Here is a 144,179-nt window from a genome sequence, read left to right on the forward strand (position 1 = left end):
CCCCAGGAGCAGTCTTTTCTCCCCAAGACACCAGGAGAGAACTGAAAACTGGTGGACATGCACCTGTCTTCGTCACGCGAAATGACCTCCAAAATCGCCACCCAAACTCCCGAACATCCTAGCAGTATTTGATTTACGCCTTATAGACTTTCTCACATCCATGTTCTCTTTCTGATACACGGCCCCTGCCCAGCCACACTCCCTGCATATCCTGCCATTCAGTTAAACACGGGTTTCGATTTGGATACTACAGACAAGGGAAAAAAAACCGAGAGCATCAGAATCATTTGCAGTCACTGTAATCTGTGCAGTCAGTGTATTCACAGCTAACAAACTTTTCAGTAAACTCATACGAACCTTTGTATAAACAAAATTAGATCTCTTATGAAACATGTTTTATAATCTACTTTTTTCACCTAATATATTGTGGGACTTGGCTCATGTCATTAAAAAAAATTATGTTCTAGAAACATCTTCAATGGCTGCCGACTACTCCATAGTCTAGCTTTACCAGAAATCAATCAAGGTACTGCACACTTAAGTTTCTCAAATGTAACCACATCATGAACAATGTTGCCTGTGGCCTTACAGCTAATCTTGGGCATCCCTTGATCATGTCCTTAGAAAAAGTGTCCTAGCAATAGAATTGCCAGGTAGAGGAAAAACATTGAGTCTTTTGAAAAAAAAGCATACATGGACTGAACCTCCACAAGACCCACAACCCGTGTGTAATTGTTTAGGGTCGGGGGCTGCGGAAGAACCAAAACAAGAGACGTCAGCGGTCTGAGGAGGGGTCTGGGCACCCTCAGATGTGAACATGCGGAGGGGACTTAGCAAGCAGTGGGGCCCCTGAGTTTCAGAGGACAGCAGAGACAACATTAAGAGGTGGAGAAACAGGCCAGAGGAAGGCCACCCAGAAAGGTGGCAACCTCCAGTTCTGGAAACTTTCCAACGCAGCCCGTGCTTTCTGTAAAACGAGCCCTGCTGGGGAAGAGCAGGGCACGGTGGTAGGCTGCGCCTAGGTGTGGGAGTGTGGACTGGTCATATCCCACCTGCCAAGCAGAGCCGGGGAGAGACAGTGGGTACGAACTGGGAAGACGGGACGTACAGCGGCGGTAACAGCATGAGCTCCCGTGATGTGCTGGGTGCTGGTCCAGGCCTTTGGGTCTGTGATCACTTAATCCACGTGACAACGTGAGTGCAGTTAGGGGCTATGACTTTGTAAGAGACTCCAGCTCTCGCTCACACAAAAAGCAGTTTATGCAAGCCTTTATCTGAATGCAAACCCTCCCTGGATTTTGCGGGGGAAAAAAAAAGTCTTTTCCGCAGTGGCAGATTCTACGGTAGTGGTTCTCAAATACGCTCAAAGCGTGTACAAGACTCACTTGGTGGGAGGAGGGGGAGGTATTCAAAGTGCAGATTCCAGGGCCCCGCGCAGAGAGTGTGATTCTATAGTTTTGTGTGGGGGCTCTGAGCCTGCATTCTTAAGGCCCCCAGATGACTCAGATGCAGGTGGTCTGCTGACCACTCTTTAGGAAACACTGATGAGCGTGTGGTTGATTTCACAGTGAGACCCTGACAACTGCAGCTGTAGTAAAGTGAGTACAGTAGGCATTAGGCTCATGCTGACAGTCTTTTCCCACACTCCATCCCTCCAAAGAAGAGTGTTTCTAATGAAGGGAGCAATACATACCAATTTAGGGTCTTGACATCAGGATTTCATGATTTACCTACTTTTCCATAAAGCTAGGGATTGGTGCTCTATATCTCGGCAGATCCCTGAGAGAAGGGCTCACACCCGCCCTTACGGCACTCGCCCAGCAGATGGCACTAACTCATTTTAAATACCGTTTGTAAAAAGAGACGGAAAGATGGAGAGAGGCAGACAGTGAGAGGACAGTTACAAGCAGAAACGTCCTGAAGTGACACAGAGGGAGTGCAGACCCTCTTGGATGTAATTTGTAATCCGGTGTGTAGCTTTGACTAATTGCCACATTTGTTTTCCAAACTCACCTGCTGCTTTCCAAACCTGGTATCTGGCTGCTAGCGAGCTAAGATCTAGGACATTGCCATAACCTATTATGACCACAAGATGGCGGTGCTGTGTCAGGAGGACCAGATGCACAGGAAAATCTAAATCTTAAAAGGCAATATGAAGATTTGAGAATATGTCGTGAAAATAAGACCATGGAGGGAAAAGAGAGGGGGAGACATGTTGGTTAGATGTGCAATCTGTCTCTCGAGTTCACGATTATGCTATAATCATCGCTACAGCTGCTGCTACCAGTGGCTGTCATTTACTGAGGGATTACCGAGTACCAGGCTGTGATAAGCTCTTTACATACATTCACAGTTTCATTTCGAGTTCATAAAGCCTTATGAGGGAAGTTCCACGATGTCTCCACTTCTAAGAGGAAGCATTATGTAGGGAACCAGAGGCTGGGATCTCTTGTATTTTCTCAAAAGAAACGGGGACAGTGATCTAATTCTGGCCACATCAACAATACTGAATGGGGTGGCTTCTGTGCATAAAAGGATTGGAGTTCCTTCTCTCACTGAGCAAATGTTTGAGTACCCACTTGTGCCAGGCCCTGTTCAAGGTGCTAAGGAAAGAGAACTGAAGGAACTGGAGAAAAGTCCCTGCTTCTAATGCAAAGGGACCTCAATAAACCACCAGGTCTTGGGAGAGGTGCTTTGAACAAAGTAAAGAGCCCCAGGGCCACAAAGTGCCTGCAGGGGCATTTTAGAAGATGTCACTGGTGAGCTGGGGCTGGTCCCACCAGCTCACAGAACCAGCTGTTCAATTTTCAGGAATGTTCGTGAGCCACTAATCAGTTAAATTATATAAACTTGAAATGTTATGTTATTAAATAAGTCATATTTAAAACTCATTCCTTCCTAATTATTTTACGTTTTACAATTATCTAATGGGAAGCACACTCCTTCCTTAAAGGACCAGGTAGTAAATATTTTAGGCTGTGCAGGGCATATAGTTTCAGTCGTAACTACTCAACTCTGCTGCTGTATCGTGAAAGCAGCCAGAGATATGCAATGTGAATGGGCATGACTGTCTTTCTATACAAAGCTATCTAAGAAAACAGGCAAACAGGCAGTGGGCTGGGTTTGGTCCCCCAGCCATAGTCAGCATCCCCCGGTCTGTGCTCAGCTATTTCTGTCTGTCGTATCTGGTTGGTAGATATGCTATATATTGGTACTTGTATGCTAATCCTATCTGCATCTCTTCCTGGTGCCACCTTCAGGGATGTCACACTGGCAGCTTGCAGTCAGCCACTGTAAGAGTATTTATATCTCTAAATTGGCAAACGCTACAGATCAGGGCTTTTCTATCTCCCTGGAGGGCTGGCTATTAAACATTTACAGCACACCAGCCACTAATGTGAGAGAAGGCCTCTCTGGGGATGTGACCTCTGCCAGGAACCTGAAATTGCACTTGTCTTTTTTTTTTTTAAATTAATTAATTTATTTATTTATTATTGGGTCTTCATTGCTGCACACAGGCTTTTTCTAGTTGCGGTGAGCATGGGCTACTCTTCATTGGTGCGCAGGCTCCTCATTGTGGTGGCTTCTCTGGTTGCGGAACATAGGCTCTAGGCATGTGGGCTTCAGTAGCTGTGGCACATGGGCTCAATAGTTGTGGCTCGCAGGCTCTAGAGCTCAGGCTCAATAGTTGCAGCACACGGGCTTTGTTGCTCCGTGGCATGTGGGATCTTCCTGGGGCAGGGATCCAACCCATGTCCCCTGCATTGGCAGGCGGATTCTTAACCACTGTGCCACCTAGGAAGTCCACACTTAAGTCTTTCTATCCTGCAGCTACCCATCCCACCCACTAGGGGTAACATACAAGGCATAGCTTGGAAATAAATCTGAACAAAACAGTCTTAAGTTCGCAGAGATGGCCAGAAAGAGTGAAACACACACTTGTTTAAAATACAGAGATTCCAACATCATAACCCCACCATGGCAAGCTCCACCAAACAGCCTTGCCTGTCTGTCTTCTGCCGGGTGGGATGCACAGCTAAGCCACACTTCATGGCCCAAGCCCTGGCCTCATTTATTCCACAGGCTGGTGAGAGCCTGCTTGCCATCAAATGGGACCCACAAGGTTCAATCTCAAAGGTCACATTCAACATCTCACAAAGTGGGGCGGGGGGGCAGAGAGGGGCTCAGGAGGCCTGCCTGGGGAAGTTAATTTCAATCCAACTTTTCAAACCCTAGTTCAACCTCAGACTGCTTTGGAAAAGGCAGTATTTGAAGCAGACCTGGGTGTTATTTGTAAGGGATGGTTTGCCGCATAAAATTTAAGAGTTTTCTTAAACTCCTAGGAAAGGAATAAGGTCAAAGCAGTGGACACAGTTTGTAAATTTCAGTGGTGCTTTTGTGATGGAGGTCACTGCTGGGTGAATTACTCTACTTTCATGATGTCCAGTTCAGTCTTCACTCACCTAATTACTTCAGTTAGACCTCAAACTACTCCCCTTTCCAATCAAATTCAGCCCTGTACAACAGCCTTCCAAAAGTGGCAACTCACACACACGTGACAGTTCAGTGTGAAGGCTGCCTCCCAAAAAACTGAGTCCCTTCGCAAGAACTCTTCCACCTTCTTACCTAATCAACCTGGTGGGCTTTCTTGTTTGTTTATGTCATTGAAGTTTATACACACCTTGGAATCTTTCCTGAACAGGATAGCATCTTCATGACAACCCTTGAAGGATAGCTTCATTCAAGCCCTCTTCAGGAGTAGTGAAGTTCACCTGGTTTCCAAATCCTTTTCCAGACTCCAGAATAGATCCCATATAGATTTCCAAGGCTCTTTCTCAAGAGTCTGGGCGAGGAGCTTTGCAACAGATTTTCGAATTCCCTTTTGGAGCTTGTCCAAGTCCATAACCCTCTTTATCTGAGCATAAGTTCCACCAGGGAGTGACAAGTGGATTACGTTTCCCTCGGAAAACTCCATTCCTCCTGGCAAGTGGCTCCCGATCCCAGATGCATGCTGGACGAATGTCAGGAGCTGTGAAAAATACCACGTGCCCGGTCCCGTTGTCACCAAGCAGGACCCATGGAACCTTCCTGGGACGGACCGCCCCCCCATATCCCTGCTTTGATTCCTCTCTGAAGTAGGCAGATAGTGGTATCTGATGCATATTGCCTGAGTTTTTCAGATGCTAAAACCACCACCAAATGTAAGAAATTTACTCCTGGATGACCATGAGCCGTAGCCCCCAGAACCTCTGGCACCTAAGGACCGATAATGTCAACCCCTGTGACATCGTCCTGTTACCTCACCATCAGCCAATCAGAGAATTGTGCACGAGCTGATCCCATACCCTGTGGCCCACCCCCACCCCCCCCCAACATGATCTTTAAAAATGCGTTGCCGAAACCCTTCCAGGAGTTTGGGGTTTGGGAGGCACGAGACACCTGCTCTCCTTGCGGGGCCCTGCGATACACATTTCCCTGCTCCAAACTCCTGCGTTTCGGTTTATGTGGCCTCACTGTGTGGGCTGGGCACAGGAACTTGCGTGCGGTAGCACCACCTGCAGATTCCAGTGGGTTCGGGTGGACACAGGCATGAGTTATCCCAACAGCCCCCATCCGTGGATTCAGTGTGCAGCCAAGATGGAGAACTGCCGCTGTAGGCAGCACATCCCTTCCTCAGCGAGTCAGGGAAGCAGCAGGGAGCCAGGCCTCAGGGGAAGAGGCCTAGAGAAGCCACGGTCCCCTGCCAGCCGGGCAGCCCGCCTCCAACAAGGTCTGGTATTGATTGTCCACACCCACAGGTGGGCACAAGCGTATCAACTATCACTGTCGCCCTGACACGCCCACAGCCAGAAAGGATGGGATCTATGAAGAAGCGTGCACACCCTTGAGGATGAACAAAGGAAGATCAGAGTGATGTTAAAACGGCAGTTTCATTATCACCAATGTGCCTTTCAGCTACGTGTTTCTGAAATAGGAAAGTTCTTGAATGTGCTATATTCATAGGAACATTGCCAACACAGACCATTCTACCTCGGCATAACAAGCAATCTAAACTCCAAGTAGTGAGTCCTGAAGAAGGCTTGTTATATCAGTTACCTAAAAGAAGGTCGAAGTGTCAGTCCATAGCGTATCATGTCACCCTGCCTCTGGGTTATACAGAAAAGTTGTGTTTAATTACCTCCTTGGCAGCTGGGAGGGACCAGGACACACTAGTCTATCGTCAACAGCTTTGTGCCCATGTTTGGAGATGAACAACTAACTTCTGGTTGGATTAGAGACTGGTGGATCGGAGCTTGGAGGTGCCAAGTTATTTCAAGAAACCACACGGAATCACGATGTCAGGAGGTGACCCAGAGGCCACTGGCATATCTCCCAGAACAGGAAACGTCTGAGAGGTTTTCTACAACGATCGTGATGATGGCGGAGACTTAATGAAGATGCAGGTGTGCCGGGCACAGCATCTTCCTAAAGCAATCTTCTTTCCTGGCACCACTGCCAAAACTTATGAAGTTGTACTCAATTCCAGTCTTCCCATAACCCAAAACCCTTCCCCAAAGAAATCAAGGAAAAGGAACCATAAAAATTTAATTTTAATGATACAGAAATAGTATATAGTACATTTCTTTCCACAGCAGCACTTCAATCGTCTCTAAAAAATTTAACAAAATTAAGGCTAAATCAGAACAATCTGATAGTAAAGGGATAATTTATGTGGTTTTATTTTTAAAGAATGTCTTCATAAATACAGAATGTTCGTCAGGCCAAGGGAAAAAAAATGTTGAACAAGATACCAAATATGGGAAATGCCATACAAAATGTGCTCCTTTATACCAATTTCTTGATAACCACAACTCCCCTGGAAAGTTCCAAGTGGGACTTTTTTTTTTTTAACGAACGTTTGTGACAGGATACTAAGACTGTCTGAAGTACCATAGGCCATTTTAGAAAATAAAACCAAGTACAGTTGAGTCTCCAACACAATCTCTCCTGAAAAAGTAAAAAGCAAAAGTGGACGGGGTTTAAAAGTGCGAGAGAATTACATCTGAGGCTGTGGTGCTCCAGAGGACGATTCCTCCATACCTGGCCTTTCCCCCAACCCGTGTGATAGGAAGCCTTCAAAATACGGTGAAACAAAAGCAGTACCACTGACAAGACAGAGTCAGGAAAACAAATGCGGTTCTTGAGTGGCCTGCTCATTTATTATGAGCAGAAAGGAGGAATGTCTTTCATCCCCCCTTTTTCATTATGCTTGGCCATGTTTGCTGGTTAGCTTTTTACCACCACTTTCTGACTCGAGAGAGACAGGATTTAGAGGAAGATGAGGGTCTTTCTCTCTTTTTCCTCCAATAAAGCTTCTGAAAGGAAACTAGACAGTGCGATGCTGACTCCCTGCAGGAGGGCTCGCTCTCCGCAGTCCCAGTGTCTGAGCAGTGGCACAACCTGGGAGCACCCAGAACCCACTTTCACGGGCCGGGGCCGGGGCCGGGCAGGACAGCACACCGGCCCTCAGGCTGGCCTTCCCTCCTCCACCCTCTCTCTCTCATGCATGATTCCATTTTAATATGCTCTCCTCCTCCACCACTCCCACTTGCCTTGGAGGATCCAAGTACTCTTTTCATTGAAGGAGAATTGTGGGTGTGTTAATATCATCAACCCCTACAAAAGGCAGTCTTATTCCTCACTATAAGCCTTAGAGTCCCCCTGCTTTGACAAGGACATTCTGCTTTACAAGAACCTTCTCACATAGGGTTAAAATTTTCATCATAAAGTAGTAGCTAGTGAGTTTACATTTTTTTCTTTAGCTTTGCATAACAATTTTGTTTTTCCAGTTCTTTGGTTCCCAGAGCCTCAATTACCCCTAAAGAAATTAAATGAAAGGTAAATGTCCCGGTAAATAACATCCTCCTAAGTCTTAAGTGTGTTCCAAAGATGGCTAACACCTCTAGGACACAGCAGACTGAGGCACAGATACTAAGATGCATTTCTTATATAAATTCACATGTAAACACAGAGAAACTACATGACAGACGTACAATTACCCACGTGTATGTAGAGTAATAACACAATAACATTCTATGATCACACAGTCGCATAAAGACAAGGTATTTTCGAGATCTTTCAGTTCAGTGCTTTTCAAATCTGACTGATCATCAAGGCCACCTGGTGGGGGTTTTGACATTTCCTAGACCCCATTCGTGAAGAGTCAGATACAGCAGGCACAGCCGGGGACCCAGAAATTTGTCTTTTTTCCTATAAAATTCAATTTTCTCACCCCCTTCTATACAGGAGAGGACACGAAGGCCCAGAGAAGTCGAGATGTTGCCCAAGACGAACAGTAAGCAGCAGAGAAAGGGCTAGAAGCAGGTCTCTTGTCCCCCCGTCCACCACCTTTTCTACCACCTCACTGCCTCCCAGAGGTCCCCCCCCCCCGCCCGCCACCGACCCAGCACTCTTACACTTAGGCTACGCAGCCTTTAGTGGACATGCTGTTGTTAGAAGTAGGTGGTAAGCTGCTTGAGGGCAGGGGTCACGTCTCACGTGCCTTCTGACAAAACCCTAGGTAGTGAGTGTCTAAGAAATACTTGTTGCCAGGCAGTCCCTCAGCGAAGGCCTAATACTGTCCCATTCTCTGCTCACATCTCTGTCTACAGCCATCCACGCAGACGCACAGTCATCCAGCTGGGTATCGAGACCCACCTGAGGAGGCAGCAACGCCTCTGAACTCAGGGAGGAGCCCTGTTCACAGAGCAGGAACGGGAATGAGGAGGCAAGCACCCCAGGATAATTACCATGTCGTTCCCTTGCTCCTGAATCATGGTGGGGCGGGGGAGGGGGGGATGTGAATGAATCCATGGTCCAGAAAGAAGCGATTTACCCATAACATCTGGCAAACACGAATTAAAAAATCCTGAACTAGTCTAAAGAGATAACCCTTAGCAATTGCAACAACTACATTTTACTGAGTTTTGTTACTGTTTCTCTTGGTTTGCTGTGGGTATGCCCAGTCTTATAAGACGTTCTTTTGTGATGGAGTCAAACTCCTTTATAAAGCTGATAGTGAGGGGCTGAACTCATTATGATGTGGTTGCTCTCCCTGCCCCACCCCATATATATAATAAATTTTCACACACAAACACGCACACACACACTTACACACGTGTTTCATGGAGGTGGGGGAACATGACTTGTTTTATAAATAAGATGATTCTACTATATTGCCATCTTGATTGTAGACATGATATGGAACAAAGGATAACAAAAATATTTAAAAAGCCAATAGGAAAATATTAAAGAAAATTTAAGGCTAAAAATTAAATAAATCAATAGGCACATGGGCCACAGAGCCCAGCCCCGCCTGTGCCCACCTGACACATGGGGCTCTGCCGGACCAGGAACAAGAAAGCACTGCTGGGGGGACACCCAGGGCCGCAAAGGACCCCCGCCTCCACAGGAACCACCATGGCAGGCCCTGCATCCCTCTACTGGTGCTTCCTCCCCAGCGAATGCTAAAAGAACAGGACGCTCTACTTGAAGAAACCGTTCTTAGAAATCATCTATGGATGAAGCCCCTCCCACTTGAAAGCACCCCTCCCCACCCAAAGGAAGTCTTCACCACACATGCACCCCCACAAGTCTTCTTCAAGTCTTCTGCCATGAGGGGCTGGGCAGGACAGATCTTCCTCAACTTGTACTTTGTTTTAAGTTTTACAGGAAAGGAACTGTCTTCTCTTTTTTCTTTTTAACTGTTAAATCCAGTCTTACCTAGATATACAGTCTTAATCATTCTTCCAGATAGCCTTGTAAAATCACACTGACAAGCTCCTTCATCCATCTATTCATCTAACACGTATTAATTAAGGGGTGACTGGACTTGTGGAAGGTCAGGGCTAGATGGGACCTTAGCCATCCTGCATCCCATGCTCCTCATCTACCCCAGGGTGATGGGGCAGGGCCAGCCCCACTCCTGGATCTAGTGCCCATCTCACCACCCACCAAGGCACGGAGCATAGCCTCATGCAAAAGTTACACACTTTTTCATTCCAAAAAAGAAAAAAATCACAAGATGAAAGAATTTTTTGTACCTTATTATGACTTATAAAGCTAATAAATATTAGAAAAATGGAATGACAGAATCAAAAGGTAAACATGACTTTAAAAAGAAATAATTGGGGCTTCCTAGGTGGCGCAGTGGTTAAGAATCCGCCTGCCAATGCAGAGGTCACAGGTTCGATCCCAGCTCCAGGAAGATCCCACATGCCGCGGAACAACTAAGCCTGTGTGCCAAAAAAAAAAAAAAAAAAAAAAAGAAATAATTGCCGGGTTTGCAAAGATTCTTTCCCTTTTTTTGGACATTCAAGGTTTTATGAAGTCATATGCTAGACACACATGACGACCTCTGCCTTTCCACATGGTTAGGAAGTCACTCTAGGGAGACAACGACACCATACAACACGTCCCACGGCACTGACATTTACAACCTATGCTTCTAGTCTACAACTGACACACTACGGATATTAGCTACGAAAACATCCATTTTCTATTTATTTAGTCAGGAGGAAGGCGAAGCTGCGGCTAACATTGCAATAAAATATCTGATTCATAACTATCATTATCTCGCGGGAAATCAGACGGAATGCAGTGCAGGGACTGATCTAAGTTCTGGAGAGCCTTATCTAAAATAGTAGAGGTTGAGATATCCAACATACCTCTTTGGGGAAATTTTAACGGTGATTCTATATGCCAAATTTATTTTCCTATGAACCATATATTTGTTTAGGAATATGTTATGTTGATCACCCCCAACTCTTTAATAAAATGTACTGTGCCCCAGTGCATAAAATAGAGAGCCTTAAAAAAAAAAAAAAAAAAAAAGAGCTGTTAGCTGACAGTCACTGCTATGAACGAAGAGCTTCAATTGCTGTATACACGAATCCCCCGGGAAAATTACATCAAAAATGGACGTTTTATGACAAAAATCACTCACTTATCTCAAAACCAGAACAAATAGAAAACACCATTAAGGGAATTTAAATACTTTTCTGACCCCTACTGCAGAAACACAGAAACTCAGCAGATTGCAGACATGCAGGAATCAGCACTATACAGAGAAGAACTAACAAATCAAATTCAGTACAACTTTAGCAACTGGGTTGAAAGTAGAGGCTTAATAAAACCAAAATGTATCTTCCTCAAGGCAACCATTAGCTACAAAGGAAAAATGATTTCGTATCCTTGGTCCATAAAGAAGACACATTTATGTACATCCTCAATGGACTAAAAGAGGTTTTAAACTGTCACAATTAAAATTTTATGCTTCCAAAAATATCTTATGACCAATGCACTTAACTTAAAGCTTCAGGTATTGATAACTTCATTTAGACTTCTTAAAAAACCAACACAAACATACTTCTAGAGTTCAAAATGCTTCTTATTGAATATTTCAGTAACACAAAAGCGATTTGTTTTTAAACGCGGGAACCCTTTTCTGAAAGATCATCACCACAAAGACATCCATTGCCGGCAATGGACGTTGAACAAATCTGCCAGCGCGAGTGAAGTGCGACATTAAAACTGTGCACTCGGTGTCTGCACCTGTCCAGATGACCCTGTTTATTTGTACAAACTCATCGTTGGACTCTGGTACATGCACATGTATGCGTCACAAAGAAGTCTTCGAGCACAGCCTTGGATTCTTCTGGACTCCAAGGAATGCAGATCTTCTAGAGACATTTTCAAGTACTCTCCTACTTCTGGGCATGGAGTAACTTGAGGAATGTTGAAGCCATTCTGACCACCTACGGAAAAGAGGAAGGGCTCTGTTTAGGGTAGTAGAGTTCTAAACCCTTTTGCCGTCCTGCCCCACACCAAAGCAATTTTACAATTCCATAATTTAGTTATGGCTAATTTCTAGCACCTGAAAGACCTTATTTTACTTCTGATTTCTAGATGTTAAATCCTCTTTTTAACTCTTGACAGTCTCATTTCTTGGTTTCTGAAAGGACTCCGGGACCAACAGTGAATACACTTGATAAAAGGAGCCAAGTCCAATACCTGCTCCCCAGGCTGCTCTGTGTATCCAGTCAGGGAAGGATGGTACCTACACATATGCACATATTCAAGTCTTCACACTCCCACTCCCTTCCCACACACAGCACCCCTGTACGTGCCACCATGAGCCTGGCCAGTTTCGAGCAGATTTGCTAAAATGAATACCATCTTATTCCCCTAACTTTAAAAAAATGTATTTGTGTGACTCTCGCGAGGTTTTGTTTTACATTTCATTAGACTGAATGAAGATGCTATGAGCGTGTTCTTAGGGATTCCAGGAAAGGCTTTTCTGCTTTAGCCTCCCAATGGCTTTCTTAAAAACACCTGCAACCCCTGTGCTTTTGAGTTCCGCAGTTAAATGCAAATTTGAACTGGGGTAGGGACATATTTACAGATGTGCTATATCCCTCAAGTGTCTGAGGGCTGAAAAAATGTTGACAACCCTTGGGGTACTGATCAAGAGGTTGCCACAAGGGAGACGTCCTAGGTCACTAGAGGGCCACACTTGGGGCCTGGAGCTTGAGACAGCGGCTAAAGGAAAAACCAGGTATCAGAGAACTGGAGGAGTGTAAAAGTCATACTTCACAACCTTGCCTAGGACCAGTTCTAATCTGTAAAGTCCATACAGGCAGAGGTACAGCTGTTTTGACAACTGTTGCATTTTTGAAACCCACTAGAGCCCGAGGCACTTCACATGTACTCATTAGGTGTTTGCTAAACAATAACTAAATATCCTAGAAAGCAGCCTAGAAGGCGCAGTATAATCCCCACTTCAGGAAGACACATTACACACAGAATAAGCTTATTTTTGCAAAGAAGATACTTACTTCTATTCTTAGCTTTGTCACTTAGAAGACAACATGGTTTAGTATAAAAAAAAAAAACAAGCACTGAGGTCAGAAAGGCTGATCTCAAGCTCTGAGACCTTAGGCACCTTAAATCTCAGCTTTAGTAACAGAAAAATAGGAATCATTTCCACCTTGCAAGGGCTTAGGTAAATGACCTAAAGTACCTCCTAGATTGCTTGGCACACAGGTGCTTAAGAAATGGTGCCTATGGTACAGAAAAAGAGAGAAGCCTGAAAGTCAAAGATGACAAAAGTGAAAATAAAACCTCTCAGCCCTAAAGAAAGAAATTTCCAACTCCTTTTTTTTTTTTTTAAAGACTCGCATGTCAAAGTATCACAACAATATGATTCCTTAATTTCACAGCACGGCTGTTCATGCATTTCCAGATTTCAGACTATGTCACTAAGACATTCCTGAACGGCTTTCCCAGCACTAATTTATTACTAGACCAGCCACCCACTATGACTAACCCACTACAGACTCAAATGTCGCCACGTGGAGAAGAAAGGTTTGGAAAGTACCATCCCGGTCAGCCATGCTGTCAAAGAAGAGCCAGGCAGAGTCGTCTTTCCCGTACTTCACAAAAGCGACATAGTGGCTGGTTTCTATGCAGAGGACGGCAAATAACTCCATCTTCTGGCAGGGAATGCAGCCGTGTCTCCAGTCCCAGTCAGGTAAGTCTTTGGGAAGTGATACTGGGTTATATTTATGATTCAGCCTCTTGGGATGAAGGTGGACCTAAAAGAGAACATGAGGAGAAGGCCGTGAAGGAGCCAAACACAGCGCCTGAAGGGAATGGACTCTGCTCACGCTAATCGAATACATCGCCATAAACAGCAAACGACTGCTTCACAGAAGTCCATCAAAGAAATAGAAGAGGCACAAATAATGCCACTTAATTACGAATTTTTAAAAGTTAATTATGATTTTGAAAGCTTTTCAAAACCTGAAATCTGTTTCAATGGCAAATGATCTACTGTTTATTAAGAGAACACCTATTAAGTGACGTCACACTTACTTGAGTGTTGCACGTTTTACAAAACTGCTTGATTTTTCCAGCTGAGATGTCAGGGTCATCGTAGCACTCTCTACACTCATACATAGCGAGCCCTCCACATATCCGGCACTGCCTAGGGGCTGAAAACGGTGGGGGGTGGGAAGGGAGATAACCGTCTTTAAACATGCATTCTTTCATTAAAAAGATTAAAAAGAAAAGTTAAGCTTTAAAAAGGATAATGTTAATGGACTCAGTAAAGTCTATTCCTCCCCATCCCCATAAACTTTAAACTGGATGTCCTTGGATTCAGGATATCTTTAAAGACATTTTCTCTGACCAAATGACAATTTTTTTTTTAATAATACATTCTAGAGTGTTTCCCCAGATTATAAAATTTCTGTTGATGAATATGCAAAGATATAAGAGAGTATAAATAAGAAAACTGAAAGCATCTACAATTTCAGTTAACAAGAGATAATCACTGTCAATACTACTGTGAATTTTCTCAGATAATTTTATATCTGAATACTTATATAATCCAGTGTGTGTGTGTGTGTATTTGTGTATGGCTCCTCTTATAGAAAATATCAACGTACTCACCTTTTCACTTAACATTACATCATGACTACTTTCATTTAACATTGGTGTTCAAAAACATGAATTTTAATGCAGTAGTTTTGTTGTAGAGGTATACCATAATTCACTTAACTACTCTCGTTAACATATAGAGTGCTTCTAATTTCTTATAAACATATTTGCATATGAAATATTGATTTGTATGTCTGATTATTTTTTCAGAATAAATTTCTAGCGCAGTATTTCCAGACTCTTCAGATACCAAAACGGCCTTTAGAAAACGTGTATCCTTTTAGACTCTTCTTCACAGTCAACATGAAAGACCTGACAGATGATTTCTGAAAAACAAAACAAACTAAAAAATCTTATACTTACTGTCTTCAAGTAAATCTGTTATATTTAATTCCAGAGAAGGAAAAATTTTTTTAAATAGTTTAAAGTCTTTTCCAAATCGAGGCATCTGAATAATCAGACATGAAGGTGCCTAAAAAAAAAAAAAAAAAAAAGATATATAATTTTAGTATCAAAACACTGAAAAAACATTTCCCTGAAATTTCCCTGAAATAGTCACGGTTGTCAAACCAAGAAGTGGTTCCACCCCAACGCAGATGGCCACTCCTATTCACAGACGGGACCCACATGTGAAACAGCGTGTGGGGGCAGAGCACCAAGGAGCCCCAAGCCTCAAGTGGTCCCAGATCTACGGACACACGGACACGGAGGTCAGGCAGTTCAGCAACCTTGGGTCTCAAATAATATGCTGACCATGCAGACTGACATCTTACTTTGGGTTTATATTTTTAAAAGGTTTCAGAAAAACTGTTCTTGAAGTATAATAAAGAAACTCATCACTGAAGGACGCTATTCCTTGTATTTCAACAAGTAAATAATGGTAGCTGTCAAGGTTTTACCAGAACATTCCTTCAGAAATGGATACAATAAAAATGAACCACAAGCATGTACTAGTAAGATCATGAAGATACTCAGTAAACAGTAAAAGAAAAGTAATTTATATCACTTGTTCATTTACAATAAGTGAGTTTTGTCTTTTATTGAAGGAGGAAAAGTAAACATTCTTTTTTGATATATTTGGATAATATGCTTGGGTAAAATGTGAAATTGGGTAAAATGTGAAATTGGGTGAAATGACAACAATAAAAAACCCCCACAAATCTTTGCTTTAAGCTACTTAAAAGTTTTCAAGTTACTAATTAGATTGATATTTTCTTTGGCACCAAAAATCTAAAAAGTTCAACCTTAATTCTAGCGCATTTTCTACAAGGACAAAGATGAAGCATGGCATAATTTTTAAAAATTTGTGTTTTGTTAACAATTTGTGTTCATAACTGTTCTCAGTGGGTTAAAAGTAATAGTTACTGTAGTTACAGTCGTCTTAAGACCCCTAAGGACTTGCATATAAAATACAAGTGATTTCACTAACCTCAGCAAATTTCAGGTTACTGTTGATAAAAGACCATTCTAATAATTGCTGAATTGTAGGAACTCCCACTTTCTCATTTTTTTCCATAAAAATTTGATAGAAGTAACAATCTTGTACTTTTTGACCTGCTGATCTAAAAATATGTGGAAAAGAACACAATTTTTAAAGAAACGCATACATCAAAAAGTGAAGCGGTTCCAGAGGCATTTGAGAACAGGAAAACGAGAACAGAAACCAACGGTGTAACTGTCAGAACAACAGGGGCAAAGACAATCACTCAGATAAAACAACTAAATGTACTGATGCGCAAGACCTTACAAATGATTTCTTGTTTTAGTTTTCATATTGAAAAGTTCCCTTAACGATATAGAAGAAAAATAATGCAATAACATCCTCAATCAAGAAGCACTGTGTGAACAATAATCACCAGAAGCTACCATTACTTAGTTCAGCTTAACTGTCCAAGGCTAGAAGGGAGCAAACTGCATTTAATGCTTGAAACAGGAAAGTAAATTCATACATGCCCAAATGGGACAGACCCTTAAAGACCTTCCAGATGCAACTTTTCTAAAATGAAGGCCCTGAGATCTGGGGGAGGATCATCCCTCCCAGCAAGTGAAGAGCAAAGCCAGGTGTAGAACCGAGGTATCCTAACACCGCTTACTATTCTCTGCACTAAAGCATGCTGTCTGTTTAGCTGGTCACTCATTTCTTCAACAAACACCAAGTTAGGGCCTATCCTATGCCAATCACAGTGTTACATTTTCCCTTCTAAATATTTCACTATAGAATGCATGAAAATTCAAGACTAACTCTACCAAATGAAGTAATAACCTTTAAATTTATTACTTACCCTTTTTAGCAGAATTTCTGGGTAAATTTAGCAGAATTATAAACAGAATCAGACTGTTTATAATGAGATTTATAAGCAGATTTCAAGATTTTTTAGGGAAAAATATTAACATAGTTTTCATAATAAAAGCTCAACTATTCAGAAACCAACCTGAGAAACCCTCCGTTTCCCAAAGCAATTTATACCCTGAAATAAACACAACACATTGGGTAACAAAGCAAAGATGCTTGAGAACCCACAACAACAACAACAGAAGAAATGATAACCAAAAGACCTGAAGGTTATGCTGTACCAATATTTCAATTGGCTACTGGTGATAATAAAAGGTCAGCATTTTTCTGTGAAAGCCAAAAAGCATTTAAAAAATTAAAAGGTAATAGAAAAAAAGAGGACTGGAAACTAAGAACGCAGAAAGTAGTAGAGGTCAGGAGTTGCAAAAATTAGAAATAATAATAGTGATGGGGAAGGGGGAATGGTGGTTGGAGGAAGCACGGAGTGGCAAGCACGAGAGATGGGAACCAGAAATAAGGATGTAATACCAACAGCTTTGCGATTTGGGGACAGAAAAACTGAAGGAGGGCAGCAACCACTGAGACCTCATCACTAACGTTTTAGAAGGCTGATATCCTAGGGTAATTAGCTGGGCATGAAGACACACTTATATAAGAATTACAACAAAACTGGTGCTGTCGTACAGGACTGTACGATTTACACTGCTGTTTATCACCAAAAAAATCTAAGAGCAGAAGGGTACAAATGTCGTATTAACTTTAAAAGAAAACAGACATCTCAGAGAAGACTAAAGTATTCATGGGTTTGTATAATATCGGTCTATCTACCTTCGTAACACAGACCATAATCACAGCCAACTAAAATTGTTTACAGATTCTGGGTTATCTAGTACTATGAAATACAAAATATCCATGTAATGAGAATCCCCAATTCCACTGTTCCATAATGAGAGGCACTTTGTAATACAACCTGAGTATTCCCTTATATCTGCTTCCTGAGGCTGATTTTATTCCATTATTTTTCTTGGAATGCTTCACCTTCACCCAGTAGCCTCTCTCATTAGCGGCTGTGACTTTAGTTTCACCTTAGCACACCACACACTATTAGTCATTATTATTACTACCACCATCATTGTTTTTACGTATGAAGGCTTGACTTACCCACATTTACCAACTCCTTGCTTAGCTTTCTTGTTTCTTGCCTACCACTCCTTTATTCTAAATTCAGTTTTATATTATTAAAGTACACCCTGTAATAAGTCTCTGACTGGTAATTTTGTCCTGGTTCTTCCTGCTCAGGAATCTTGTGCATCTTTATTCTTAGAATGTGTCTGTCAAAAATTCTGAGAAGTCTTCAGGTACTATTTCTTGAAATATTGCTTCTTCCTTATTCTCTCTAGTGCCCCCTCCTACAACTACCATTAGAATTTGCCTTCCATGTCTCTTATTTTCTCTTTCTTGTTTTCTAACTCTAACCTTTGGGCTACATTCTGGGTAATTTCTTCAGATCTGTCTTCTAAATGAGCAATTCTCTTTTTAGCTGTGCATACTGCATTCAGTGAAATATCCTCTCCCAGCCATACATATATGGCCATATAGATATAGTTTTTTATTCTATTTCTGGGAATTTATTTTTTATTTTTCCTTGTTATCAAATCCGCATTTATCCTCCATAGGTATCTAAGTCCTACTTTTTTCTCTTCAACCATTTAAGAATATTCATATTAAGGATATCATTTTAGAATAGTCTCTTTTAGACTGCTTTACTATTTCAAAGTTTTAAGGTACTCATTCTCCTATTCTGTTGCATCAGCTGACTCTCCCTCAGTCAGAAAGACAGGCTCATGGAGGGGAAGAATGACACTTGGAAAAAAAGCTGCTAACTTTTAAGGTATCTTTTTTTTTTTCACCTTTTTATAATCTTCAAACTAGTGATTCTCAACATGAAGAGGCTGCTGAAAGGGGAGGAGAGACAGAGCTTCCCAGGGCCCTCTTCAAACTCCACAAGACCTTCAGACACTGAGATATACTCCTATATGTGTCTGATCACCCCCACAACCCACTCTGAGAATCACTGTAGTATTCGTCCTATGCATTTACTGGGAGTGTATTACATCCCAAGGTGTGTTGGGCTATGAAAAGAAAGAATGACAACTGCTTTAATCATCTGAAATTTATCCCTTCAAGATGAAAAACAGAGGTGATTTTTTTCCTCCCAAATTGCCTGCTAGGTTTCCTACATCATATATTAAACATATATTTCCTTCCTCATGTGTGTTTGAAGGCTGACTTATAAAATACTGAAATACCACATACGGTTAATTCTATATCTGGGCTTTCCATTCAATTCTTGTATGCCAGTATCACACTGCTTTAATGTCTGTTGTTTTGTCTTTATAGCTTATAAAAGAATTCTTAAAAAAAAAAACTGCAATATTTCCACCCATTTCATCTTGTAGAGAACTCTAAAATAATTTTACTAAGTTCCAAAGGAAAAAAAAAAGTTGAGATCTTGATTATGCACAAATTTTTTTGTAAAAATTAACATCTTTAAGTTATTTAATCTTCCTACCTGGAACATAAGCTTTCTCACTAATTAATTAAGTCACCTTTTAGCTCTGTGCAAGTCTTTTTTAAAAAGCTGTCTTGGCAACGTTTATTTCTTGGCATTTTATACTTTCATGAAGTATGAAATTACCCCTTTTTCACATTTTCTGGTCGGTATACAGGAATATGATTGATTTCTCCATGGTTTTTTCCCTACATGGCCAAATTACAAATTCTTGTGTTAATACTAGTAGTTTCTAAACAATTCTCTAGGATTTTCTAGGTATTCATATAGCTATCACCATATTTGAATAGATAATAATATATCCTGTCTTATTTCATTAGCGAGAACCTCCAAAACAATATCAAAGCATAACTGCAGTACTGCCCGCCCTTCCTTCCTTCCTTCTTACTCATCAATTCAACACCGACATCAAAGAACATCACTGAGATGAGTAAGAATACCTGTCTGTGATTAGCTTCTACGGAAGTAAATAGTACATAGGCAAGATTTTTCAACAAAGAAACCCAGACTAAAATGTAAAAAGGCCTAGCATTCAATCTGGAAAGTTCATCCATTTAGAACATTTCACTAAGAACTTCACTGCATTAGATTCAAGGCTTTCATTCAAGATGGGGGGAAAAAAGACCAAGTTATAACATTGGGAACAAGAGAGCTAAGTTAGGGCTAAATTAATTCTTTGAGTGATGGGTAGTCAAAAACAGTGTTCCCACAGTGTTTGAGTTTGAATAACATTCTCTTAAAAGGATCCATTAATTTAAATTACAAAAATATTTATATACAGTTTTAAAAGAAAGTGATTTTCAATGATATTCATTACTGGGGTTAAAATTAAAAGCACAGGGACTTCCTAGGTGGTGCAGTGGTTGAGAATCTGTCTGCCAATGCAGGGGACATGGGTTTGATCCCTGCTGCAGGAGGATCCCACATACCGTGGAGCAACTAAGCCCATGCGCCACAACTATTGAGCCGGTGCTCTAGAGCCTGTGAGCCACAACTATGGAGCCTGTGTGCCGCAACTACTGAAGCCCACGTGCCTAGAGCCCGTGCTCTGCAGCAAGAGAAGCCATGGCAGTGAGGAGTCCGCACACCACAATGAAGAGCAGCACCTGCTCTCCACAACTAGAGAAAGCCCGTGTGCAGCAACGAAGACCCAACGCAGCCAATAAATAAATAAATTTATAAAAAAAAATTAAAAGCACACATTTACACTGGATTTGTCCTTCGAGTTAAGCCTGATGCCATGGAGAAGACGATTTAAATTAACCTGCGTCACAGGAACCTAGCATGTTAAGATTCCTAAATAAAGGCAACATTAAGTGATCACTAAGGAAATCACTTCCACTGAATGACGGCAGCATAAATGAGGGCTGTCTACTTTACCAAAACTTCAGTAACAATTTAAAATTACCTTATTTTTAACAATGGTTCTACCCTTAAGATATGATGAAACAGGATATTCAAGAACTCTTCAGGATCTAGGAGAAAAAAAAATCAAGTAAGTCACAGACAAAATTTTTAAATCATCTATTTATTTATAACAGTCATATTCCTTTACAGAATTCAATTTTATAAGCAATATTATTTCAATTAAAAGCATGGTTCTCAAGCTTTTCTAACAAAAAAATACAAAGGATATTTAAATATTATGATAAAGTATTGTGTACCAATTTTGTTATAACTCTATTGCATTTCAAAGGGTATAATAATTCACATATAGGGAAATAATTTTAATTTCTTTGGGAGGGCTTAAGGTAAGTGGACTAAAACCTGAAGTATGACCTTATTTTTCCTTCTATTTAAATAATTATCCAGTCTGTAAATATTATAGCTCGTTACCACATGCTGTTAACACACTCAAAGTCAGGAGTTGAATCTCTGAGTAAATCCATTAGCTATGAATAGATTAAAACACTGTCCCTGACCATAAACTGAATCCTAATCAGCCATCTGTAACTCCCCTTACAACAAGGAAAGCCAGGTGGAAAATGTGGATGACTCAGTGCAGCTCTTCACCACTGAAAAGGAAACAACTCCGAAGAGCATTGCTGGGTGGAAAGACCTCCTTATTTACTCATAATGTACTAAGACCAGCCAGCTTCTTAAGGGGTTCATGATTCCATATGTCAATCACTTTTAGAAGAGCGAAAGCATTTACAAAAAGGGAAGAAAACTGTATATCATACAGAAAAAAATTATATTTTAAAATAAAACCCCTAAAACCACGTAGACATAACATTTCAGCCAATAATTTAGCATTTATGCTTTCAAGTTATTTTTAATGCATATCCTATAAATTAAAACAGTCACCTTTTTCTTCAGAGGTAAATCCTGATGCAGCCTCAACTTTTTCAAGTATTTTCCTCAGTTTCATAATCTTTGTTGCACATACATATCCATATCTATGTTAGTAAAAAACTGTTAATACTGGCAGATATATTAAATTAATATAACACATTTTTTATTGAAGTATAGTTGGCTTGCAATGAGCATAACTCATTTTGATAATCACCTACTTCTTATGTAACTCCAGTGTGTCAAAAGTCCATAAGCTTAACAAGAATTTCCAAAAATACAATTACAAGCTTCTTCTTGAGGTTTGAAAATTTTAAAATCTTGAAGCAGAATTATCCCAGACACTATGATATCCTAAAAATAACTATCATATGCTAATAAGAGAAAAAATATTTTTAATTTATGACATTTTTTAATACATTTTACTTGAGGAATTAAAACATTTACTTTACAAAGCAGAATATACAATTTTGAGAGAGAATCCTTTAATACTGTACTAAAGGATGAAATAGCTACCAAGGGGATGGCAAAGGGCAGTGATAAGAAACTGAAATTCTAAAATCTGCAATCAAACCAATCATAATTATGACATTTTCTCTTTCTCTGAATACAGGATACATTCAATAAGCTTCATGTCAAACCTTGACAAAATTCTAATTCTAAAAATGGCTTCAGAAGACACCTTAGAGGCCACCACGGGCTTAATAAGGGCAAGTCCGAACCACCTGCAACCAACACATATTGAGCATCTACCACTTACATAGTAATCTAACCTTTCAGTCACTGGGAATACAAAAACGAGTAAGGTGGAAAAACAGCGTCTCTGCCTGTGAGAAGCTTGAAATGCAGAAAGCACACGTTTCAGTAGCAAGTAAAACCAGTCAGCTATAATCTAGATACGACTGCTGCATACGCAGGGAATCCTGATCAAAACAGGGCATCTGACAAGTTTCTTGCTGTGGACAGGGTGACAAAATCTGATTAACCATGATTCTTAACTGGTTGGACAACAGTATTCAAAGAATGTTTATTAATGGACTTATGGTGTTTTGGAAGGAAAGAAGGAAGTGGTAACGTGCCTTAGAGTTTTGAATTTAATCTGTCGTGTTCTAGTATCAATCATTTGGGGGTAAACAGACAGTATGTTTAAAACTTGCATTTATACAAATATAATACAAAATAACTGATGTGAAAATCAAGACTGGTAATTATCTTAAGGGGGGTAAAAACTGCAGTTACTTTCATTGTTACAGAATTGAAGGGAAACAAAAGATACAAGTGGGAAATTTATTCACCTATAATATACTTTCCTAGTCATGTTATACGCTTATTGGTCACGGTCATTCTGAATGCTTATTATATTTTAGTATTCTGCATTTTGGGCTCAAAATCTCAAACTATTTTTTAATTTTAATTGTGAAATAAGAAAAGTATGTCACAAAATTTAAATTTATCTTAATACAGGCTTTAAGTTAATAGCTTTCTCTATATATTCCTGAAAGAACAGATTTGCTTTGTGAGCTATGGCCCTGACTCTTCCTAGTTTAAATTTTATAATGTGACATTATCTAACACTCCTCCTACCAATTATCAAAAGTCCTTCCTAGATGCCTTGTTCTTGTACTATTACAAATTGCTTCCTGTGGCCAAAGAAAAACATATGTATAATTCTTAACCTAGGAAATGACCAAAAACATCACCTTTTTAAGGGAGGTGAAGGGAGGTCTAACTATCTTCCTTTAACCAAGAAATGTGTTAATAAAATACATCTCATCTATTTCTAATACACTCGCTACTCTATAAGCAAAAATTTTCCCTTGCTCCTATTTTTTCAGATAAAATTAAGTTTAAGAAGCCAGATCATACTGATTAAACTAGTAAGCATGATTATGTCAAGGGGTAGTGACGGAGAAGATAAGAATCCCAAGTGCCTTACATCAGCTTTTCTAAACCTACTGCAATTGCTAGATTGTAGCGCACTCTACCAAAATGGTTTAATCACCTCATGGCATACACTATATGCTACGCCTTGGCCAGATTTAAGATGTTAAAGAAATAAAGACAGTACAAGGACCACAAGTTTAAAAAAATGGTAATACTTCATCAAAAGAATGAATTTTCTCCCATTTCTTATTAAATAAAAGCAGGGAATAAATTAATTACTGTACCAAAAAACAGCAAGTAGGACACCATCTGAAGGCAAAAATAACTATGTATCTTCTACTTACATTCTCAGAGGATTAACGATTTCTGTCCTCAGTAGCTCTTGAGTTTCACTATAATATTCTACGTCATTCTTCTCTTTGGGTCTAAGTAACACAGTGTCCAGAACGGAACTAAAAGCAAACAAGCTGCAAAACGAAAAGAATATTTTTGTTCATGCTGTAAGTGTACTAGTTTTTGAGAAACACATACTAGAAAGAATATGAAGAGAAAAATCACAAACTCCGGAACACAAATAACATACAAATTAGTGTTTTTCATTAATACAGGTAACCAAGACCCCTGTCAAGGTTCCCATGGTTCAATCCTCAGGGCCTAGAGATGCTTCCAGGTTAAGGAGAATACTAACATCAAGAAGGCAAACTGCAGATTGACAGTTTTAAAGGACAGAAAATATGCCTTCAGTATATCGGGAAAACTTCTTTGCAAAAGCTGAAAGAGTGCTTACAAATCTCAGTCAAACAACAAACAGACAATAGAGAAAGAGGTTTGGAAACTAATTTCCCAAGGCAAACACATACCCAATATTTAACCCACTCTAGATACCATACTCCTCTCTCTCCACACCCCTTTGCAGAGGTCTACATTTCTTTAAATGTCAAAACCACCCGTGAGTGACTAATAGAGGTAACTTGCTGATATCAAAGAAAAAGAAAAATTGGCTAATACAGATTTTATCAGAAAAGCTGAAGAATATGGTATCAATTCTTGCTTCTGTCAACATATCTGAGAGACTGAAAGTATCCTGCCCCAAAAACGGCCCGCCACCTTTACTCTTCTCCCTGCCTTTAAAATTTTAACATCCCATTAACTTTCTAAGTCTTACAACACGGCTGCACAGAGCTCGCAGGGCATACTCCATTTAACTAGCAGTGTACTTGAGCCAACCTTCAGAGTATAAACATTCTTGCCATGTTAAATTATTCCACTTTGGAATAAACTGCATATACAAAGGCAGCTGTGCTTCTACTGAAAACCCTTCTTTAAAATAAAGTCGTTTTATGATTACCGCTACCTAGTAAAACAAACACACAAACCAGTCCATGGCTTATGGTAAGTCCTGTCCTTTGATATGTGTGCAAAGATCCTGCACTTATTTTCTTCAGTCCTAGGATTTCCCACATACCCTCAGAATATCTGTTTCACCTGTAACACTATCAGTCACCTCATCCATCATTCACTGCATTACTTTTTACATTAATTTTTTAGATACAGGCACATGAGACAACATTCAGCAGCTTCCAAGGAGTATATAGTGAAATGCAAATCTCCCCTTCTTTCCTGAACCCCAGCTCCCACTTTCTCCACTCAGAGGCCATTAGCAATTTCCCTTTCCCCTCCCGCCCCCCCCCCCCAACTCTCTCTCACACACACACACACACACACACACACACACCTGCCCTCATGGCACTATATTCCTATTGCATTAATTTTAAACTCACCAGAATAAGGTTGAGTCTAAGTAACAAGAATTGTAATGACCCTGGATACCTTTCTTCTTTCCAATCATTATCTCTAAACCTTCTTTTTCCATTTTTGGTGGAGTATTTTCTTCGACTACTTCACTTAAGTAGCCTCCAAATGCTGCAAAGGTAAAAATGAAAATGAAAATGATTCTTTTAAACTATTACAGTATGTATTCCCATACATATCTCTTCACTTAAAAATATATTTTGTATTTTGACGCACAATGTATTATCTAATTTAAAACGGTCTTGAGGACACAGGGTGGGGGGGCAGTGAAGGCGAAGCTGGGACGAAGTGAGAGAGTAGCATTGACATATATACACTACCAAATGTAAAGTAGATAGCTAGTGGGAAGCTGCTGCATAACACAGGGAGATCAACTCGATGACGGGTGATGACTTAGAGGGCTGGGATAGGGACACTGGGAGGGAGTCATGGGAGGGAGGGGATATGGGGATATATGTATAAATACAGCTGATTCACTTTGGTGTACAGCAAAAACTGGAACAACAGTGTAAAGCAATTATATTCCAATAAAGAGCTTAAAAAAAAAACTAAGTTAAAGGTAGGCCTTGGTTCATTGTTATTCAGCTTGGCTTATAAAAAAATGCTACTGTTCATTTTCAACCTTACTTCCTCCACAATTTAAAAAACATGTTAGAGTATCAAGTAATGTAAAAAAGCATCTACTAAGTAAAATATTTTATTTCCCAAGTATTTTGTCTGCAGATGTTTCATTTTCAAGTTGGAAAAGAAAATAAAAAATTCCAAAGCGCTATTTCAACTGTAAGAAAAAATGTTTTTCACAAAGATGGCTTTCCTTTCTACAGCTGTTTAACCCTCAAGATGCTTCACCACGATTATCCAAAACTGGAAAGGGATAGTATCAGGAAACTGCAACCTACTGTAAGTGATGAGGAGATCTGTCCTTTATCAAGCAATTAAAACTACTTCTTATAATAATGCTAATTTCTTGATATGCTTATTGACGTGTTTAGACAACACACCGAGAAGGAAGTCATTCTTGATAAGATATGTTTACTAATGTACTTGAACAACATACAGAGAGAGGAAAGTCAGTGCCAAAGAAGGCCACATTTCAATCTCTATCTCCTGGGTCGTTGAAAATAAATGTCTGCAATCAACAGGAAGGCAAAAATAAATCCTCCTATTTCTCAATTTTTAAATCTTAAGCACGGTTTCCTGCCTAATACTTTTTGAAAATTTCCTCTCTTAAGATAACTATACACCAAGTAATAATTTTTTTTTCTGATTTAAAAGCTTGATGAACATTGGCAAGAAAGAAATAAACACTGTTACTGACACCTACTGCAAAATGACATGAGAGCACAACTAGAGTCATTCCAGATTGGTAAATAAATGAAAGGCACACAAATACCTAAAGAATTACAGCGTTCGATCTGATTGGAAACTGGCTGCAGGGACGCAAACCTAGAGTCGGGCCTGCAGCTCTTCAGTTTAACAAACAGCGCCTTCTTCAAGGCACAGGTGAAATATCGAGTGCCCCGAAAGGTTCCATCTGTACAGCCCGCACACTCGTCTTCCTGGAAAAAAAAAAAATGCTCAGACATGCATTATTCTGCATCTTGCAAAAATGGTATATAAAAAACTAAGACTTGTTTCAAGTTTGCCCTTTCTCAGAAATCCCTTGTCGCACCTGTACTGAGAATTCCATCAGGAAAAAGGAGTTGACTAATCAGTGTTTCAGCCTACAGCTAATGACTGGAGAAATTAATGCCTTATTCCAGCATAAAATTCTCAATATATTTCCCTTCAAAACAAACGTTAACCTTCTCTGGTTAACTGACTTTTCTGCACCATTTCCAAAAGCATTAAAACTAACAGGGGAGAGGGCTTCCCTGGTAGCACAGTGCTTAAGAATCCACCTACCAATGCAGGGGACACAGGTTCGAGCCCTGGTCTGGGAAGATCCCAGATGCCACGGAGCAACTAAGCCCATGCGCCACAACTACTGAGTCTGTGCTCTAGAGCCCACGAGCCATAACTAATGAGCCCACGTGCCTTAACTACTGAAGCCCCTGCACCTAGAGCCAGTGCTCCGCAACAAGAGAAGCCACCACAATGAGGAGTCCATGCACTACAATGAAGAGTAGTCCCTACTCTACAGAACTACAGAAAGCTCCCTCAAAGCAATGAAAACCCAATGCAGCCAATAAGTTAAAAAAATAAATTTATTAAAAAAAAAAAAACTAATAGGGGAGAGAAGGAGAAGAAGAGACTATATATTTTAACAACCCAAAGAGAAAGACAGCATTCACTAGCCTGCAAACCAACACATAAAAAAACAAGAAATATATTTAAATAAAAGCTAAATGTACTCAAATTCTTTCCTGATTATGAAATGTCAAACAATATGCTGTCTTAATTCTTTTTAGGTATTTATTTATTTATTTATTTAGACTGCACCGGGTCTTAACTGTAGCATGTGAAATCTTCATTGCAGCATGCAGGCTTCTTAGTTGTGGCATGCATACTTCTTAGTTGCGGCATGTGGACTCTTAGTCGTGGCATGCACACAGGATCTAGTTCCCTGACCAGGGATTGAACCCAGGCCCCCTGCATTGGGAGTGCAGAGTCTTACCCACTGGACCACCAAGGAAGTCCTCAAACAAAATGTGTTCTAATCTCCAAAATCTTTCTGTCTACCAAAGATCTCAAAAAGTCACTAAAAATGGTGATTAATCTTAAAGTCGACGATATAAATATTAGAACTGATTGTAGGAGGGAGGCTAGGGAAAAAGAAAAAGAAAAACTGATAACAGTTTGCTTTCCTTACTGTATTCTGTTTAATATAATGAGCCTAAACATATTAGCCTAAAAATCTATTTTCATTCCTTAAACATAGATCAACTAACATTAGGAACAAGTGGATCAGATGCTTAATGGGTGGCAAAGGAAGTCAGGCAACGTGGTAATAAAATTTTTCTCTAGTGACAGCTTTGTTGATAAATAAAATAATTCACCAGAAAGCACAGAATAGGCAAAAATCTGTATAAAACCCCAGATAGAAAAGAAATGCAATTTTTAGGTCAAATTAAATTACCAGTTCCAGTCCAGCTAGTACTTCATTGAGTCCTGGTGGCTGACCAATCCAACGGATTACCCCATAGAAAGGAGGATTCTCTTTGACCTCAGCCAGTGAGCCCACTTCCAGGCCATGTGAGTTACCAGCAGATACAGCCAAGGGTGGACTCTCCTGCACAGGTGCATTGTTGAGCTCTCCTATCACAGACTGAACTGACAGAGAGAGCGGACTGTGGCTAATACTTCCATTGGTGTTGGGCATCTTTGTCAGACTAAATGGCAAAGAGTGAAATCTGTTCTCGCTGGATAGTGAGTTCATGGAAGGAGGCTGCAGTGGTGGTGAAGCGTGTCCAAAATCTGGAGAGATCTCTGTAAGTGATTTTGCAGGATCTTCAGCAACTATAAAAAATTATTCTCAATTAGAGAAATGTATTCAAGACTATTAAATATGCCCTACATCTCTAAAGATTAATATAAGTCCAACTGCCCACCGGACCTCTTCTAGTATGATTCTCATAAGCATCACAAACTTACTATCTCCAAGTCAGTGTTCTTGATCCTCCTCCCCACCCCCACATTTTTCTACTTCAGTAAACAGCACCCATATTCAAACCAAACAAAATATGTTATTGATTGGAATTGCATAGGTTATATTCTTTGCCCAAAATACAATTAGGTTACAAAAACCAACACAAAAAAGATAGCAAAAAATTTAAGAAAGATGCTTCTAAATAACTAATGAATCAAAGAAGAAATGATAATGTAAATTTTTAAAATTAAAGAAAAAAGAGAGAAAAAATGAACTAAAGTAATACTTATAAAGGAAATGTATAGACTTAGCAGTTTATTTTAGAAAAAAAGGAAAGGTAAACTCAACATACAACTTAGGAAGTTAGAAAAACAATAGAATAACCTCCCAAAAGCAGTCAAGAGGAAAGAATAAACACAAAACAGAAATTAATGAAAGAGAAAACAAATGTCCAAAAAAAAAAACAACCAAAGCCAAAAGCTGTTTCATTAAAACAACAAATGCAGTTACCAGGCAGGCACTGCAAATCAGAGTGGAAAGAACAAACTTCTTAATAAATAGTGTTGAGATAATCAATTATCTACATTTTTAAAAAAATTAAATTGGACTTCTCTGTATACTCTACACAAAAATCATTTCCAGGTGGCTTAAAGACAAATGTCAAAGGCAAAACTACAGATTTTGAAAGAAAATATAGAATATGCTTTATGACTTTAGGGTAGAGAGAAACACCTTAGACATGAGTATACAAACCAAACAGGGAAAGACTGACAAGTATGACCACATTAAAATTAAGAGACACTTGTTCACTGAAAGGCATTGCAGGGGCTGCCCTGGTGGCACAGTGGTTTAGAATCCGCCTGCCAATGCAGGGGACACAGGTTCGAGCCCTAGTCTGGGAAGATCCCACATGCTGTGGAGCAACTAAGCCTGTGCACCACACTACTAAGCCTGAGCTCTAGGGCCCACGAACGACAACTATTGAGCCCATGTGCCACAACTACTGAAGCCCTTGCGCCTAGAGCCCATGCTCCACAACAAGAAAAGCCACCGCAATGAGAAGCCCGCGCACTGAAACAAAGAGTAGCCTCAATTCTCTGCAACTAGAGAAAGCCCACGCACAGCAACGAAGACCCAATGCAGCCAATAAATAAATAAATACATAAATAAATAAACAAATTTTTTTAAAAAATAAAAGGCATTGTAGCAAGACTTAAAAATATGAGCCACAAACAAGGATAAAATACTTGTAATCCTTATTTCGGACAAAGGATTAGAATTTGAAAAAGGTCTATAAATCAATTTTTTAAAAAGACCAGAAAAAAAACAGAAAAAAAAAATGGACAAAAGACTTGAAAAGGCAGCTCACAGAAAAAGAAAACTAAATCACCAACAAATCAATGAAAAGATTCTTGCCTTCACTAGTAACTACATAAAAGAAAATCAAAACGAACATGAGATATTATTTCAAAAGTTAAAGGTCTTAGAACATTAACTGCTGGTGAGGATGAGGAGTAATTGATACCCTTAGACAAAGCTGATGGGAGCATGAATTAGTATAACTATTCTGGGAAACAGTTTGGCATTACTGAGTAAAGGAAAGATGTGCATATCCCAAGCACATCTAGTAACTCCACTCCGAGGTACACACGCTAGGCATGGGTAAGAATGTTAATAGCAGAGCTTTTAATAATAGCAAGAAAATAAAACCAATTCAAATGTCCATCAATGGTCAAATGGATAGTTACACTGTGGTGTATTTACTTATTTTTTTAAGAACTTTTTTTGAGATATAATTGACATATAATAAACTGCATATAAAGTGCACAATTTGATATTTTTTTCTTATTAGTAAAGTATATATAGCGATCCCAATCTCGCAATTCATCCCACCCCAACCCCCCCACCCGCTCCGCTTTACCCATTTGGTGTCCATATGTTTGTTCTCTACAACTGTCTCTCTATTTCTGCCTTGCAAACCAGTTGATCTGTACCATTTTTCTAGATTCCACATATATGCATTAATATACCATACCTGTTTTCCTCTTTCTGACTTACTTCACTCTGTATGACAGTCTCTAGGTCCATCCATGTCTCTACAAATGTCCCAATTTCATTCCTTTTTATGGCTGAGTAATATCCCATTATATATATGTACCACATCTTCCTTATCCATTCATCTGCTGATGGACATTTAGGTTGCTTCCATGTCCTGGCTATTGTAAATAGTGCTGCAATGAACATTGGGGTGCATGTGTCTTTTTGAATTATGGTTTTCTCTAGGTATATGCCCAGTAGTGGGACTGCTGGGTCACATGGTAATTCTATTTTTTAGTTTTTCAAGGAACCGCCATACTGTTCCCTATAGTGACTGTATCAATTTACATTCCCACCAACAGTGCAAGAGGGTTCCCTTTTCTCCACACCCTCTCCAGCATTTATTATTTGTAGATTTTCTGATGATGCCCATTCTAACCAGTGTGAGGTGATACCTCATTGTAATTTTGGTTTGCATTTCTCTAATAATTAGTGGTGCTGAGCAACTTTTCATGTGCCTCTTAGCCATCTGTATGTCTTCTTTGGAGAAATGTCTATTTAAGTCTTCTGCCCATTTGTGGATTGTGTTGTTTGTTTTTTTGATATTGAGCTGGATGAACTGTTTATATATTTTAGAGATTAATCCTTTGTCTGTTGATTCATTTGCAAATATTTTCTCCCATTCTGAGGGTTGTCTTTTCGTCTTGCTTATAGTTTCCTTTGCTGTGCAGAAGCTTCTAAGTTTCATTAGGTCCCACTTATTTATTTTTGTTTTTATTTCCATTACTCTAGGAGGTGGGTCAAAAAAGATCTTGCTGTGATTTATGTCAAAGAGTGATCTTCCTATGTTTTCCTCTAAGACTTTTATAGTGTCTGGCCTTACATTTAGATCTTTAATCCATTTTGAGTTTATTTTTGTGCATGGTGTTAGGGAGTGTTCTAATTTCATTCTTTTACATGTAGCTGTCCAGTTTTCCCAGCACCACTTATTGAAGAGGCTGCCTCTTCTCCAATGTATACCCTTGCCTCCTTTGTCATAGATTAGCTGACCATAGTTTATCTCTGGGCTTTCTATCCTGTTCCATTGATCTATGTTTCTGTTTTTGTGCCAGTACCATATAGTCTTGATTATTGTAGCTTTGTAGTATAGTCTGAAGTCAGGGAGTCTGATTCCTCCAGCTCCATTTTTTTTTCCCTTAAGATTGCTCTGGCTATTCGGGGGTCTTTTGTGTCTCCATACAAATTTTAGGATTTTTTTGTTCTACTTCTACAAAAAATGCCATTCGTAATTTGATGGGGATTGCATTGAATCTGTAGATTGCTTTTGGTAGTACAGTCATTCTCACAATGTTGATTCTTCCAATCCAAGAACATGGTATATCTCTCCATCTGTTTGTGTCATCTTTGATTTCTTTCATGAGTGTCTTATACTTTTATGAGTACAGGTCTTTTACCTCCTTAGGTAGATTTATTCCTAGGTATTTTATTCTTTTTGTTGCAATGGTGAATGGGATTGTTTCCTTAATTTCTCTTTCTGATCTTTCGTTGTTAGTGTATAGAAATGCAAGAGATTTCTGTGTGTTGATTTTATATCCTGCAATGTTACCAAATTCAATGATTAGCTCAAGTAGTTTTCTGGTGGCATCTTTAGGATTTTCTATGTATAGTATCATGTCATCTGCAAACAGTGACAGTTTTACTTCTTTTCCAATCTGGATTCCTTTCATTTCTTTTTCTTCTCTGATTACTGTGGCAAGGACTTCCAAAACTATGCTGAATAGCAGTGGTGAGAGTGGACATCCTTGTCTTGTTCCTGATCTTAGAGGGAATGCTTTCAGTTTTTCACCATTGAGAATGATGTTTGCTGTGGGTTTGTCATACATGGCCTTTATTATGTTGAGGTAGGTCCCCTCTACGCCCACCTTCTGGAGAGATTTTATCATAAATGGGTGTTAAATTTTGTCAAAAGCTTTTTCTGCATCCATTGAAATGATCATGGAGTTTTTATCCTTCAATTTGTTAATATGGTGTATCACACTGATTGATTTGCGTGTATTAAAGAATCCTTGCATTCCAGGGATAAACCCCACTTGATCATTAATTACACTGTGGTATAATTAAATACTGTTATTTCATAGCGATGAAATGGGATGGAATGCTATACAACAATGAAAACAAATCATAATCACATACTACAACTTGGATGCATCTTAGGAACATAATGTTGAGGGAGGCAATTACACAATATACACACAGTCTGATTCCTTGTATATAAAGCTCAAAACCATGCAGAACAAACAGTATGCTGTCTAGATAAACAAATTCCTAAAGCAATAATGAAAACTAAGAGAATGATAAACCCTAAATTAAAGATGATGGTAGCTCAGAGGAGAGTGAAGAGAATGACACTAGGAAGAAGCATCGAGGGGATTTCAAAGGGAACGATAACGTTCTTTTTCTTAAAGTGAGTAGTGACTACATGGGTGTTCACTGTACTTTATAGCTTATCCATTCAGGATTCTTTTTTTCTTCTAAGCTCTTTATTGGAATATAATTGCTTTACACTCTTGTACCAGCTTTTGAGGTACACCAAAGTGAATCAGCTGTATTTATACATATATCCCCATATCCCCTCCCTCCCGTGACTCCCTCCCGCTCTCCAAGATTCTTTACTAATGATATTTAATCTAAATTTTTTTAAGTTATTATTTTCTTTCCCAAGCCCTCAACCCCCCAAGCCCAACACTCAAATCCATAAAGCAAAGTCTGTTGTTTCTATCTCCAAAATATACCTCAAATTTGTCCACCCCTCTTACCCTCTACCATCATCTCCCCAGTCGAAGCCACCATCATCTTTCACCCTACAACCAGTCTCTTACCCGGTCTCTCTGACCCTCTTCTCACCCCTCTACAATCTAATTACCATACAACAGCTAGTGAGACTTTTTTAAAATTTAAAGATCTTACATGATCTTGTCTTATTTCCTTGTTTAAAACCTTCAACTTCTTTCCAGTATTCTTACAATAAGTACCAAATTTCTTACCACAACTTACTGGCTCCTACCTACCTCTCCAACCTCATTCCATACACCTCTTTTCCTTGCCCACTCTGCTGCAGCCACTCTGGCCTACTCTCTTTTCCCCAAACATAATTTCTCACCTTAGGGCCTTTGCCTTTACTATCTCCTCTGCCTAGAAAGCTCTTCTCAGGCTCTTTCTCTGGCAGGTTCATTCACATCATCCAGATCGCAACATAAATAGCATTTCCTCAAAAAGTCTTTTCCGAGTCACCCTCCAGTAGCTGGCTTCCCACCAGCTGCTATCACCTTGTTCATTTCCCTCACTGCACGTGTCAGGTTACCGAGCCTGTCTATACACTTATTGTCTCTCACAGCAACTAAAATATAAGCTCCCTGTGACCAGGAACTTTGTTAGTCTTTTCCATGGTTGGATCCATCACACTTGGTATAGCCACGAACACAAGAAAATACTCAATATTTGTGCGGAAAAAAATTCAATAAATGAATCAAATGTTATAGAGAATAGCTTTTAAAATGTGTAAGCAAAACAACTACAGAAACAATGTTCTTTTACAATTGAATTGCTTCTTCTATTTTCTAATTGAAGGATGCTGGCCTATTCCACACAAACTTACTTTATAGGTTCCATTTAGGTCTTTTAGGACCAGTTAGAAGGTCACTACATTAATCCAGACAGCAAAAAACAAAGGAAAGGATCTGAACTAAGGCAGTGGTTTCAAAAATGAAGAGAGGGGAAGGAGTCTAGTGATATTAATTAGGAGGAAATCCTTAGAACTTGGTGACATCTGGATGTGACAAATGAGATAAAGTGCAAGAGGAAGCCAAAGCTTATATTTTAGGCAACAGAACTCGTCTCCATTTCCTCGCTCCATAAAAATATAACTCACAAGGCCATCGACAACTGCCATTAGCTAAATCCAATGGGTTTTTGTGTGATCTTTATCTTGTTTGCCCTCTCAGAAGAATTCGATACGGGTGTCCATTAGCTCCTTGGCTTCTTGACCCAGTAACCTCTTGTCTTCCCGCACATCCTCTGGTTACTTTTTCTCTGTCTCCTTTAAAGACTTCTCCTCCCAGCCATTATGCTCCTCAAGGCTCAGCCTGAAGCCACACCCTCCCTCCCTACTTTCTTCGTAGGTGATATTACTCACAGGATTTTAATCACCACACATGTGAAGGCAACCTACAAATTTATTTCTCCAGCTCTTAACATCTCTTCTAAGCTCTAGATCTGCAAATGCAACTGCCCACTTGACAAATCACCTCTGGGAAGTTCAAAAGGCCCCTCAACCTCAACATATTCAAAGCAAATCCATCACCTTCCTCCACAATCACCTAACTATGCAGGCCAGAAAACCAGAAGCCATCACTCATGTCTCTTTCTTCCTTACCTCTCACTTCAATCTATCTGTGAATCCTGCCAATTCACCTCCCATATCTCATAGCCATCCACCTCTCCCCATCTCTTCCCCAACAAGTCCAGCCCAGCTACTACAATCTACAGCTAGGCCCATCAGAAGTCTTCAATGGTGTCCCTGCATTCACACAGCCCCTGCTTCAGTCCACTGTGCACCCTGCAGCCAGAATCATCTTTTCAAAAGGCAAACTTGGCAAACCCCTTGCTGAAAAGCCTTCAGTGGCTTCCCATTTCCTTTCAATAGGGCACACCAGGCTCCACATGCCCTGGCCCTGTTTGCCATTCCATTCTCATCTCATAAAATGTTTTAGCTCTCTGTTCTGGCTACTCTGGCTCTTTTTAGTCCTTGGCAAACACCAGCTCCATTTTACCACAAGGCCTTTACATATGCTATTCTTTCTGCCTGAAAGGTTCTTCTGTCCCACCTCAGTTTGTTACTTATCATTTCTCTGGTAAATCTATGCTCATGTCACTTCCTCCTGTAAATATCCCCAAGCCCCCCAAGTAAAAGCATCCCTTAATATAGTCTCACAGCATCATATGGCTTCATTACACTCATCAAGACTGCAATTCTACATGTTTCTGGTACATAGTAAGCACTCAATAAATATTTGCTGAACAGATGAACAGCAAAAAAAGAATGAATCTGAAGAGAGCTGTGTCCCAGAACCAAGGGAAGGTACAGTTTTTAAAAAGCAGTGTTTAAGGATATCAAGATAGTAAAGTCTTTAAATGACTGAATTGATTCTAGAGATCTACCTAAACAGATCAGTGAAGTGCAGAGAACAAGCTGCTAATACAGCTTCTGAATATTACATTAACCTTAACAGCAGTGCAGTTCAAATTGTATATAATATTTTAATGCAGCAGTATTTACAAGGAATGGTCTACTTATTCCATTTTCAAAAACTACATATATTGGTTAAAAAGCCATTTTTCCCTCTGGTGAGCTAAAAGGAGAGAATCTTTATAAAGAAACTAACATTGTAGATTACCTTCATCAATGTACCATGAATTTTTTGATTTAGATTGTGGTTGTGAGTCAACAGAAGACCCATTTAAGGCATAAAATAATTCAGATCTGTTTCTATTTCCAGGGTCTGAGGTAGATCCTATGGAACAAGAAAAGTTCCTTTAAAAAATAAAGTCAATATTTTTCCATAAGAGAAATTAATATGCATGTGGTGTTAACAATTATTTACACAGCCAACAGATATATACAAATACAATATATTTTATTAGTGTCTTCAGCTTTTAAAATTTTGGTAACCATTTTTGCAATGTCAAAATGATTCTTCAGCCCAAGAGACAATATAAGAGGAGAACAAGAATTAAGTTAAAAGAAGAGCCTACTCTTCTTTTAAAAATAAACTATTTTTAAAAAATCATTTCATGTACTATGGCTTATTTCCAAACGTCAAAATCACCACTCCCCAGTTTTGTTTGACGAACTTCTTCATTCACAAATTTAACCTATTATTTTAAAACAGTTGCCTTCAAAAAAAAAGGTAATCTTCAAATGTATATAAATCGATGCACAAATTAAGTTTAAGAGATTTAAGGTTTAAACATTCTGGAAATGTCAGTCAACAAATTCCTTGCTGAATTTCTTCATGTCCCTGGAAAAGTGAAGCAGTCTCATTTCTTATTCATTACATTTATAAATGTAAGAAAACATTAGTGTAGCTATGCCACAGACAGGTCAAGACATTCCCCTCCCTCAGTAGTAAGAGGACATGCTATAGCTGAGAGCAGTGGGGTCTCTAGAACTCATACAAAATCTGATTTCTTTTTCAATTTAAAGCAGATAACTCTACATGTCATACTTATAAAACTAAGATCTGCTACAACATAAGTAGCACACATGTCTTAAGACAATCTTTAGGCTATTTATATTTAAGGGAGAGTAGCAAGTTGGAGCTAGCCTACCTAGATCCACAGGTTAACATTAAAAATACTATTAACTATATATTCTATTTAACTGTAAGTCTCCCAGAGTCCAATGTCACATAAAATATTTCTTAAAGTACAATTTCCTTTTAAATGAGCTGAAAAAGTTTTGTTCGCTAAATAATAAAGGAAAAAATATTTTTTTCCTAACCTACATCTGAGTTAAGAAAAAATTCTTACAGCTTTTTAAATGAGCTGTTGAGCTTACAAAACTACCACCCTATAAATCAATGAAACTTGTGGAAGCTAACCAAAAAACTAAGAACTCCACATGTATTATGAGGGAGTTTCTGGAAGAAAGACAAAAGTTTTTGCTTAGCAGTTTGGAATTTAATTTGTGCCACCTCTGTTAGCAAAATCCACATAATCTCTAGTATATTTTATCCTTATAACATTATCCATAAATGATTATTTTGTACACTGCAACTCTAAACTCTATATACACGCTACAAGCAGGGAATTCCAAAAACCAGCTTCTATGGACCAGAAAAAGACACGGGTCCTCACAGGAAGCTTTTCATCATTTAAAAAGGGTTGGGAACTCTTGGCTTAAGCAACACCATCTACAAACATTCTTTTAGTAAACTACTAAAAATATTTGCAAGAAGAAAGTCTACACATACATTAAGGAGTAATACCTTTTAACCTTTTTTCAATGCTACGGCAAACCAAAAACCATGTGAATCACTAAGAACTGTATCCTATTATCCATACCTGCAGCCTTTGGTTTATTATGACTGGATGAACCTTTGTCCCCAACACCTCTTGACATAAAGGCTAGTTTGGGAGGCCTCCTTTCTTGTGTCGCACTATCTGAAACAGTAAACATGTTTTTTAAAGATAAAAGCAAATTCGTAGAGAAGAGCAACAACTGAGTGAATAATGACAGTACCAACAACAACAATCCCTTTCCAACAAAAAAGCAGCATTTTCACAGTAGTTTTACACATTCGTCAAGGCCATAAAAAGTACTGAAAAAGACTGTACCCAAAAAAATCATTGCTGTATTTCAAAACGTAATTTCTACAAGATAATACACCTCAAGTAAAATTCAGCTAAGTGCTTTAACTTCTTGAAAATTTAACCACTTTGAATCAATTTTATTTGATATCTTAAAACACCACCAAGAAAACCTTACTCAGTTTCTTGCAGCAGGATTTCCCAGTGTCCCACACTCAAACATCTCTAGAAGATGCTGAGATAAACAGACATCTTTACTGCATAACCCCAGAACCTTCAATATGCTAAGATGCACTGTGAATCTCTCAAACAGGGATGTAGTAAACTTATTTGATAATGTTTTTTGTGCCACTCTACTTAGCATCTCAGGTTAACACGTTTCATGAAACACAGGTTGGAAAAAGTCTGGTTAGGTGTACGTATCAGTTTTTAAATATATACATACATGTGTTAAGAATAACACACACACACATAAGAGAAATATATACAAATGAATAATGCAGAAATCAATAACATTTCTGAAGAAAACAAAACTTGTTTGAAAAATAGGGGCGATAATTTTGTTTGTGATACAAAGACTGCTTTAAACCTTAAAGGCCAGTGATTTTCATAAGATATTCACAAACACTGATCAGGCAAATGTAGAAAAGTCAGTCTGGAAAGTTCTCCCCTGGAAAGTTCCAAACACATCCGTGGAGGCCAACATGACACTTAGGAATTCTATCTGATAAAACTGTGTATCAGCAAAAAGAGTATCACCCACAGTGGATTTTTGAGAACAGAAAGAGAAAAATAGGGAAAGTTTTACATTTTAAACACAAGGAAAAGGCTATTTTTTTTTTAAGAAAAACGAAATAATACTGAATTAAGTATATAAAAACGATGCTTGGTAACTTTTTTCCACAGCTGGAGGGGGAGAAGAATGCATTATTAAACTAGGTCTTAAATGTCTCATAATGTGCTCAATGTGTTTAACCAAGTGATACAGTAAATGAAAGGCTATTTACTAATATTTTTATGTTGTTACCATTCAAATTTCTCCAAATACCATATATGAGAGCTATTGTAAAGGTAAAACTTTTTAGTCACTGGCAAAAGTTTCCAAATTAATAGCATAAAAATTAACTAAAGAAAACTAATTCCCACTATTAATTGCATGTAAGCCCATTTTAAACAGATATTCACATGTATACTACAATCTACATACATTATATAGTTAGTGGTGATTATAATAAAGGCAGAAAATGGTCTTAACTAAGGCCACCTGGCAGTACCAAAGGGCCAAATGGAAGAGCCGGTGGTGACAACTCTGCCGGTGATGCTAGGGGAGAGCTCCAAAGACTGGGAATATGCAGGGCACAGGAGTTGGAAATGGTGGTTATCTCCTACCAAAGACTTTGCTGGGGGCAGGGAGGGGTTCAAACATCAATTTTGAGGAACAGGACAGTCCTACAGAATTCTATGCAGATAAAGGGTCACATGCCATTTCTAACTTGCCCTCCAGCAATTACATACCAACTAATTCTTATTTCTTTGTCACAACTATATTCATGACCTACAATCAAAGCCTTCTCTCTTAAATGAATTTTAAGAGATTACCACCTCAGGAAAAGGTAAGTATGAGAAAGTAAACAAAGTGAGGCATAGATTCGCCAGATTATTTTGTGAGATTAAAACAACCCTGATTAAAAGATATTAAAAGAGATAGCAGGATATGTCCACAAAACAGCATGTATAAAATGTTCACAGCAGCCTTATTCATAATAGCCAAAAGCTGGAACAACACACTCCACAGGAGAATGGCTAAACAAACTGTGGTCTGTTCACACAATGGAATATTACATAGCAATAAAAAAAAAGAGTAAACAAGTGATACACGTAACAACATGGACGTGGTGTGCAGAAAAGAAGTGAAGCCCAAAGTACCCATTATGCATATACAGCAGGAGTGCATTCAAAATGATAAAATTAGCAGTCCGCTCAGCACTCTTGTTGATTTAATCAGAAAAAGAAAAATCCCTTGGAGAAACTTGGGTTGGAAACCGTAACAATGAACTAGTGAACAAAAACAATCAAACCATAAGGAATGTCTGAATTTAAATGACCCGCTAAATTGAGAAAAATTGCTTAACTGATGTCCTGCTTAACAGCATCCGCCACAAGGGCATAATTCAAACCCAAAGGAGAACTTAACATCCACGGAGAAATCTACTGAAGAAAATGTAAGTTTACTTGGGGAGAATGAAGAATTATAAAACCCAACACCAAACAGACAATACACAACTCTGCAAGAATTTCCTTCAGGTGAGATTACTGATCGAAATAAATATTTTCCTTATATTTTGGACAATTTTACATGAAAAATTGTTCAAGAAATCCTGGAAGGTCCATACAGATCACATCAGAGTTGCACGTTGTGACCTAGTGCTTCAAAATAACCTTTCTGACTCTGACTGTCTCCTATGAGAGGAGTCCTGCCTATACAGGCAACATCCAGGGAGACAGACTGACAATCTCTACGGAAGGCCACTTAGCATTAATATCAAAATGTAACGTACACATACCCTTTGACCCAGCAAGTCTACTTCCAGGAATTTACCTTTTTTTAAAAGATCTTATGAATATTTTAATGTAAATATGAGTATAATATATCCCATTTAAATACTCAGTGAGTATATTGATGGCACACAAGAAAAATCTACAGATGACAGGATATTTAGAGAGACAAAACCTGAAAGGACAGAATTAGTATCCAAAATGATCTGCGAATGGAAGACTGGATGGCTCTCACAACATGAAGTTAAACAGGGACAAAGGTAAAGTCCTGCCATGTGTTCCCCAAATCAACCAGACAAATATAGAGTCAGAAGCAGAAGTGCATGTGAACAAAACTGGGGAGTTCAGGCAAGCATGAATCCAGGAATCATTAATTCATTAGTTTATAAGTGCATTCATTCAGTCAAGAAATACCACCAACTCCATGCAAGGAAGGCATTTCCATGTCTCTGGGACTATAATTCAGACTGTGACAGGGATGTCCCCAAATCTTTTCTGCCAAAGTCCTATTCTATTGCAATCATTGGTCTACATACAGACTACGGTATTCTGTTCCCCTCCAGGTGTCCAAGCATGAAGATGTCTTCAACAAACCACGTCTTATTCAGAATATCTGGAAGCTATGCCACATGAGAAATGGCTAAATGACTCACACTATTTAGGCTGGAGAACAGAAGATGCAGGTGTCAAAAACACTCACCTTTGAATATCTGGAGGTTGCTGTAAGGAAGGGGGGCTGGATTTGGCCTAACTTCATCCCCAGTTAGAACTAGAATCAATGAGGGAAGTTGTAGGAAGGTAGACATAAGCATGTACCATACAAAGAGTGACTTTGCACAATTAGATCTGTCTAAAATGAAATACTCGACCACTGACATATATACACGACCAAATGTAAAGCAGGTAGCCAGTGGGAAGTTGGTGCGTAACACAGGGACATCAACTTGATGATGGGTGATGACTTAGAGGGCTGGGATAGGGAGGGTGGGAGGGAGTCAAGGGAGGGAGGGGATATGGTGATATATGTATAAATACAGCCGATTCACTTTGTCGTACAGCAAAAACTGGCATAACAGTGTAAAGCAATTATATTTCAATAAAGAGCTTAAAAAAATAATAAAATAAAATAAAATGAAATACTCGAATTTCCTGCAGGACAAAGTGACTCTTCTATCAAATGAACACATAGTTCCCTAAGAAGATATGGATGATAAGATAGGAAGTAATCTTTTAGCTATACTGGATACATGCAACTGACACATATATATGACACAACTCACTGAAGCATTGTTTAAAACAGCAATAGACTGAAAACAGCCTTAATGCCCATCAGTAGGGGACTGGTTAAAAAAATTGATACATTTATAAAATGAAATACAATGCAATAATTTAAGCAAAGGATTAAGTATGCAATTTACGTACTAATATGAAATGATCCCTAAGATCTACTGTTAGCTTTTTTTAAAAAGCTGCAATTTCCTCTCCTGGGAGGATATAAGTAGGTGTATTTTTTTACTATTCCTCCTGATAAGCACAGCTAAAAACTCTGGATGTAACATATAAAACAAAACAGAGACAACTCTGAAAGGCGAAGAGAAGGCAGATCAGCTAGGGAGCACAGGACCTAAGGAATGATGTGAGATTTCCCTGAGTTTTCTTATTGCCTCCTATATCCCAGACTCAGAGCTGAAGAAGCCAGCAACCTGGAAATGCCAATGGGCACAGACAAAAGAAACCCCCAACAAAAGTATGCTCTCATTAGTCAAAGAATGGGAAAAGAAAAATCCTGGTAAGACAGAAACTTTTAAACAATAATCACTCTACTGCAGCCAAACACAGTGGCCACACACACTCCAACAAAGGCCAAGCAGGGAATCTGGACTTCTGCCTCCACCTGACAACAATGAGGTGATACATCCCCCCTGTGGCAGCAAAAGCAAAGTTTAAACGTGATCTAGAGTCTCAGAATATAATACCCAACTGTCCAAGTTTCAAATAAAAATCGCTCATTACACCAGGAACCAGGAAGATGCCAAAAAGAATTGTAAAAGACAGTCAACAAATGCCAACACTGAGATGGCAGAGATGTTAGAATCATCTGACAAAGATCTGTAAAGCAATCATGATAAAAATGCTTCAATAAGCAATTACAAACACACTTGGGAAAAAATAAAAAAGAGAAACCTCTTTATAGGTTTCTCTCTTATAAAAGATAGAGAGAAAGGAATACTAGCATGCCACTAAACAAAGTCATCAAATCACAAAGGAAGAGAGCAAGAGAAGAAGGAAACAGAAGAAACACAAAAGCAGCCAGAAACATTGGACTCCATGAAAATCAAAATCTTTTGCTTTGTGAAAGACTCTGTTAAGAGGATGACGAGATAAGCTACAGACTGGGGAAAAAAATATTTGCAAACCACATATCCAACAAAGGACTAGTATGTAGGATATATAAAGAATTCTCAAAATTCAACAGTGGAAAAGCAAAGCATCCAATGAAAACATGGGCAAAAGAGATGAAAACACAGTTCACTAAAGAAGATACATAAATGCGATCGGTACACGAAATAGATATACAACATCATGAGCCACCAAGGAAATTCAACTAAAACCACAGTGAAGTATGACTATACACATCTCAGAACTGCTAAAACAAAAAATAGTGACAACACCAAATGCTGGTGAGGATGTGGAAAAACTGGATCACTCATAGATTGTTGATGGTAATGTAAAATGGTACAGCCACTCTGGAAAAGTGTGGCAGCTTCTTAAAAAACATGTGACTACCACTTGACCAGAAGCTGCACACCTGGACATTCATACCAGAGAAATGAAGACTTACATTCACTTGTATTCACTCTACACAGATGTTCATAAGCATTATTTATAACAGCTAAAAACGGGAAACAAATCAGATGTCCTTCAATGGGTAAACTGTTAAGAATATAACTGAGCAATAAAAAGAAATAAACCAGTGATACACACACCATGGATGAATCTCTGGAGAATTATGCTAAGTGAAAAAAAGCCAATCGCAAAAGGTTAATACTGTACAATCCTGTTTATATCACATTCTTGAAATGACAGAATTGTAGAAATAAAGAACAAAACAGCGGATGCCAGAGTTAAGGAGAGGGTAGGGACAAGAGGGGCAATGTGACAATAAAAAGGCAACATGAAGGATTCTGTGGTAAAGGGAATGTTCTGTATCTTAACTGCATCAATGTCAACACCCTGGCTGTGATCTTATACTCTGGTTGTATGTTTCCTTTGGGGAAAACTGTGTAAGGTGTACACAGCTCTCTCTGTATTATTTCTTACAACTACATGCAAATATATAGTAATCTCAAATATTTTCAATCATATATCTGACAAAGGGCTTATATTCAGATTTATAAGAATCCTCAAAACACAATAATAAAAATAAACAAATAGGCCAAAGATTTGCACAGATATTCCACCAAGGAAGACACACAAATGATAAAGCAGCACATGAAAAGATGTTCAACATCACTGGTCATCGGGAAAATGCAAATTAAAGCTACAATTAGATGCCACTATATACCTATTAGAAGAGCTAAAATGTATAAGACTGACCATACTTACTGCTGGCAAGGACATGCAAAAACTGGGAGTCTCACACACTGCTTCTGGGAATGGAAAATAGTACAACCACTTTAAGAAGACAGTTTGGCAGGTTGCTGTTGTTTTGTTTTGTTTTTAAAGCTAAACGATCACCTACAATAGTACCGGCCATTCCACATGTGGGTACTGACCCAAGAGAAATGAACGCTTCTGTCCAGACAAAGACTTACATGTGAATTTTCATAGCAGCATTACTCATAATAGCCACACACTAAATAGAAATAAGCCAGATGCCCATCAACAAGTGAATAAAGAAACAAACTGGTGTACCCTTCCACTTATAGGAAAAACACACTGTCTTTTCCTTTACTCTCACACTCACAACAATTTTGACACTTCTGGCCACCAAATGTGTCAGGAGTTTTCCCACACTAAGCTGTGACACCAGCTGGGTGTCCTACAATTCAATTTAGTTCTGACACGATCTACCTGGGGTTAGCGGCAAATTCCACAAGTTAATAAGGGCTCAGTCACAAAAGACTGCCCCCAATTTAGACACAAATCACATGTTCCAGGTTGTCCCCAGTAATTCTGACCAACCAGCTATAAATCAGGGTTCCCATGACCCCCCTCCTTGAGTTCAATCATTTGCTAGAATGGCTCATAGAACTCAGGAAAACACATGTACCAGTTTATTATAAGGGATATAAAAAATGATATAGGTGGACAGTCAGATGAAGAGATACACAGGGCAAAAAACAGGGAAGAGGCACAAAGCTTCCATGCCATCTCTGGGCATGCCACCCTCCCAACACCTGTGTTCAGTAACCTGCAAGCTCTCAAAACCTCATGCTTTGGGGATGTTTACGGAAATCTCCTCAGATAGGCATGCTTGATTATTAACTCCATTTCCAGCTCCTCTCCCCTCTCCAGAGGATGGGGCTGTGGCTGAAAGTTCTAATCGCGGCTTGGTCTCTGTAGTGACCAGCCCCCCATTCAAGAGCCCACTAGGAGTTCCCTCATAAGAACAAAAGACTCTTCTATCACCCAGGAAGTTCCAAAAGATTTTAGGAGCTCTGTGTCAGACACTCCTACCACTCAGGAAATTACAAGGGTTTTAGGAGCTTTGTGTCAGGAACTCGGGTCACAGACCAAACATTAGCAAGAATCGGGGCAGAGACATGTATACGTATGTGTGTATACACAAATATACACACACACGTAGACATATATGTATACATACATGTATATATTATATATACACATGCATATATTACCTATACAACATAATATATACTATATATATTATTTCACACCACAGAATGGAATACGCCTCAGTAACAAAAAGGACACATGGATGAATCAACAAATAATTCTGCTGAATGAAATGTCAGACAGAAAAAAAAGGAGTACATCCTGAGTTAGTCCATTTTTTATATAAAATTCTAGGAACTGTGAACAAACGTATACGGACAGAAAAAAGATCAGTGGCTGCATGGTCTTCGGAGGAGGGGACAGGCCGCGGTGGCAGGAAGCAAACACAAGGAGCATGCCTTGGGGGATGCACACGGGCACCGCCTCGACTGCGGTAAAGGCGGCACGGGTCTAGACACTCGTTAAAACACATCAAACTGTACACTAAAGGATGTGCAATTTATTGTATGTCAATTAAAACTCATTCAACTTGTTAAGACTATAAAAAGAAGGTACAAAAAGGTGTATAAAATATGCAAATACCGAACAACAAAGGAACGAATTAATCACGACAGATACAGAAGAGAATTAGGTAGTTGGGGGGCAATGCTGGGAGGAAAAGGTCTCACACACCCTTTGAAAATTCTGTGCAAGCGCGAATGTGATACATGATTTAAAAATAAAATTAGCATTACATTCCCAACCCCCAAAACTAAAAGAGACAGCAAAGACTGGACTAGAAAAAGCAGAAATTTAGGGGAGGTACTAGTTGACATGCTTCATCACAACAGGTTTAAAAACCTGAACATGATGTCAAATTAGGTACGTTAGAGGTTTTTAACATTTAAAACGGTAACGAAGAGAGGGAAAACTCTGTAACAGGTTGAAGACTCCTGCATTTTTAGTCAAAGGTAATCTTCAGAAGCCTACTGTAACAAGCAACTGAATAGGACGAACTCTTTCCTAATCTCATCAACTGTTCAACTGCCTCCAAAAATTTTTGTTAATGCTGGAAATAAGTTTGTCCTACAAATGAAGGCAACTGGGCAAGAAAAAAACTAACTAAATGAGACATGACTATCGTTTTCTCTCTCAAGAAATGGGTGTTGATGATGTCATGAAATATGGATGAAGACCTATTTAAATAAATGAAATTAATTTTCATTTAGACAACTTTGCTTTTTAGAGTCTATTTGCAGGCTTTATTGTGTTGGCAAAAAAGTATAATTGGTGTATTATGTAATAAAAGCTGGTATCATTCTCAATTATCTTCTATTCAGGGTTTATGAAAATCAAGATTTCAAAGAAAAAAAAAGCATTCTCTGCCTTGCTTGTCACTGCTCTGAGAGCCACTAACAATGACAATGATGGCCATTGATCTATAAGATCAAAGTCTGCCTGACAAGTGATTCCCAAGAGAGTCATGTAACTAATTTTGATTATTTTAATCCTACATCATTTAAATAAAATATAATTGTAAATGTTTTTGAAGATAAATACTACTAAACTTGAATTCCTTGTCAGATTATATATAATTCTATCACATGAAAAATATAAATGGTAGCTTTTTCTTTTCTTTTCTTCTTAAGTGCTACTGTAGAACCCAAGATTATTTACATTTCAAGCCAAATCGAGACATGGAAAAAGTATACAGAAAGAAATACAGCTCTGGAGTTTTGAAAAAAAGGGGGGTGGGGGCATTTCAACTCTTTATTCTGCAGCAAACTGAGAAAAACACAATCAATTATACATAAGCCAACCTCATATTTCAGGTATCTTTTTCTTTCTTAAATTATAATACTAAACTAATGACTTCCCCAGCCTCCCAACCTACTTGATATAATGAATTATATTTAGTTGTAAAATGCAAAATTCAAAGAAATTCAATTAAGGTAGATAAAAAGGATGGCTATACTAATATGGTTTTGAGCTTTCAAAAGTACCCTTTGGAAATTTTTTTTTTAAAAAAGGAAGAAGGAAAGAAAAATAAAGCTCACAGGGATATTTGATTTGGTAACACAAGTTAAATTACATTTATCTATGTGGTTCTGGAGAAACAATATTAGCATAGAATTGCTTATCCCTGAAAGAATAAATAACGAAAGAAAATTGATTTTACAAGGGATTCCCCTTAGCTATCCAGCAAGTTAACATTATAAATTAGCATAACTCACGGAATTTGCTTAGGACAGGGTTTCTCAGCCTCAGCAATGCTGACATTTTGGACCAGATCTTTTTTTGTGGAGGGATGCTCTCTGCATTGTAGGATGTTTAGCGGCATCTCTGCCTCTATCCCCTAGACTCAAGCAGTACGCCTACCCCAGATGTGATGATCAAAAATGTCTTCAGACGTTGCAAAATGTCTTCTGGGGTCAAAATCACCCCAGGTTGAGAATTACTGGCTTAGAACTAAAATGACCTTCTTATGAAGGTTTTGTACTAATGCTAAAAGTAAAGTAAAACAAAACAAAAAACTTTAAAAATTGCTTAATATACCAAAAAATAAATAAATAAATAAAAGGAAACTGTGACAGTCTCAAAAGAAAAAACTGCAATGCATACCAATCTATAGATGATTCTGATGCTGGAACTGGCAGAGAAGAATTTAAAGAGGCTGTCATACCTATGCTTAATGAAGTAAAGAAAAATATGCTTACAGTGAAGCAGAAGATACGAATATCTCATTACAGAAATAAAAACGATCTAGAGAAACAAAAAAAGGACCTGGATGGAAAGTCTTCAAGTAGTTTTAAAAACCTGAAAATACAATATCTCAAAAAATAATGTATTGGATGCGCTAAAAACACACTAGGGATACAAGAGGGGGAAGTAAATAAAATTGGAAGTAGAACAACAGAATTATCTAAAGAACAGAGGGACTAAAATTTGGGGAAAAAAAATTAACAGAACCTCAAGGATAAGGGAAAATATCAAAAATTATGACATATATCTAGCTGAAGGCACAGAAAGAGAAGACTGAAAGGAATAGAAAAAACATTTGAAGGAAAAATGGCTAGACATTTCCTACTTTGTTAAGAAACATAAATTTACAAATCTAAGAAGTTTAGCAAATGCACCCAGGATATAAAGAGAAAGAAAATCATGCTAGGCACATCATAGTTAAATGCTGTAAACCAAATATAGTCTTCAAAGCACCCAGAGAAAAACAACATATTATATTACACACACAGGCACAATGATTCAAGCTACTGGTGCCTTTTCATCAGAAACTATGGAGGCCAGAAAATAGTAGAAAACCAATTTTAAAGCAGAATTCTATATATACCCAAAATATCCTTCAAATATGAAGGCAAGATAGACATTCTCAGACAAAAGAAAATTAAGAGAAATTCACTTCCAGAAGACTTCACTTCAACAAAGATCACAAGAAGTTCTTCAGGATGAAGGAAAATGATAAACAGATGCACGGATCTTTTAATTCTTTAAAATATAAATGATTATTTCAACAAAAAATATAAAATTTTCTTGTGTACTTTTAAAGTACATAGATGTAATGTACATGACAATTAATAGCATAAAGAATGAGGAAGAGGTAACTAGACTTACATGGTTACAAGGTTTCTACATCTTATATACATGTATATAATTGGCACAATATTAACCCTAACTAGACTTAAACATTAAGGATATATACTATAATCCTTGGAGAAACCACTAAAAGCAACATTACAATGAAATACAGCTTAAAAACCAATAGAGTAATTAACATACGATTCTTAAAATTTTTCAAATAATCTACTAAAAAGGTAGAAAATGACTACAAGAAGAATGAAAAACAGAAGGACAAATAGAAAACAGATAATAAATAGTATTGTGTTCAAAATCCAATAATAATAATAATAATAATTACTTTTAGTGTTAATAGATTAAACACAAAAATGAAAAGAAAGAGATCATCAGAATGGATTTTAAAAAAATGACATGCTGTCTAAAAAAAACCAAGTGGGACAGAGTGGGAAAATGGAGTAAAGAAAGTGGGGTGGAGGGTAACATCTCAATCCAAAAAAACACATTGGGGATAGGGCAGATAAAGTAGGACAAACAGAAAACACACAAGATGGTAGAAATAAATTAAACTGTCAGCAATGATAAATATTAACAGATTAAAATCTTCAGTTAAAATATAAAAATTGTCAAACTATATTAAGAAACCAACTATATGCGGTTATAAGAGACATACCTGAAACATAAATGATGGAAAAGAGACACACATGTAAAATACTAACCAAAAGAAAACCTATCTATATCATACAAAATAGAATTTATGGCAAAAAAAAAAATTACTGGAGATGGAGATGGTCACTACACAATGAGAAACAGCTCAAATCACCTGGAAGATATAACAATTCTAAATTCTAGGTACCTAAAAATTCTAAACCTGTATGCAGCAAGTAACAATTTCAAAATTAAAGCAAACACTTTCAGAATTAAGAAGAAATTAACAAATTCACCATCATAGTGGGATGTTGTAACATACCTTGTTCAGTAACTGTTAGCCCTCGCAATTAAAAACTCAGTAATGACACATAAAATTTGAATAGCATAATAAATTAGCTTGACCTAAGGGACATTTAAAATATGCATGAAGTACATGCAACTACAATTGAGGAAAACACATTCTTGTCAAGTACACACAAAACATTTCTGAAAACTGATCACATACTAGGCCGTAAAGCCAGCCTCAACAAATGTCAAAGGATTGGTATCATATTCTCAGATCATATGCAATCAAATTGAAAATTAATAACAATAAAAACGAAAAGCCAGACGCACGAATTAAAGTACATTTTAAAACAGTTAATGAATTACATTAAAAAATCATGGAGGAAATTACAAAATACTTCAAATTTAATGGTAACAAGATAACTACATATCACATTTTATGGAATGTAGGTAGTTGGGTACACAGGGAGAATCTGTAGCCTTAGATGCTTTACACTAGTGAAAAAAAAGACTAAAAATTAATAAGCTAAGCATTCAAACTTAACAGTTTAGAAAAAAACAGAATAAATCCACAAAAAGTCAAAGAAAAATAATTTTAAAAATTACTGAAACAAAAAATCAATATATCTAGAAAGGATGGTTTTTTGAATAAATGAAAGTGAGAATCCTCTGGTAAGATTGTTTTTCTATGTCTGCCTTATTTCACTTAGCATAATGCCCTCACGGTCCATCTACAGTGTCATAAATAGCAGGATTTCCTTCTTTCTCATGGCCAAATTATACCCCACAACATCTTCTTTATCCATTTGTCTATTGATGGACATTTAGGTTGTTTCCAGATCTTGGCTACTGTGAATAATGCTGTAATGAATATGGGAGTGCAGACATCTTTCTGAGATCCTGTTTTCATTTCTTTTGGATATACATCCAGAAGTGGGCTTGTTGGAGTGTATGGTAATTCTATTTTTAATTTTTTGAAGAGAAAGGCAAATACAGTATGATCTCATTATATATGGAATCTGAAAAGGACAAACTCAGAAAAACAGAGAGTAGAGTGGTGGTTACTACGGAGTTGGGGGTGGAATGGGGTCAATCATTAAAAAACAAATACTGTATGATTCCACCTAAATGTGGTACTTAGAGTAATCCAGATCACAGAGACAGGAAGCAGAATAGCAGCTGCCAGAGGCTGAGTGTGGGGAAGAGATGGGGGTTTATTGTTTAATGGGTATAGAGTTTTACAAGATCAAAAGCATTAAGGAGACAGATGGTGATGACTGTTATACAAAATTATGAATGTATTTAATACCGCTAAACTGTACATGTAAAAATGGTTAAGACGGTAATTTTATGTTATATGTACTTTACCAAACAAAAAGATTTTTTTATTTAAATACATGCATTTTTAATTTAAAAAAAAATTTTTTTTTAAATTTTACCCCAACACTTTTCAAGGAACAGGCCCTTCCTGGGGCAAGCCCATTCCAGGGCACGATGTAAAAAAATTTTTAAACATGCAATGCAAATTTTTTTTTAATTTTAAAATAGGCAAAAATTTGCAAACTGAACCAAGCAATGTATCACTCATGATAAAACTGGACTTAGGAAGGTAAAGCTAATTTAATATTAGAAAATTAGCAGATTAAAAGAAAAGAACCTTAGGACTATCTCAACAGATAAAAAAAAGTTTGATAAAATTCAATATCCACTCATGATAAAGCTCTCTGACAGTGGGGAATAGTGGGTAACTTTATAACCTGATAAATGACAGCAACAACAGTAAAATCCTATGATGAACATCATACTTCATGGTGAAATGCTGAAAGCATTCACTTTAAGATCAGGAGCACGGCCAAGATGCCTGCGCTCACCACTTGTATTTAATATTATACGTCCACTAGGATGACGAGGCATGTTTCAAAAAGGAAAGCTATAAGGAGTAGAAGGAGGAGGTAAAACGGTATTTGCAGATAATAATGACTTGCTACTAAAAATGTAATCTACAGATAAATTGTGAATAGAAGATTTTAATAAGATTGTTTATAACAAAACTCAGCACACAAAAGTCATCTGAGATACTACTTCACATCCACTAGGATGACTAGAATCAAAAAGTCAAATAACAACAAAGAAATGAAGAAATCAGAATTCTCCTTCACCGCTGTAAAACGTAAAATGGTGCACCCACTTTGGAAAACAGTCTGGCAGTTCCATAAATGATTAAACATGAGCTACCATATGACCCAGCAATTCCATTCCTAGATATATACCCAGGAGAAATGAAAGCATACATCCACACAAAAACCTGTACACGAATGTTTTTAGCAGCCTTAAATACTACAGCCAAAATATGGAAGGAATCCAAGTGGCCATCAACAGATGAATGGATAAACAAAATGTGGTATTTTAATACAATGGAATATTATTCAGACATAAAAAAGAATGAAGTACTGATATATGCTATAACACGGATGAACCATGAAAACATTACAGTAAGTGAAAGAAGTCAGTCACAAAAGACCACATATTATATTATTCTGTTTATATAAAATGTCTACAACAGGCAAACATACAGAGTCAGAAAGTAGACTGGTGGTCGATTAGGACTGAGGAAGATGAAGGGATAATGGAGTTACAGCTAAAGGTACTGGGTTTCTTTTTGAGTTGATGAAAATGTTCTCTAACTGACTGTTGTGATAACTGTACATACCTGTAAATACACTAAAATACACTGAACTGTATGGCTTAAACTAGTGAAGTATATGGTATGTGAATTAGATCTCGATACAACTGTTTTTATAAGTAGACTATATTTCTACTTATTACCAAAAAACTACTAGAAAATATGTTTTACTTTATAACGTATCAAAATACATGCAAGAAATGGAGAAAATTATAAAATTTTACTATAAGAGATTAAATCAACAAAAGGCTGTACAATGTTCATGTGTTAGAAATGCCAATTTTCCTCAGATTGTTTCACAGCTTGCCTGCAAGTCCGATCAAAATCCCAACGGACTTCCCTTGTAATATTTGAGAGGCTGACTGTTACATTTACAATGAAGAGTCAAGGGCCAAGACATTCATTAAGAAAAAGGACAAGAAGGGAAATGTTCTCTTATAGCTATAAGACTTCTTCTAAAGCTATGATAATAAAGGCCTAGAGGTCTTAATGTAGGAAAAGAATAGAGCACAGAAAGACATCCATATATACATATGTTAAAGCTTGAGTTATACCCAGCAAGCGTGGCAGAGAAAATTGCGTACATGTACCTCATATCCTACACAAAATCAACTCTAGGTGTATTACAGACTTAAATGTGAAGAGTAAAACTATTAAACTTTTAGGAGATAATACAGAATAACAGGAAAACTCAGAAGAGAAATGAGGCAGGACTAAGGCTCTTATTAAAACATATTATAAAGAATCATTAAAAACAATGTGGTGCTGAAGCATGAACAGACAGAACAGAAAGTCCAGAAATAACTGAAGTATATGTGGGAGTTCAGTATGATGAGAGTGGCATCTCAAAGGAGGAAGGAAAGATGGACTTTTTAATAAATGGTGTTGGGACAACTGGGTAACTACCTGGGCAGGGGGGTAGAAACTAAATTAGATCCATATTTCACATCGTACACCATATGAAGTGAAAATGGCTCCAAGATATAAATGCAAAAAATAAAACCACAAGAGTACTAGAAGAAAACATGCAGAAATTCCTTTATAACCTTGGAGTGACTCAAAATCCAGATGCCACTAACAAATCTGACAAATTCAGCTATGTAAAAATTTCAAATCCTGCGTGACAAAAAATCTCAAAGTCAAAAGACATTAAACTAAGTGGAATAAGCTATATACAAAGGACAAATATTGTATGGATTCCACTTACATGAGGTATCTAGAACAGGCGAATTTATCAAGACAGAAAGTAGAGAACACAAGTTACCAGAGGCTGAGGGAAGAGAGAGATGGGGAACTATTTCTAAATAGGTATAGAGTTTCTGTTTGAGATTATGAAAAAGGTCTGGAAACAGCAGTGATAGTTGCACATCATTGTAAATATAGTTAATGCCACTGATTATACATTTAAAAATGGTTAAAATGGTAAGTCTTATTATATATATTTTATCACAATGTTTAAAAATGAGGGCAATCAGATAAGCAAACAATTACAAAGACTAATGACAAATGAGGGGTGGGGACAAATGAGTTGGGGACATTTGCACCTCATATCACAAGAGTTTACATCTGTAACACATAAAGAAGAAATTGGTAAGAAAAAAAACAATACTCCAACTTTTTAAAATAGACAATACACATGAATAAACAGTCTACAGAAAGAGAAATACAAATTTCTCTTAACCATACGAAAAGATGCTCAACCTCATTCATCAGAGAAATGCAAGTTAAAACTATACTGAAATATATCATTCACCTACCAGATTGGAAAAAAAAGTTTACGCCAAGGCTATAAAAAATCCCCCTCATGGAACCCTCCAATACTGTTCGTGGGAATGTAAACTGGTGCAACCACTATGGAAAATAGTATGGAGGTTCCTTAAAAAACTAAAAACAGAGCTACCATATGACCCAGCAATCCCACTCCTGAGCATACATCTGAAGAAAACTCTAATTCAAAAAGTTACACGCACCACAATATTCATCGCACTATTCACAATAGCCAAGACACGGAAGCAACCTAAATGGTCACTGACAGATGAAAGGATAAAGAAAATGGGGTATACACACACAAACACACACAATGGAATATTACTCAGCCATAAAAAAGAATGAAATAATGCCATTTGCAGCAACATGGATGGACCCAGAGATTATCATACTAAGTGAAGTAAGTCAGAAAGAGAAGGATGAATACCATATGATATCATTTACTTGTGGAATCTAAAATATGATACAAATGAATTTACTTACAAAACAGAAACAGAAACTGACAGACATAGAAAACAAACTATGGTTATCAAAAGGGAAAGGGGGTGGGGAAAGGATAAATTAGGAGTTTGGGATTAGCAGATACAAATCACTATATAACATAAACAGCAAGGTCCTACTCTACAGCACTGGGAACTATATTCAATATCCTGTAATAAACCATAATGGAAAAGAATATGAGTGTGTGTGTATGCACACACACACACACACACGCACACACACATATACATAAAACTGAATCACTTTGCTGTACACCAGAAACACATTGTAAATCAACTACACTTCAATAAAAACATAAAAAAACAAAATAAAAAATAAAAATAAATCACCCTCACACTCTGCTGTCAGGAATACAAATTGTTATATACCCACTATTGAAAGCAATTTAGCAGTATCTAGAACAATACAAATGCCTGCAGCTTTTCACCAAACAATCCCACTTCTGGGAATTTATCCTATAGATAAGCTAAGCATATGTGGAAAATATATATGTACCAGGCTTGTTTGCAATAGTGAAAAAGTTAGAAACAATCCAAATATCCATCAATAAGAATCAACAAATTATGGAACCACAATACAATAGAAAAATATACACTGTAAATAATCAGAAGAACCTCTCTATTCAGATATATAAAGAGCTCAGAGATATAAAGTGAAGAGAATAAAGCATGTTCAGAATACTGTAAATATTATGCATCATGCCTAAAAAGGGAAGAAAGACTATATATTTACATTGCACAAAGAAACTCTGGAAAGATATACAATAAACTAATAAAAATAGTTACTGGTGGGAATGGAGTGAGGGGGCAACTGGAGCAGAGGGGATAAGAATGGAAACAAAATCACTATTTTAATTTGAGACGTGAATGAATTTCTTACTAAAAATTATTTTAGTAACTTGATAAGTTACTAAACTCAAGGGTATTTGTATTGGTCAAAACTCAACTGATACAATGTATATTTCATTATATGTATGTCTTCTATCTCAAAAGGAAAAAAACCCTAAATACTTGTCTCTAGTTAATTATACGCATGCTGAAGTATTTAGGAGGAAGTGTACTGATGTCTGTAACATATTTTGAAATGCATTAGAAAAAAAAGATGGATCAGTGCATGGATAGTGGGATGGATAAATATATGATAAAGCAAGTACAAAAATGTTAACTGTAGAAACTAGGTCGTAGGAATAGGGATGTTCAGTATAAAATTCTTTCAACTTTTCTATATGTTTGAAATTTCATAATAAACTGTTGAAAAATGTTTTATTAAAATTTTAAAATAGGGAACTCATAAATCAATAAATAGACAAACAAATCAACAGAAAACTAAGCAAAGACACAAACAGGTATTTACTAGAAGACACAAATGTTCCATAAACATATGAAAAGTTAATCAACCCTACCTGTAATCAGGGAACTACAAATTAAAACCACCTTGAGATACCATTTCTCAAAGGCATCAGATTGGCAAAAATTTTAATCAGTACCAAGTGCTGAAGAGGATATAGAAATACCCAAAACCCAAACATCCACTAACATTAGAATGGTTTATTAAATCATAAAGTATTCACACAATGAAATATACTATGAAGCAGTGAGGGTGAACAGGCTACTAATAACATCATCCACAGGAAAGAATTTCAAAACACACTTTAAGTAAATGATGCAAGAATTAAAGAAAGCAATCACTATGGTTCTACTTATACTAAGTCTAAAAAGAGGCTAAACTAAACAAAATATTATATACCACCCCAAGCCGAGCCACCATCAGAGCCACCTCTCACACGGATAATCGCAACAGTCCTCCTCCTGATTTCCCTGTTTCTACCTTCTAACACACAGCCAGAGCAATCATTTTAAAATATAAGTTACGGTAAGTTGTCCTGCACTCAAAACCCACCTGAGCTCCCCATCTCCCTCAAAGTAAAGCTAAGAATCCACACACCAGCCCACTTGGACCTGCCTGGTCCAGCTCCACTACCTCTCCTACCACTCTCCCTCCTTCAAGCCACAATGAGCCTCAGCTATTCCTCAAGCTGGCCAAGCCCTCACATCTCCATGTCAAGAGCTCAAATGTCACCACATCAGATAGGCTCACTCCGACTATCCTATATAAGGTAGAAAATCCCACCCCTTACAACCCAACACTCTCCTTCCCCCTTACCTTGTCATTCCCCATGCAATCACCACTTAATTGACCATATATCTTATTTACTGTCTGTCTTCAGTCATTAGAATAAAAGCTCCACATGTGAAGAACTTTTACCTGTTTTGCTTCCTACTATGTCCTCAACAACTAACAGAAGTCTAAGTAAGGGTTTAATAATATCTGATGAAGGAACAACCTTTTAAAAAACTGCTTTTTAAACAATAAGCATTTATTGTAACATTAAAAAGTATTTCAATTTATAAGATCACAAATTGTGTATTTCCATAAGCAGGCATGAAAAGATAAATAGTACTGGATAAAGAAAACTGCTAGCACTAATCGATGAATTTAGTAAAGCAGCAGGATACAGAATTAATGCATAGAAATCTCTTACATTCCTATACACTAACAATGAAAGAGCAGAAAGAGAAACTGAGGAAACTCTCCCATTTACCATTGCAACAAACAGAATAAAATACGTAGGAATAAACCTGCCTAAGGAGGCAAAAGATCTGTATGCAGAAAACTATAAGACACTGACGAAAGAAATCAAAGACGATACAAACAGATGGAGAGACATACCATGTTCTTGGATTGGAAGAATCAACATTGTGAAAATAACTTTACTACCCAAAGCAATTTACAGATTCAATGCAATCCCTATCAAATTACCAATGGCATTTTTCACAGAACTAGAACAAGAAATCTTACGATTTGTATGGAAACGCAAAAGACCCCGAATAGCCAAAGCAATCTTGAGAAGGAAAGATGGAGTTGGTGGAATTAGGCTTCCTGACTTCAAACTATACTACAAGGCCACAGTGATCAAGACAGTATGGTACTGGCACAGAAATAGAAAGGAAGATCAATGGAACAGAAAAGAGAACCCAGAGGTAAATCCAAGCACCTATGGGCACCTTATCTTTGACAAAGGAGGCACGAATATACAATGGAAAAAAGACAGCCTCTTCAATAAGTGGTGATGGGAAAATTGGACAGCAACATGTAAAAGAATGAAATTAGAACACTTCCTAACACCATACACAAAAATTAACTCCAAATGGATTAAAGACCTAAATGTGAGGCCAGACACTATAAACCTCCCAGAGGAAAACATAGGCAGAACACTCTATGACATACAGCAAAGCAAGATCCTTTTGGACCCACCTCTTAGAATCATGGAAATAAAATCAAGAATAAACAAATGGGACCTCATGAAACTTAAAAGCTTTTGCACAGGGAAAGAAACCATAAATAAGACAAGAAGACAACCCTCAGAATGGGAGAAAATACTTGCCAACAAAGCAATGGACAAAGCATTAATCTCCAAAATATACAAGCAGCTCATGCAGCTTAATAACAAAAAAGAAAATAACCCAATCCACAAATGGGCAGAAGACCTAAATAGATATTTCTCCAAAGAAGACAAACAGATGGCCAACAAACACATGAAAAGATGCTCAGCATCACTAATCATTAGAGAAATGCATGTCAAAGCCACAATGAGCTATCACCTCATACCAGTCAGAATGGTCATCATCAAAAAATCTAGAAACAATAAATGTTGGAGAGGGTGTAGAGAAAAAGGAACTCTCCTGCACTGTTGGTGGGAATGTAAGTTAGTACGGCCACTGTGGAAAGCAGTTTGGAGGTTCCTTAAAAAACTAAAAATAGAACTACCATTTGATCCAGTAATCCCACTACTGGGCATGTACCCAGAGAAAACCATAATCCAAAAAGAAACAGGTACCACAATGATCACTGCAGCACTATTTACAATAGCCAGGACATGGACGCAACCTAAATGCCCATCAACAGATGAATGGATAAAGAAGATGTGGCACATATATACAATGGAATATTACTCAGCCATAAAAAGGAATGAAATGGAGCTATATGTAATGAGATGGATAGACCTAGAGTCTGTCATACAGAGTGAAGCAAGCCAGAAAGAGAAAAACAAATACTGTATGCTAACTCATATATACGGAATCTAAAAAAAAAAATGGTACTGATGAACCCAGTGACAGGGCAGGAATAAGGATACAGATGCAGAGAATGGACTGGAGGACACGGAGTTGCGGGTGGGGTGGGGCAAAGGGGAAGCTGGGATGAAGTGAGAGAGTAGCATAGACATATATACACTACCAACTGTAAAACAGATAGCTAGTGGGAAGTTGCTGTATAACAAAGGGAGATCAACTTAATGATGGGAGATGCCTTAGAGAGCCAGGACAGGGAGGGTGGGAGGGAGTCATGGCAGGCAGGGGATATGGGGATACATGTATAAATACAGCTGATTCACTTTGGTGTACCTCAAAAGCTGGTACAAGAGTGTAAAGCAATTATATTCCAATACAGCACTTACAAAATATATATATTACTGGATAAAATATCAAGCACAGGTATGTTTTCCCCTGAATGTAAACCATTTGCTTCCAAAGGGAAGTAAAGAAATAGCTAAGAATCCAATGTGTAAGAAATTAAAAGCTGATTTTAAAGAAATCAAGGAAAACAAAGTATGTCAGACTTTTACAAAGCAAAATCAAAATAAAGCTATCATTTGAATCCCATACCTCCAACTAAACTAATGTATTCTTGATGTAAGGCTAAAAGCTAAAGTAGAAAGCATTTCCTAATTCAGCAAAACAAGCATTTATTACTTGCAAGTCAACAGGGAAACAGGAAGGGGAAAGAGTGCGGGCTAGAAGGAATCTCAAGAAGGGCTAGTACTAGCCCCTTCATTTTTACAAAAAAAGAAACTGAGGACCTGAAATGATCTGTGGGGAACTCAAAAGTGTTCTGTTTCAAAATCAACAATAATGAAATAACACTGGAAGCAAAAAAACACATTTTGTTCACTTGTGATCCTTGCTATAGTAAAATTCAGCTTTTAAAGAACTGGAGACAAAATACATCTCCATGGAAACAATATTCCCAAGTATACATGTAAGGCCGAGAATCATATTCTTCTATGCAGGTCTTCATACCCTAAGTATATACACAGGATTTGGGGTGAGGAGGTACCGAAAAGGGCAGAGCTTTATCATCAGACAAGTCTGGATTTGAATTCTGGCTCTACCAAAATCAACTAGGATCTTACTTGATCCCAGCCAATCTTATCCCTATCTAAGTTCCAGTTTCTTATCAGCAAAATGGGGATAATTAAGACCTACTTTATAAGTTTGTCAAGAATGGAGGACCTAATTAAGAGATTCATAATTTGTGGCTGCTGAAGGCAGACTTTCTGACAATTTATCCATACTTGCATACTGCTCAATAAGAATCTCTGACTGCCTCTGTTAGTTTCATGATTAACATACTACCAATAGACTAGCTTATAACTGGAATTCTACTAAGAGCAGAGAGAAGGTGATGTTGATGCTGCTATCAATGGCAATTTATCAATTAGTTGACAGCAGCCATGAGGTTCTACTTGTTTGGGGTAAAATAAAAGGTTGCTTGAGATTATTTTTAAGATGTAAAAGGAGTGATCTGTTTCTGACTACAGAGTCATGAAGCCTGATCAATTACACCATCTCAAAACTGGAAGGGATATCGTAGGGCCTCCAGCAAGAATCCTCTCCACAGTGTATTAGATTATATTAAATGGCCAACTTCTACTTAAAGGCTTCCAGTTTAAACGAGGCTCTCACTCAAACAGGTAGCAGTTTATTACATTTTCTGACCCTTGTAATTATCAGAAAGGGCTTTTTTTATTCACCCACTTAGAATGGACAAGTAATGAAAAAATGAATGATAGTAAATGCTACCCCCACACTCACATACATTTAGAAACGAAAATCTTTAAATATTGTTTTTATTTGGGGGTAAGGAAGGATATTCTATGTAATAACAATTCTATAATATAAAAGTCAAGTTCCAAAAATGCACCTTGAAGCTTATATTTACATCCTCATAACTAAATATGTCTTAGAAGCTATGCCTTAATAATATATAAAACACAGAGAAAACATACCTGGGATGATATCATTGATGTGCAAGAGAATTGTACTTTCAACGCTTGCAAAACTACAAAGCTGCACGCCATCAAATCTTCCATCCCAGTTGCCAATAGGATTATCCTAGAAATTAAATAACAGAATAAACTTCAAAACCCTCCTCAATAAAACGTAAATATGAAAGTCTGTATTTTCCATAAAAGGATCCTCCAAAAAATGAGATCCAAGAATAATCAAGCCATAGTAAACCCACAGATGGGCAAGGGAGCAAAAGCATTTGTCATACTTTACTGGACAGCAAATACTTGTCTATATAATAACATTCATCTGCATAGGTAGGTGTGTTAAATTGTACACTGTTGCACCCAGAAATCTGCCCCTAATTAACCCGAGCTTGCTCTAACCACACCTTCACATTCCCTGAGCACTTATTCAATTTGAATTCCTGTGTGCCTTTCTGGAGACAGAAAGTCTATTTAATTGTTCTTTTGTCATTTCGTGGGTATGCAAGAATTCCCTCCAAAATGGAGAGGTTTAGATTAATAATGAGAAGGTACTCCATGAACCGTACTGTACAAGTGCGGCTCATGGAGCTGGATTAAGAGATGGCCCCGTCACACAACTACCCTGAGCACCAATACGGACAGCGTGCTAAATGTGACTGGAAACAGGAGATGAACACTATTGCACCCCCCAGCACTTTCCTTTCAAGGAGCGCACTAGCAGGGTTTGGAAGGCAGGCGTGCACAAGCCAAGTGGAAGACAGAGGCAGGGGGAGAAGTTGGTGGTGTCACCGCCAGGCAGCCTGCCCCAAGTAAACAAGATGCTCCCTAGACGGCCATCTGAGGAGCAGCAGGCTTGAACTGCTTTTGCCAAGTTTGAGGCCCAAATAACATAAAGCAAGAGGGAGCTAACCCCAATGACCAGTGGTCCTCTTTCTCCAACCTTCCCTCCACTCAGCCCACAATCTCTTCTCTAAACAAGTTCTGAACATTTAAAGAATAATCATTCAAAGATGTGCTTTATTTCTAGCTATCTCAAGGGACCCACATGTTTTACTCTGGCTCTAACTTTTTTTTTTTTAATTTATTTATTTTATTTATTTTATTTTTGGCTGCACTGTGTCTTCGTTGCTGTGCGTGGGCTTTCTCTAGTTGTGGTAAGCAGGGGCTACTCTTTGTCGTGGTGTGTGGGCTTCTCGTGGTGGTGGCTTCTCTTTTAGACACAGGCTCTAGGCGTGCAGGTTTCAGTAGTTGTGGCACATGGGCTCTAGAGCACAGGCTCAGTAGTTGTGGCGCACAGGCTTACTTGCCCCATGGCATGTGGGATCTTCCCGGCCCAGGGCTCGAACCCGTGTCTCCTGCATTGGCAGGTGGATTCTTAACCACTGTGCCACCCGGGAAGGCCTGGCTCTAACTTTTCACGTGGTAAATGTTCACTGAGTGTTTGTCTAAACAACATGGTAATGTTTGTCTAACTAATGGGTATCAGATTTTCCTAGAATTTCCAAGCAGAGCATAAGAGAAACTTATGCTAGAACATTCATATCCTACCAAAAAGCATACCTGAATAGATAAAAACAATCACTAAAAACACCGTGAGTACAAGACTCTATTACTCACATCCTCTCCCAACTCTTTCTAGTACTTAATAATTCCATATGAATTTCCTTGATTATACCTAACAAAGTCTTGTCTGTATTTTCAACCTATGAGAACAATGTTCTCAAGCCTTTTTCTTCTCCTTCTCTTAATCCCACAGGTATCGTCCAATCTGCCATATTGGGATGTATCCATTATTAACCAATACGATTGTTAAGGTAACGTTAAAAATGTTTTTACATGACAAAAGGACGAATATTGTACGATTTCACTTATATGAGGCAGCTAGGATAAGCAAATTCACAGAGACAGAAGGAATTCTGGTTACCAGTAGAATACTGGCTGCGAGGAGTGAGTAATAGGGAGTTACTGCTTAATAGGTACAGAGCTTCAATTGGGATGGGTGCACAACAACGTGAACGTACTTAAGGTTACCTTAAAATGGGTAAACCGGTTAATTTTACGTTACATATATTTTATCACTATTAAAAAACAAACTTTTTTTGAGTGAATTACATCCTAAGACGATATCTGTCTTTTCCTCTAAAACAATGTATCTTTCCTCTATTCAGTTATTTTCTGTGAATGACTTTCATACACTACTCATTAAAATCAGAGCAGCCAATAAAATTCAGCAAAATATTACAAAAAGAGAAACACAGATTACAAAAAACAAACAAAAAAACCTTTTCAAAATAGAGAAAAATAAAACATCATGCAATATATTTTGGTGGAATTTTTTTCTGTTTATTGGTCAGCTATTAAAGAGCAAATTTAAAGACTGAAAACATTATTCCAGTTTCTTCAAACTGGAAAAATGACTAAATGCAATTCTAGACTCCTGTCCCATATCAATGTTCCTTTACCAAAGATAAATTAGAACATGTTCTTTAAATTACTACGAATTAGTCCATTTTAAATACTCAAAGTGTTTCATTTGTACCTAAAATGGTCATAAAACTAATAGATATTATTCACAAAGATAATATAAGCCAAAAGTTTCTTACCATATCCACACCAACAAAATATCCTAAGCTTTCTTTGCCTGGCAAAACATCACAGAATATAACCGTTCCAGATTCTATAGTTTCTCCAAGTTTCAAAGAAACTCTGGAGTTTATTTCCAGAGGGGGAAGTTCAACCTGCATTGTGTCCACTGGACCTGCATAATCACTTTCCAATCCAGTGTCATCATCTTCTATGAGTTCTAGCTTGTCCAATGCAACAAATACTCCACAATCTTCATCACACTGAAAAAGCTGTTTCCCTTGATATATCCCATCAGTGAAACCTTGGCCACGACCTTCTTCCTAGTTTTTAGAGGAGAGGGGAAAAAAAAAAAATGATTGACAGATAGAGAAAGATGATCCCTAAGAAAAAAGATCTACTCTAGGGACTTCAGAGAAATCACTGAACAAATTCTAAATGACACATGTAAGAAATATAATTATTAGCAGTTGCTGTTTAATTTAGGGTGTTTAAAAAATAAGGAAGAAAACGTATCTGATATGAAATAAAATTACTTGATAATTTCAAATCATAACGCACTGTGAGAGAGCTTGGGCTGGATTCTACATTGTGATTTTAACAAAAGTTTGGTCATAAAAAGAAAAATTCACTTTAATATAATAGTAATGGGAGTGCCATTTATTGAGCGCTTCCTATGTGCCAGCCACTGTGCTAAACTCTGAATCAATATATCACAAAACACTGCAAATTGCGTATTAATATCACTATTTTACAGATGAGGAAGCAGATTGAGAGAAGTAACCTGGTAACCCAGCTAGTAAGTAACCTGGTAACCCAGCTAGTAAGTGGCATGGCTAGGATTCAAATCTCCAATTGTTTTACAAATTTGCTGCTTTGAAAAATTAAATCAAACACCAGGGACTTCCCTGGCAGTCCAGTGGCTAGGACTCTGCCTTCCAACGCAGGGGGTGCCAGTTCCATCCCTGGTGGGGGAGCTGCGGTCCCACATGCCTCGTGGCCAAGAAGCCACAAAACATGAAACAGAGGCAATATTGTAGCAAATTCAATAAAGATTAAGAAACAAAAAAGCAAATGAGGCATGAAATTCTATCTGCAAGAATGTCAAAATGTGACTGACATTTAAGTTCTTGAGAATTAATATTAATTTTGGAAACATTTTCACAGAGTTCCTGTTTCTCTTCTCAGTAGAAACAAATTCCAAGATGACTTTCACGTATATTATCAGGGACCACTATTAGCACGCTGAAATTGCTGCAACTTATATAACCAAATTTCACTACTTAATAATACACTTTAAGAAACACTAAGAAACTTACCGATGATAAAGTCACAGGATAATTAACAATTTTAAGTAATTAATTTGTTTACAATTGATAGAGTTCATTTTTAACATGCAATGTTAAAATTTCTAAGATATGAAAATCTTCGATAATTACATGATCTATTTGTATTTCCTACTATAGTAGATAGTTTTTAAAAGTTTTCAGCGCATCATCTTTGCATCATCTCAATTTACCATTAGAAAGCAAATCCTAAGGATTATGAATATTAAAAATTACGGAAGATTTCAGGGAAAACATCTTGTATTTAAAAGGGGAAAAAACACGTGTGCACAAGCAGACACAGACACACACACACACAGAGCCCACTAAAACGGCTTATCAAACTTACCAGTAATTCTACTCCAAAGAATATTCCCGATACTGTCCTCTCTGCTAATAAGGGTCCTCTGAAGCGTACAACTCCAGGAAACTTTTCTTCCCCAGATCTCAGCTGGACTTTCACAGGGCAGCCCACATCTATTTGGAGGCCTTTACTTAGCCTGTTTCTGTTTTTAAACAGGCTGAACCTCTCTTCACAATTGGTAATTGCCAAAAGTAACTCTGTGAATTTTTCATTTATTTCTACAACATCCTTTTCATCAACAAACAGAACTGCATGTGGTTGCTCTAAAATTTTTACTCCAATCTGATTTTTCTTGCCTTTTGTAGAAGGAATCCTTGAGTGCCCCACAGAACGGTCTTGGATATACTGTCCTATACTCCCCTTTGGTACTTTAAGGAGCTTTTGTGTTTGTTTGTCTGTAACACTGCATTCTTGAAGAAGCAAATAAAAAATCCGCTCTTCCCAGTAGGGTGAAGTAACTTTTTCTTGGCTCCATAAGCCCGAACTCATTGTGATATTAACTCCAAAGTATTAACTCAAAAAAAATGGAACTACTAAGTGTGTAGTAAAACCGCAAAAGATAAATTCACTGGCAGTCCCAAAGCATGTTTTTAGCAATTTGGTGTCCATGCTGTAAAAAGACAGCAAATCAAAATGCCTGGAGGACAAGCAAAAAGAAACTTTACACTTCACTCTATGTCAGCTAAAATTAAGGTCAAAGACTTTTTAAATTCTTCATTCGACTAGTAAAAACATCTCAAAAGGTTAAAAGATATACTATATTACTTGTTTCTACTGTAATCTTGCATATTTAATTAAGGAGATTCAATTGTAAATTATGTCCAAAGACAATACAGTAATGTTTGTTTCTGAGGCACTGAAATTTATGAACTCAAATTCTAATAAAAGATAACCTTACAAATATATTCAGACATTTTCAAACTTTTAAAAGTAGAATTTTTAATAGCGTTTGCCTAACTTAAATGAATAAGCTGATATAGTTGGGCAACACACACAAATTAAAAAGGCTATTATTTCTGTACAGGCAGTTTAAGTAAAAAGTTACCCATCACAATTATTATGTTGAACCTTTTTATCAATAGAAATACCATAAACTCACATTTTGAAACTTCAACCACAATTCATTTATCTGTGTGCCATATTTTGATAATGAAATATTTTATCTAACTCAGTTTTATTTCCTTAATCTTGTACATTTTGTCCTTAGATAGGCAAATGTTAATCATATTAATCATAGCCATCATTTCTCTCAATCATAAATATCAGATATTATAAATCTGCTTATATTAACGATATCTTAAAAATCAATTTTGTAGCCATCAAAACTCGGACTACATAAGGAAGAAATATCACTGCAGTACAGCATCAAATATAAAATGTTCTTATACCACAAGTTTAACTATGTATACTAGAAATGAGTACACGAAAGATTATTTCTTTTTCAGTGTCAAATTTTCATTTAAAGTTTTTACAAGAACACTAATCTTTTGCAATGAAAACAGCCTTCTCAACCCTACTTGAATCACTGGTTTAAAAGTATACAATTCCATCAATTCAAGTAAAGACTTTAACTCAATATGTTAATTATCTTACTGAAAACAATAGTTCTTAGGTATTCTCTGTCACAGGCATGTGGCTGTTTGGTTTCTGAATACGGTATTTATTCCATCCTTCTTTGAGGTGACCATATCCATTTCCAGCAGCAGCAGCAGGTGACAGCACTATCACATTTATCTATTTTATTCTTGGAATTAAAAAATAAATACTCCTAAAACTAAGGAGCCAAATTTTAAGTTTAACCATTTAACTTAATGATTAAATACATAATCTGCCAAGTCTACGCACGGAATAACATTTCTTTGAGAACGCATTGGTAGATAATAAGGTACTCTATAATAGTAATGTTTTTAATAGTCTGTCCCTCTACAAGCCAGAATGAGATATGAAGATTACCCAAGACAGGGTAAAGGACTTGGCACCTCCTCAAACCAACAGTATTGAAATATATGCACAATAAACATATGCACAATATTTTGTGAGGACAGGCAGCATACAGTGGTTCTCTTTTTTTTTTTTTCTTTTTTTATAATGTGTTTGTCTTAATTCCACTTGAGGGCACTGTCTACTTCAACAGGACTAGGATCAATCTATATTTGCTACTTATATAAGACACCTGTGGAAACCCCTATCTTAGTACCATATAAACAAAAGCCCTCAGGAAGGCTACCCAAACAGCAGCCCAAACTTTAATTTGGCTCTATTCCTTACAAGTCCCCAAATGAAGTATTTGTTATTGCTGACTAAAATTCTTTTTAAATAAATGTCAGCATTTTTCAACAAGGAAATAGCCTTATTTTTACTTTGATCACTGAATTATCAACATGAATATAAATTATTATGTGTGACTCTCAGTATGCAAAGGTGTTCGTTACTTTGTTGTGAGGCTTTATTTTACATCATGCTTTCTGAGTTCTTGTGTCTGCCTTCTATAGATTTACAGTCTACGGTTTTCCCTTGCCATCAGCCATTTTCTGTGGTTTCCTGCAACATGCATTTGACTTCTTTTACAGCCTTGCTGCTTTCCAACTTACTGCTTCTAGTCAGTTCTGAGAAGCCAGGTGATGAAATATGGTTATGTGTTTAAAAAACAAACAAAACAATAACAAAAAGAGGAATACATAAATTCTGAAAGGGTCTCCTAGGAGTAAAGCGCATAGGCTTTATCGCACAGACATTATTTTGGTTGCTCCCGGAAGGATGAGATGGTCAAAAAGCAACTCCTTGAAGTGAGATTGTTTTGTTCTCTTTAAAATATATTTAAATATTTTTTGGCCCAAAGTTGGTTTTAAAGTATGGCAATTCTATTTTGAAAAGAAATCTTTTAAATTCCTAAAAATTATACCTTCAAATATTAAAATTAAAAAATTTTTAATAGTTAAGAATTTGTTATGAATCTTAATAGTTATGAATCTTCACAGTTAAGTACATACCAACAACTTCTGCTCTATTGATTCTCTAACTTAACAATCCATGTCACAATTTAAAATAAAAACCCCCAGTGCTAATGGAACATTACCAAGACAAAACTAAATCACTATACGGAAGGCATCAGGACACCCTATTTCAAATGAATTTGATTACAAGATTGGTTTCTTTGCAAATCATTTAAGAGACAGTCCAAGTAGTAAAATATAACTACTTTGGTTTATAAAAAGGTTGAGAATGATTTAATAAGTTAATAAGAACCGTATTTTAAAGTGAACTACACAAGGAGCAGTGACTTTTTTTCTGACTTGCATTAGCACAAATAGGAGTGAACTTAAACTCATTAACAGGATGGGTCATGTTAGACAACTAGAATCGCCAAAGCAAAAGTTATAAAGTATTTAAAAAGCATTATCCAAAAATAAAAAGGACCTGGTTTTTCCTCTTTTAGAAAAACAATATATGAAGAAAGAATAGGTTTGGAACTATCATATTAAAAATTGACTCTCCTCGATGCAACTGATACAGAAAGTTGAAGAGGGAACTCTATGGCTCTACTAGAGGTATATTTAATGATCACTAATATCGCAATATACTGGCATTACAGCAGGATATGCTAATAGAGACCCTCCTCCCACTGTAGAAGTGACCATGATGCCAACGCTCTTCTTTCGCTAGGATACGCACAGCACTGAAATTAAGTCTCGAGAACCCCAAGCAGTAAAAACTGACTTAAGGCCACATGGGAAAGATTTAAATCACACTGTCAGTGAGTTCTTTATCAGTCAAGAAGGTTTGCTAGTTTCGTGTTTTCATGCACTTGGCACAGTGTTAGACACTGAAAAATGCAGATTTAAGACATGATGGCTGCCCTCACTTGTGTTCTCTTATTACTTTTCAGGTCTAATTGTTTAAACATTGCCTCTAACAATATACTGTACTTCACTTTGAGTGTAAATGTATCACAAACAATTCATCTCAATACCACTGTACTTATTTCAGGCCAAAAACTGAGTAATTATGAATATCCTGATAAATACTGTAAGTACTGAATGAAGATTATCAAAGAGTTGGAATACAATAATATTTTTAACTCTAAAACCATACTGAACAGGACTTTCTTTTGACAACATTTTGGATGAGGTTCAGGGTCACGTAGATTTGAAAATACATCTGGTTATCTAAGCTTGTTGATGGTCTGGAGTCTGAGTAAATGAGAATTGAATTGTATTACAATAAAGTCATTAAACCAAGATGAGGGTGGGAAGGCACAAATATCACTTTCCTATCAAATGCAATGAAAAGAAGATGATCAAGAAATAAGTTTCATACAAAAATATTAATGGTCCAAATTAGTTCTAAAAGATAATATATAGTACAAACAGCATTAGCTACATAAAATTGGCAATGGTTAACTTATCTAGAAGAAACAATGACATTTTGATTCTCAAGTTATCAGGTTATTATTCAAAGAACGTCAATAAAGAAAACAAAAACAGATGCAATTCAGTAACATTTTGCATCTCCTGAGACATCCTGACTTGTTCTAAAAACCATAGGGGGCTATGTATATCAGAATAAAAATTACAATACTAAAAACCTGCCCATAATTATAAATGGCAAACAGGTAGGGAGGTCAGCGTGAATACCATCCCCCCCCCAAAAAAATAAAGAAAATACACAGGACTTTTTCCAAATGCTTCTAGATAGCTAGAATAATTACCATTTTAAGAAAGAATATTTCTCACGAAAAGAACAAGTTTTTATATTTCCAAACAGCAGAGATTCCAGAAACGAGACCAGACCAGAAAAGTCAGTTTTCTTCATAGATGAATCTGTGACCCAAGTACACACCTGTTCAGTCCCTAAACAAGTGGGATTTCCGAGGTTTAAAAGAATGTGTGGCTCCCCCATCCGCATATTCATGTCCGAACACTCCTATTTCACTAGGATTAAAGCTGGCCACTGCACTTCCAAACTGCGAATTCCCTAAGTCCTTCACCTTTGTATTTCCACCGCCCAAACAAGGGCCTGACAGTATGTTAGACATTCAGTACATGCGAAATGAATGAATGACTCAGTTAACTCCGGTGATAATAGTGAAAGCCAAACTTCCATTTCCTCACCCTAACATTAAGTGATTGAAAGCTTCTTTTAGGTTAAAAGAAGGAAAAGAGAAAAAACTCAGGAGTTGAGAGTATTTAATGGTTTTTACCATTAAATAAATACTAATTCTCTGGCTCAGTGAAGGAATGGTCCAGTTGTTATACCACTTCATTGTTACACAAGAGGAAACAAATGTGAAAGGAAAATTTCACAATTACTGGATTCCTAAATCCCAACTTGTTTTGAGGTTCGTTTGAAACTGGGTCCCTAGATCCCCACAGGATGTCTGATGCCTGTAAATTCTGTTCAACCGATGAAAACACCTTGACAAATTTAAGATCACAATGTGAAAATCGGGAACAAAATGCTAACAGTTCGATGAATAGGATAATTCCTCCTGTCATTCTTCCTGTGTTAAAGACTTCTTTAAACAAAAATCACAGTTTAGGCATGCCAGATCACAAGAAATCATTCCTGCTTCCTGTCTGTTGTTTTATACAAGTGCCCTGGTCTTATCCGCTCTTCACAAAAGTTACCCTCTAAAGGAAGGCTGCTTCGAAAGAGTACTGTAAAATTTTGTAGCAGAACATTAGAGAACGTTCTGGATGTTATCGACATTCCCAGCACAAGAACTTCGACACGAATTTCCAGTAAATCATTTTCACCTAATGTTGTGCTAGTTCAGATCCACCCACTACCCGGTAGGGAACTGGCGAGCTCAACCATTCAATCTACTTGGGGCGTGAGGGGGTGTGCAGAAATCCAACACTTGAATGAACACCCACTCTCAAGGCCTGGATTTTTCTCCCGGAGCCAATGAGTGCAAAAGGAACAATCTTATTAAGATCCCTATTAGCCCGAAATCAAAAGCAAGGCAGGGAATGCCCCTTAGGTAAAGCTAAGCATACAGCTTTCCAGGGAGCCAGGGGAGAGGAAGGGGGCAGGCATGATGGGGGCTGAAAGACTTTAAAGCTTGGTGGCTAGAAGGTGACAACCATCCTAAAACATGCAAATGCCACGGGGCGGAATATAAAAGACGCCAAGTCCATGAATAACTGGGCAGCTGACCCGGCTGAGAACCAAACTCAGGAACACCATCTTCCGTCAAGACTTCGCGATTTCCCCAGAGATCGTTAACATGGCAATAAAGAAAAAAAGAAGGAAAAGAATGAATACCTTGCTTCAACAGAGCGCACCTTTCAATTAAAGAACTCCGGGTTGTTGTGTAAAACCATCCTCACCCTGGAAAGGGAGAAACTGAAAGAAAAAGCACAACACGCCATTAACGAGGCCAGAACCCCGACCGCTCTTCCTGGACGGGAGCCACAAACGGTCCCAAAACGATCGACCGATACGCCCCAAGGCACCGATGGGAGATGCTACAGCCCCAGGCTCTCGATGCCAACCCGGGCCGTCGGGAGCCAGCCAGCGGCCCGTGCCTCAGTTTCCCCATCTGTAAGTGGGGGGGCCCAAGGGACAGACGGGTTTCCTGCGCTTCTCCCACCCCAAGTTCTCTCTGCTCCCGAGGTCCCGGCGGTGGTGACCACGCTCCCACGACTTGGGAGCCCTCTCGGGAAGGCCCAGGGAGAGGGGGGTTACAGAAGCCCCGGGGATGGGGAAGCCCAGGTTGACGTCAGCGGGCTCAGCACCCGGCGGGCCTGGCCGGCTAAGGGCCGGGGCAAGTAACCGGCCGGCTCCGAGGCCCGACGGCCGCGGCGGCAGTTCTAGGCGCCCAGAGGCCGGGGAGGGACGCCCGAGGGGCCGGGCCGCCCATCGTTCGCCCGATCGGCCGGCCGCTGCTCTGTCACTCACCTCGGGCGGAGGGGCGTCGCCCGTCCCCCAGTCTCCCTAGGCCGCGTCCCGGGCCAGTCCCGGCGCCCCACACCCACCGCCCTAGTATTTACCTCCGACGCGCGAGCCCCTACGCAGCCGAACCTGCTACCTGGGCCCGCCCCCACGTGCCCCTCCTCCGAGCCGCCCAGCGAGGGAGGGAGGGAGCGGGGGCGGGGGGACAACCGCCGCGCTAACCAATCGCAGCCCGAGCTGCGTTCCTACGCACGCTCTGATTGGGCCGCCCTGTTGCAGACCTTTCTCCAATGGCTGCCGGCCCGGAGCGGACTGAAGGGACTTTCCGCTCTGTCAAGCTCGGTCGAGCCAAAGGGAAAGCGGAGGGAAGGGGAGGAGAAAAGGAGAGATGGGGGCGGGGAGCTCTGGCTGATTGGGCCAAAGACTGCGGGTGCCGCGGCACCATTGGCTAACAAGGGGGCCGGGGCGGGGCACTATGCTTCTCCCGGCTCCACCTCCCAGGCCCGGGTCTTGGCTTCTGGCTTAGCTGTCAAACCTGCTGAGAGCTTGGAGCTGGGGAGGGCAGCAGCCCAGACGCAAGCTAGGAATAGGATTTTAGGATTCTATGAAAAAGAAGAACTTTAGCATGAGACCTAAGTTTGAATCCTTTGCGCTTTCAATTAGTAGCCGTGTGACATGGGGAACGCAATCTGAGCCTCAATTTCCCCGTCTGTAAAATGGAGATAATGGGATCGCCTGTGTTATAGGATTGTTGCAAAAAATCGTATGTAACGTCCTGACACACAGTAGGAGCTCAGTAATGCTAAGTCTTTTCCTCTACCTCAGATTCTGTCTGGGACCCCTGCTGTTTCTCCGTTGCCACCTATCCCAGTTTGGAGGGAGGTCTCCCTAGGGTGGTGGAGAAGGGATTTCCACACGTGGCCTCGCGCAGCTCTGCACCCCTGGCCACCAGCCAGAACTTGGGGTGTAGTTAAGGATCTTTCAATTAGAAGGGAGGTTTCTGATTCCCAAAAGTGCTCACAATATTTAAGGAAGTGCTTTTTATAATCAGTCCCAGAGCCTTGCAGCATGCCTTGCTGCACTGGATACTCCTGTTAATTAATTCCTTCTCCTTTGACATTTTAAATACCAATTATAGGAGAAGGTGATTAATACTGAGGAAGGAAGGTGGGTGGGTGTGTGTGTGTGTGTGTGTGTGTGTGTGTGTGTGTTTAATCATGAGAGGGAAATTTTCCCTCTCATGGAGAAAGTGACATTTCTGAAAATCTGGGGAACTTAAACCAGTGTATCCACAAAATAAGTCACATGAGTGATTACTAACATTACCGGTAAAGAGGCCACCCATCTCCTTTACCACAAGAGCCCAGAATGAAATGCACATCTTTTGAAAACCTCAATCCTTTCTTATCCCTCCTTAGTCCATCCTTATCCATCTTCATGATCACAATGCAGGAGAAAGCAATAAAAGGGGACTCAACAGGCCTAACTCCAAGTGTGGAATGTAGGCAACACATTCCCTTCTAGATCTAGATTCTCCAAATTTTAGAAGTCTTTCTGTCAGGAAGAAAAATCCAGCCTGGGGACTGTTTTTGCTTAACCCATGCAATGAGGATGAGGAAGTGGAGTGGGAGAGAAGGCTTTTGAATCCTTTGAGTCGGGGCAAGTGCTCTCCCTTTCTCCAGTTTGCCACACTCCTCATCATTCCCTATTTTATCCTGCTGACACACTTCTCATGTACATCATCTGTGGCTCCTGAAGGCATTTGAATGTGCCACCCCTGGCATAGAACCTTTTCGTGTCCTTTCCGATGATGGCATTTGGTGCTGCTGAGCCCTAGGCTTCAGGGGGGCTTTGTTCCCTACCAGCAGTGGTTGGCCCTCCTGTCACAGGTTCCCTGAATCAGACAGTAGTGTTAGGGCCCGAATTCATCCAAGAGATATTCTTCCAAGCCAGACCAGATGACCAGAGCTTATCTCAGTTACCATCTCATATCAGTTGGTAATGACTGCCCAGAACATTGTGTTGACAACAATTCTAAAGCTGTATTCAGGCTCACAGGGAAGAGAGATGACTGCCAGGGGGTGAAATGGGGCATGGTGTCATGGTGCTATTATTTGTAGTCCTTGGTAAGCTAACCTCTCATTTTACAGATGGGAGATTAAGGTCCAGAGTGGGAAAACAACTTGTCAACAGTTGCCCAGGAGATGAGCTGGGACCCTGATTCTCCTAATTGCAAGCCAGGGCTCTTCCTACCTCTGTTTAAATGGATTCTCCAGCTGAAACACCCATCCTCTCTGCCTTCCAAATCCTCCTTCATTTAAGGCTCAGCCAGAGTCCACCCGCTTCCCGGGGTCTTTGCTGATGGTTCCAGGCCCCACTGATCCCCTCTGTCTGCCCACCACCCGCAGCCTCTTCCACTCAGCCTGGCCTTGGCTTCACACACAACCAGTGGTTCAGTTACTGAGCGGGTAGCAGGAAACGCAGCAGCATGTGAGAGAGATGCCACCCTCGCCCTTTGGCAAGGAAGGCAGACCTTAAACGAATAATCAGACGATCACTTAATTAGGGAGGTGAGAGGAAGTCTCAGAAGGAGAAGAGCTCTGAGCAGACGTCAAAGGTGGTTGGGCACTCAGGGAAGGCCTGTTTGAGGAAGTCATCTTTCAGATGAGGTAGGAAAGTTGACTGGCAGCCGGGGTGAGGGGAGCACTCTGGGCAAAGAGAACATGTCACGTGATATGGAGGAACTGGGAGGGGCAGAGTACAGAACATGTGCAGAAGGGCCCGTCAGGCAGGAAGGGCCTGGTGTGCCAGGACCCAAGGGTGGTCTTTATCCTAAGAGCAGCAGGAGCCCTCTGAAGGGTGCTTAGCAGGGTAGTAACAGTGTTTCTACACTATCTTGCACACTTCACTTATTGCACACAGCAGGACCCCAACAGAAAGCCAATGAACTGAATAGAGCTCTCTCTCCCAGGAGCTGGGACCCCCCGGGTTGCCTGGTAGAGGCTTATGACTTAAGAGTAACACCCAACCAGGTCTCAACAAAACCTTCTCAGCAGCACTGGTCATGCTTATTCATGAGCCCCTACCCCATGCTTCCCAAATCGCTGCCACAGGCTACCCTACTTCCAGCCTCACCAAATTCAGTGTTAATTCTATATCCTGTTGCACAACCCAAGGTGAACTCCTGATATTCCTCACTCCCACTGCCATCCTTCTGCCTCCCCCATCTCAGTAAATAGCACCTGCCAGTTTTTCATCCAACCTCCCGTGGGTCTAGTCATTCCCCCAACACTCCTAGGAATGTGTGCGTTCATGACATCTAAAGCACGAGGCTAAGGGGACCAGGCGTCCTCACAGGCAAGAACACCATACCAGTGCTTTCTCCATGACAGACCAGTGCGGCGTTTCTATCAATGGCTGAGTTGAGAGCACCCCATCTCGGGGATGCGCTTTTCTCTTAGTGAGGGCAGACCCTAGATACAACTGAACATTCTGTCTGGGGGCTTTCACTCCGGTCACCTAAAAGCTCTTTTTGATAAGATAAAAGAGATTACCTTAATCATCTTTAAAGTAATCCTGCTGAACTATAAATCCATGCTCTCCTGTTTGAGCTATTTGCTGTTATCTATGACAAATGATTTGTGTGATTTAGAAAACACACAGAGGGAAAAAGGGTTTCATGTTCTCCACTGGGATCTTTGTGCTATATCTAGAATCTCATTTTGAGCAGTAGAGACATTAGGAATGATCCAATGTCCCTGGAAGGCTTCCTCCCTTAGGAAGGAAACACTAGCAGTGTCGGAAAAAAAGTGACTCATTATTATAATCTACCCCAACTTCTATTTCTGCCCCTTTTAAGTAGGTGGATTCGCCCTTCATTCAACAAATATTTGGGCACCTACTATGTGCCAGGCACCGTTCTAGATTCTGAGGATGCTGCAGTGAGCATGGCCCATGTTCCCATGGAGTCGACAAGCAAGGGTGCATCAGGTGGTCATGCTGAGAAGACAGGACTAAGCAGGGCAGGGGCGAAGAGGGGGTTGGGGACTGCTATTCTTCGTAGACTGTTCAGGTAACGGTTCCCTTGTGAGGTGGCATGTGAACAAACACCCAAAGGAAACTAGGAAGCCAGCCATGTCACTGTCTAGGGAAGAGTGTTCCAATAGGCGGAAACAGGCAGGTGCAAAGGTCTGGAAGCAACTGTGCACTTGGCGTTGTCAAGGAACAGCCAAGAAGCCAGTGTGGTTGCAGTGCAGAGCATGGGGGTGTGAGTGACAAGGGTGAAGACAGAGAAAACATAGGGGTGGTCCAGGCCAGCAGGAGACCTTGACATTCACCGGGCATCAGATGGGAAGTCCTGAGGAGTTTAGATCAGAGCTGTGGCTCCTCTGACTTAGGTTTTAATGGACTCACTCAGAGGGACAAGGGCAAAAGCATAGAGACCAGTCAGTAATCAGGCAAGGGTGGGCCGGAAGGAGCCCCTTATTTCCTGGGGTTTGGGGGGAGCAGGTGGGGAGCAAGGGAATGTGGAATGGAAGGTGTCAAGAAAGGAGGTCCAGGTGAAGAAGAGATGCAGCCCTCCTGAGAGGAAAGATTTTTAGGTGATTGACAGGGGGCAGGGAGGGGTAACACTTAGGGGATTGGATTTGTGGAATGTTCTGGAAGTGATGAAAGGTAGGATTCAATTTAGAGGATAAAAAGCCAGGGGGGGCGGGGGGGGAATTTTGGGGAATCCAAAGAGCTTAGATCGCCAGTCTGCACAGCTGCAGTCTCCCCCCATGTAACACTCCGAGAGCAACTGCCCAGGCCGGCCCTTGACGTTGTTCATGACCTTGCTGCTCGCCAGTCTCCCAGGGCGCCCATGGCCCCGTATCTTCCCCCGCGCAGGCTTTGCCAGAGTGTGTGCCCCGACCGCTGTGTGCTTCACCCACTGGGCTGCACCAGTCTCCTGCGTGGGAAAGGAGGCGTGAAGATGTTGGTGCAATAACGAAACGATGCTGTATGTAGTCTCAACTCAGCCTGCTTGGAATGGGATTCCGCCTCCCACATTTCTGTGCAGTGTATTCATTTCAGCATCTGGTTTTGGCACTATAGGTTTTGGGGGAAAAACACTCAGATTGACATTTTTTTTTCTCCTGAGATGATGGTGAATCTAATTAAAGTCTCAAGCTCTTTAAAAAATTCTTCTGCTCGGATACCTTTTTTTTTTTTTTCTGCATGAAAGAATTATATATTCTGAGATACAGATCTGGAATCTGTCTGCTCCTAGATAAGCAAGCCACTAGCCACCAGCACACGTCTTTCAGGTAACCTCCCTGTTGGAGAAGTTTAAGAGTCCTAACTGATTAGTTACCTGCAGAGGCCTAGAACACCTTTGGTGGATCTACTGGCCTTTCACAATTTAGGAAATGTCCACTCTGAGCTCTAACGGTAATCACATGTCAAGATCTCAGTACCACCCTTACCTGGGCCCTCTTGATCTCTTCTTTCTCCGTAATCTCTCCCTGGGTTATGTCATCCAGGCCCAAGGACCCCATTCTCCCTTTGATGCTGAGGACACCCATGCTGTTATATCTGGTGGTGACCTCTCCTGCGGGCTCAAGGCCCACACCAGAACTTGGTGTCTCCATTTGACTTTTCTACTTAGATACCTCAAACTTCAAAATCCAAAACAGAAGTCTCTCCTTCCAAACTCATTTCCTACCTCTCTTTTCCAGGCCCCCAGTTACTCAAGTCAAAATTCTAGAAGTCATCCTTGAGTCTTCTCTTTCCCTCATCTTCTCATCCATTCCATTTGTAAAGTTTTGGGAGTCAATCTCTTAGAATGTCTCTGGAATCCATCCTTTTCTCCCCACCTCCAATGATGCCCCCTGAGGCTGCCCAGATGCCTCTCCCCTGCAATGGCTCCTAGATGGTCTCTCTAGTTCCTCTTGCCCTCCCCCCTCCCCCTATTCATTCCAGTCCCTTCTTCACCCCAGAGCAAGAGAGATCTCCTTTCAATGGGCTGCATTACCACTGCTGAGAACTCTCCAGTGGCCTGCCATGATTCTTGCCCATGGTCAAGTAGGCCCTTCATGAACTGGCACTACCTACCTCTGCAGACCCACATGGTGGACTCTCCCGTTAGGCTGCCTCAGAAACACTATTAGTTTCCTGTGGCTGCTGTAACAAATTATCACAAACTTGGTGCCTTAAAATGACACAAGTTAATTCTCTTACAGTCCCGGAGGCCAGAAGTCCAAACTGGGGCTAGAACCAAGGTAGCTGCAGGACTGCACTCCCTTCAGAAGTTCTAAGGGAAAATCTGTGTCCTTGCCTTTTCCAACGTCTCCAGTTGCATTCCTTGGCCCATGAGGTCCCTTCCTCCACCTCAAATCCAGCAGTAGAGCCTCTTACTTCAGTGGCCACCCTGCCTTCTTCTGTGTCAGGTCTCCCTCTGCTTCTCTCTTATAAAGACACCCGTGGCTGCGTTGAGAGTCTACCCAGATAATCTAGTATAATCTCCCTATCTCTAGATCCTTAACTTGATGACATCTTTACGGTCTGCTTGGCCACGTAAAGCAACGTTTTCAGGTTCTGGGGATTAGGAACTGGCTATTGGGGCAGGAGGGCATGATTCAGCCTACCACACCGACCAAGCTCTGTCCAACGACACAGCTGGTTCCCTGTGACGGGAATGCTCCCCCGACCTCCCTCCCTCTCTGTGTAGCCATTTCCTTCTCATCGGGGGGCCTGTCACCTTACCTGTCGTCCCCTCACAGAACCTGTCTCTGCCCAACCCCCCATCTGAAGGATTCCCTCTACCCTGAAACTTTATTTCCTTCCTAGCACATGACACAGCGGACCTTGTTTTATATGTTTTCCAGTTTACTTGCTTTCTGCCTGCCTCTCCCTCTCCCCTCCTCATCTGAGCCTTGAGGACAGTGACAGTGTCTGTTTCTTCAGATGAATCTGCAGTCCAAGATGGTGCCACGCACGCAGGCTGCTCTGTCTCCTCCCCTGAGAAAGCAGGCCCCCTCCATCTTCCTCCTGATCTTCTCCGTTTGAAAGAATGGTCTGGACAGAACCTGATGCCACCGACAAAGAGAACCCACCTCTATGTTCATGGCAGCACTATTTACAATAGCCAAGACATGGAAGCAACCTAAATGTCCATTGACAAAGGAATGGGTAAAGAAGATGTGGTACATGTATACAATGTATACAATCATAAAAAAGACTGAAATAATGCCATCTGCAGCAACATGGATGGACCTAGAGATTATCACACTAAGTGAAGTAGGTCAGAAAGAGAAAGACAAATACCATATGCTATCACTTATATGTGGAATCTAGAATATGACACAAATGAACTTGTCTTCGAGATATAAATAGACTCGCAGGTATAGAAAACAGACTTGTGCTTGCCAAGGGGGAGTGGGGTGAGGCAGGGATGGGTTAGGAGGTTGGGGTTAGCAGATGTAAGCTATTATATATAGAACGGATAAACAACAAGGTCCTAGTGTGCTGCACAAGGACACCTGTGATAAGCCATAATGGAAAAGAATATGAAAAAGAATACGTGAAACTGAGTCATTTTGCTGTATAGCAGAAATTAACACAACATTGTAAATAATCAACTATACCTCAATAAAATAAATTAAAACAAACAAAGAGAACCCACACACGTGCTCTCACTGGGCAGAGGCCCAGCGAGATGCCACAGCAATTAACCAACTAGACACACACGAAACCGTTCAAGGAAGCAGACTTCACCTTGATGAGCAGCTGCCAGAGTCCTTGCTAATTAAATGCAGCTAGGAATTGTTTTATCAAGGCTTACCCAGGAGGCTGCTTGCCGAGGAGAACTGTTCTCAAATCTTCTCCATCCTTCTCCTGTTAAAGACTCCTTGAGCCACTTGGAGAAAATGGAGGGAGGCCCAGGGGCTTTTTCGCATTTCTCATATTTGCTGCAGCCTTTCAGCTGAGACACCCTGAGGTTCCTGCGCCGCTTAAAACTTCATGCTGGGTTAGAATTTTCTAAACTGAAGCCAAATGTGTTTTGATTGCAAGGTTATTTCTAAAAATTGCTTGTGCCTTAAGCAATCAATTATCTGGTTAAAACATCATGTTTCCCCCCTTCAAGTAGAAAATAGTGCTTTAATATGTGACAATGTTCAGGAATATTTTTAAATGTTTGGTCACAATGAAGATAGCTTCGGTGATTCAATCGTTTTCTCCTCTGTGATTATTTACAGCAGAAAATTCATGGTCGTATTTTTTATAAAAACATAAACTTGGGAGAATAAAACAAAGTGGTTTATAAATATTAACCAGCTTTTCACAAATAACAGTGTTTAAAATAATAACACTTGCACAGTACCTGACAGTTTAGAAAAGCTTCAACGTGCATCATTTTGAAAAATTCAGAAAAACATTTGCTTTATAAGGAAGGGCCTTTGATTTTGCCCTGTAAACTTTTGATCTATAACTTTATATCCTAAAGCATTCTAGCACAAATAAAACCGAACTGTCTCTTATGAATATATTTTGGAAGTTTGCTGCCAGAGTTCAGTTCACGGGCATCAGAGACCTAGTAGGGCTGTTCAAAATTCTAGCCCAGATTAATTTTAAAAAGCTGCATTTGGATGGGGAGTGGTTTCCAAAGGTTTAACTGAAGAGTGATTCATTTCACTGGAAATAAAAGTCCAGATGTGATACCAGCTGTAGTGTAGTCTTCTTTTTCTTGAAAATCTAGAAAGCCTTGAGGAACACATGGCTGTCGTGTGTCCCCTTTAAAAAAAATGTCTTAGGTCCCAGAAGGAGAGCAAGGCAAATTGAAGCTCTTCCCGCCCTGGATGTGTGGGGTGTTGAGGGGGATGGGAGGGTGGGGGGAGGGTGGGGTATAAAGGAAAGAGCAAAGATGAGAACGCCAGTATTCTGAATCCTCAACCACATGAGGAAATGCAACGTGCAAGGGTCCAGGTTGAGTGGAGGAATCAGACGTAGAGAACGAGCTGATGGGTGACCATGGGTTGAGACACCGCAGAAAGTTGCTTCCTGAATACCCTGCCTCACATGGAGCTCTCTACACCAATCAGCATGTAGTGGCATCCGTGGGCCCCACTGACCCATGTCAGGTTGGCCGGAGACCAGCCCCATCATGTAGAGAGGGGCTGCCCCCCTTCTACATCCCAGGATTGAATCTTGGGAAGAACTTGATGGGGAAAGTAGGCTTTGGGGAAGTCTACTCTGCAGGGCACTGATGCGCCGTCCTCTGCCAGAACAAAGGTGACCTATTGTGTTCACGCTAGGCAGGACCAGGTTCCAGCTGAGTGGGCTGCTGCCAGATGTCATCCCGCTTCCGGGATCCAATCCCAGGTCCTGCTCTCAAACAAACTGAGATGAACGCTGGCCAGGAGACATCAAAGCAAGAGTCTGGTGTCCCTGTGGCTGAGCTTCTCAATTTCCTCCGGAGAGAAAGTGTTTCCTCGGAGCCTGAAGGGGACAAAGCAAAGAGAGGTTTGAGTGAAGACAGGACCCGAGCAGTGCTTTCCATTGGGAAGCTGCCACTTTATGAACCCATGCCTGGATGGCCCGGACCTCTGACCCAGCTGCCACTCTGCTGGGAGGGAAGTCTATGCAGGTGTTACCCTCTGTCAGCCAGGGTGGCTCACGAATCACTGTGCACGATTTAACAAACCTCCATGACTCTGCAGGGTCCACACTGGGCTCAGCCAGCCCTAACTCCCAAGGCTGCGTATTCTTTTTAAGGCAACAGCAGAATCTGTCAAGAATGTAATGAGCAAGTCCTGATGTCCTCCCAAGCTCTGCCAATAACATCAGAACCCTTAAAATATCAACCTGATGCTGGCTTGCTCCCCCCGGACACAGAATGTGACATTTCTCAGAACTGTGCAATGGTTTAAAAAAAAACCCACGCTTCACCCAGGACCCAAGGACCTCAGAGGCTACAAGGATTACACAATCGCACAGAAAGGAAAAATCTCTCCATCGCAGGACAGATTTTTAGACGTCTTTATTTTTAACTTCATCGTTTGATAGCTACAGTTGCTACTGCCTTGATATGCTTTTTGAGGGAGGGACAAATCTGCATATTTAAAGCAGGGTTCATGAGCTTCCAGGGAAGAGGCATGTAATATACCACAGCCAAGGGGCCTGGTCCAAGCCAATCAGCTTGGTGGGGGTTGGGGTCAGCCTGAGCTGGTTTGCTGAGTGGGGTCAGCTCGTCCTCTACTCTACTTAATTACTGGCATTCTAAATGGAGGCCAAGAGTGGCCAGCTTTATTGAGAAACCTCCAAAAGATAGATTTTTATAGGGAATGTCCTCATTTTCAAATATTGGTTTCTAGCCCAGTGCCTGAAACAAATATAGTGACATTCACTCATAACATGATAAATCAGGGGAAATCTTTCTACCTATAATCTGAGTGATAAGTAGATCCCTGGAAAGAAGAAGGAGAAATCTTTGAAGTTGTGATGCACTGCTTTTTTCAAAGACATGAAGGAACATGGCTTCTCATTATGTATAAAGACTTAGAAACACTGGGCAACAGTTCCAATCCTGTGTAACAGCCGCCCAGGACTGCAGAGGGTCTAATATAATAGCTTTGACCCATGAAGGCAGATGTAATCCCAAGGGGGACAGGACCTGAGTTCTTTTCTCTGTTTCCCTCTTCAACCACGCCCCAAATCCCACACGACTGCCTAGAACAGAGACATTCCTGAATAAACACGCACGATTTAAAAACAAGAGAGTTGGTCCCTGCTTAGAAGCACGAAGACATCTTTCCCATGGAAACAGACCCATCGCAGGCAGAATGGGACTAAATGTCAGAGTCATAAGGAATCAGAAATTCTCAAGTTTCTCTCCCCCTTCACCCCAGTTTATAGATTGGAAAACTGATGCTCGGAAAGGTTAAAGAGGCCTGCCCAGGGGCCTTACCAAACTTCCAGGATGGTGTCATTCTTTTCAAGGGCCTGCAGGAGGGCTTCTGCCCCAAGGGAGGTGATGTGGTTGTTAGACAACCTGGAGAGGAAGATGGAATGGTGAGCTTTGAGAATGCTTGTTTCTCCTCTTGAGCCTGTTGAATTAAAGAGGCTTTGGGAGCCGGCAGCCTTCCTGAAGCCTACCTGTCCCTCTCCAGCCTGAGATTCCCAATGAACTCATCCACAAAGGCTCAACGCCCAAAGAGAAATGCACCCCTCTCTCCTCTATTCACCAGATGAGTATTAAGTAGCTGCTCCCTTAGGAAGGAGCTATAACATGGTAATTAAGTACCTGTGTTTTAGTGCCAGTTCCTGGGTTCAAAGCCACTTCCTTTTTGATCTCAAGCAAATGAGTCCCAATTTCCTCACCTGTAAAAGGGAGCTAAAAGAGTACCCACCTCCTGGAGTACAAGAATAAAACAAAGAATGGCGTGTTCTAAAGCACCAGGCACTGTACTTCACGGATAGAAAATAACAGATGAAGAGTAATACTGTCATTTGAGTGCCTTGGGGGCACAAGGACACAGACTAAAGAAAATATGAGATTGGGATCGGGAAGGGAAGATGGCATACAATCGGGGACACCAGGGGAAGAGCCAAGAGGTCCCCACACTGTTCTTTTGCACCCAGCTGGCCTTCTAGATAATTTCCACTACCTGGCTTCCCCCTCAACAATTTCAGGAACTTCTGAGAAGCTGACCCTAAGGCAGTACTAAAAATAACAGCAGTCAATATTTGTTGAGCTCTTACTAGGCGCCATAACATACATCACCTTGGTGCACCCTCAGAACCCCATGAGGAGGGTTCAGTTATTACCCCATTTACACTTGACACAACGGAGGCACCAATCCAAGCAGGAACAGCTGGTAACAGTGGAATTGGGGCCCAAACCCCAGGGCCATTAGGCTCCAGAGCCCGCGCTCTTAACCAAGGCTTGGCAGAAACTAAGCCTGGAAGAAGAAGGATGTAGGCTTTGCTTTATCTTTTTTAAGATATGTGAGAAGCTTGATTTTTATGGGGAAACAGTGGAGGAGGATATAGATCAGCAGTGCTGAATTAAAAGACTCTTAACGAAGCAGCGTGGGACCTCGGCTGCTGCCATCGCCTGGCATCTGTGGGGGTCAAGTGGGGTAAGTCCGTGACAATGAGGGGGGACACATGTGCCTCGTCCGCACCTGGTTGGTAATAAACCAGGTATTGCCAAGGACCCCCCCGGTGTGCCAAGCCTGGCATCCCAGCTCAGGCAAACCCAGGCTTCACCCGGGCCTCCGAGCTGGAGCCTTACCCGTATGATGAGTGGACGTGTTTTCCCCAAACATTTGGCAACTTCCTAGCCCCTGTGAAGCAGCACAAACAAGTGTTGCCAGTGTGGATGGCGGGCTGGCAGCAAAGCAGACGCTCTCCCAGAGGCAGCTGTCTGCCTGTCTCAGAAGGCAAGTGTTCTCCCCGGGCCATGTTTGCCAGGGCAGAGGCCACTCTCCTCTAACAAAAGGAGCCATCTGCTGGTGCCCTGATGTCCCTGGGAAATGAAACCTTTGGCACCATGGCTGATGTGGGGCCAGCCTCAGAGAGCACCGCTCCACAAGCCCATGGTGACCGCTGGCTGGGCTCTGGCTCACATCCACCATTCATCTCCCTGTGGCGTGGGTCCCACCAAGTCCACCAGCAGGGTTCCCCCGGTCACTCCCCCAGCAACACTGCCGCTGCCCAGCTCTGGACCCACAGGACCTCCACGAGCTCCTGTCCCCTTTCACCAGCTTCTTCCACCGCCCTCAGCCTGATCTGGTCTCCATCTCTTGCCTGGAAGAACACAGGCGCTTCCTGACTGGTCTCCCTGCGTCCATCTTACCCTGCTTCCACCGTCCTGCAGGAAGCAACAAGCATGATCTTTGGATGATATAAATCAGATCACACGACTGTCCTCAATAAAATCCTCTGAAGTCTTCTCTATGCCCTTAGAATAAACCCCCGAATCTTTCCCCAGGCTCTGAGACTGCCAGGACCTGCTCCTTCCACCTCTGCCCCACTCCACCATCCGCTACAGTCCAACCTCCTGGGCCCTCCTTCTGTTCTCAAAACCACCAAGCTTGTTTCTTCCCTTGCTCTTGCTGTTCTGCCCTCCTGGAATGCACATCCCTAAGACTTCAGCGTGGCGGGAACCTTCTTGTTATTCAGGTTTCAGCTCAGATGTCGCCTTCTTAGAGGGGCCTTGCCCAACAGTAGCTGCACCACCCTCCCCTGTGACTGCCTGTCATTGCTCTCTTGAATTCTCTTGAGAGCACCTATTACGAACAGAAATGATCTCATCTGTTTACTTGTTCATGATCTGTCTCTCCGATTCAAATTTAAGAGCTATGCAAGCAAAGGCCTTCACCACTCTATCCTCAGTGCCTCAAACAGAGCCTGGCACAGAGTGCTCCAGAAACATTTCTTTCTTTTTTTTTTTTTTTCCTTTTCTGAAGGTGATCTGGATTTTTTTTTAATTTATTTATTTATTTTTAGGCTGTGTTGGGTCTTTTTTGCAGTGCACGGGCTTCTCGTTGCAGTGGCTTCTCTTGTTGCGGAACACGGGCTCTAGGCAGGCAGGCTTCAGTAGTTGTGGTGTGTGGGCTCAATAGTTGTGGCTCACAGGCTCTAGAGCACAGGCTCAGTAGCTGTGATGCATGGGCTTAGTTGCTCCACAGCATGTGGGATCTTCCCAGACCAGGGATTGAACCCTTGTCCCTTGCATTGGCAGGTGGATTCTTAACCACTGCACCACCAGCGAAGTCCCCAGAAACATTTCTTGCATCAATACATAAATGGATGAATGCACACATGAGTCAAAGCAAGCATGCCTGCCTGCATAACGCACCAAGAGGAACCACTGGGGACCACCATCAGAATTCTCCTGTCTGAGTCAGAAAAGACCCCTGGAGAGGCGGAAGGGCACGGCCTGTAAGCCACGTAGCAGATACTGTGGGCAACCCACCCATATTCCCTCAGCTCTCACCTCTACCTCTGAGGGCTGCTTGCCAGGAAGACCTCCACTCTCTGCCTGAGGCCCTTCTGCTGACCCCAGGAGCGTGCCCAGCCATGTTCAGGGCAAGCCAGACGGGCCAGAAAACAAATATGCCCACAAGCACACTTCAGCAAGTGAACGACAGCCAGTTGGTGGATAAATACTCCCACTGCCTCGCGCCTGCAGGGCTGCACCCCAGAGGTCCCCAGTGATAACTGGCTTGATAACACACCTTTTCTTGGTTACTGTCCCTCCCCGGCTTCCCTTCTCTACCCTCTCACCAGTGTTTGCTGGGACCACCTCCCAAGTAAACAATGTGCATTGGAATCCCTGCCTGTGTTTGGGGGAACCCAGAAAAAACCCAGCTGTTTTCTACCAGGACACCCTCTGTGAGTTAGCCAGGCTAGAAAGCCACCCAGATCTCTTATTCAGAAACACCCCCTCCCAAGGCCAGTCATTACGGTCCCAGCTCCTGCTTACAGGTTCCTTACTTCAGGACTTTCAAACTTGAATTTCTCTTAAGTCCTCTGGCAAGAGAGCACACACCTTCATCCTGGACATGGTTCTCCTCCAGGCTGGCAAGAACAAGGGAGAAAACCCAGTTGATATGGTGACGTTTACTATGGAAGATGATGCCAATAACCATGAACCCATGCGCTCCCCCACTCCAATTAAGACTACCCAACATCTGAAGACCCACCTTTACCAGTAAAGTAAGAACAGGTAAAGCAGAATGTCAGGGTTCTCAATTCCCGGGACATCTCTGGGAGAGAATTCACCCCAGGGCTCCTCCACATAAGAAGTTCCTTCATGTCCCAGTGACTCAATGTCCATTTTCCCTTTCTTTCTTATTAATGGAAGCCTAATTTCATTTGGAGCAGCCATGTGCTTGGTAGAAAAACTACATTTCCCACTCTCCACTGCAGCCAGGGTTGGCTAAGTGACCTCACATGGCCATCAACACATAAGAGGAGGCTGACAGATGGGTCCTCTGGGAATGTTCTTTAAAGGGGAGAGACCCAGCCTTTTGCCCTTCCTGGATATAGAGACTGAACCTGGAATACAGGAGTGCTGCAGGTGCAGCAGCAGCCACCTTGTGACCATGGGAAACCAATCATGAGGATAAAACCACATGCTAAGGATGTGAAGGATGAGAGAGACAGATTCCAGACCCTGCTGGCCTCATGTAGCTGCTATACCAGTCCTATGCTACCTACCTCCAAACTGCGTGTACTTGAAAAAGTTAATCCTTTACTGGTTTAAGCCATTGTAGATGGAGGTTTTTCCACCACTTGCAGCCTAATGCAGTCATAACCAATACACTCACAGTGAGGCAATCCTCTAACAAGAAATTCCAAGGTGTAGAACCCAATCAGGATATATTCAAAGATACATTGGCAGAGCTAGTGAGCCCTGCTGATAGCCAAGGCCCATTGGCAATATCCATTTTGTGGCCATGCTCATAAGTTTCAGTGCCTTTATGCTTCCCAGAAAAATCAGACATTCAGCATTTTATCTCCCTGATATAATATGGAACTGCCCAGTATATGTCATAAGAAGTCTAAATGAGTGGCAGCTGAAGGATGGAAAGCTTAGAATCAGGATAAATATGATTCATGGTTCATCTTTTAACTTCTCCCAGCCTCCACACCCCCTTGCACGTGACCCTGACTCTAATGGTGTTCTTAGGCACTCACATTCACCCTGAAATGACAAAACAGTAACAGCAGCAGTCATTGTAGCAGCAGCAGCAATAGTACTAGAAATACTGTCACTGTGACAATTTCACACTTATGGAGTGCTTACACACACCAGACGCTGAACTAAGCGCCTCACAAGCATTACCTCATTTAATTCTTTTTTTTATTAGAAAACTTTTATTTATTTTTAAAATTAATTTTTATTGGCGAATAGTTGCTTTACAATGTTGTGTTAGTTTCTGCCGTACAGCAAAGTGAAACAGCTATACGCATACATATATCCCCTCTTTTTTTGGATTTCCCCCTCATTTAATTCTTACAAAAGTGTTTTATAGTTGGAAGCACCCATGCTCTCATTTTGCAGGCAAGAAACTTGAGATTCAGAGATTGTTACTTACCTTGCTTAAGATCACAGCAGGCCTTGAAGCTCAGCCTGCTGGATTCCAGATTCTTAACCATTATGCCACACGGAGGAGTAAATAAGCCAACAAACCCATCAACATAATTAAATGAAAAAAATTAACACCTACATGCCAGGCTCTATAAGTTTCATGTCACCCAGGAGAAAGACTAACACAATCACACAATCACTCAATCATCCATCTTCGTCTTACACACACAACAGCTTCCGCGGATGAGACCAGGGAATGAAGAAAGGCTCTGGCTGCCTCCCGAGAGCGATGAACCCCCTCAGCTCACCAGAGTTCTTCCAGGGTCACGTTCTTTTCCAACATCAATGCTAAGGCTTGCGCGCCCACACTGCCAATGTTGTTCCCCACCAGGCTGCATGTAATCAAGGAACAAAAATGTGTCAGAGCAGGAAGGGACCTCAGAAGTAAGATAACGCATGAAGGGCAAAATGCATGGTACACACTGCCCCATGTCCTAGTCTGCCCCATCTCAGACATCACCAATTGATGACCATGTTCTTTTTCATTAAGACCGGAAGTAGCCTTAGAACTGCTCCCAACATGGTGTACTGGGCAGCCCTCCCAGCAGACTGGAATTGGCCCTTGAGATAAGTGTACGATCAAGCCCAAGATCTTCAGTGTACAGATAGGGACCCAAAGTCACCCAGAAAGACTCACGTGTCCTGACTCCAAATCCAATGGTTTTTCTTTCTCATCCAATTTATCTAAGCTGGCAGCGGGGGTGGTAAAAATGCAGCTCAAAGACCTTCAAAACTGGCCCAAGCTCCTCCCTCCTCACGCTGGCTCCCGCATGACACGTGCAGGACAAACGCTGAGGCTTACCTGAGCCACCGCAAGCTCTGGTGGTCACCCAAGGCTTCAGCCAAGGCCTGGGCCCCCTTGTCACCCACCTTGTTGCCCCAGAACCTGAAAAGTCCAACAGAGTCAACAGATAGTGTGAGTGAGAGCCTGCCATGGGTTCTAGACACTTGTCCTTCCTCCCTACGGTCCCAGCCAGAGGGGCAGGACCACCCAATCCCAGAAGGATCTCGGGGGGACTCCTATGTCCCAGCAAAGTGGAGCTGCCTCCATCTTTTGCGGGGAATGGCCAAATGCCAAGCAGATTTTTTAGCTTCTTTAAATCAGACTCACCAAATAGAGGCCCCCCCAGCACATACCCTCCCGGACCAGGAACTCATTCTCAATGCCAATTCATGACTGTGATATTGTTCCTGACATCAGGTCAGACCTGCTTGTGCTAACTGCCACCCATGAGTCCCTAACTACCCCTGGGACCACCCAGAACAAGGCTAACTCTTTTCCCACAAGCCAGCTCCTTCTCCACATCGCCAGTTCCTTCACGGCGTCTAACTCTTTCACGGCGTCTAACTCCTTCACCTTCTGGCTCGTCCTCTTCAGATCCACCCTAATTTGGAAACACCCATTTTCAAAGGTGGAGCCCAGATCCTAGCTTGGGATCTGGCCTTTTTGTGTATGGGAAGTTAGGCTGGACCTGTAGGTGCCCACGTGAGCAGAGACAGCAGCCCTGAGATGCTCGCTGCACTTTTACTCATTTGGTGAATATCTACTGAGCTCTGGCCCTGTGCCAGCACGGCTCTGTGCTCTGGGGATGTGACACTGTAATAGCAAAATACCCCGCAAACAACCTAAAATGTGCATGAAACCAGCTAAACACATCACGACATCAAACCACTGGAATACGAAGCAGCTATTCTTTGAAAAATGAGGTCATGTGATATGAAAAAAATGCCTATAATATATTAAGGAAAAAACTGCAGGTTACAGAACAGTTTGTATCATATGATAGTGTTTTGGGGGTTTTAGCACAAGGCTGGGCCCAGCCAGGTACTTTAATAAATATGTGTTGAAAGATAAACACCCCTGCTATGCCAGATGTGACTTCAAGCAGGAAGGAGCTCAGCGGGACTGAGGCCACCCTTTTCTAGACTCTGTGCTGCTACTCATGCATCTTGGAAAAGGTACGGATCGCTTCAGCAACACGGCCCCACTCTGGGCTCAAACAGAGCCGGCGAGCAGCTTGCCTGCCTGTAAATTGGGTCGAAACACCCAGGCCCTAAGGTCATTCTCTCTTCCTACAATCTTGGGTTCGAAAACCCCCAGTGCTTGTCAAATGGATCCTAGTTTACTTTAGGGCAAGACAGGACAGGAGAGGGGCTGCAGGGGATTGTACAGCTGCACCCCTGGGGGTACCACTCTGCCCAGCGACCAGAGGAAGCCCCACTCGGGGGGGGGTTGTGGGACTGCCCTCCCCGCCTGTGTCTGACCCCTCCCCGCTCCCTGGCAGGCCTGGCATGACCCCACAAGAAGCGAGGACTCTGCAGGACCTGGCGCAGCCCTGCCCCCCCCATCCTGGGTCCAGGGTCCAAACTTCCCCACTTCCTCCTCTTTCCTTGGCTCTCACCCCAGGCTGCGCATCCTCTGGGGAGCTTTTTTAAATTACTGATTCCTGGGACGTGGCATCTCGATATTTCCTTTCGTCTGGGGAGGGGCAGACAGTGGCATCCTTCAGACGCTTCCAAGTGGTTCCAAGGTATAGACAAAGGTGAGCAGCCCAGCCTAGCTCCCTGGAGGACCAGAGGGCTTCCCGCCACCGCTCATGGGCTCTGCCCTCCCCCAACCCTGACATCCTGAACTTCCTGTTTATAGAGTGAAAAGCAAGGCAGAGGCGACCAAGGGCCGCCCACGCTCTGCCTGCCTTGCCCTCCCCACTGCAGCCTAGGTGGCCTCTGGGGCCTTCTAGCTGAAGAGTTGGTTTCACCTGTCCCTAAATCCTCACAAGCCCCACACCCCTGCGTGCAGCCCCTCCAGCCCAGAATCCCACCTACCCCAGGAACTGCAGGGAGACATTGGCTCTGAGCCCCTGGGCCAGCACCTCAGCACCTGCTGCCGTGATGTGGTTGTTCCCCAGCCTGGAAGGCAAGACAGAGGAGGCTGAGAAAGAGAGCAGGACAGGAGGACCGTGAGTGCCCCGAGACCCGGGCCTGGTCGGGGAAGTGCGGCCTGGACAGAGAAACAGGGAAGAAAGCTTTGAGGACGTCTCTGCAGGACGCAGGAACCAGCCCTCCAGCTCCAGCGGGGCAGACGCAGTGGGCGCTCCTTGTGCTGGGGAGCTCCCTCAGTGCTCCTGCGACTTCATTTTCCTCCAGCACAGGGAAAGGAGTGGGAGGGCCTGTTTTGCAAAGCAACGTGACAGGTACAAGCAGGAACCACAACAGGCAGCCGTCCAGGAAGGCGGCTTCCCCTGGGAGCCAGGGTGACTCGCTGTTCCACTCTCTCCTCCACCTTCAAGCTCGAGACCCCGCCCCCCCCTCCCCCCCCAACCCACGGCCCTTCCCGGATCCACTGTGGCTGCAGGTAGCATCTACCTGTTTCGAAAGAGCCGGGGGCGGGCCCAGGTGGCTGAAAGAAGGAAAGGGATCCTGCTAAGCCTTCAGGCAGGGGTCAAGGAGGGGGTTTCAGGAAAATCCAGACACCTCAAAGACTTTCAGGGAGGTCCCCAGAGCTCTCACCCACAGCTTGAGATTTCCTGGAATAATAATACAGTTTCATCTTTCAAAGAACTTTAATATACTTGAAGCAACCTTGGCTGATCCTATAGGGCAGGTATTATTATTCCCTTCCAGGAGGGGTGTGGCGGGCTCTCAGACCTCTGACGTATCTGGGCAATCGGGGGCCCGGCTGCCGTGCTGGGAGGTCCAACGTCCCCTCTGCACCAAGGTCCCTTTCCCGTGGGCTGCTCCCAGCCAAGGACTGGGAGACCTGAAACTTCTGCTGGGCACACTGGCTGGAGGCCTCCCCAGCAGCCTTCTGTCCTCTCTTCTAACAGCACTGGGGTCTAAGATGCTTCTTCCCAGCCCTCCTTCCTTCCCTCTCTCCCTCACTCAGGGTAGGACCTGCACTGCAGTCGGCTGACTCCCCCAGCCTCCCCCAGCCCCCTTCCCCAATTTTCCCTCATGGACATTTTCCCCAATAAATTGTTGCACATCTAATCCCTCCTTGGAGGACTGGACGAACAGAATAAACACACTGAGAACTTACGTGATTTATCCACCATCTTTCAGGCACTGAGCTCCCTGTAGGAAGCACTCACTATATCGTGCCAGCTTTTGATGTCTATTAACTCGCTTAATTGTCACAGCAACCTGTGAGGCAGCTCTAACCATTACCTCCAGTTTATAGAAGGGAAAACAGAGACACAGAGATACTGGGCTGACCCAAGGTCACACACTGCTGAGGATTCAAATCTCAGGGATGCTGGATCCAAACCTTGGTTGGTCTGGCTCCAGATTCCTGTGCCCTCAACTATGATACTATGTTGACCAAAAACACAGGTCTCAGGTTCTGGGTGCAGCACCTTTCTGCTACCCTACAGCCATCCCTGGAGGTTGGGCCAGCCCAGCTCTGGCCACGGCGGCTCTCAGGTTCCTGCGTCAGGGGAGCAGGTGGCGTAGGCGGAAGAGAGTCCTTGGTACAGAATGACACCTCTGGCAGTGGCCTCAGCATCTCGGCCCAAGGCTCAGTCAACAATTTTAAAATGGCAGCTCCCATTCCCCAAACCCAGCCCTGCAGGTAGAAAAAAGGATGCAGGCAATGCCTCACTTTGTCTTCTTTAACTGCCTCATAAATCCAGGAGGCAAGAATATCCCAGAGAGGAAGAGAAGCTAGGCCAACTTGAGGACAGCTGGAGGGGCGATGCAAGGTTGTCAGATTGGAGAGAGACTCCAGTTGAGGCCGAGAGGGTGGGGAGCCGCAGAAACGCAGACTTCCCAGGCTGGACCCACCAAGCAGTAGAACGGACCTCCTGAGAGCTTTTTGGCAACCGGCTGCCATGCTCTGGTGGCACGCCTCGCCTCCCCCGCCTAGCACGTGCTCAACGTACATCAGGGAACTCGGTCACCCCAGAGAGCTGGTGACACTCTTAGACACAGGGAAGAAGAAGGTCCTGGGAACCTTCTTCAGCCATGGGGGCTAAAGGTCAAAGAGCAGGAAGCCTCAGCAGGGTTTGTCCAGAGTTTGCTGGGAAGGTCACAGAATGAGTGAAACTCTGCTCACAACGAGACACCGCCCCTGTTTTCACTGAGGAGATCACATGCCCATTACGGGCTGAGACCAGACCAAACTGACTCAGATGTGGGGACGAAAAACAGTCTCCAGGGGCAGGAAAGCCCCAGGCTTACCTCAGAGCCAAGAAGTTCTGCTTGCACGCGAGGAGCTTGGCCATGGAGTGCGCACAGCCGTCGGTCAATTTGTTGTTGAACAGACTGGAAAGTTCCGAGGGAGAGGAGACATGGACATGAGGCACAGTGGACAGTGACCACCCAAAGCTCGGAGAGCCGGCTCCCTCTGGACATGGGTCCCCTGTGCCCTCAGGCCACGCAGACATCCCTCCCCGGCCCGTCACTCGCTCACAGCTGCTACCCAGGCGGCGTGGCCGGGAGCGAGGCTGCGGCTACGGGGCCCAGTGTCCGCGGCCCAGCCTGACTTACGCTAACTTCTGCAGCTGCTCACAGAGAAGAGCGTGTTCCACAAGCTTGCAGATGCCTCGGTCCGTGATGTTGTTATCTCGCAAGCTAAAAAAAGACAAAGTAAATAAATTCGAAAACAGAGCCGATGAGAGAGGGGAAAATATGAACAAAACCCCAAAAGAGACTTTGGTTCAACCCCGAAGTGCCAGCATGTGTGCTTCTGGGAAATGCCACAAGGACAGAGCACCCCAGAAAAGTGGAGACTCCCTCATGCATGGCCAGGGTGCTGATGCCACACACTCTGTAGGGTGGGGGGTTTCAGAAGCAGGGACCTAGAGCCCCCCCTAAAGAACACTGGAATGCTCGGGAAGGCACTACCTAATCTGAGGCACTGTTCCCAGCTCTGTAAAAGGGAAATGAGCATCGTGAAGGTTCCAAGGTGGGAAGGAACAGACGCATGGGGAGCGGGAACAAGAGAGGCCACCCCTGGGGGCTGCGGTGGTTACCATCCAGATGACCAGATAGATGACCAGTTAGACAAGAGTGGCCCAAACTTCAGAAACCAGTATGTTCCCAGTGCCAGCACTCCTGCAAGCCAGCCCCTGCCTGGCAGTTCCCCTGGGGACACTCCTCTGGGGACAGCCTTTCCAAAACTCGCTTGATCACAAGATCATCTGAAAGTGACCCTAAAATACAGACTTTCAGGCCCCTCCCTGGAGATGGTGAGTCTCCAAGTGTGAGCTGGGGCTCAGAGATCTGCTTCTGCATCTTCAGGCCAACTCGGGAGGCCCTGACTTAAAGGTTAACACCTCAGGCTCTCTGGAGTCCCTCAAAGGAAGTTCTGAGCCTGGGCAGTCACCTACTAGCTATTTGCTGGTCCCTTCATCTGTAGAAAAGGAAGGATGGTAATGCGGACCTCACGGGGCTCTGGTGAGGATTTAAAGAGACAGTGCACATAAAGCCCTGTAAGCACCTGGCACAGAGTAAAAGCTACCTGTAATCTGATCGCTCACACACATGGAGTACTTCCTGATAGTAAGGATATGTAATCTTCTTTAACCTTTAATGAAGTAGGTACTATTATGATGTCCTTCAGAGGGAAGGAAACAGGCCCAGCAAGTGAAGTGACTTCACTAAGATTGCATAGAGCCTAAAGGACTGGGGCCTAGGTGTTCTGGCTCCAAAGCCCACTCTAAAGCACGACGTTGTACGGCCTCTCCCTTCTGGCTTGCTCTGGTGGGTCACAAAATCAACTCAAAAGGTTTCGAGCAGCGTTTTTAAATTGGAAAAAGAATAGGAAGGAAAAAGAGAGCAAAGTGTATCGGGGTTAATAAGAGAAAGTCATTTTGTGAAATTTCAGTTTGACATGCCCATGTGCCTGCTCACACCCTCTCTCACTGTGGGTCACAGTCAAAAACAGCTTTGAAAGCCATCGCCCTGGAGTTAGAACCAGGGGCTAAAGAAACCTACACGCATGGGGCACTTTGTGTGTGAGGCTTCTTGGAGCCTGAGGGTTTTGGTTGGCATGGAAACAGCTTCAAGTGGGAGAGATGCAGCTTAGCACTGCATCTCTTTTCCTTTCTCTCTCACCCCCCCTTCCCTCCCTCCCTGTCTCTGTCCCTTTCTTTCTGCCTCTCTGTCCCCCTCCCTCCCTCACTGTCTGTCTCTGTCTCTGTCTCTGTCTCCGTCTCTCTCTCACACACAGGAAATGCCCACGCAGAAACTTCATGGTTTCTGCCCCTCCCGCTTAGCAATGGCAGTTTCAGTACTAAGTGTGTGTAGGGTAAAGCTCGGTGGAACTTGGTCGGGGACTTTCACTGCTAATGGAAAATCAAGCTGGTTCCCGCAAACCAGCAGTCTTGACAGTGTGGCCTCTGAAGCACTTGCAGCAGAATCTCTGTGTTAAAAACCCAGATTGCAGGGTCCCCACCTCAGACCTACAGAATGGAAACCACTGAGAACAGGCCCAAGAATCTGCATTTCCACACGCCCCTTTGTACACTCTGGTCTGAGCATGAGCACCAGGCCATCCTGATCTTTCTCTGAAAATCGAGGCAGGCTCCCAGCCTCCACACAGCCCTCCCACGCACTGTGAGAGTCACGTGGTCCTTCCCAGCCCAGGAGAGGGGACCCATTCATTCTAGTGATCCATCTATGAGGCTCATCCAGACCAGAGGTTCTTGACCTCTTGGGGTTCAAGGACCCTTTTGAGAACTATGGGTCCACTATCCAGAAAAATGCACATTCATATTTCCTTATCCCCAGCTCTCGCCCTTTCAGGCTGCTGCAGCCTCGATCCTTTCAGGCAGACCTCTCCACACATTCCTCTCAGCCAATAACCACCCCGCCCACCCCACCCATTCAGGCCCAAGGAGGCTAAAAGCCCTGTCTCCCTGTCCCTACCCCATCCCCACTGTCACTAGCCCCAGGACCCTGCACCATCTCTATTTGCTCTTTGTAACTCCTGCCCAAGCTTTTGTAAGCTTTCCCTTTATTAAATTCTCCTCAGATCATCCAATTTAAGCATGTTATCAGCTTCCTCCCACTAGATACATATTTATCACATGTATTAACTATGTATCATATACATATTAGCACTCTGTGATATGTTTATATGTTACATTGTTATTATATTATTATATTTATAAACCTATGACCACAGTCCTGAGGACAAAGGCCACCTCACAGTTTCTAATAGATAACCATGTGTTTGCTCCATGGAGAAAAAAGTCTCACTGCTTTGGCCCAGAGAAGGTAGGTCACCCTAATAAAGTCAAGGAGAGGTGTGTTCTTTGCTCGGGGTCAACATGAGGTCCCCTGGGGTAGACCAACAATGCCCTGGGGAGTCCGTGAGTCGATTTCAACTTTAAGCTATAACTTCTGCTTTCTCAGAGGTTTAAAACAGGGAGCAGGAATCCCCTCTCAAGGCTGGAAGGGAAGTTGGGGAACCTGTAGCATGCCAGCCACCTGACCTGGGCACACCCTCTGCCCTTGTCTGGCCCAAGATGTGGAGCGAGGCCCACGGGTGCTGGGGCACAAACAGGGGAAAGCTCATACCTTCAGACAGGAGCTGAGAGCAGTAAGGGCCAGGCCAAAATCACTGCACTACATAGGAATAAAAAAGCAGGTGAAACTCTGTGGCCACCACTTTCCATCTCATGGGTCTCGAAATTTCCATCTCACTGGGATTTTAAAGACTCTCATGGGAGTATGGGATTAATGGATGTACACTACCATATACAAGATAGATAAACAACAAGGATTTACTGTATACCACAGGGAACTATATTCAATATCTTACAACAAACTATAATGGGAAAGAATAGAAAAAATATATAGACGTTATATATAACTGAATCGCTTTTCTGTACACCTGCAACTGACACAACATTATAAACCAACTATACTTCAATTAAAAATAAATAAATAAATTTTTAAAAATAAAATAAAATCTCTCATGGGGTGCAAGTCACCTCTGATTTGGGGATAGTTCCTAACACAGACACATATTACACCCAACTTCACCTGTGACTTCCAGGTTGCCATGGCGCCTCTGAAGCCCGTCCATATACAGGCGCTTTCGGGGAGCAGAGGCTGGTAACCAGAAAGATACAGTTTGTGAATCCCAGCTCTGCCATCTCCTGCGTGACCCCGGACAAATTACCTCGCTTCTCAAAGCCTCAAAGTGAGGGTACTGGGGATAATAACATCCCTGCCTGCAGCCCAGGGTGGCCGTGGGGACGAAAGGAGGTAATTCCGGGCAGGGTGAGACACAGCACCTGGCACACGGCCATTCCACGCATTACGGCAATCGTTATCTTATGTTGAAACTAAGGCCCGGGCTGGGGAGGGGACTCGGCTGGGGTTGCACAAAACGGGTGGCAGGGCCTGGGGCTGGGCCTGGTCTCCTGGTTCCCAGCACAGGGCTCCCCTACCTGCACCCCGATGGTGGCATTCCCCCCACACCCAGCCAGCATCGCGCAGCAACACTCACTAAAGAGCCTTGCAGACACTAAGGCAAGGCAGCAGCTGCTCCACGCCAACGTCGCCCACAGAGTTGTGGTCCAGCTGCAGGGCCACAGGCTGCCGGAGGTGCCGCAGCACGAAGGCCAGGGCCGCACACTCAGCCGGCCCCACACTACAGAACGTCAGCTTGAGGTGCCCGACGTCCAGCCTACGCACGGCCTCCCTCGCCAGCCGCTCCTCCTGCATCTCGTACAGGCTCCGGACGAGCCAGATGAAGCCGGGCATGGCGTGCATGCTCTTGACCTCGCCCGGCACAGCTGGTGGGATGGAGCGGAAGTGCTTGTGGAGACTACGAGCCAGACACCATCGGGCACAGGCCTGGCGCTGGAGCAGGACCTTCTCAGACACCTGGCACTCAGCCAGCAGGCCCCGGTGCTCCTGGGACAACAGTCCCGCCAGGAACACTGCTGTGATCTGGAGGTTGTGCGGCTCAGCCTCCTGCAGCAAAGCGGCCACGCTGCCTTCTTTACACCCAGAACCCTGCACGCACAGTTTGGGCAGCACCCTGGCTAGCAGCGCGCTGCTGGGCTGGTGACCACCAAACAGGTGTCTGAGAGAGGACGGCAGTGTGTCGGCGCTGAGGGCCAGGTAGAAGGCAGCGAAAAAGCACTGGAAAGTGATGTGCAGGAATTCCAGGGGGGCTGTGCTCCCAGGCATGACCCTCTTGGCATGCACCAGGAAGCCAAGAGAAATGTCCTCACTGTTGACCTGTGCTGCCTGCAGCTGCTTGGCTGAGAACACGTAGCAGCACATGCCCAGGCCCCAGAGAGCCAGGTGGCCAAGGTGCAGGAGGGTGGGGAGCCTGCTCCGGAGCAGGCCGGGTCCCAGGCCGTGGGCAGCTGAGTCTGGGGGGGAGGCACGCAGCAGAAAGTGCTGCAGGATCAGCAGGTACATATCTGTGGTGGTCTTCGGGGACCCCCCACCCTGCAGCAACAGTTCCTGGTGGCATTTGGACACCATCCAGGAGAAGACGGGCAGGTGGCACAGACCATGCAGGGCCGAGGTGGCTCTGAGCAGGCGGATGAGGCCATTGGCCACCCCAGGCTCACGATGGCGCTTCCTCAAGTACAGTTCGATGCCCTCTTCCGAGAAGCCCTTGAGGCTGAGTTCCGTGCACACGTGCTTCCTGAGGCTCGCCGACACTGCGTCTGGACGGCTGGTCAACAACTTTCGGGCATTCTTCAGCAGGTTGCCCTGCAGAAGGTTGAAAAGCAGACTCTGGACAGATGTGGGGGTGGTCGGACAGCAGTGACACTCTCGATCCGTGAACCTGAACCTGAACTCATCAAAGCCATCGAAGGTTAAGAGGATGCGCTCGGGGTGGTCAAGGAGGACTTGGAAGATGTCCTGCTGGCCAAGGTCGGGCCAACAGCAGTGTTCAAAGAGCAGTGTCCTCAGGGACAGCGGTTTCACCAGGCACTGCAGCTGCCGACAGCTGAACGGGAAGATGAAGAGAAATTCCTGGAATGCTCGCCCCAAAGCCCAGAGCAGGTGCAACCGCTGCAGAAGCGTGCTTTTGCCACTACCCACCTCACCCACCACCAGCACGGTGTCTGCGTCTTCATTTAGCTGGCCGCAGGTACTGAAGAGCTCCTCCAGGCTCAGGGTCATGGGGCTCTGCTGCGGAGGTCCACCCGTGGCCACCTCCATCCGGATCTCCAGAACATTCTCTGTATATATTTCCTCCAGGCAAAGATTCTCTGTCCCATCATAGGTGCTCAGGAAGCGAGACTGAGCCAATACCGTGGTCCTCAGCTTGGACATGTACTTCTTACAGGTGGCATCTGGAAGACAGAAGAAGAAACAAATGAGGTGGGACCATGGTGAAGATGGGACCTGACCAGGGGATGGGCTGCTTGGGGGAATGGGATGTGACACATGGGTGATGCCTGGCCTGGGTCTCCACTCATAAGTGATGGACTGAGGTTGGTCATGTAACCTTCCCAAGGCTCAGTTTTCTCCCCTGAGAAGTGTCAGTCCCTACCTTATGTGGGTAGGGACCCATGTAAAAAACCATGGGTCAATGAAGATAATGCATGTCAGTTCTTTGTTCAGTGTCCAACACAAAGTGCTCGAAGATGGCAGAGTAGAAGGACATGTTTTCACTCCCTCTTGCAAAAGCACCAGAATTACAACTAACTACTGAACAATCATCGACAGAAAGACACTGGAACTCACCAAAAAAGACACCCCACATCCAGAGACAAAGGAGAAGCCGCAATGATATGTTAGGAGGGGCGCAATTGTGATAAAATCAAATCCCACAACCACTGAGTGGGCGACTCACCAACTAGAGAACAGAAGTCCACCCACTGGAGTGAGGGTTCTTAACCCCATGTCAGGCTTTCCAACTTGGGGGTCTGGCAATGGGAGGAGGACTCCCCAGAGAATCAGACTGTGAAGACCAGTGGGATTTGAGTGCAGGACCTCCACAGGACTGGGGGAAACAGAGACTCCACTTTTGGAGGGCACACAAAAGATAGTGTGCACACCGGGACTCAGGGGGAAGCAGCAGTGACCCCATAGGATACTGAACCAGACCTACCTGCTGGTGTTGGAGGGTTGCCTGCAGAGGTGGGGGGCAGCTGTGGCTCACCACTGGGACAGGGACACTGGCAGCAGGGGCTCTGGGAAGTGTTCATTGGTGTGAGCCCTCCCAGAGTCCACCATTAGCCTGCCAAAGAGCCTGTAAGCTCCAGTGCTGGGTTGCCTCAGGCCAAACAACCAACAGGGTGGGAACACAGCCCCACCCATTGGCAGACGACCGGATTAAAGTTTTACTGAGCTCTGCCCACCAAAGCAACACCCAGTCCTATCCACCACCAGTTCCTCCCATCAGGAAGTGTGCACAAGCCTCCTAGATAGCTTTCTCCACAAGAGGGCAGACAGCAATATCAAGCAGTATCAGCAGTATTTCACTCATGGAACTGAAAACCACAGCCACAGAAAGAGAAAATGAAAAGGCAGAGGACTTTGTGCCAGATGAAGGGACAGGATAAAATCCCAGAAGAACAACTAAATGAAGTGGAGATAGGCACCCTCCCAGAAAAAGAATTCGAAATAATGATGGTGAAGATGATCCAGGACTTTGAAAAAAGACTGGATGCAAAGATCGAAAAGATGCAAGAAAAGTTTAACAAAGACCTAGAAGAATTAAAGAACAGAGATATGCAACACAATAACTGAAATGAAAAATACACTAGAAGGAACCAACAGCAGAATAACTGAGGCAGAAGAACAAATAAGTGACCTGGAAGACAGAATAGTGAAAATCACTGATGTGGAAAAGAATAAAGATAAAAGAATGAAAACAAATGAAGACAGCCTAAGGGACCTCTGGGACAATGTTAAATGCACCAACATTCGCATTATAGGGGTCCCAGAAGGAGAAGAGAGAGAGAAAGGACCTGAGAAAATATGGGAAGAGATTATAGTCGAAAACTTCCCTAACATGGGAAAGGAAATAGCCACCCAAGTCCAGGAAGCACAGAGAGTCCCAGGCAGGATAAACCCAAGGAGAAACACGCCAAGACATATAGCAGTCAAACTGACAAAAATTAAAGACAGAGAAAAGTTTTTAAAAGCAACAAGGGAAAAAACAACAAATGACATACAAGGGAACTCCCATCAGGTTAACAGCTGATTTCTCAGCAGAAACTCTGCAAGCCAGAAGGGAGTGGCATAATATATTTCAAGTGATGAAAGGGAAGAACCTACAACCAAGAATACTCTATCCAGCAAGGATCTCATTCAGATTCAACGGAGACATCAAAAGCTTTACAGACAAGCAACAGCTAAGAGAATTCAGCACCACCAAACCAGCCCTACAACAAATGCTAAAGGAACTTCTCTAAGTGGGAAACACAAGAAAAGAAAAGGACCTACAAAAACAAAACAATTAAGAAAATGGTCATAGGAACATGCATATGGATAATTACCTTGAATGTAAATGGACTAAATGTGCCAACCAAAAGACACAGACTGGCTGAATGGATACAAAAACAAGACCCATATGTATGCTGTCTACCAGAGACCCACTTCCGACCTAGGGACACATACAGACGGAAAGTGAGGGGATGGACAAAGATATTCCCTGCAAATAGAAATCAAAACAAAGTGCTCAAAAGACATTGCCTAGCCCCATTACTGTAACTGACACTGGAAAGACCTGTAGAAGATTAGGAGGAACACCAGGCTGGGGTCAGAACACCTGCATTCTGATAGCTCTCCCGCCATGTTGGTTCCGGAGCTTTAGACAAGTCCCCTCACACTCAGCCCCAGTTGTTCTTTCTAAAGGGAAATAGAAGGTTTAAGGGCTCAGGATCCCTTTTTCTGAAGTCAGATACACCCGAGTTTGAAATGTGGGACCACCATCAGCTTGGGCAAGCCTCTCATCCTTTCTGGCCTCAGCATTCTTATCTCTAAATTTGGGGACAATCCACACCTTGAAGGATTGTTTTAGGAAGAAAGGAGGTAAAACAGAGCTTAGCAGAATGCTGACATACGATTAGCTCTCACAACGTGGTATTTATCAGCATCATCATTATTGGGGGTTGTAGGCACAACAGTGGCTCCTCCAAGGTGCCCACAACCTAACCCTCAGGACCTGTGAATGGTAACTTACTTGCAAAAGGGACTGGACAGATGTGATTAAACCAAAGACCTTGAGATGGGAAGATTATCCCGGATTATGTGGGTGGACACAGCACTGCATGGTGTCAGGGTCCCTGGGGTGTCCAGGTCAAGGACCTGGATGAGATTCCCTGACCAAGATCTACTTCCCCATCCTCTTCATACAATGCTCTGCAATAAAAGTTCTCATGTATAGGATGTGTCCACAGGGATGCTGTTTTTCCTGTATCATCCTAATACCAACATGAGCAAGCTACTCCCTGTGTCGGGGGTTTGTTCTTTTTATAGGACATGGGGAAGTGATGGTCCAGAGCCCCAGGGTGGTGGGACCTCAGAGCGTCACAGCCTCCCCCAACCCGGTACTGACCCATTTGTTCTCAATGCAAAGGCTAACAGGTAGTTCTCACAGAGCGCTCTGAGCACACTGAAGCTGTGTTTATGGGCGTCCAAAGGACGTGCCCTGTGACTGTACTTCCTCTCCTGTTCCCAAAGCTGATGATTGTCATTGCTCTTAAAGCCATCTGGATAAACTAGAAACACTGAACGGAGACCATAAAATATATATATTTTCTTAACACCCCGATTTCCCATGCAGGTTTTCCAGCTGTCACCAGTGATATCAAAATTCTCCAGGGGGGAGAAAAATCTCTCTCATTTTAAAAACAAACACAGCAATCATCACCTTTGGAATCATAGCTGTGGGGAATCTTCCACCAGGGCACTGTGTTACAGTGCATGAACAGCCAGCTATGCTCGATGACATCAACAGCAAACATTAACCAAGGGCCAAGGTGGGCACCACGCTCTGTCACACCACGCTCTGTCTCACACCGACGTCTGCGTTCTGTTCTCAGGTGAGAGGGTGCACACACAGGCACCCAGCACAGGCTTCCGGGCATCCTTCCCACAAGCATGCTCACTGCCCAGGGGGCAGGGACCAGGGTGATAAATCCATCTGTCAGCACCGTGCACCGTTCAGGGGTCCTTGGTGCTGATGAGCTTTCCCCACGGTGATGTGGGAACAAGACACACCAGGCTTGCGTCCTCTTTATAACAGATGAGCTCTTCTCCCAAGAAAAGAGGAAGCGTGGGTACAGATGGTCTAAAACCAGATCCATCCTCCCCTACCTTGTCACTCAACCTCTCTGCCCTAGTTTCCACATCTGTAAAGCGGAGAACACAATACCTGCTTCTCAGGTTGTTGCCAAGGACAGACATCGTAAATAAAGCACCTGGCAGGATGCCTGGGATGTTCAAGCCGTGCTATCCAAGCCTCTCCCGTTCCTGAGCTGGGTTGGTGACCATGTGAAATGAGACATATCACATTATCTAAATTCATTTGGCTCCTTGATTTCTGATGATGAGTAACTAAATGGCAGAGATCAAGAGATACCAGCCATCAAAAAATGTATCCATATCTTTCCAGTGCAGAAAACGAGAGTATGGCTAGTAAGGAACGCTTGTATTAGCCCTCAAGATGAGGTAGCTCCAATGATCACTCTGCAGTGCAGGAAGAAATAAAAGCAAACCCTAATACTACACACATTAATCCTATTAATCCTCCCAATAGGCCAATGACACAGTGGTGATGTTACCCTTAAAATGAGGACACTGAGTCTTAGGGAGGTTTGCACAGCCAGTAAGTGGGATTCTAACTGACAAGTCTCATGCTGGAGGTTTTGCTCTTAACCATGAATCTGAAAGTCTTTCTTTCCCTTTCTGATGCACTGAGAAGAACACACACATACCTTCAAAAGGCAGGGCTAACGGGACGGGTAATTCCTGAACACATTGTAGAAGGAAGGCAGCCAACCCATTCGCCTTCACTGTGGCAAGATCGAGAAGCCTTCTCGCCTGTGGGGAAAGCAAAAGTCATTATTTTTCCAGAAAGGCAGATGGAGAGGTGTGGGCAGGTTTCTTCTGATTATGACAAAACCACAGGCATCTCTCTTCCACCACAATAAAAGGCCAGAAAAACATCCGTATAACAAGATGCATTTAAAGAAGTCAATACAGTATTGGGTGATAAAATGAACACTTAAACACACATCCAATCTGGTTCCCTCTCAGAAGCCACTGAAGGAGTGAATAACTTAAGAAAACAAAAAGATATAAACCTACAAAGGATAGGAAAAACAATTCTGGAAGATGTAAATCACTTGGATGAGAGGTGATTTCATCAAGTCTCTGTGATCCCCACAGGGCCAGGCTCAAGGAGCTGGTGCTCAGGGTCTCAGGGTACAATTGTAGGTTTCAGGTATACTAGTGAGAGAGGACCACAACATGTCTGCTCTACAAATACTTGAACATAAATACTATAAATACTTTAAAACAGCCTTGAACAGACTTATTCCATCAGTCTCAACCAGGCTTACCTAAACTCACTTGGACATCAAATACATATTTTAAAAAATAGACGAAAATGAAAACTAGAAAGTCCCCCAACCCAGCTCATCCTAACACTGCAATGTAATTCCAATTCATTCATTCATTTGTTCATCAATAATTCATTATTTCATCAACAGGTATTTCTTGAGTGCCTACTATGTACCAGGCTCTCAGCACAATAAGCTTTCATTTAAGACAGAGCCTGGCAAGTAGTAGGCATCAGACCAGATTCTGGATGAATAAATGAATGGTGAATGAATGAGTCAAAGCGCTGGGCCCAGCACTGGCCCTCTCCTGAACTACTGTGAGCTTCTTCAATCCAATTTTCTGGGACTCAGTTTCCCAACCCATAAAGTAAGATGTTAATGACTGTTCCACCTGCATCACAGGAGGCCTGAGAGTCACTATTTGGGGCAAAATAAAACAAAGAGTTTCAAAAATACCCAAAAGCCCCTTCTCTGTTCTTGTGGAATGTCACTTTCAAAGGCAGTTATCCCAACTCCAAATGTCTATGATCTAATGCAATTTCATATTAGAAATCCTACGTGGGCATTTAAACTATATTAGTACATAGTGAGCTATATTAATTATTAAAAACATTTAATTTAATGAATTTTCATGATCTCTTGAGCTGTTAATTTAAAACAGACAGCGTTAAAAGTGTACAGGTACAGAATATCACTGATAACAGAATTGATATAGCCAATGGAAATGCTAATGACTGCTTACTAAGTGCTAGACCCCGTTCTAAGAGTTAGGTAGTTCACCTCATTGAATTCTCCCAAGACCTTACTGGTGGTTCACAGATGAGGAATCTAAGACAGGAGAGGTGGAGAAGGGAGAGTTTCCATAGAGAAGCCTGAAGTCACACCTTGAGCAAACATCATGCTGACTCCAGAATCCAAGATGCTCGCCACCATACAACACTGCCTCTCATCAGAAGTGGCATGATACCAAAAGTCCAGAGCACCTTTTACCTGTCTGGCTACCTTTAAAGGGGGAAGCACCACGACCCGTGTCTCCCCTCAGGGCTGACTTCATGAGCCAGTCTCGGTAACTAAGCATGCTTTCCTTTCAATTCTGGTGAGCCAAGAGGGAAGTGCCTCACCCGCTGGGATGACGTGAAGATGGGCCGCCTGATTTCATCACATTCGTACCGGCTGATGAAACCCCGCGCCTGCGTCAGGTCCAGCACGCCCTCCACGTGGTTGTAGAGTCTCCTGACGATGGCTGGCCTGTGACTCTGCAGGTCACGGGCTGGGTGGGGTGAGTGGGGGTCCCAGCAGCCGGGAAGCTTGGGGGGCTGGCTGTCAGCCCGGGCCTCCCGCACAGCTGCCGTGAGGCGTTCACAGCCCCAAGCACCCTTATTCCAGATGGTGTCCAGGAGGCGCCTGGCCAAGTGGGAGACGGGCTGGCCCAGGAGGCTGAGCCCCTCGTAGTCCTCCCAGGAGAGGACATCCCAGGAGAGCAGCCAATCCAGAACGCTCTCAAAGCCCTCCAGGGACCCTGAGACCAGCAGCTCCACCAGCTGGCTCCTTTGTGCCCGGAAATCGTCCTGCGCGCACATTTCACAATCTGGGGAGGAGAATGAGGTTAGTGTACGACTTCTCAGAAAGCAGGCAGCGGCGGGGTGGGGGCGGGGGGCTGTGGAGAGGGCAAGTCAGCCCCACCCTGGGACCAAGTGGGCCATGATTCTACCTTCAGACACTACCAGTGCAAGCTCCCCATTGTACAGATATACAAACTGAGGCCCAGAGAAGGCAAGAAACTGGCTCAAGTTCCCACAGAGGGTTTGAAGCAGCCAGGAGTTAAATCAAGGCCCCTGGCTCCCACATCCACGCTTCATCCCTGATTTAAGAAGTTTAAAAAAGGCTTGGGTTAATATTAGGAGCAATGTCTCCCAAGGGATCAGGGAATCAATTTTCTTTGAGGCAGTGGGAGAGGCCCCATCCATGCTGGTTGGATTCAGGCTACTGCAGCTCTCTCTTCAATAACGGCTGATGTTTATTAACCACATACAATGTGCCAAGCACTATTCTAAGTGCTTTCGTTAACCCTCCCAACCGCTCTAAAGTTGATACTAGGATCAGCCCCACTACACAGATGAATAAACTGAGGCACAGAAAGGCTAAGTGACTTATACAAGGGTTGAAAGCTAGACGAGGTACAACTAGGATTTGAACCCAAACAGTGCGACTCCAGAAGGCATGCCTTTAATTCCCTTATAGTTGGGTTCCCCACAAGGGCCCGAGCCCAGGCCTGTGCAGGTAACCCACCGCTACACCCAGGGGCAGACCCAGACACTGCCATAAAGATGCCAACATAGGTGAAGCAACACTCATGGTACAAACTAAGACGTTTCAAAGCTTATGGGCGCACTCACCCCAGTCCACTGCCCCCTCCCCAAATGCCCAGCACTCCCCCCACACTCTCCCCCTGCCCCACCCCCTCCCACCACACACTATGTGTTGTCACCTCTGTCAATGGCTTGCTCTGGGCTCAGCCTTCAGACTCGGGGTCCTGGGAACCTGTGGGGAAGCGATCTCATGGAGTTTCAAGCCCTGGGAGGGTCCCCATGTGGCAGAGAAAATCTCTCAGCAGAGTCCCTTCTGCAACGGTCACAGAGTTCAGGGATGTGGGCTGGGGCAGTGCCCACAGAGAATGAAAGTGAAAAGAGGTAGGCATGGTAAAAGAAGAGGAACGCCAGCTTCTCTCTACCAAAAAGGGACATTCCAGATACTCAAGGGAGTAGACACCAAGGGGCTTGGAAACTCTGCATCTTTCCTCTTGGTTGTTAATGCGTCTAACTCCCTTCTTGGGCCAAGTGGAAGCCGGGGTTTTACTCATGCTGGCATCACTAAGCTTGGCACGAGGCTGGGCCAAGCGGAAGTACACTGGGAATGTTCATGAATTTAAAATCCACCGAAAGAAGGAGTACGGCCGGAACATTCTGTGCCTGTCTTCATATGCCAGCCAAAGTAAGGAAAAGGAGAAATCACCATCTCAGAAGGCTGCCAACACTTCGGCGGGAAGCCTTGCATTGGCCAGATGAGGAAACTGAGGCAGCAAGGTTACTTGCGTGCCTGGCAGCTTGGGAGGGAGGGCATCCCCAGTGCGAAGGCCACTGTAAACCAGAAAGGAAAATAGTTCTCTTTGGCCAAGCAGGCCTCCTCTCTGTGCCAGGCAGAGAAGTCAAGAGAGTAGAGGTGGGGAGAGGGCAGAGGAGAGAATGGCACAGGGTAGCAAGAGCTCTGGGCTTGACCCTGGAGTGGTTCTCAGCTGTAGAAACACCTGCCCCATCACCACCCCTGCCCAAGTCCTGGGGGAAAGAACTACCACCCACCCCTCCAGAAACAGCCCAGAAATGGATTAAGCACTCTCCCTCTGACCCAATGCCTAGAGGGCATGTGTGCAGCCAGGAATTAAAGACGTTGAAGAGTTAAGATGAGATAGGACATTGCCTGCCCCTCTCACCCAGAGGATACCTAAGGATGGACAGTTGTTCTCTCCTCTGCGTTGGTAAAGCCTGGACCACTGTTCTCCTCATCAAAGATCATTAGGCTTAGAGCAGGCATGGCCTTGAGCAAGAAGGCAAGGCTGAGTGGCATAGTGGCAGGTCTAGATTTGCCCACAGACCTCACCTTTCTCCCAGGGAAATCCCCGAAGAGGTGGGCAGAGTTGATCAACCAGCTGTGCAGAACTACATAATTCTCAGCAGTTCTGGCACAAAGCGTTCTGCCTCCATTGTTAGCTGCACTGAAAGACCCCACCAAGCCCAATGATCTTTTTTTTTTTTTTTTTTAGCCTAATGATCTTTGACACACCTGTAGACATGCTCGGCCACAAGGGGACGAGCTACAAGTAAGCAGGGGTCCTTCCCAAACACACTGAGTCTGGGTCAGCCGAAGGATGCCTGAGCCACACAGATCCAACTAGTAAAGCCAGGGCACCTGGAGAAAGAGGCAGGCCCAGACCAGAAGGTCTGGCACTCTATCCTCCCCCCAGTAGCTGGAAAGTCCCATCTCTGGCCTGGCTTTCTTCCAGAAACCTCACAGCTGGGAGAATCCCCAAGGACCAATCTGGCCAGCATCCTGTCTCTAAGAAGGTATCGTTCTTTCTCATCTTAAACATCCAGGGCAGAGGACCTGGCCTGTTGCTGTCCTCACGAACCAGAGCAGGAAGTTCCTCATTGTGTCTAACCAAAGTTTTTCCTGCTTCGGTTTAAATTGGGAACGATAGAAAACAGATGTCCATTTGTCACCTATTTCATAAAAACTGTCCCTAAAATCCTGCCTCTTGCCCCTTTATTCCCTGCTCAGACTTCCCCTCTTCAGACTAAATAAATCAGCCCCTCTCCATTGCTTTTTCTTCTCTACTTCAATTATTGCAACTTTCGAGTCTTTTCTCAATGAAAGTAAGGTCTGTGCAAAGAAAGGGGCACTCCCTTGCTGAAACAGAGGGTCAAGTGGAAGGTTTAAATGACATGGCCCACCCCCACCCCCCCATCCCCAAGCCCAGATCAAGCCCTGACACCTTCTTCCCTCTTGAGACACAGCCAGTCTGGTTTCCCTGGAGCCCTGAGCCAGTTGAGTTGCTTAAGTGCTGAAATCCCAGCCTTCCGGGTCTCTGCATACAGGAGAGAGGGAGGCGCCAGAGGCTCAGCTTCTGAGCTGTCCCGCTCTTAGCTGGGGCCACACCTCCACTAGGGCACTGGACCCATCCCTCTCACTTCCTGCGGCATCCTCCCTTCTTGCCCCCTTCACTGGGTTTCCCTCTGGGAGAGCAGTTCTCACCAGCACATACACACACTATAATTTCTCCCTCCCACCCCATTTCTGTGCCCCCTTCACAGCAGGACTCCTTAGCTATTGTCTGTACTGCTATCCTCAAGTTCTCCCCTCTTATCCCCTCCAATCGTGTCCCCTTTGGCCCCCAACTGCTTCTGTCATGGTCACCAGTGACCTCCAGGTGGCTGGATTCTCAGCCCTCAGCTCGCTGGCTCTGCCAAAGGCATTTGTCATAATCACTCCCTCTTTCCTCCTTGAAGTACCTGCCTCACTGCCGTCCAGAACACCCCAACTCTCTGATTTTTCCCCCCATCTCACCAGCCACTCTTTCTGTCTCCTTGGCTAGTTCCTAATGCTGGGAGCCCCAGAACTCCCTGGTGGGACCTTTTCTCTCTGTATCACTCTCTCCCTAAGTGAGCTTACCTGCTCTTATGGCTTTAAATACCAGCTATATGGTGATGATGCCCCACATTTTATTTCCAGCTCCAATCTCCCCACTAAACTTTTCCTACTGCCTAACTGACATCTTCACATGCCCAACAGGCATCTCAAACTTCACAAGCACAAAGCCAAACTCCAGATCTTCCCCTCAAACAGGTCCCATCTCAGCTGGTGGCAGCTCTAAACTTCCAGATGCTTGGCCCCAAAACCCTGGAGTCACCTTTGACTCCACCTTTCTCTCACATCCCAAATTCTACCACCCCCTACCCTAAAAATACATCCTAAATCTGAAAATCTGGTATTTTTTCATCGCCTCTATGCCATGGGTACAAGCCCCCATAGTCTCTCCCCAGAATGACAACAGTGGTCCTCTCACTGGTACTCCTACCCTTCTGCCCACACCTCCTTACAGTCTCTCTCCTGCCCACAGCCAGATGAACTTGCTAACCCCTAAGTCAGAGCAGATGATGCCTCTGCTCAAAGCGGCTCCCAGTGCACTTGCAGTGGCCTTCAAGTCCCCATGCAAGGGATCGCCACCTCCCCACCACTTACCTCTCTGCACTCATTTCCTACTAATCCTGCACTGGCTCCTCACCTACTCTGTTCCAGCCAGACCTGCTCCCACCTGCCCGAGGGCCTTTGCACATGCTCTTCCCTCTGTGGGTGCCCTGTCCTTTCCTCCAGTTATTCATATAGCTCCCCCCTCACCTCCTTCAAGGCTTTGCTCACTTGTCACCATCTCACAGAGGCCCTCCCTGACTAAGCTATCTAAAACCACAATACCCATCCCAATACCTCATCCCCTTTGCCTGCTTTATTTTTCTCCATAGCACTTCCTACCACCTGACATATCATGTATTTACTTATTGGACTGCTGTGCAACTCCTTTCTAGAAAACAACCCCAGGAGCGCAGGGAATTTCATCTGATATTTTTCATTGCTGTATCCCCAGTGTTTCACCCAGTGCACGGACCAAGATTGTGCGTGAATGAATAAAGGAATGGATTTACTCTGCATGGTTCCAAGAGGCAGAAGTGGAGCCAAGGGGCGGGATCTGCAAGCCACAGATTTTGACTAAATGAGGCCAGAGCTGCAGGACACTGAACAGCACTTCGTAAGTAATGAGCTCCCCATCACTGAGTATATGCAATAGAGGGATCTTGCACTGGATGGGAGGTCAGTGGGCTAGACGGGGTCCCGCCCTGCCTCACATCTCAGAGTCTCGATTGGCTAAAGGGATCTGAGTAACCAACCAACTTACAGGCAGAGTGATTGGGACAGGAGAGCAGAATCAACAGGAATGTCACTCTGGTCTTCACCAAGGGGTCAGGGGATGAGTGACGTGGCAGGCTTCTCCCCTCTATGGAACAAGGACTCTGTGGCCAGGGAACGGCCCGTGGGGAGACGGAACCCACCACAGGGAGGAGCTTAAGAGCTTGGAAAGAGGGAGACAAGCAAGAGCAGACTCAGAGCCGAGGGTCCAGCTGCCGGGAATCCCTCCTGGAGGGGATGGACGGAGGCTTTTGAGTTTGTTGCAAAGCCACGTAGGACCAGATGGCTGTTCCTCAACATGAGGAGCAAAGGAGGGGATGAACAGCAGGAAGAATGTGAGGTGGTCAGGCCCTGGTGTGGGTAGGTCTGGGCAGGGATGGGATGTGAAGTGGGCAGGGGTCTCCACACCCACCACGGGGCAGAAGGAGGAGGCAGGAGACTCACATGAGAGTTACAAGGCCACGGGCAGGGTTAGAGATCACCCAGGCACGGTCATTTGCACCCACCCATTCACAAGCAAGATGAAAATGGGGAAACTGAGGGAGATGGGAGGGGCCTGAGCAGAAAGTAGCCCCGCTCAGACCTGAAGCCTGGCCTCCTCATTCCCAGGCCGGCTCGGTGCCTCGAAACTTCATCCTGCGTGTTCTCCCCCCACGCACCCCGCGATCCCCAAATCACAGTCTCTCTCCAGACCTCAGAGGCTCCTGGGGTGGAAGTTCTGCCCACGTCCCCAAGCCCCCTCATCGTTTGTAGTCACAGCCCCGCCAGGAGGCTCCCCAACCTCGAGACGCCCCCTTTCCTTCAAGACCCCGGGACTCCCGAAGGGAAAAGCGAGGCATCCCCATCCTAAGGCTGGCGGCCTGGAGAGCGAGGAAGTCAGCTGTTCCAGTCCCGGGAGCGGGAGCCTCGGCGCCCTTCGCCCCCGCGCGGGGTGCAGTACCACTCACCCCTGACACCCCGATTCCTCCGCGCAGCTTGAGTCTTGACTCTCGCGCTCGGCCCCGCCCCCGCCCCGTCATGCCCCGCCCCCGCTGCGCAACCTCTGCCCGGCAGCCCCGCCCGTCCGGTCCCCGCGCCGGCACCTCCTGGGATGCCGAGAGCCAGCCGGGCCTTGGGCAGCGGGGCACGCCGGGCAGAGGCAGGCTGGACGGCCGGTGCCGCGTGACCCGGGCCAAGTATGTCTTCCTTCCTGGGCCACCTTTCAATCGGAGGGAATAGCAGAGTCTCTCAGGACAAGTTCCCCACCCAACACACACACACACACACACACACACACACACACACACAAAGATATCCTGTGACTTGAAAAGCTAGGAAAGCTGTTGCGGTCAGTATTACCCCACGCACCCTACATGTTAGGTAATAGTGGACAAGGCATTTAAACTTCCTCTTCCTACGTTTTTCTTTCCATCCTTCTAAGTTGCGGCAAGCCATCTCAGTGCAGTACTAATAGGGCTTGAACACCTCTCAACACTGCCTAGGCGCCCTGGCTCTGCGACATTAGCTAACTAGAATTTACCAGCACTGTTTGGTTTACATTAGGTCTATTTTACTTTATGATTTCTTATTCCTGGCAAGTGATTGCTGAATGATTCATTGAAGGCATTAATATAAACGTTCCTTTTAAAACATTTGTACTTGGAAACTTTTAAAGGTAAAGTCAATTTCAAGGAAAAAAACTGACATTGACATAGTGCTTTACAGACATTAACTCAGTCGATTCTACCTACAGGATATTGACTATCTTTACCCTAATTTGTAGAGGAAGAAACTGAGGCACAGAAAAGTTCATTAGTTTATCCAAGTCATAAGAGCAGAGCCGCGATTTGCCCCCAGGTGTCTGACATCAAAGTTCATGCTCAAACCATTACCCCACACTGCCTCCAGGTAAATACCTGCACAGGTGGTGCACATTTGGCTGAGGTTGGGAAATGCTGCATTAGAAGGACTGAATCTAACCCCAGGAAAATTATTCCAGATGGTGTACAGATCTGTCTACAAGGATGTTCACTACCATCTTGTCTATAACAGCAAAAAGATGGAAGTCTCCTAAATGCTCAATAATAGCATATTACTTAAGAAAAGCGACAGAGCAACTGAACCTGGAAAGTTTACCTGACTCATCTTCTCTCATACTCCACACCCAACCTGGGAGCAAATCTGTCAACCTGACCTTCCAAACATACTCAGAATGCAGCCACTTCTTACCATATCCACTATTACCACTTGGGTCCAAACCACTGTCACCTCACACCTGGGTTATGGCAAGAGCACCCAACCATTCCCCATGATTCCAACTAGTCTCTCTTCAACCTCACACTGAGCAGCAGTCTCCATGCTGGTCCCCTGCTCCAAGCAGCCCACCCACCCACCAGTGTCCAAACCCTTCTACCGCCAGGCCCAAATGACCAGTGTGTCCTTATAGCTCTTGGTCCTCCTACCTCTGTGGTTTGCTCACTCCGGGCCTCAGTGGGAGGCAACAGGTTGAAGAGCACAGAGTTTGGACTTGAGTGAACTTGGATTTGAATCCTAGATCTCTATGCCCTTGGGCCAGTTATTTAACCTTGGCCTCAGTATCCCCGACAGCTAAGTGGTGCTGACAATCCACTTAGATCTTGTCATGAGGAGAACAAATACAGAACTTGGCACTAGTAAGCACTAAATTCTGTATAATAGGAATGTTATTTATTGAGAACTTACTATATGCCAGGCATTGTACTCTTATCCATCACATGAGCCCCTATATGGAATAGGTACTGTTCTTTGTCCCCACTCTTTACATCAAGAGCCTGAGGCTCCAAGAGGTAAATAATTTCCCTGACTCAGCTGCAGGATGCTGGAGCTGTGAATCAAGCCCACATCTTTCTTTCACTCCTTTCGTTGGGACTTACCTATCCATCAATACCTCCCTCCCTCCAGGAAGCTCCCCACTCTCCCCCCAGTCCTCTGAGCGACCAAGGAGCAGCCTGCCTGTGCTCTGGTTTGCCCTCAGCCTAGATGGCGATCTGTTTCAGCTCGTGCTCCATGTGTCCATCCCGTTTTCCCACCAGACTGTGAGTCCTTGACGGCTAGAGACATCCCGTCACCATTGCTGGACCTCCACCTCTGGCCCAGTGCCTGGCCCAAGTTTGTTAAGTGACTTATTAAAAGAGAGACAATGCAAAAGGGAAGGCCACAGCAGAGAAGGCAGCTTTCTACTGAGCTGCCTCAAACCTGGGGAACCTGATGTACCTGGCGCCTTCGGACAGCCTCTGGTCTTACCCATCCCCATCTCAAGACCAGACCCAGGACTTCCCTGGAGGCGCAGTGGTTAAGAATCCACCTGCCAATCCAGGGGACATGGGTTTGATCCCTGAGCTGGGAAGATCCCACATGCCACGGAGCAACTAAGCCCGTGCGCCACAGCTATCGAGGCTGCGCTCTAGAGCCCACGAGCCACAACCACTGAAGCCCGCACACCTAGAGCCTATGCTCCACAACAAGAGAAGCTACCTCAATAAGAAGCCCGTGCACCACAACGAAGAGCTGCCCACTCCCCGCAACTGGAGAAAGCCCACTTGCAGCCACGAAGACCCCAATGCAGCCAATTAATTAATTAATTAAAAATCAAATTGAAATGGTATAAAAGAGGTTCATTTAAAAAAAAAAAAAGACCAGACCCATATTTTGTCCCCTTCCCCCACCTCCAGCCATAACCCAACTCCAAGCCCATCAGTGAATTGGGAAGGTTTTGCTGAAGATCAGACACCAACAAATCCAGCTCCCCTGACGGGTGGGTCTCCTCCTCTGCAGACCCCTTGCTGTGTCTCCTCTCTTCTCCCCCTCCCCCACATGGGTTCTAGAATTCAGCTTCATTTTCTCAAACCCTTCCCTTCCAGCCCCAAGCTTACAAATTCCACTTCAGCAAACCAGAATGTTCCACCAGGTGAACTTACTATCTTTGAAAAACAATTCCTTAATCCTCCATCATTAGTTCACTCACAGCCAGCCCACATCACCCTTCTTTGCAGATTAGAAAAAGGCATCCCTTTTACCTGCGTGGACACAAGAGCCAGCTTGGAAAAGCAAAGTGAGGGCTGGATTTCAGCCCCACTCCTGCCCTCTTGAGGGACTCTGGGCAGGGCACAAACCTTCAAACTACATGCGATGGTCCTACATTCCCACTTAAACTCATCAAAGCCTCTACTAAGCAAACAGATCCCCCAGGAACACAAGATGTTTGTGTCCTGCTGATAATTAAAGTTAGATTTTCTTCACATCTTGGCCTTGAATTCTTACACAGGTCAGAAGGACAGACAGTCCTGAGCTTGTGTGAGTGTGTGAGGCCCAGGAGGGGCTGAGGTGTTTCCCCAGCCTGCAGTGCAGAAATGTGGCCTGCACCCCAGTCCCACCCCTCCACCCCTCCACCCCCACTCCTCTATGCCTCAGTATAACCACAGCGGTGCCCCACAGCGCACTCTGTCTGTGACCCTGATTTTAAAACCCTGCATTATTAAGAACTTTTGAGATTTTTTTAAAGGCTAATGTGGGTTTCCAGTTATGGAAACACAAGATTGACATGACCGGATTTTGCATCACCTACGAACAAACACTTCACCAGTTTGGGTTTTCTTTGCCAGACACGTGGAGGCACGCCTGTGATCGATCAATTCTTGTTGATTTTCTCAAAAGTGGTGTTTCGGTGTTGGAGTCCCAAGCTTGTCAGACACCCAGAGCAGCAGTGAGTGGTAGTTTACAGTATTCAGTTATTTGCCCAAGGTGGAATGCTTTGGTGCTGGGAGGAGGCTTACCTTACTCTCATATTGCAATTAGGGAAATTGACATTCAGAGAGGGTGGTAGCCTGCCCAGGTCCCTCAGTGAGTCAGGGCTGAGCTGCAGCCACAGCCTGATCTCCATTTCTCTGCTTTTGCCCATATAGGCACACAATTACAGAGCACCCACTAGGTGGCTCTGGGGACCAGAGTAACCAGGAGAGGCCACACGCGGTGGCACTGTGGTGGGTACTGGGGACAGAATGCCGACACAGGCCAAGTCCCCGCAATCAAGGCATTCGAATAGGGCACTAAACAAGGAAACAAATAAGCAAAACAATGAGAGGTCTTGACAGAGGGGTCAGAGAGGGCCCCTGAGGATGAGAAAGAGAAGAGCCCGTCATGGAAGGAACCGAGAGCAGGGCATTGCCGGCTGAAGGAATTGCAAGGGCTCTAACTGCAAAGGCTCTGAAGCACATTTGAGGAACAGAAAGCAGTCCGGACGGCCACTGTGTGGTAAGTGACGCTAGGAGGGGCGCGAATGAGGTTAGCAAGGGAGCAACCAGCAGATCACAGACCATGGAGGCCTCTGCCGGTGATCTGCGTTTACACAGAATGCGGTGGGAGGCCCATGAAGGGTCCAAGCACTGTGAATTCTAGAAGAGACACCTAGACTCTGACATGCCAGCACTTCCCTTCCTGCATTCCCAGGGCCCCTCGGTGCCCCCTCTGGCTTCAGTTCTGCAGTGGGAGGAGGCCCCTTCCTGTCCCACACCCCGTGACAGTGGGGCCCTCCCTGTCCTGGTAGACATAGAGAGGTCGTCTGCCACCTAGAGCCCTGTCCTGCAGAGAAAAGCCAACACCTGGCAGGTGGCCTCTCCTGGTTACCCTGGTCCAGCTAGGTCCTTCCTATGCAGGCCAGATACCCCTGCGTGTCTGGGGTTTTCCAAAGAGCATCTCCCACCTCAAGAAGAGGAAGCAGTGGCTTCTACACATTCTTCCCCTTGGTTGCCAGGCGAGAGGCTAACAGGGGTGCAGAGAAGGCCTCAGAGTCTACCCCAGCCTCTCGCAGATTCCAGGCCCAGGACAGGACTCCGAGAGGAGAGACGGAGTTCCAACCTAGCTCTACACAGAGCCCGAGTCTCCACGCCCCGCCAGGCATTCAGTGGGGCAGTGCAAGGCGGAGGTGAATGAGATGTGGCGCTGCACCCCAGGAGCTCACCAGCCAGCTGGCCAGAGGCACATTACTGATGACCCCCCCCCAAGCTAAACATGTGTGGATACTCTTTTTATAACAGTGATGGCGCTACAGAGCCGTGGGATTGGATGGCTATTTCAATACATAAGGCCAGTAGGTGAGCATGTGGGAAAAAACATTGGACCTCCTACCTCACACCATACATAAAAATCTACTTACTCTAAGGGCATTATACAGCCACAAATGAGAAAGGCAAACTAGAAAGGTTTGTAGAATAAGACTTGCCCACACGTGTACAGTGCTTACTAGGTACCAGCATCGTCCTAAGTGCTCTGAGCATCTTAACTCCTCTTAAGCCTCACAATGGCCTGCGAAGTTGTTTCAGAAAGAAAATAAAGAGCAATGAAGGAGTAAGACCATGGTCTTACCACATGACAACAGCTATGAAAGAAAAGATTGATACAGTTGAATGCTTTAAAGTTGGCAGCTTCTATTTATCAAAAGACCCCATTACAAGAGAGTACAGGTGCAAACCATAGGATGGGAAAGGATATTATTGAGAAGGACATATACCCAAATGAATATATAAAGAACACCTACGAACCATGAAGAAAATAAGCCAATCAAAAAAAATGAGCAATGGACTTGAACAGACCCTTTACCATAGACGATATAAGAATGGCCACTAAGCCCATGAAAAGGTGTTCAACATCACCAGTCACTAGGGTAATGCAACTTAAAACCATGATGCGATACCACTTCACACCCACTGGAATGGCTGAAATAAAAAATATTGACCATATCAAGGGTAGGTGAGGATGCAGAGCTTCTAGAACCTTCATGTTGCTGGTGGGACTGCAAAATGACACAACCACTCAGGAAACAGGTTTGGCATAATTGAGTACAGTTGAAGCTACTCATACTCTGAGACCCAGTAATTTTGCTTCAGATAAACATGTGCACTTGGATGAAAGCATAAGAATATTCCCAGCAGCACTGATCAGGATGGCTCAAACTAGCAACGACCCAAATATACACCAATAGACCAAAAAAAAAAAAAAAAAGATAAATAATTATATATTCAAATAATGTGGCAATACAGTAGTAAAAATGAAAAACCTTTAGCTACACACACAAAAAACGGATGAATCTTATTCACATAAATTCTGAATGAAAGAAGCAAACTACCAAAACACACAAACAGTATCTGTGGCTCAATTACCATAAAATTCAAAAATGAATAAAATGAGACTATTGTTTTGAGTGATAAATTACAAAGAAAAGCAAGGAATTAATCCCCATCAAAATCAGGGGCGGAGGAATCATAGCTGGGGAGAGATACATGGTAGACTTCTCGGTGCAGGGGGAGCTGGAGAGGTTTTGATTTTTTGTCTTATCCCAGCCTCCTGCACTCCAGGCCACAGTACCGGTGGCTATAAATCACCCAATTGCCCAGAGGTTTGCCGTCCCTGGTACTTTCCGGCTGGCGTGTAGGATGCAGCTTTCCCCAGAGAAAGGCACTCTGAGTCTACCCCATCCCCATCCTCACCTGGCCCTGGCTCTGCATCCCACCAGCTCTCTGCTCCAAGCCTTGGTTTCCCCATCTGTCCATGAAGCAGGATGCCCCCATCACGCCTAGCTCATTAGGATAGGAATAATGAACATCCGACAGTTTTGGGAATTAACGTCTCAATGCCAGAGACTGTCAAGGACCCTGAGGGTCAGACAGGCTTCCGCAAGGCTGTGGGAACTGAGGTCCAGGCCCACCCCCTACCCTGCCACGTCCTGCCCAGCGGGGCAGCCTCAGGCTGTCCGTTCGCTGAGTTCACTACCATCTTTCATCAGCCAATGGGCTGGCGCGACCAGGAGCGGGTCACACAGCCTATTTCCTGTTTTCATACGGGGAACTTAGCAAAGCGGCAGCCACTGGCCTGCTCGCCCGGAGCTCTGAACAGAGAGCTGAAGGGGGCAATGTGATATTCTCTCCCCGGACCCCTGGACACGCACACGACCAGCGACCTCAGGTCAGTGTCTGATCGGAAGCTCAGCGGGCCTCTGCCCACCGGTGCCCTGAGCCCCTCCTCCTGTGACCGTCCCTCGGTACCTCTCGGGGGCAGGGGGGGAGAGAGAAGGGTTGGTGACAGGTACGCGGGGCTCCCCTTAGCGCGTTGGGGCAGAGCAGGGAGCAGCTCCTCGACCCTCCATCTCATCAATTCCTTTTGAAGTGCCAGACGCTTCTCCAACCCCTCTTGCATCTGGGGCAATAATCCACCACACCTGTGTTTCTCAAAAAGTCGTGCCAGGGAACCCCTGTATCAGCATAGGCCTCGGGACTGATGCAAAATGCAGAATCCAGGGCTCAGGCCAGCACCTGCTAGATGGGACTCTCTCATGTTGGGAGCAGGAAATCTGCTTTTTACAAGCCCTTAGCACCTCCACCTCTACCCCCACCCCAGAGGAAGTTCTGATGCACGCTCACATTTGGGAGTGTGCCCGTCCAATGTCCAGAATCTTCTGTCTCCCAGGTCAGACTAGGGTGCTGTACTCTGCTGGAGTCCCACCCCGATGGAATGTCCCCTGCAGCCCCCTCAGAGAGGTAGCATGGGCTCTGAAGGGGGCCCTGTGTCCCCATCAGAAGGCTGGACATGGCAGGCAGCCCTTGGAGGGAGAAGCGATGCTCAGGGTGCCTGGGAGGAGAGGAGGAAGGGTAACTGCTCCCGGAGCTGGATGGTGGAGGGGCTGGGAAGCTGCTGTCTGCTGGGCCAAGGACAGGCCCCCATGCCAAGAGCATCAACACTTGTCCTACTTTGTTGTAAACTCTAGAAATCTTTGCTCTGTGGGGTGTGGAGATGGGAGAGAAGGGCCCACAGAACCCCATGGACAGCTGTCCCCAAAGAGCTTCTGGAGTGACAGGATTGCTTTCCCTATTTCACAGATGGGGAAACTGAGGACTAGAGACTCCATACATGCACCAATGACAACGTTTTCCCTGACACTTTCTAGTCTCAGCCGATCCCATAAAAGAAAACCTAAGGGAGCTGGCTTTGGCTGCTGAATCTGATTTTTATTCTAAGCTCTGGGTTCATGCTTAGCTTTTCCAGGTCTTTACTGGAATACCCAGCCAAGGCCATCATTTCTGGGGTTTCACGGGGTCTCTGGGCATACAGTGCCCTGCTTCTGACCCAGCACCAGCTGCCTGATCAAGACTGCAGAGATGAAAGGGCTTGGGACCACTGAGGCCAATTCTACTCGCCATCACCCATTTTACAGATGAGATAGCTGAGGCAGGTGCATAGGAGCGCCCATAGGAATCACTGAGCCCCCAAGAGTCCTGACTACCAAAAGTTCATTGGATAAGAGAGTGTGTGGACCACTTGCTATCTTGCCTAGGCACCTACCAGAATATAGGGAACGTGTTCCTAGCCACCCATCATGTCATCAGGACAGGGTTGGTGGCCACATCTCTCAGGTGGGGAAACCGAGGCCTAGAAGTACTAAATAACTTGTCCTGACCCACAGTTGGTCAGGACAGAAGGCCTGACTCCTTAAGGGGAGAAAGCTACAGGATACTCAAGCATGTGCAGCCCTGGTCCAACCACGCCATGCTCTGTGCCTCCGTTTCCCATCTGTACAGGATGAGGCTGGATGGTGGGTCCCTGAGAGCCACCCACGGGACAGCAGCACAGAGCCGCCTGGAGAATGCCCCAGGGTTCCTTTTACCCAACCCAGCACGAGCACATTAAGAAGGAAGTCAGGTCACTTGCACCCTTGTTATTTTGAATTTCTGTGCCTAAATGGTAACCCAGCTACTCGTTCCATCCAAGCGGATGTTTTAATTGTCCCATTTTCTAATTTGTCTCAGACATTTTAACTTCTATTCCAACTTACACCTTAATTCAGTCATTTATTTCTCAAATATTTCCTAGAGCATCTATCACATGTCAGGTGATAGAGGGACTAATACGTTGTCTGGCATGTGCACAGCCCTAAACTGACACTTTGCATGATGTACCTGGCTTAACCCTCACCAGCCTCGTGAAGGTTATTGTGACCCTTTAGTAGGAAACTGAGGCCCAGAGAAGTTAAGTAACTTCCAGGCACCAGCTCATCTTTTCACTTACCTGGGTCACTTAAACTGAGCCCCAGGACTGCTGTTGCCCGCCCTCTCCTGAGTATCAGGGAGAGGATTCTGAAGTCAGACCAGCCTGCGTTCATGTCCTGCCCACCATTTACCAGCTCTTGAACCTGGGCAACTCTATGTCTCAGTTCCTTTACCATAAAATGGAGATGAAAAACTCCTACTGTGAACAGATTTGGATTAAGTGAGAGAGAGGGTGCTGAGTGCAGGGTGTGCAGCCTGCATGTCACAAGCGTTTGGCCTTGCTGGTTGGGCACACTCACCAGCCACGTGACCTTGGGCTAAACCTCAGTTTCCTCATCTGTTATTGGAGTCATGATAGATTATTGCGGGTGTCAAATCCAATAGTGGGTGTGAAGAGCCTGCGTGTATGTGAAGTGGGTATGACAAGTTGTTAGTAAATGTTTGCTTAATGTTAAAGAGAGAAAAAAGGGAAGGATACGTACCAGCCTCCCTGCTTTGGACACTGACATTGTATTTACACCTGCGATATGAAATGAAGTATTGGTTTTTCTGCACAAGCCAGTATCTTTCTCCCAAGTAATCATTGAGCTACTACCTGTGCTTAAAGTCACTTCATTTAAAAGTCAGAGCAACTCGATTGACATTGGGATGGCCAAAAGTTTCGTTCGGTTTTTTTCCTTAAGATGGCTCTAGCAGCACTTAATTGTCCTTAACTTCATTCAAAACAATTTTATTAGATTGTATGTGACAGCTGTCACATTAGCATGCATTTAAAAAAAGACATCAAAATTGGTGAATTTTGGGGTAGCCATTTTAATACTGAAGGTGGAAGAAAAAAAGCAACAGTTTCCACATATTATGCTTTATTATTTCAAGAATGGTAAAACTGCCACCGAGGGACTTCCCTGGTGGCACAGTGGTTGAGAATCCGCCTGCCAATGCAGGGGACACAGGTTCGAGCCCTGGTCCAGGAAGATCCCACATGCCGCGAGCAGCTAAGTTTGTGCACCACAACTACTGAGCCTGTGCTCTAGAGCCTTGCGAGCCACAACTACTGAGCCCACGTGCTGCAACTACTGAAGCCCACGTGCCTAGAGCCCGTGCTCTGCAGCAAGAGAAGCCACCTCAATGAGAAGCCCACGCGCCACAACAAAGAGTAGCCCCCACTCACCACAACCAGAGAAAGCCTGTGCGCAGCAACGAAGACCCAATACAGCCAATAAACAAACAAATAAATGAATAAATATATTTTAAAAACACCCACAACCGAAATGCAAAAAAAAAGATTTGTGCAGTGCTGTGGCTGATGGAACCGGTCAAAAGTGGTTTGCTAAGTTCCGTGCTGGAGATTTCCCTGGAAGATGCTCCATGGTCAGGTCGACCAGTGACGTCGATAGCAATCAAATGGAGACATTAATTGAGAACCATCAATGGTATGCCACGCGGGACACAGCTGTCACGTTCAAAATACCCAAATCAAGTGTTGAAACTCCTTTGCACCAGCTTGATTATGTGAATCGCTTTGATGTTTGGGAGCCACATAAGTGAAGGAAAAAAAAATCTTCTTGACTGCATTTCCGCGTGCGATTCTCTACTTAAACGTAATGAAAACGTCCTGTTTTTAAAACAAGTTGTGTGGTAAAGACACCCTGGACAACAATTTTGCGGTTTCTTATAAAGTAAAACATTCACTTATCCATCAATGCTGCTCCTCGAGAAAACTTATGTTAACCACACTTGTTTACACCAGCTTTATTCATCATCATGAGAAACTGGGACCAGTACAAACTTATTCCAACTGGTGAATAAACAAACTGTGGTATTACCACACAATGGAATACTACTGGGCAGTAAAAAGAACTGCGATGTAACCAAAAAAAAAAAAAAAAAAAAAGGAAAGGAAAAAGAAAATGGCAAAGTAGGGAATTCTAACATCCCATCCCTCCACAAAAGCAACAAATAAACTTTCAAAAACATCAGAATTACGTTTTTAAGAACTCTAGACTCTCATCTTCAAAACTTATAACACCTGGGGAATGCTTATTGAAGCATTAATGAATGCTTAATGAAGCTGCTGGATTTTAGCAACGTGCTGCGGCATTTTAACTTTCCTGCTTCTTCTCCTCCCATCTCGGGCTTGGAAGCATCGAGAAGGCAGCAGCAGGTTGCTGCTTGTTGCTGGTACTAGAGGGATCCCTGCGAACCTATTCCTATTGTGTTGGTGTGTTTTGACCTGTCTGGTGGCTCCCAGAAAGAATAACAACAAATTACACTTCCTGCTTCAGAGCCTTCCAGACCTGAAGCAGCTTCCCCTGAAGACACTTGTCAAAAGCATTTAGAGGCAAATGAATTCACCGCAAATGTATTCCCTGCAGTCGCTGGGGAAAGGGGTAACATTTTGGGCAAGCAATAGAAAAAAGCCTACGAAGACAATATTTAAGAGAATACAAACTTTGAAAATCCCCTGCCTATACTGGAGAATCTAGAAATGTGTGCCTGCCCAGGGCTTGTACTCAGAAAAGACCTGAGCAGTCCTAAACTATCACCTCTGGCTGACCTTTAAGGTATGCGCAAACAGGAAGAAGGGTGAATGCAGAGGTGTAAAGGACCTCGCTAAGCATTGAAGGAGTGCCCCAACACAAAATCAATCTGCAAAAGACTGAGAGAATTTTTTTTCTTCAGTCATTTAAGGAAATCTCTGTCAAATACCGAGCTAAGCACTAAGCTAACAATACATCATCTCGAGTGGCCACACATAACAAAGAATACACACTTTCCAGAAACTGTTTACAAAAGTCACTAAACAAAAAACAATCCAGAACAAGTATCAACAATAAATTCTGGGAAGGGAGGAAAATCTGACTTCTAGAGTTGGCATCATAAGATTCAAAATGTCTGGTGTATGACAAAAAGAAAAATTATGGGGCATGAAAAGACACAAGAAAGTATGGTCTGGGGGGAAATACATAGAAAAGAAACTGTCCCTGAGGAAGCTGAGTCATTTTTTTTCCTTTTTTTTTTAAGAACTTTTATTGAGATATAATCGACATACAATAAACTGCATATATTTAAAGTGTAAAACATAAAATAAAATAAATAAAACAAATTGTGGGGACTTCCCTGGTGGCACAGTGGTTAAGAATCTGTCTGTCAATGCAGGGGACACGGGTTCGAGCCCTGGTCTGGGAAGATCCCACATGCTGTGGAGCAACTAAGCCCGTGTGCCACAACTACTGAGCCTGTGCTCTAGAGCCCACGTGCCACAACTACTGAGCCCATGCACCACAATTACTGAAGCCTGCTCACATAGAGCCCGTGCTCCCCAGCAAGAGAAGCCATCACAATGAGAAGCCTGTGCACCGCAAAGAAGAGTAGCCCCTGCTCCCCACAACTAGAGAAAGCCTGTGCACAGCAGCAAAGACCCAACACAGCCAAAAATAAATAAATAAATACAGTTCAAAAAAATAAAAAATTAAAACAAATTGTGACGGTTGATGAAAAGCAGATACTATATAATAATGTGGAATGGAAGAGATCGTGGGGCAATCAAAATAAACCACCACCAATCACACCAAAGGCCAGTCTTCACCTGAAGAAGGTGATGTTGTGTATATGGTGGGATTGGAAGGGAGTCCTCCACTATGAGATCCTTCTGGAACACCAAACGATTAACTCCAACAAGTACTACTCCCAATTAGACCAACTGAAAGCAGCACTTGACGAAAAGCGTGCAGAATTAGTCAACAGAAAGTGTATAATCTTCCATCAGGATAATGCAAGATCGCATGTTTCTTTGATGACCAGGAAAAAACTGTTACAGCTTGGCTGGGAAGTTTTGATTCATCTTCCGTATTCACCAGACATCGCACCTTCGGATTTCCATTTATTTCCGTCTTTACAAAATTCTCTTAATGGAAAAGATTTCCATTCCCTGGAAGACTGTAGAAGGCACCTGGAACAGTTCTTTGCTCAAAAAGATAAAAGTTTGGGGAAGATGGAATTATGAAGTTGCCTGAAAAATGGCAGACGGTAGTGGAAGAAAAGGGTGACTACATGGTTCAATAAAGTTCTTGGTGAAAATGAAAAATGTGTCTTTTATCTGTACTTAAAAATCGAAGGCACTTCTTGGCCAACCCAATATAAGGATCCAACTATAAGAGAAGGTTCTGCTCAGCCTTGGAGTCAACAGTCCAGCAAAGGGCCAGACCGAGGTTTAGCATCTGGCAGTTGGGCGGATGGCTAGGTGGGCAGTGGAGGGCTCAACAGTGGGGACGATGGGCACCTCAGGACCTACCAAGAACCCCAACAAGAGTGGGCACTCACTGTTCTCTCTTGTTTTCCTCGCAGCCTCAGAGCATGGCAAGTCCTGAGCACCCCCAGAACCCTGGATGGAAAAGACCCATATCCCAGTGCATGGCAAGGACCGAGCCGAAAGCATCAGCCCCTGGCCCAGACCTCCCATGTCCAGGACCTGAAGAGCACTTAGGTGGGCTTGAAGCTTGGGGCTTGGTTGGGGGGGAAAGAGGTTTGAAGACATTTGAAATACAAATGTGCATACTTCAGTGGATGCCACACGAAACAAGGCAGCTCATTTGACTTGGGTTATCCCAAAGTAGACACTGAGACAAGGATTTGGTGCAGGTGGTTTCTCCAGGAGATGATACCAGGAGGTATGGCAGGGGAGTGGGAAACTGAGGAAAGGAAGGGCAGGAAGCCACTACAGGGTGTCAATGAAAATAATACCACTGTGGGCAACTGGGGCTCCGTCCCAATGGGGGTCCTCTGGGAGACCGTACGGAGTACACCTCAGAGTCGTCCCATCCCAGAGGCAAGGAGGCCTGGCTGCTATCCACTGGTCCCATGCTCCATCGGCAGAGGGGTGCTCTACAACACGCTGCAATGGCCCGAGAAAGCCCTCAGGGGGAGAGTCCCAGGTGTTTCCAATAGAAGCCAGTGGGATGTGTCCCGAACAGTGAGTGCCATTAAGGGGCACGGCCAGGCACGGACAGTGTCTTCTATAGTGCCGCCTCCTGGAGCAAACGTCTGTCATATTCATGCACCCCTCCAAGACGTGCTGCTGGACCACCTGCTCTTTTCCTGGCCTTATGCAGGCACCGGGGAAACAGGAGCAATCAAACACCGCACTGACCCTCAGGTTTAGTAAGGAAACGGATCCGTACAAAATAATTTAAGATGCCACGGAAAAGGCTACAGGGACGAGGTGGGAGGCTGTTATTCTAACAACGAGGGCGGTTGAAGTGCTATGTGGGCTAGGTCTTGAAGGACACACTGGAGAAGGGCTCCTGGGACACATGTCCCTTGAAATATTATAACATGCACAGTGGTTTGTACATTTGTGGGGAGGAAGGATTCTAATCTTTCCCAAGATTCTCAGAATGGCCCAGAGCGCAAGTGAGGTTTAAGAAACGCTGTTACTTTGCCAGGCAGGGAAAGAGGAGGATGGCATTTGAGGCAGAAGTGTCATGTGTAGGAAAAAGCAGGGAGTGTGGGAAATGAGATGAGAGAGGAGGGGACGGCCAAGCTGAGCCTGGATCCCAGCATCCTCACAGCTCCCCCCGCCATCCACTGGTGTGAGCTCAGCAGGCCAGCCGTGACCTGTAGGGAAAGTGAAGTCAGGGCTGTAGGGAAAGTGGAAACCAACCAGCCACATCCCTGCTCTTCAGGAGCACAGAATTTCACAACAGCCAGAAGTGGGTGATGCACCACAAACACACTGAGTTTCACAACCAAGAAGCCAGCTGGGCATGCTGGGCTGTTCCAGGGTTGTCCGTGGTGGGATGGATTCAGCCAGGTTGGGCACAGGGGCCTGGCTGATGCCCGACTGGGCCTATCCATGGTGGGGTGGGGGGGGGGCGATATTCACAGCGCTTCCAGATTCCCACGGCTCATCCCAGACAGACCTGGCCATCTCCCCAAGCCCTTGCCCCCAAAGCGCACTGACCTGTGCTAGTCCTTAAGCACGTGGCCCTTCCAGATGCCCACGGCAGCCCGAGCTCCAACTCCAGCATGACCACTCGGGAGCTGCAGGAGTACTGGCGGACCCAGAAACGCTGCTGGAAGCACGTCAAACTGCTCTTCGAGATCACTTCTGCCCACATCGAGGAGAGGAGAGTCTCCAAGTTTGTGGTAAGCGGAGCCCAGAAAGTGATGGCCTGCCTTCACTGCCTCCTTCCTGGCCCTGGGCAGGGCTGGGGGGTCCTCAGTCTCCCTAACCAGGAGATGGATTGACACACTTTAATTCACAGAGTTCTGCTGGCAAAAACTGGTCCAAAAGTAAGATTTCACGCTCAGCACCGTGAGGATTGGGAGAGTTAAGGTCCTCAATCCTAAGAAGCAAACGGTCCAGGTTAATCCCATGTTATCCGGTATTATCAGTATCCTTTCTTCATTGTTTTTGATATCCTCGTTTCATTTTTATTATTGTTTACCAATTTTCTTCTTTAAATTGGGTCACTTTTTAAGAACACTGAATAGGTTTATTTCAAAGGGAAATAAATGGAAAACCAGTATCACACGGCATAAGAAAAGGTCATTATAAAAGTAAATACAGGGAAAGCTCAGGGCTGTTACTAAACTCTAGCTGGTTACCGTGGCTGTGGAAAGCTGGGCTTGGGGCTGATTTCTGTGTTAAAATGGAATTTCAGCCTATGCTGGGGGAGAGGTTAATGACTATGGAAGAACCTCACAGCCTTTCTTTGCCCCCCACCCCCCCTTAAAGGCAGTAATAATAACAATAGCTGACACTGAGTGCTGACTGCACTTCACGGTGCATTAACTCATTTAATCCTCACCCAGTGAGGCAGGCACCTTTCCTACCCTCACTCTGTGGCTGAGAAAACTGAGGCTCAGAGAGGTTAAAGTACGTACCTAAAACCACACAGGCTAGACCGTCTGTGCCCTTAATTAGCATTCTTTTGAAAGAGAGAAGAAAATAATTTTCTTAATACATAACATCACTGCCAGTATATCATCTAAAACCATCTTCCAGGAGCTCCACACCTGGAAAACACAGATCTTATTAATCCAAGCCTCCCAGTTCAGGAACCTGAGGCCCAGTTTTGACCCCGTAAAAGCAAGAGCTTCCCCAGGCCCTCTGCAGGCCGGTTCCCCTGCGCGCCTTCTGCCCCAGGATGCCTCCGCAGCGCTGTTTGTTATTCTCTGGTTGACTCCTGTCACGATTCGGTCTTACAGCTCAGCCAACACTGATGGCAATTTAAAACAGAACTGCAGGCAACGATCACCCATTTCCAGGGCGTGCTTTAAATGATGACCATCCTTATTTTCTTTCCCGGGCTCTCTGTGTCAGTTCAAACCCTCCGTGAGGATGTAGTCAAAGGCGCTCTCTCTTTGCACCGCAGATGTACCAAATCGTCGTCATCCAGACCGGGAGTTTTGACAGCAACAAAGCCATCCTGGAAAGGCGTTATTCAGACTTCGAGAGGCTCCAGAAAAAACTCCTGAAGACTTTCCGGGAAGAGATCGAAGATGTCGTCTTCCCCAAAAAGCACCTGATGGGGAACTTCAGCGAGGAGATGATCTCGGAGCGCAAGCTGGCCCTCAAAGAGTACCTGAGCCTGCTCTACGCCATCCGCTGCGTGCGCCGCTCGCGCGAGTTCATCGATTTCCTCACGCGGCCAGAGCTGAGGGAGGCCTTCGGCTGCCTGCGCGCCGGGCAGTACACCAAGGCCCTGGACATCCTGGTGCGCGTGGTGCCGCTGCAGGAGAAGCTGACGTCCCACTGCCCCGCGATGGTGGTGCCGTCCCTGTGCGCCATGCTGGTGTGCCACCGCGACCTGGAGCGCCCCGCCGAGGCCTTCGCCGCCGGGGAGAGGGCCCTGCAGTGCCTGCAGGCCCGGGAGGGCCACCGTTACTACGCCCCGCTGCTGGGCGCCATGGCCCGCCTGGCCTACACGCTGGGCAAGGACTTCGTGTCCCTGCAGAAGAGGCTGGAGGAGAACCAGCTCCGGAAGCCCGCCTCCCGGGGCTTCACCCTGAAGGAACTCACCGTCCAAGAGTATCTGTACTGAGCCGCTCTCTGGGGACACTGGAGATTGGGGGTCGCCATCGCTCAGGGCGCGGTTTGGGGTTGATTTTAAGCAGGAAGAGCCAGTTTGGGCTCCAGCTTGCGGGGTGACTCTGAACAAGCCCCTCCTCTGGACCACCGTGTCCTCATCTCTGCTGAATGGAGATGCTTCTGGGCATGCTTGGAAACCTCTGCTTGTGCCCTGTGAGCCTTTGATGCCAGGCCCACTTCATCTCAAAACCACACACTCAGCTGCCAAAACGCTGCAGAGTCACGTCCACCTTACTGGTGTTTCTGTTGGTAGCTGGAGGAGAGGTCTACAGTGCACATGGCAGACAAAGCTTAATCCGCTTGCGCAGACACATGTCTCTTTAGCTGTCCTGAGTCTTTTCTCTTGGCTCCTCCCCCTGGACCTTGCTGGCAAATATTCTTGCCTATGATTCTAAGTATTGTAGTTCTTCCCTCTTCGGTGTAGGCCCAACTCAGCAAAGCGAAAGGTCACCCTACTGCTTCTCAAGGCCAGCTTTCCCCCAGAATGGGCTGAATGTCATCCTTCGGAGGGTGAGAGGACCCTGGGCTAGAACCAGCCATCACTGCCTGGGGTGGGTTTTCATTTGTAAGGCATCTGTCCCTTGAATGGCCTTTCTGGATTACGTAGACATAGCCCTGAAGGGAGGTGGGACCTCTGGGTAGAAGAGATTGAATGCTCGGTACCTCTGCATTTGAAGGACAATGGCTTGGGATGCCCTTAACTGAAGTCTGCTGTCAGGCTCCCAAGTGAAGTGGATTCTGGACCCATGACCTGGGTTCAGCACAGGGCCAGGAGCTGATGGTACAGGCTGGTTTGGGCCCCATATGCCTGTGAGGCTAGTAGTCAGCAGACCTAAACCATGTGGCTGAGCTTATCAGGGTCAACTAAAGAGGCTGTGACTTGGGAACCTTAATGCGGGGCACCACGTTGGCCTGAGCAGAATCTGGCTTAGCAAAGGGTCCCTGTAGCTCTGGACGGGCATTCGCTGAACTGCACAGAAAATCTTCAACAGCGACACCGTGTGGCAACACCTGGAGTGCCCCAACCAGGCTCCTTCCTGGAGGTTAGACACAGACTGACACCTTCAGACAAAGAAAGCCTTCAAGTATCTCGCTTTACTGCCGGAGAAGGACACTTCAAGTGGTAGAGACTGGATTTCTTGGAAATCTGGGCATGTGGAAAATTAAAGTGTTAAATGGAAAAATAAAAAGAGCTGCGATTCTTTTGTAATGGTAAAGGAGATCATTGATTTTACACGTTCTTTCCTCAAATATAAAATGCTATCAACCGTTAGATGCACCAGATATTCACTAGGAAAGGAAAGAATGCCCAATGTGGGAAGTTTAGTAGGAGTTTCCAGCAAAAAGCTGGAGAGCAAAGAGTTATTCCCCAACGCAACAGTCCACGTGGAATAAACCTGCCTAGTAGAAAGGGAAAGCCAGGAAAGGCATGAAGCAGATTTGGCACTGAGTGGAGGGTGGGGAAGCTAGAGTGTGAACTGCACACTGGTGCTCACCCAGGTTTGGGGTCTAAATGCACAGTGTGGTCCAAGATTGTCAAGCAGAGAAGTCGTGGTAAAGAGGTTTCAAATGCATGTGTTTCAGCCATCATGCACCACAGATGCAAATTCTCTCTGAAGGAAGTCAACATAGATCCAGGCCAGTGAGATGAAGATGCCATTGACTTTGGAGGTGTTAACAGGTGTGTGCGGGGATGCTATGCATCTCAAAGTCACATATAGATGGTGTACATTTGTATGGTGTAGAAACAGAGGAAGAAACCTTACGCAAGGTACAAGGGACCTCAGAAATCATGGAGGAGTTCCTATCAGTGTCCTTAAAGAAGGGCTGGGTACCACAGAGTAAGGAAAGGGTTTTACTCGGGCTTCTGAAAAGGGCCCGCCCACAAAGCACAGCTTCAGGACTCTCACACTAGGTGCTGCTCTCCCAGTTCTTCTGACGGCCTTGCCCCATGGGTCCACTGGTGTTTCTTCTGGCCACACACACTGTCTTCATCCACTCTGGGTGTCCAGTGGCCTGGGATGACCTACAGTGGCCATCTCCAGACATCTCCCTTTGCTACAGAAATCCGAGACCTACTCATTTCTTGGGTTCCTGGAACAAGTCCTTGAATTCCTCAACCCCTTCCTCCAGGAAGCTTGCCTTGTGGTCCACTGCGGCCCCACCAGGGTACCCCACGTCTCTGTTTGCCTGGATCCTCTCCCACCCCCACGGTATTGCTAAATCTTTCTTTCCAGGGGACTCTGGGGTGATGGAAGCTGGGGTTGGACCCTCTTCTCCTTACTTCTCCAAAGTTGAGCCCACAGGACAGGTGAGGGGCACTTGCCCTCCATACTCAGGGTGGGGACCCAAACCAGAAGCATCAGGGTCACCTGGAGCTTATGAGACATGCAGAATTTCAGGCCCCACCCTAGACCTTCTGAACCTGAATCTGCACGTGAACAGGATTCCCCCACCCACCTTCCCCTTCCTGCCCCTCGAAGGTGCTCCCTCTGTAGGCAGGTTAAAAGTTGAGAATCGACTTGAAGGTGCCTGGATGAAAATCATCCACAGAGCCTGGGCAGTCTGCTGGCTGGGTTCCTCCCTGCCCCATCTCCTCCCAGCTCAGGCCCTCACCGGTACTCGGGCCGCAGAGCTCTTGGTGGGAGCACCATGCCAGCCACACCCACACCAGAGAATCTGCACTGGGCACTCGGCCCCGGAGCCTGTGGGGGGCCCGTTCAGTCGAAGGTCTGCTCCAGTAGCCTCTCCCTTCTGCGGGCTGTGACACAGAGGCCCGTGACACAAGCCAAAAGTCTCCGTTTGGACAGGATTCATCATCCTTATGAGACCGCATGCCTGGGAGGCTGGCAGGTCTCTTACCCCAAGCCAGGATGGGGAAATGGTACTACCAGTGGCTCCCCAGCACTTTCAGAACCCGACTGTGTGTCTAGGGCTTCCCTGATTACTGTCAGCCCAGCTCTGCCCAAGAGATGCTCTTATCTTGTTAACAGACAAGGACACAGACACCCTGAGAGGTTAAGTGACTTGCCAAGGTCACATAACCAAAAAAGGGTAAAGCAGGAAATTAAGTGCAGGCCTGTGTGACCCCCAGCCTGTGCTTTCCTCCCTGAGCCCCACATTGGAGGACTGGGAGGAGAGGGTTGCAGATATGTCCCTGGGGATATGTCCCTTAAAAGTCATTTTACGTCTCTCTGTTTACAGGTGGGGAAACGGAGGCCTAGAGAGGGGACTCAGATGAGGTCACACAATGAGACAGGGGCAGCTCCAGGTCTGGGGTGTCCACATCAAAGGGATATGGTATGGCTGGCAGAGCAGACAGAATAATCCCGGGTTGGGATTCCAAGAGGCCACTGGGGGTCCCCTGGCTGGACCTGGGGGGTGCAACGTCAGTATTGAGGCCTGAGCCAGGGCTGCTAGCCTGCCAGCTGGGAGAGTCTGTTCAGGGTGGTCTCCGGCCCAATCGCCTACATTCCCTTAGCTCAGCAATAGTCTCCTAGCTGTAACTCTGCCTTGGAGCAGCAAATCCAGCTCCAATTCCACCTGCTGGCGACAGGAAGCTCCCACCATATCCCCAGCCAGACTCTCCTGGACTCCTCCAGAGTTTCCCGTCCTCCTGCATCTGCCTTCCCAGAATCCTCCCCAATGGCCCAACAGCACTGCCATCTGTTCTAGCATCCACGAGCCATTTTCCTTCTGGCAGTCCCCTTTTACTTATGTAAATGTATGTGAAAAAGAAACTCCCTGTGACGACCCTCCATGGAAAATCGGAATCACTGGCTATAATGAGAAGGTAGCTCTAAAAATAAACACAATGAAACCTCTCGCTGTTATTACACCTCCGCGGCCTTTGTCTGAGACAGGCCTTGAGTCTGAGGCCGCCAGATGTCCTCTGTTAGACAAAGACAAGTCTTAGAGACCTGTTATTACCATGTTGATTTGCTCAGAAGGAATGGAAACTACTGCAAAGGGAAATAAGCTTCTGACCGCATAGCCTGGATCATCCAATGCTCTCTTTGCGTCATCTGAGATCAGCTGGGGCCTTGCTCCCTCTCCTCGGCCCCATGGCCCTGGTCTCTGAACACATGCCCTGACTGAGCCGTGTTTGCTGTGCAGCTCCTCAGTCGTGGGCTCGGTTTCCGCTTTGATTGACATCCTTGGCTTTTCTCCCCCTAGTCGGGAGGTGGCACCTAGACTCCAGCTCTGGGCTTCGCACCCTTACATCAGGTAAGACCCAAAAATGGAGGGAGAGTTCTGGTTTGGTCAAAGCCAGAACCCGTAACGTGTCTTCTAGTTGGTGTCACTGTGTCCTCTGGTAAGAGCCAGAAAATGCCTCTCCTTGGAAGAGGCCGTGCACAAGCCCCACCAGCGCAGCCAGCAGAAAAAAGCCCCTCCCCAGCCTTACCCACCTGCCTGGGCACATCCTCATCTCAGCAAATAACCATCGGATGACACTCTTACTCTATTCCAGACCCTGCGAAGAGCTGGGGACACAGTGGTGAACGGAACAGATCAGGTCCCTGCCCTTATGGAGCCGATACGTTAGAGGGGAGCCACTTGCAGAGCAAACTGAAGCTGGGACAGAATGGTCTCCCGCAGCCAGAGGGTCAGGGAGGGCTTCTCGGAGGAGAAGGTGTTTAAGGGAGCCATAGGGGAGGCTGAGGAGGCAGCCACGGCAGCGTGGGGCGGGGAGAATTTGAAACAGAGGGAAATCGAAAGCACAGCCCTGAGGCAGGAACCTCTGGGGAGCCACAGCCCAGGCCTGGGCCTAGAAAGGGGGCAGGCAGGCCCAGGACATGCCAGCTGGCCGTGCCCACGGAGAGGAAGGATCCAAGTGCTGACAGAAAGCCACCTGGGAAGCCCATCTGTGCCGTGGCCCGTCTCCGGGAACTGGCTCGTGGCAACGTGAAGGAACTGGGAGCTCGTGTTTACGGCACAGGGACCCTGTGGGTTTACAAGTGACAGAAAGCCAGGGTAACCTGGCAAAGAGACATTTTCTCTCTGCAAAGCTCAGGAATAGGTTAGCTTTGAGCCAAGTCGGAGCCCAAAACTCCAACCTTGACATCTACATCGGGTTTCTGTCTCACTTTCACTTTCTCTCTCAATTTCTCTCTCCTCGGTTTTCCCTTCTCTCTCAGCAAGCACTTCTCCTGGTGACGAGATGGCTGTCTTAGCACCAGGCTCATATGCTCCTCCTCGGCAACCCCAGACGAGCCCTCTGCAGGGCTCCTGTGAAGCCCTGGTCTGGAGGATGTGTAGGAAACACCCACCTACACGTTCTTTGCTGAGGATCCCGGGCAGAGCAGCTCACAATGAACTCCCTAGGCCTTCACCAGAAGTCAGACTCCACATATTGTTTTGCAATCTGCTTTTAACATTTTTTTTCATAGACTTTTTTTTTTTTAGAGCAATTTTAGGTTCCACAGCAAGACTGAGTGGACGGTACAGACGTTTATCGCATACCCCCTGCCGCCCCGCCCCCCACGCATCACCCCACCATCAATACCCCCCGCCAGAGCGGTATATTTGTTACAATTGATGAACCTATGGTGACACATTATTGTCACTCAGTCCATAGTTTACATTAGGGTTCACCCTCGGTGTTGTACGTTCTGAGTTTGGACAAATGCATTCACCCTTATGATATACTGAGTGTGATAAAGTATGATTAGAGAAGGATTAAATTTTATCTGTATATCATGAGCATTTATTTCCCTGGAATATATAATATTTTTCCATGCTATTTTCAATAACATTGGTTTCTAATGTACGTGCCACTGCTATTTTAACTGTCTTGTAAGGTTCCAAATTTTCCTAACTACAGGCAGTACCGCAGCCAGTGCCTTGATTCAATGTCTTTTTCGTATTTGTGCACTCTGAAGGCAATTTCTAGCAGTGGTATTTCTGAATCATAAACACTGTTAATGATTTTGATAACATTAATTTCTCTCTCTCCGCAGTGTCTGTACTAACCCAGCAGCGGACTGTGAATGAGATACCATTTCGCTGAACCTTCCATAACACTGGATGTTAACATTTTTAAACTATTTTCGATGTGATAATGAGAAGTGGTATCCACGGTTGAATATACATTTCCTCCTTTCTGGTGACTATGAACATTTTTCATAGGCTTCCTGGTCATGTTTATGGTGCTAAAGTTTGTAAAAATGTTTCTTTTCCCCTTTCCATCAGTCACTTCTGGAAGGAGGCGGGACCCGGGGAGGATCTATTCCACAATTTTAAAAATGGCCAGCAGATGGCGCTGCCGCACTGGCGGCTCCGACAGCTTCGCGGGCTGCGCTGGGGAGAAGGCATTTAAACAGACAGGAGGGAAATTGAGCGTTTCTCTCAAAAGAAAAAAAGACTTTGAAAAACCGTTGGAAGGGGGTTGAAGTAATGCTGAGATGAAAGAGCTTTGCTGAGAAAGCACGGATGCTTCGCTGCCTCCTAACTGCCACTTCCCACCGCTGGGGATGTTTGGGGTACCCGGGCAACCCCCACTTGAGGTTCAGGGCCTCACGTCTCAGTTTCTGCTCCCTCATCCTCTTCCCCCAGCCCACACACCCAGAGGAGCAGAAGGAGGCCTCCTCGCCGCCTCTCCACCTCCTGGGGCAGATCAGCAGGAGGCAATGAAACCGCAACTCCTAACAAGATGCGGCTCATGAAAATAAGTAGCAGCGCGCAGAGCCTCCACGAACAGGACGGGTCCAGGTGTTGCATCTGCTGTGGCCCGGCGTCTGGCCTGCTGGCTTCTGAGAGAGGGGGCTGGACTAAGCCCCCCTTAATATGGGAGGAGGGTCCTTTCTCCAATACCGGGGAGAGGGCGCGGGCACCCACAAAAGCCCTGCGAACGAGGCCTTGGATCACGCCTCTCCCCACATCCCACCTCCGACCTCTTGAGGACCCAGATGGTGCTGGGGGCTTCCCATCCATCTGCCTGTGGAATTGGAGGAGAAGGAGAGGCCGCATAACTTGAGTTCTTTTTACCATTAGATACCTGGGCCCGGGTCTCGAGACTGTCATGGGCTAAATGAGTAAGTAAATGGAAGGAGGAAAGAGAGGAGAGAGTGAGAGGACAAAGAAAAGAGATCTACCTTCTTTGTTAGAGTGTAAATTGGTACAACCCCTGGGGAAAACCATTTGGTACCATCTACTGAAGCTGGACATAAACAACCCTATGAGGACCCACAATTCCACTCTTAGGAATAAACCCTATAGGAAGATAGACACCATCTTCACCAAAAGACATGAACTAGAATTTGAGAGCAGGACTACTCCCCCAAATATCCCCCAACTAGAAACAGCCCAAATCTTCTTCCATAAACAGGTAAGTAAATGGTGGTACACTGATATGTTGGAATATTATACAGCCATGAAAACAAACTATGCTTATGCACAAGGACATGGATGGATCTCACAAACAAGGCTGAGTGAATGAAGTCAGACACAAAGGAATATAGCCTGTGTGATTCCCTTAAATGAAGTTCAAGAAGAGGAGAAACTAAATGATACAGGTGAGGGATGCTTACTGAGATGGCAAAACTCCCAAAGAGAATTAAAAAAAAAAAAAAAAAAAAAAAAAAAAAACGGGAAGGGTTACTATGAAAGTCAAGACAGTGGCTGTTACTTCTGAGGAATGAAAGGTCACTTGATTGGAGGGGGCGGTGAGCATCTCTGCAGTATGAGAATGCTCTACTCTTAGTCCATCCCCGAGATGATGGTTACGAAGGTATTTGCTCTATAATAATCCATTAAGCTGTACAGTTGCATTTATGTACTTTCTGAAAGAATGAATGGATGCAGCAAATATGAGTTCAGTATTTATTGTGCACCAAGTAATGCAGCACTCAGGCTGGAATTTGAACCCAAGGCTTCTGCCCCTAGCCTGTGCTGCCTAGTAGCACTAAATCATTGGAGATGGGGTGGGAGTTGGGGGATGTGATTACATGAACTTCAGGCCTCAGGCTAGTGAACGATGCAGACCAAAATATTTTACACCCAGCCAGCTACTGCGGTGCCCGGACTCTGAATCCACACTTTCCTTAAACCCCAGGAACAAATTGTGAAAGGTAGACATTCAGGAATAATCCTTACAGGTGCCTCGTTTAAATAAAGTGTGTGGTGAATTGCAGGGATGCCCCCAGTTCTCTGTGCCTCCCTGTTACCAAGCCATCTGCCCTGTGACACTGCAGTTCCTCTCACTACAGAGGCAGGGTCAGTTTCCCTACTCCTTGAGTCTGGGCTGTCCCGGACATTTGCTTTGGCCAGTATGATGTGGCAGAAGGGACAGTGTACCAGTTCCAAGCCTCGGCCTCAAGAGACCTTAAGAGTCCAGAGGCTTGGCATCCTGCAACTGGGGAGGATGCTTCTTGGGGGAGCTGGCTGAGATGGGCAAGTGTTTCGCTTGCACTCTTGAGCTTCTGCCATTGGCATGAGAAGAGCATGCCCAGGGTCTCCTACTGGAAGATGAGAGACTCATAGAGCAGAACAAAGTGTAGCTGAGACCCAATGACAGGTAGCTGACTCCCAGATATGAGGGAGAACTCAGTCAAGATCAGCCACCTCTCAACCATGTGATTCGTAAACCCAAATAATAAATTGTTTTAAGCCACTGAATTTTGGGGCTGTTTGTCAATGTATCAGATAGCTAACTGATACATTGTCTGTAGACAACTGTGGGGTCTGAGAACTTGTTAGAAGAGGTTCCAGAAAGGAGATGCCCAGGTTGGGGGCTGATCAATGTCAGTCTGCCCAACACCCCTGCCTTCAGTGGATTCCCTCTGAGGCTCTGAGCAGCCTCCATGTCAACATTACCAGCAAGGCTACTGATGCCTGTGTACAGAGCATGTATCACCCAGGCCCTTGGTCCAGCACCTTACACACCTATCTCACATAACCCTTACAACAGCCCTACAAGGTAGGCACTATTACCATCCCCATTTAACAGATAAGGAGACTGTGGACAAGAGGTTAGATGAGCAGCCCAAGGGCCTATGGCTTGTAAGAGCTAGAGCTGGGGTCTGACCTCAGAGCCTGTGCCATCCTGCCTGCCCATCCCAGCCAGCTCCCCCAGGAGCATCTTCCCCAGCTGCAGGACACCAAGCCTCTGGACTCTCAAAAGAAGGTCACCCACTCCCTCTGCTTCTCTTCTCCTCATTCTGGGGCCACCAGGTCCTCAGCATGAAGATTGTGCTGAGCAGAAATCCTGTCCTAGCAGAAGATGGTTCCTGTGGATAAACAAGAGGCCAGTTTACAGGAAACAATCAGCGGAAAGGATGCTTTGCAAAAAACTTCTAAACAGGATGAAGTGTGTTGGAACAGAGTTTGTCTTTCTGATGGGGAATCTTGGAATATTTGAGTTGGAGGGAATTCCAGAGCTAATCCAGTCCATGTTTCAGACATTTTTTAAGCCACAGAGTCTTCTTCAAATGAAATTTGATATGGAAACTTAATATATAGGAAAGACCAAAGCCAAGCTTTTCAGGCTGTGAGGTCTGGGAGTTCTACCTTAAGGCCATCAGTGGTACCACTGGGCTCTGTGGAGCACTGTTTGAGAACCACTGTGGTGGCCCCGTCAGGTCATTTTGCTGATGGGAAATAGTCTCAAGGTCACAGAGCACTAGAATAGAAGAACTAAGACTTGAACTCAGATCTGCTGCCTCCCACCCCTGGGCTTGCTCTTCTGTTCCAAATATTCAGGAATAAAAATACTCATTCCAAAAGGAAGGAATACACCTGATATTTTTTAACACCCACTTTTCAAAATGGTGCACTTGTCTTCTCAACTTAGTTGTTGAATAGAATCGCTCAGTCAACAAATCTCAGGAAACCCTCTTTTTCCCTTGCTTTGTCATATTTAGCTTGGGGTCCACTGGGACCCTGGACCATCTTCCCTGGGATCATCTCCCTTGATTACTCTCCCCTTACGTCACTGCACAGCCCTTGTGTAGCCAGCTCCCTAGGGAGCAGCTACCCCCAGAGCAGCTTTTCCCCGGTGTCTTCACAGCCTCCTCTACCTTCTGGGGTGATGGTCAGGCTGCAGGTGTCTGCAGATGTGAGAAGATGTTCCAGAGCATCCCTCAGGTCGAGGAGGAGCCAGAAGGGCCAGGGAAGGAGCTGGGCGTCATGCATTGGGTGTCTCTGGATTTCGCCCATCTGGCTCCTTCTGGAAACAGCATCTGGTCATTCTCTTTTGGAAGCCACCTCCTTCCTGACTCCCATCAGGGAGGGAAGCGCTGGCTGCCCCTGGGCCAGCTCCTCCCTTTATTGGGCCTCAGTTTCTCTGCTGAAAAGTTGTGCTAGTTTCCTAGGGATGCTGTAACAAATTACCACAAAATGGGTACTTAAAACAACAGAAATTTATCGTCTCATGGTTCTGGAAGCCAGAAGTCTGCAATCAAGGTGTCCACAGGGCCATGTACCCTCTGAGGTTCTGGTTCTGGTGAAGAACCTGCTCAGTGCCTCTCTCCTGGCTTCTGGTGGCTTTTCACAATCTTTGCCATTCCTTGGTTTGTAGGTGCATCGCTACAACCTACACCTCTGTCTTCACAGGCCTTCCTCTGTCTGTGTCTGTGTCTGTGTCTAAAGTTCCCTCTTCTTATAAGGACACCAGTCACTGGATTGGGGCTCATTCCAATCCAGCATAGCCTCATCTTAATTTGATCATATCCGCAAAGACCCAGTTTCCAAATAAGATCACATTCACAGGCACCAGGGGTTAGGAGATCCAGCTTCTCCCCTCCTTTACACACCTGGCCCATCTGGCCCCAAAGCACTTTTCTTGCCTCATTTCTGCCCTGCTCTCTCCACCATGTGGGCCCCCTTGAACCTCAGAACCACCACCATCTTTCCCGCATCGGGCCTTTGCTCCTGCTGGTCCCACCAGCTTGGGGCGTTCTTCCCATGGCTCCTCAAGACGCCCTCCCTGGTGACCAGCTGCTCTTTTACCTCCTCCCACTTATCTCTTTAATAGCTCACATCCTCAGGAAAAACCATCTTGGGGTCTGCTTGGATCCTGTACCTCTCCACCTGCGAGTGTGAGTCCCTTTGGGGCACAGATCACCAGGCACCTGCCCTTGGTACCTAGAAGAGTGTCTGGCAGGGCTGGCAACATGGGCGTGTGACCTCTGCAGTCACGTGGGGCCCCACGCCTACAAGGGCCACACACTCGGTTTAACGTTCTGCTGTCACTGACCTGAAAATCTTAATATTTTTTTTAAAAAGTTCCCACATTTTTATTTTGCACCAGCCTCATAAATTACACAGCCTGTTCTGGTGCTTGGCAGAGAGAAGGCACTTAATAAATAATTATTCAATGATGCCACAGTATCCTTTGGGGGAGGCAGACCCTATGCCCCGCCCACCCCCAATCTCCTTCTGAGAGGCTGGGCCAAGACCCCATCCAAGCTTAAGCAGAGGAGCAGAAAGAGGGAGACCGCTGGGGCGGGTGATGTAGGAAGTGGGGAAGGAGGCGAGGCCAACCTGAACCCCCTGCCTCTGTCTCTGGGTCCCTGAAGACACCTGAGAAACAGCAGCAGGAGAGCCCTGGGGCCAGAAGGGGCTGTGGGGCCAAGGGGAGGGAGAGACAGGCTGCAGGAAACTTCCTGCTGTCCCCCCACTCAGGAACCGACACGACGAACTGGCTCACTGTGCGGGGCACACCTGGACTGCTCGGTGCACAGCTGGAGACCAGCGCTGGGAGGGGCCTCTGGCTCATCCGGTCCAGTCTTTCCCAGAGTGGGGGTGTGGCCAGCGGAGTGACCCCGTCCTTTAAACCCCCTGAACCCCCAGAGTCAGACATCAATCCCCTTTCTCTCCCTCTAACTTCGGCCAGGAGCAAGCCTCCCTGCTGCCTCCGCACTCTTGCCAATCTCTGCTCTTAACAAAGAGGAGGGCTGCTTTCCTCTTGTTGCTTCCGGTGGACAAGAGTGACTTTTGTTTTTCACTGTGTTTATTTCTATGGTGATTTTTCTTATTATGGACCTGATACTGTTTCATTTTTTTTCCCATTCATGTTGGTGACATACATGTTCCTTATTAAACTAAATGCATTTAAGTTGGGAAAAGGGAATCTCTGTGGATCGTGGCCAGGTGATTCTGGATAGGGCAGAAATTGAGGGGGGTCCTGAGAAAAGGAAGGAGGGAGTTCTGAATTCTGGTCCAGGCCCTGATGCAGAATGGACACGGAGGCAGAGACTGGGGACGGGACACGTCTGGAGTCCCACGCAGGGCTAGTGGTGACGCCAGGTCTCTGGACTCCCTGCCCAGTGCTCTCATCCAGCGGACCAGTCAGCCCCAACGGGCTGTGATTCATGATGAATGAAAGTCTGGGCTGCTGCTTTCTTCCCAGAAACTCCCTTCCACCAAGTCCCTTGGGGTCCCCCCACGCCCTCAACCCCAGGGATCCTGGCCCATTTACTAGCCCAAGCTGCGGGCCAGTCCCCCTTAACAGTCCTCAGGCAAGCAAGACTGGAAATCGTGTTTCTGCTTTGAAAACTGCCACCAACTGCCTTTCCCACCTTCTGCTCAGCAAAGCTTCACAGGCCGTGTTTTAAATACTCTTTCTCCTTTTGCTGTGATCAAAGGACTTGCTTGTTCCCCTGATAGGTGACAAAAGATGTCAGAGAGACTAATGAGAGAAAGTGGTGGCTGCCCCCTTCCTTTCTCCTGGGGGACGAAGGCTCACAGGGCATCTGGGGCTGGGTGGCCTTTAGGATTTGGGGGGTGAGTGCAGAGAGAAGGGTAGAGGCTGCAGGCAGGGTTGGAGGAGGGGACCTCAGGCAGGCTGATAATTTGGCTGCAGTGGCTGACATCGGATGGGTGGGCCTCCCAGCATGCATTTCCCCTTCTCCTGGACAGAGTGTCCCAGTTTTGCTTTAGGATAACTACCCTTCCTCCACCCTCAACTGTTTTAGGAAGTGGTGGCTCCAGCCTCAGCTATGGGCTGTGTGCATGACTTAGACCTTGTATTCTCCTGGCCTTGGTGGTTGATTTTGTGGTGGGCATGTCAGCCAATCAGAACCATGCAGAAGTAGTCTTAAGGCTCCAATTGGATTGACTACTGGGAAAGAGGACAGCTCTTCCAGCTGGTCTTGGTGAGGTAGGGATGCAAGCCTGGAGCTGCCAGGAAGTATGCCTAAGAGGGACTAAGGAAATGGAGCCCCCAGATGGAGGGAGAAGTGGACAGACACTGAGTCCTGATGATCTTAAGGTCCTAGATCAAACCGTACCTGAATATGAAAGCAATAAACTCCCTTTTTGCTTAACCTGTTGAGCCTTTTCTTTCATTGTGACAACAGATGGCCATTTCATGATCATCTTTTATCATCTGAATGTGTCTTCAAGCACCTCATTCTCTACAGTGAGGATACACATCCCTATGCCCAAGAATACAAGTCCAGTCTCTTCCATTCCCTACATTTCTAGACATAATTTCAGCCCCTTCCAGGTTTATCACACACCAACAATGGAAGACTCTCTGTTAGCAGGCACAAGTACAGATGTGGAAACTGAGGCTCGCTCAGGTAGGGTACCGCATGGAGAGTTCCTGGCATGGGTCACACCTCCGGGGTTGTCTCTGCCTGGATATCTTCCGACCCAAGAGACAGCCCAGAGGAACAGATTAAACATCCAACCAGCCCAGGGACTCCTGCAACTCCTTGAAAATGGCAGTCCCATTTTCCAGGTTCAGGGACTGAGGCAGCCGGGACCAGGAACATGTGACACTCCTACTCTCATCTTTTCATCATGACACGCACTCAATACTTAACCCTCCACCTTGCAGCTAGGAGAGAAGGAGAATGAGTGCTGACAATATAGATTGTGCTCCTGGATTCAGCCATGATTGAAGGCCCAAGATCTACCTCTTGGATCTTGCAAAGGCCAATAAATCCTTTTTTAGGCTAAGCTAGGTCAAGTTGGGATTCTATCACTTGCAACCAAATGCGTCCTGATTATATAGCTGCCTTCAAATCTTTGAGGGGCTGTGTGTCATGGGACAAAGGGAACAGCTATATCCAGCCAGCCCCAGAGGTCAGGAGGAAGACCTGTCACAGGAAGCTCACATTTCATGGGCCTCCCACGTGGGGACGTGATGACCGTGGATGCACAGTAGACCACAAATGCCAGGGCAATGCCTCTGAGAGAGAGGCTGGCCTTCCAAGAACTGGGGCCATAGAAGCCCCAGACCAATGGTTCTCAAAGGGTGGTCTCTGGACCAGCAGCAGGAGCAGCATCACCTGGGAACTTGTTAGAAATGCAAATTCTCAGGCCCCACCTCAGAACTGCTAAATCAGAAACTGGGTTTGAGGCCAGCAATCTCTGTTTTAACAAGACTTCTTCTGAGGGGTTCTGATGCTGAGCAAAGCTTGAGCACCAATGGTTTAGACATTTAAATAAATTAAATGTGTTCAGTGAAGAGAGCAAATTATTTGCTCTTGAGAAGAGATGCGGGGAGCCCAGAGCCCAGCTACTGAGATTTCCTGTTCACAAGCGTCCTGGGGACCCTCAGCAGCTATA

General features: G+C 44.1%; 3 protein-coding genes across 13 annotated transcripts; 1 reads left to right on the forward strand and 2 right to left on the reverse strand.

Annotated features, from left to right (window-relative positions):
- Nucleotides 1-11,231: 11,231 nt before the first annotated feature.
- On the reverse strand, nucleotides 11,232-72,514 carry CYLD (CYLD lysine 63 deubiquitinase). 11 transcript variants are annotated; one of them, XM_057711584.1, is made up of 18 exons: nucleotides 72,461-72,514; nucleotides 71,733-71,813; nucleotides 65,451-66,102; nucleotides 63,797-64,099; nucleotides 61,206-61,311; nucleotides 38,083-38,181; nucleotides 36,414-36,530; nucleotides 28,414-28,793; nucleotides 26,728-26,893; nucleotides 25,304-25,445; nucleotides 23,867-23,989; nucleotides 21,654-21,745; nucleotides 20,755-20,821; nucleotides 15,911-16,043; nucleotides 14,845-14,953; nucleotides 13,915-14,033; nucleotides 13,418-13,634; nucleotides 11,232-11,795 (listed from the first exon to the last, which is right to left on the reverse strand). In XM_057711584.1, exons 3-18 carry the CDS (start codon nucleotides 65,952-65,954, stop codon nucleotides 11,611-11,613), a joined length of 2,862 nt encoding a protein of 953 aa, XP_057567567.1. In that variant the 5' UTR covers nucleotides 65,955-66,102; nucleotides 71,733-71,813; nucleotides 72,461-72,514; the 3' UTR covers nucleotides 11,232-11,610. The 11 variants fall into 11 exon arrangements, with proteins under 11 accessions (XP_057567567.1, XP_057567570.1, XP_057567566.1 ...); XM_057711587.1 differs by having other exon boundaries at nucleotides 71,753-71,813; nucleotides 72,369-72,503; XM_057711583.1 differs by having other exon boundaries at nucleotides 72,369-72,503.
- An 8,129-nt stretch (nucleotides 72,515-80,643) lies between these two features.
- Nucleotides 80,644-106,591, reverse strand: NOD2 (nucleotide binding oligomerization domain containing 2). The gene is made up of 11 exons (XM_057713329.1): nucleotides 106,124-106,591; nucleotides 104,376-104,481; nucleotides 97,964-99,779; nucleotides 93,991-94,074; nucleotides 93,682-93,765; nucleotides 91,330-91,413; nucleotides 89,306-89,389; nucleotides 88,752-88,835; nucleotides 86,844-86,927; nucleotides 83,308-83,391; nucleotides 80,644-81,839 (listed from the first exon to the last, which is right to left on the reverse strand). The coding sequence occupies exons 1-11, from the start codon at nucleotides 106,580-106,582 to the stop codon at nucleotides 81,767-81,769; spliced, it is 3,042 nt and encodes a 1,013-aa protein (XP_057569312.1). The 5' UTR covers nucleotides 106,583-106,591; the 3' UTR covers nucleotides 80,644-81,766.
- A 12,790-nt stretch (nucleotides 106,592-119,381) lies between these two features.
- On the forward strand, nucleotides 119,382-130,854 carry SNX20 (sorting nexin 20). Its single transcript, XM_057712227.1, has 4 exons — nucleotides 119,382-119,489; nucleotides 125,915-126,053; nucleotides 127,563-127,714; nucleotides 128,947-130,854. The coding sequence occupies exons 2-4, from the start codon at nucleotides 125,924-125,926 to the stop codon at nucleotides 129,613-129,615; spliced, it is 951 nt and encodes a 316-aa protein (XP_057568210.1). The 5' UTR covers nucleotides 119,382-119,489; nucleotides 125,915-125,923; the 3' UTR covers nucleotides 129,616-130,854.
- The last annotated feature ends 13,325 nt before the right edge of the window (nucleotides 130,855-144,179 follow it).

The sequence above is a fragment of the Hippopotamus amphibius genome, chromosome 16 (assembly GCF_030028045.1).
Source record: "Hippopotamus amphibius kiboko isolate mHipAmp2 chromosome 16, mHipAmp2.hap2, whole genome shotgun sequence".
Taxonomy (NCBI): Eukaryota; Metazoa; Chordata; class Mammalia; order Artiodactyla; family Hippopotamidae; genus Hippopotamus; species Hippopotamus amphibius.

Bases quoted from the DNA above. Each gene is read 5' to 3' on its own strand.
- NOD2 (XM_057713329.1), bottom strand. From the start codon at position 106,582: ATGTGCGCGCAGGACGATTTCCGGGCACAAAGGAGCCAGCTGGTGGAG. The intron at 104,482-106,123 runs GTGAGGCACTTC...CTTTCCCCACAG, and splicing joins TCTTCACGTCATCCCAGCGG to GCGAGAAGGCTTCTCGATCT. The intron at 86,928-88,751 runs GTGAGCTGAGGG...TGTTCTTGCCAG, and splicing joins GTGACCCTGGAAGAACTCTG to CCTGGAGGAGAACCATGTCC.
- SNX20 (XM_057712227.1), top strand. From the start codon at position 125,924: ATGGCAAGTCCTGAGCACCCCCAGAACCCTGGATGGAAAAGACCCATA. The intron at 126,054-127,562 runs GTGGGCTTGAAG...TGGCCCTTCCAG, and splicing joins AGGACCTGAAGAGCACTTAG to ATGCCCACGGCAGCCCGAGC. The intron at 127,715-128,946 runs GTAAGCGGAGCC...TTTGCACCGCAG, and splicing joins GGAGAGTCTCCAAGTTTGTG to ATGTACCAAATCGTCGTCAT.
- CYLD (XM_057711584.1), bottom strand. From the start codon at position 65,954: ATGAGTTCGGGCTTATGGAGCCAAGAAAAAGTTACTTCACCCTACTGG. The intron at 25,446-26,727 runs GTATTTGTGTGC...TTACCTTTGCAG, and splicing joins CGAACGCTGTAATTCTTTAG to CATTTGGAGGCTACTTAAGT. The intron at 11,796-13,417 runs GTACTTTCCAAA...TCTTTTCCGTAG, and splicing joins CAGCATGGCTGACCGGGATG to GTGGTCAGAATGGCTTCAAC.